The sequence below is a fragment of the Oncorhynchus kisutch genome, linkage group LG17, assembly GCF_002021735.2.
Source record: "Oncorhynchus kisutch isolate 150728-3 linkage group LG17, Okis_V2, whole genome shotgun sequence".
Classification (NCBI taxonomy): domain Eukaryota; kingdom Metazoa; phylum Chordata; class Actinopteri; order Salmoniformes; family Salmonidae; genus Oncorhynchus; species Oncorhynchus kisutch.
In genome coordinates, this window is record NC_034190.2 from 13,505,893 (window position 1) to 13,640,835 (window position 134,943).

At 43.1% G+C, this 134,943-nt stretch overlaps 4 protein-coding genes across 6 annotated transcripts in view; all 4 read right to left on the reverse strand.

Annotated features, from left to right (window-relative positions):
• gabbr2 (gamma-aminobutyric acid (GABA) B receptor, 2) overlaps positions 1–4,121 on the reverse strand; it is a 409,428-nt gene extending 405,307 nt beyond the window's left edge. The window contains exon 1 of the mRNA XM_031795138.1: positions 2,966–4,121. Within this exon, the coding sequence (XP_031650998.1) occupies positions 2,966–3,277 (312 nt within the window). The 5' untranslated portion in view covers positions 3,278–4,121. The remainder of the gene's footprint in view (positions 1–2,965) is intronic.
• A 45,404-nt stretch (positions 4,122–49,525) lies between these two features.
• Positions 49,526–55,695, reverse strand: spata46 (spermatogenesis associated 46). 2 transcript variants are annotated; one of them, XM_031793679.1, is made up of 2 exons: positions 54,959–55,695; positions 49,526–50,457 (listed from the first exon to the last, which is right to left on the reverse strand). In XM_031793679.1, exon 2 carries the CDS (start codon positions 50,450–50,452, stop codon positions 49,757–49,759), a length of 696 nt encoding a protein of 231 aa, XP_031649539.1. In that variant the 5' UTR covers positions 50,453–50,457; positions 54,959–55,695; the 3' UTR covers positions 49,526–49,756. The 2 variants fall into 2 exon arrangements, with proteins under 2 accessions (XP_031649539.1, XP_031649540.1); XM_031793680.1 differs by lacking the exon at positions 49,526–50,457 and adding an exon at positions 53,274–54,078.
• A 6,823-nt stretch (positions 55,696–62,518) lies between these two features.
• Positions 62,519–81,646, reverse strand: galnt12 (UDP-N-acetyl-alpha-D-galactosamine:polypeptide N-acetylgalactosaminyltransferase 12). Its single transcript, XM_020505012.2, has 10 exons — positions 80,502–81,646; positions 79,714–79,883; positions 78,303–78,492; positions 77,803–77,988; positions 77,074–77,191; positions 76,387–76,563; positions 70,899–71,030; positions 69,700–69,813; positions 67,313–67,471; positions 62,519–64,650 (listed from the first exon to the last, which is right to left on the reverse strand). Exons 1-10 carry the CDS (start codon positions 80,855–80,857, stop codon positions 64,510–64,512), a joined length of 1,743 nt encoding a protein of 580 aa, XP_020360601.1. The 5' UTR covers positions 80,858–81,646; the 3' UTR covers positions 62,519–64,509.
• Positions 81,647–86,076: 4,430 nt separating this feature from the next.
• LOC109907192 (polypeptide N-acetylgalactosaminyltransferase 4-like) lies at positions 86,077–119,572 on the reverse strand. 2 transcript variants are annotated; one of them, XM_020505013.2, is made up of 11 exons: positions 119,202–119,572; positions 109,306–109,765; positions 103,794–103,963; positions 102,399–102,588; positions 101,932–102,117; positions 101,350–101,467; positions 93,186–93,362; positions 90,839–90,970; positions 89,606–89,716; positions 87,309–87,461; positions 86,077–87,100 (listed from the first exon to the last, which is right to left on the reverse strand). In XM_020505013.2, exons 2-11 carry the CDS (start codon positions 109,695–109,697, stop codon positions 86,960–86,962), a joined length of 1,770 nt encoding a protein of 589 aa, XP_020360602.1. In that variant the 5' UTR covers positions 109,698–109,765; positions 119,202–119,572; the 3' UTR covers positions 86,077–86,959. The 2 variants fall into 2 exon arrangements, with proteins under 2 accessions (XP_020360602.1, XP_031650999.1); XM_031795139.1 differs by having other exon boundaries at positions 119,194–119,553.
• Positions 119,573–134,943: the final 15,371 nt, after the last annotated feature.

Below are 134,943 nucleotides of genomic sequence, written 5' to 3' on the forward strand. Positions count from 1 at the left end.
TAGTACATTCTGAATACAAAAACATTACAATTTGAACTCAATGGGCACTTTTGGCCATTAAACTCATCAATCAGCCATCCATTCATTCATTCCCAGAAGTAATATCCAACTGACCGATCAACTGACCTCTTGTTTACAGGTCATATTTCAACCAGGGGAGATATGTCAGTAGTATATTTAATCCTATGGGCAGAGGTGGATCCCAGGACGTGCATACTGTATGCCATTCGTGACCACTCATCACTGTCCTGCTGCTGTCAGACAGATTATACTGTTGTTTGAACATGTTTCACAGCGGCACGGAAACACCTGTGCCTTTATGCATTTGAAAAAGCAGTGTGCTTCATAGGGAACAGGGTGTAATTCGGGAGTCAGCACGCAACCTATTTTTAGTGTTCTGTGACAGCCTTCCTCCACACGTCAACCTGACTATAGCGTTTATCACCGACATGGGTCTTATAAGTCAGTAAATAAATAGTACAGTGAATAGCTACATGCTGGCAGCTGTAGAATACAGACTGACAAATCAGTTAAAAACAGGAAATGAGGTTTCTTGAACACTTAAATTAACTCCTGGGTCATTTAAACTGCATCATTCATAACGGAATCAGTCACATCGATCGTTTTGCAAACGTGTTTCCTCAATGAAGATACCTGAGACCATTCACCGCAAACCTCATCAATTAAATCAGCTTGAGTGAGCGCTGCAGTTTTGGACTCTGACTTTCAACCTGCTTCTATGTTGACAAGGTAACGTGATGTTTATATAATATCCTCGATATCACCTCTCTCGCCTCCTCAATCAATCACTGCTATGCCATGCCCATGCACCCAACCTGGTCTCAGAGTATTTTGTATTATTCTGTACGTAAATCCGAGACACTCCATTTAGTATGATATGTTACTTTTCGTATGGTATGTATTAATTTGTGGATGTCCATCGTCTATTTTGTAGATATGTTACAAATTACAATTTGTATGATATTAATTATGTGAGAAATGGTGGTGGAAATCCCATTAAAACAGCTCAATACATTAGAGGTGCTGAAGAGGCTTGTTTTCGGTTGCTTGTACAGTACATTTGTATTTAGAACTTTCTTGGAAGTATATAGTGGCCGTAACGGGAGTAAATGAAGATAGTTGCTCAGCGAAACTCTATATCTGGTGATCAACGAACGTATTTTGACATTAGAATGCTTGCAGAGCTGGTGAATGGGAGTTTGAATAGGAGCTTTTGGGGCGTTAGAGAGGCTCTACTGCACAGATACTTGTTCAGGCTGTTTTGTGATAACCTACCTTGTTCAGTTTATTTCAGATTTAACCATCATCTAAATCAATCTTGACAGGCTTCTGTACACATTGGTGTAAAGTACTTAAGTAAAAATACTACTTAAGTCATATTTGTGGGTATCTGTACTTTACTTTTGACAACTTTTACTTTTACTTCACTACATTCCTAATGAAAATGATGTACTTTTTACACAATACATTTCCCTGACACCCAAAAGTACTCATTACATTTTGAATGCTTAGCAAGACAGGAAAAATGTCTAATTCACTTGATCAAGAGAACATCCCTGGTCATCCCTACTGCCGCTGATCTAGTGGACTCACTTAACTCATGCTTAGTTTGTAAATGAGTGTTGGAGCATGCCCCTGGCTATGCGTACATTTTTTTAAAACAGGAAAATGGTGCAGTCAAGTATCAAAAGTAAGAGTATAAAACATTTCAAATTCTTTATATTAAGCAAACCAAAGTATAATTAAAACCAAATACTTTTACTCAAGTAGAATTTTACTGGGAGACTTTCACTTGAGTCATTTTCTATTAAGGTATCTATATTTTTACTCAAGTATGACAATTGGGTACTTTTTCCACCACTTTTTCCACCACTGCCTGAGCTGACAAGGTAAAAATCTGTCGTTCTGCCCCTGATCAATTAAGGCATCTCCCCGCCCCTCTCTGATTCAGAGGGGTTGGGTTAAATACAGAAGACACATTTCAGTTGAAGGCATTCAGTTGTACAACTGACTAGGTATCCTCCTTTCCCTAATTGTGACAACAATTACATCCTGCATCACTGCTATAATGACTGGTTTCCGCTAGTTATCACAGCCACAAAGTCAAAATTGGCTATAGCCTAATGTAAAAATTAATGAAAACGAAAAATAGCTTTTTAGTCTTATTTTAAGGTTAGGCGTAAGGGTAGCAGTGTGGTTACGTTAGGGTTAATATTAGGGTTAGTTTTAAAATCACATTGGTCTACCGAGTGGCACAGCGGTCTAAGCCACGGCATCTCAGTGCTAGAAGCGTCACTACAGATCCCGGTTCGATTCCAGGTTGTATCACAACCGGCCGTGATTGGGAGTCCTGCATCATCCCGTTCAGGTTTGGCCGGGGTAGACCATCGTTGGAAATAAGAATGTATTCTTAATTGACTTGCCTAGTTAAATAAAGGTTAAATAAAAAAGCTGAGATGATGGAATATTGTTATTTGATCACAACCTACTCCAACCACCGCAAATTAAGCTAAAACGGCCCTTTTGCTCATGAATTGAGGATGACAAAATGTGTCAACATTTAAAGACAACAAAATGTAATGACAACATCCGATAGTGTATGCTCCTGTGTTAATGCAACAGTAACCTAACGTTGCAGGCGAAAAATAATGCAACAGCAGACAATATCCAGGCATTATACAAAAATAAAAACAAGTTGTGGAACAATGCGCAGATGTAGGCCTACCAACCATTTCCAAATGGAAGCGCTGCCTGTGAGCGCTGCCTGCCGGGCAGTGTAGGCTACACCCCCTTTAACACACACACAGAGATAGACACACACACACGCGCGCGGGCGAACAACCAAAGCGATATGAAACGTTTTATCTGCCCCTGAAGCCCAAAGCGAAAGCACATGTAGCCTATGCTACCAAGGACATGGGGCAGAGTGGGTGAATGAGTTTACCTCGGTGTCGTAGATTTTGGTGATGAGTGAAAACTTGTAATTCTGTGACTCTCGTATGTGCTGGATGGCCAGTTGGACAGCGGGCTCGATGCCCTGACTAATGCTGCTCATCAGCGCCGACTCGTTCATCGGCATGAGCACCATGATGGGCAACTTCTCATCATCCCCCGAGAACCAGCTGTTGTCCTGACCGTGCCTCGTATAGTCATTGCAGACCTTGGCTAGCACAGGTTGAAACGCCAAGATGGACAGGAGCAGGCATCCCGACAGAGGCGTCATCTCCCATCCGCAGTGCCTTCGCGACGGGGCCATGCTACTGTGGCGTGCAGGACGACCAAATAAGATCCCACCCAGCTCTCACTGCTCAAGCATTGCAAATTCAGGGGCGTCCGAGCCGAGAGGAGAATATAGTAGCCTATTCAAATGGTCCAAACAGTAAAACAGCAACTGTAGCCTAGGTATTGGGTTCAATAGCAGCGAGCAACCTCGACCCGATTGTAGCCTATCACAGCGAATTTAAAACAGATTTATTCTCGATGACAGGTTTTCTGTAGGATTATTCCAAGGTTCCAGTGTTGGTGTTGCACCATATATGGAAGAAACGGAGACGCGTTCTGTTGCAGGTGTTATTGGCGCTGACGGTTCTCTCCTCCTGGTCTCTCCTCCTGGTCTGCACAAGGTTTCCGCGTTAAAATCTCTCCAACTCAAACACTATCCTCTCAACCTGGTGAAGCAGCGCGAAAATGGCACAAGAACATCACAATTCACAGTCCGTAAGATGCTCAAAAAGCCCAAATAAGACAACTTCAAGATGACAGCGGTCGACCAGAGTCATCCACTCTCGTTGACAGTTGGATACAAATTCACCTCCCGAGTATTTTCACCATCAAGAGACGGCAGAGTAGCCTAATAGAACATCCGTGCCAGCGCACTACAATATATAACCTATTAAGGTCGAAGAGAATAGGGAAATTGTTCTGGAGAGCCTAAATAGAGAATATTCAAAGTAATCTTGATTGCAGCGCGTCCAGAGTGCGCGAGACCAGATAGCGTCGGCGTTCTAACAGCCCGCGCGACTGTCAGTGTGTGTGCTAGCTACAGACGATGCTGCTGCTGCGGCTGCCTTATTGCCTCTGAAAAGGCTTCACTTATTTAGCGCTGTCTGCTGCTACTCAGAGCGCGCACGAGTGGGAGCAGCAAAAGAAAATGCGGAAAAAGGAAGACAGAGAGGGAGAGGGAGGGTGGGGGACTCAGAGGAGGGGTGGATGGATGGAGCAAGCTCTTGTGTAAGCATCAGCCGCCTGACAGGCAAAGTTGATTTAATGGGCTTTCTGTTTAGCAGAGAGACAGGGTTTCAAACATGCAAGAGGGGTTGTCAAGTGTAGCCGGATACAGTACATGACCAAAAGTTTGTGGACACCTGGTCGTTGAACACCATTACGGTAGCATCCACTCTTCTGGGAAAGCTTTCCACTAGATGTTGGAACATTGCTGCAGGGACTTGTATCGGTTCAGCCACAAGCGCATTAGTGAGGTTTGGCACTGATGTTGGGTGATTAGGCCTGGTTCGCAGTCGGCGTTGCAATTCATCCCAAAGGTGTTTAATTAGGTTAAGATCAGGGCGCTGTGCAGGCCAGTCAAGTTCTTCCACACCAATCTCAACAAACTATTTCTGTATGGACCTTGCTTTGTGCACATGGGCATTGTCATGCTGAAACAGGAAAGGGCCTTCCCCAAAGGACAGAATTGTCTAGAATGTCCTTGTGTGCTATATCGTTAATATTTCCCTTCACTGGAACTAAAGGGCCTAGCCCGAACTATGAAAAACAGCCCCAGACCATTATTCCTCCTCCACCAAAACCAAACTTTACAGTTGGCAGTATACATTGGGGCTGGTAGCGTTCTCCTGCCATCATCCAAACCCAGATACGTCCATCGGACTGCCAGATGGTGAAGCATGATTCATCACTCCAGAGAACGCGTTCCCACTGCTCCAGAGTCCAATGGTGGCGAGTTTTACATCACTCCAGCCGATGCTTGGTGTAACCGATGTGAAATGGCTAGCTAGTTAGCGGTGCGCACTAATAGCGTTTCAATTGGTGACGTCACTCGCTCTGAGACCTGAAGTAGTTGTTCCCCTTGCTCTGCAAGAGCCGTGGCTTTTGTGGCGCGATGGGTAATGATGCTTCGTGGGTGTCTGTTGTCGATGTGTGCAGAGAGTCCCTGGTTCGAGCCCAGGTAGGGGCGAGGAGAGGGATGGAAGCTATACTGTTACATTGATGCTGTTGACCCGGATCACTGGTTGCTGCGGAAAAGAAGGAGGTCAAAATGGGGGTGAGTGTAACCGATGTGAAATGGCTAGCTAGTTAGCTGTGGTGCGCGCTAATAGCGTTTCAATCGGTGACGTCACTTGCTCTGAGACCTGAAGTAGTTGTTCCCCTTGCTCTGCAAGGGCCACGGCTTTTGTGAAGCGATGGGTAATGATGCTTTGTGGGTGACTGTTGTTGTTGTGTGCAGAGGGTCCCTGGTTCGAGCCTGGGTCGGGTGAGGGGACGGAATAATATACTGTTACATTGGCATTGGGCATGGTGATCTTAGGCTTGTGTGCGGCTGCTCCCGACGAACAGTTCTTGTTGAAGTTGCTTCCAGAGGCAGTTTGGAACTCGGTAGTGAGTGTTGCAACTGAGGAGACTTTTTTTCGCACTTCAGCACTCAGCGGTCCCATTCTGTGAGCTTGTGTTGCCTACCACTTCGCGGCTAAGCCATTGTTGCTCCTAGACATTTCGACTTGACAATTACTGCACTTACAGTTGACCTGGGCAGCACCAGCAGGGCAGACATTTCACGAACTGACGTGTTGGAAAGGTGGCATCTTATGACGGTGCCACGTTGAAAGTCACTGAGCTCTTCAGTAAGGCCATTCTACTGCCAATGTTTGTCTATGGAGATTTGCATGGCTCGTTGCTCGATTTTATACACCTGTCAGCAACGGGTGTGGCTGAAATAGCTGAATCCACTCATTTGAAGGGGTGTCCACATACTTTTCTGTATATAGTGTATTTTCACAATGGCTCTATGGGCTAGCCTTCATCTTAAAACCACCCTGATCTCATAGAGCAGACACAACATAATAAACATAAATCCAGGTCACTGAAATTAGTATGTTATTTTTAGTATTGTTACATAGGACCAAAGGTAAACTTAAGGCAAAGAAGTAGGGTGGTTGGCCGGGGTGGATGGGTAGGCGAACGTCTAGCAACCCAAAAGTTGCTTGTTCGAATTTCATCACGGACAACTTTAGTATTTTAGCTAATTAGCAACTTTGCAGTTATTTACTACATTGCAACTACTTAGCATGTTAGCTAACCTTAACCCTAACATTTTAACCTAATTCCTAACCCTAACCTTAACCCCTAATACCTAGCCTAGATAACATTAGCCACCTAACCAATGTTAGCCACCTAGCAACATATCATATGTTTTGCAAATTCGTAACATATTGTACAAATTGCAAGTCGTAACTTATCATATAAATTGTAATTGGCAAACATATCATACGAAATAGATGATGGACATCCACAAATGAATACATACCATAGGAAAGGTAACATATCATACGAAATAGATGATGGACATCCACAAATGAATACATACCATAGGAAACGTAGTGTATCGTACTAATTGGAGTGTCCCGGATTTACTTTTACTATGTTACATCTACCCTTTTGTCCAGGTTGCATGCATGTATAACATAGCCTCAGCATCACAGGAGGCTGCTGAGGGGAGGACGGCACATAATAACGGCTGGAACGGAGCAAATGGAATGGCATCAAACACCTGGACACCATGGAAACCATGTGTTTCATGTATTTCATACCATTCCACTCACTCAGCTCCAGACATTACCAAGAGCCCGTCCTCCCAATTAAGGTTCCACCAACCTGTACGTCTGCATGGACTTAAAATAATTTAACATGACTATGGTAGCCTATGGCTAAAATGATTGCTTTACTCTATATTATATAGGCTATATACATTTCAAAATGGTGTATATTGAATATGTTGAATCACAAGCTAAGCAATCAAGGGATTCCTTTACAGAAGCGCAGTCATGCAGTTTTGCAAATTCATAAATTATCTCAAATATGAGAGCAGAAGAGAATATCGAATGCCGCACAAGTGTCAGAGACATAAACCAATGCATGTTATGGACCTCTCAGCAGCAGGCAATGGGGGTATTAAAGCCTTGTTAAATAAACACTGCCACCTAGCCTCTTCAAGGCGATTATTCCCCCATTCCCTCATACAGTATGGGCAGCCTAATTGTGACTTTGGCTTTAGTGGGCACTGCAATAACATGTATGCTCACTGAATTTTAAACACAATACTTCTTGAAGGTACACTCTGACAAAAATTATTTTGTTGTCCCGTTTGAGTCAAGTTTCTAAGGGATGAAGGTGGAGGATGACGCTCTCCACATCCTGTATCACTGCGTTAGACACGGCGCTCTCTGTGGGACAAAATTGAGACACTTTAAGCCAGTGGTTCCCAACCTTTTCTGCTTTCTGTACCACCCACAGAGTTTTGCTCTGCCCAGAGTACCACTGAAGTACCCCCTCATGTGCATTTTACCAGTATGGTCTCATGAGTCTTCTGAAGTACCCCCTGTTTCCTAGTACCCCTGGTTGGGAACCACTGGGTTAAGCGGTTGTGCGCAAAGGGGGATAAATGCCTACTGTACCGTGCCTGTGAAAGCCTTACACATGCAGTCTTTGTTCCCCATTACCTGTATGTCGCCAAGGGCACTCAATCCCTTTCCCAACTCGAAACTACCCACACAAGACTGACTGCATTTCTCCAGCGACATTTGAAGCTGAACAAAACAATAGGCAATTATTTGAAATTGTTTGCTGTAGCCTACACTTCCCCTAAACTGAACATCAAACAGCAATTTGAATCCACCATGCTAGGGGCAACTTCTCTTTCCATGTTTTTTCTCTCATCAATCTACCCACAATACCCCATAATAACAAAGCAATCTACCCACAATACCCCATAATAACAAAGCAATCTACCCACAATACCCCATAATAACAAAGCAATCTACCCACAATACCCCATAATAACAAAGCAATCTACCCACAATACCCCATAATAACAAAGCAATCTACCCACAATACCCCATAATAACAAAGCAATCTACCCACAATACCCCATAATAACAAAGCAATCTACCCACAATACCCCATAATAACAAAGCAATCTACCCACAATACCCCATAATAACAAAGCAATCTACCCACAATACCCCATAATAACAAAGCAATCTACCCACAATACCCCATAATAACAAAGCAATCTACCCACAATACCCCATAATAACAAAGCAATCTACCCACAATACCCCATAATAACAAAGCAATCTACCCACAATACCCCATAATAACAAAGCAATCTACCCACAATACCCCATAATAACAAAGCAATCTACCCACAATACCCCATAATAACAAAGCAATCTACCCACAATACCCCATAATAACAAAGCAATCTACCCACAATACCCCATAATAACAAAGCAATCTACCCACAATACCCCATAATAACAAAGCAATCTACCCACAATACCCCATAATAACAAAGCAATCTACCCACAATACCCCATAATAACAAAGCAATCTACCCACAATACCCCATAATAACAAAGCAATCTACCCACAATACCCCATAATAACAAAGCAATCTACCCACAATACCCCATAATAACAAAGCAATCTACCCACAATACCCCATAATAACAAAGCAATCTACCCACAATACCCCATAATAACAAAGCAATCTACCCACAATACCCCATAATAACAAAGCAATCTACCCACAATACCCCATAATAACAAAGCAATCTACCCACAATACCCCATAATAACAAAGCAATCTACCCACAATACCCCATAATAACAAAGCAATCTACCCACAATACCCCATAATAACAAAGCAATCTACCCACAATACCCCATAATAACAAAGCAATCTACCCACAATACCCCATAATAACAAAGCAAAAATAGTTTTTTTAGATATGTTTGCAAATGTATTACAAATAAAAAACTGAAATATCACATTTAATAAGTATTCAGACCCTTTACTCAGTACTTTGCTGAGGCACCTTTGGCAGCGATTACAGCCTCACGTCTTCTTGGGTATGACACTATAAGCTTGGCACACCTGTATTTGGGGAGTTTGTACCATTCTTCTTTGAGGATCCTCTCAAGCTCTGTCAGGTTGGATGGGGAGCGTCGCTGCACAGGTATTTTCAGGTCTCTCCAGAGATGTTCGATCGGGTTCAAGTACAGGCTTTGGCTGGGCCACTCAAGGACATTCAGAGATTTGTCCCAAAGCCACTCCTGCGTTCTCTTGGCTGTCCTGTGTTGTCTTGGCTGTGTGCTTAGAGTCGTTGTCCTGTTGGAAGGTTAACCTTCGCCCCAGTCTGAGGTCCTGAGCGCTCTGGAGCATGTTTTCATCAAGGATCTCTGTACTTTCATCTTTCCCTCGATCCTGACTAGTCTTCAAGTCCCTGCCACTGAAAAACATCCCTACAGCATGATGCTGCCACCACCATGCTTCACCATAGGGATGGTGCCAGGTTTCCTCCAGACGTGACTCTTGGCATTCAGGCCAAAGAGTTCAATTTTGGTTTCATCAGACCAGAGAATCTTGTTTCTGATGGTCTGAGAGTCCTTTAGGTGCCTTTTGGCATATTCCAAGCAGGCTGTCATGTGCCTTTTACTGAGGAGTCTGTCATGTGCCTTTTACTGAAGAGTGGCTTCCGTCTGGTCACTCTACCATAAAAGGCCTGATTGGTGGAGTGCTGCAGAGATGGTTGTCCTTCTGGAAGATTCTTCCATCTCCACAGAGGAACTTTGGAGCGCTGTCAGAGTGACCATCGGGCTCTTGGTCACCTCCCTTACCAAGGCCCTTCTCCCCCGATTGCTCAGTTTGGCAGGGTGGCCAGCTCTAGGAAGACTCTTGGTGGTTCCAAACTCTTTCCATTTAAGAATGATGGAGGCCACTGTGTTCTTGGGGACCTTCAATGCTGCAGAAATGTTTTGGTACCCTTCCCCAGATCTGTGACTCGACACAATCCTGTCTCAGATCTCTACAGACAATTCCTTCGACCTCATGCCTTGGTTTTTGCTCTGACATGCGCTGTCAACTGTGGGAGCTTATGGAGACAGGTGCGTGGCCTTCCAAATCATGTCCAATCAATTGAATTTACCACAGGTGGACTCCAATGAAGTTGTTGAAATGGAAACAGGATGCGCCTGAGCTCAATTTCAAGTCTCATAGCAAAGGGTCTGAATAGTTATGTAAATAAGGTATTTCAGTTTTGCCTTTTTTATAAAGGTGCAAAAACATTCTAAAACTCTGCTTTCGCTTTGTCATCATGGGGTATTTTGTATAAATTGATGAGGACATTTTTGTATGTATAGCATTCCAAAATGCTATGTGTCCATAGAATTAGTGTTTGTTTTTTATCAGAAAGAATTGTTGATGGGTATCTTCAAGTGTGTGTAAAATATTACTGTTCTCAGATTTTTAATCAATAGATGAGTATGAAAATGTTTTTGTTGTTGTTGCAAAAATGCTATATATCCATCGTATTGCGTAAATTAGACAATGTGGATGCAAGTTTACAGTTTACTATTGAACTAGGTCTTCAATGTATCAGAATTGTGTCAGCCCACTGAACTAAGGCCTATAGGTGTTCATATAGAACTAAATCCTACATTTGTTAATATAGAACTAAATCCTATAGGTGTTAATATAGAAGTAAATCCTATAGATGTTAATATAGAACTATATTCTGTAATGTGATGTTAACTTTCTAAATGAGAGTATGGATTTTCATATCAATATTAACCAGTCAGTGGCCACGCCGACGTGAGCATAGACATTACGCCGGTGTCATGGAACCGCCCTTTTCTACTGAAATGTTTAAAACCACCCATGACTACATTTACATTTCATACCCACGGTAGACCCACGGTAAGCTGGACGTCTCAAATGGTTAAGAAGACTAGAAAACATGTAGCCAAAGCTACATATATGTGAAATGGTTTAAAACTACAAGATTGGAGACCATACAGCTGTAGTTTGACTACATGGCTGGAAATGGTTCAACTCTGAGACTATCGATCACTACAGAATAACAGCAAATCTTAGACGTATAATAATTACTAGTCTGCAGCTAGAAATTACTTAAGTCTAGAACGAGAATACCGACAACCGCCGAAGCGTCTATTCTATGAGAACATATCTGAATGGCACTCTGAAGTATCCATTCTATGAGAACATATCTGAATGGCACTCTGAAGTACCTATTCTATGAGTAAGTATCCATCCTGAACCACCGACAAATACAAAAGACTTTGTGACTTCAATGAAAGTTAACCAGTGACCCCGATGAACCCTGCAGGATGATCAAGTATTCCAACAGAGAAGACAACAACGACATGCGAGCGTAAATATATATACATTGCAATTATTCTCGAATGAGAGGCCGTTCATGTGCAAAAGATTAGCATTTCAATAAATATAATTATAGACTGTGTGTAATGAATCCATTTTGTCTTTCCCGCTCTTTCTCAGTCCCACCCCTTTCCTTTTGTCTACTAAGCTGTCATATCGGCTTAGCCCACTAGGGACTTTTCTATCATTGTTAGTAACCAATATCTACTGTTTGTTTGTTATGTATTTCTGTGATTATTTAGTTAGTTAGTTAGTAAATAAATAATTAAGCCAATTTGTATATTCATTATTCATTATGGAAACTAGGGTTCGTGCAGATAACCAAGAATTTTACAATGTTCAGATGAGAATGATAGAAGGTAAAGAATAATTAATGACTGATGACTGAAATGTAAGAGATCTTTAGATCTCTAAGAGTTCATTCGGAAGACGGAACTCCTTAAATAAACTTCTCCGTGGTGCCCCAGGTTATTAATGAGTTAAATGTTACATGATTTAATTAAATCACGTAATCAATTAAAAGTTAGGTAATCGATTTGATAAAATAGCATGTCATCACATTAAGGATACTAAAGACACGACAGGTGTTAATATGGAAGTAAATCCTATAGGTGTTAATATTGAACAGAGTCCTATAGATGTTAATATAGATCGAAATTAGATTATTCATTATGTATAGTCTGATGAACCCACTCTGGTACACATCATTTTCATGTATCTCAGTTGAAGTCTGTTCACCCACATAACACCACCTTAACCGCCTCTGTGTGAAGTCCTTCATCAAGCTGGATGGACACGTCATCACGCCCTACGTTCCAAATGGCACCCTGTACCCTAAATAGGGCACTACTTCTGACTAGAGGCCAATAAAGAGAATGGGGTGTCATCTTTTGGAACATGAAACATGAAATTGGTAGCTTACGCATAGCCACACCTCTCCGAGGTTAGCATACAACCCAGGTTAGAATACAACCTGTGTGAGGATGCAACCCGGGTGAAGATGCAACCCGGGTGAAGATGCAACCCGGGTGAGGATGCAACCCGGGTGAGGATGCAACCCGTGATTCCTGCAGTTTCTAACTGTTCAGACCAGGTGAAAGCCTCCTACCAATCCTTCTGACCTCTCTCATCACTGGCAGATTTGTATTTTCTCTGTGATATCCTGATAAAGAACTAGGTCAAGATTATTCTAGTGCCATCTGTTTATTCCCCCATAAGACACATCCCTCACTGTTCCAACTTCAGCAGAAAGAGAAAAAGTGAGAGGGAGAAAATCAACGAGGGCAAAATAGTCATTAAAAAATATGTTTGAAAAGAACATAAAATCAGTGTTTCTGTATGGCTGACAGGTACGTTGTCTGAACCCTGTGGCCTACAGTGCCTTTGGAAAGTATTCATACCCCTTGACTTATTCCACATTCTGTTGTATTATTTAAGTAGGTTTTTAGGGTATCTGTACTTTACTATTTATATTTTTGACTACTTTTACTTTTACTTCACTACATTCCTTAAGAAAATATTGGACTTTTACTCCATACATTTTCTTTGACACGCAAAAGTATTAGTTACATTTTGAATGCTTACCAGGACAAGAAAATAGTCAAATTCATGCACTTATCAGTCGAACATCCCTGGTCATCCCTACTGCCTCTGATCTGGTGGACTCACTAAACAGAGAACATCCCTGGTCATCCCTACTGCCTCTGATCTGGTGGACTCACTAAACAGAGAACATCCCTGGTCATCCCTACTGCCTCTGATCTGGTGGATTCACTAAACAGAGAACATCCCTGGTCATCCCTACTGCCTCTGATCTGGTGGACTCACTAAACAGAGAACATCCTTGGTCATCTCTATTGCCTCTGATCTGGTAGACTCACTAAACAGAGAACATCCCTGGTCATCCCTACTGCCTCTGATCTGGTGGACTCACTAAACAGAGAACATCCCTGGTCATCCCTACTGCCTCTGATCTGGTGGATTCACTAAACAGAGAACATCCCTGGTCATCCCTACTGCCTCTGATCTGGTGGACTCACTAAACAGAGAACATCCTTGGTCATCTCTATTGCCTCTGATCTGGTAGACTCACTAAACAGAGAACATCCCTGGTCATCCCTACTGCCTCTGATCTGGTGGACTCACTAAACAGAGAACATCCCTGGTCATCCCTACTGCCTCTGATCTGGTGGATTCACTAAACAGAGAACATCCCTGGTCATCCCTACTGCCTCTGATCTGGTGGACTCACTAAACAGAGAACATCCTTGGTCATCTCTATTGCCTCTGATTTGGTAGACTCACTAAACAGAGAACATCCCTGGTCATCCCTACTGCCTCTGATCTGGTGGACTCACTAAACAGAGAACATCCCTGGTCATCTCTATTGCCTCTGATCTGGTGGACTCACTAAACAGAGAACATCCCTGGTCATCCCTACTGCCTCTGATCTGGTGGACTCACTAAACAGAGAACATCCTTGGTCATCCCTACTGCCTCTGATTTGGTGGACTTACTAAACAGAGAACATCCTTGGTCATCCCTACTGCCTCTGATCTGGTGGACTCACTAAACACAAATGCTTCGTTTGTAAATAATGTCTTAGTGTTGGAGTGTGCCCGTGGTTTCCCATAAATACATTAAAAAACAGGAAAATGATGCCATCTGGTTTGGTTAATAAATAAGGAATTTGAAATGTTTTATACTTTTACTTTTGATGCTTTTTATTTTAATTTGATTTAACCTTTATTTATCATGTATTTTAACTAGGCAAGTCAAGAACATATTCTTATTTACAACGATGGCCTACCAAAAAGCAAAAGGCCTCCTGCAGAGACGGGGGCTGGGATAAATATATATATATATATGTATATAGGACAGAACACAAATCACGACAAGAGAGACAACACAACACTAGATAACACTAGAGAGACCTAAGACAACAACATAGCAATGTTTTGGCACAGACAACAGCACAAAGGGCAAGAAGGTAGAGACAACAATACATCATACAAAGCAGCCACAAATGACAGTACTTGTGTCCATGATTGAGTCTTTGAGACTGAGATAAAACTGTCCAGTTTGAGTGTTTGTTGCAGCTCCTTTGTCGCTAGCTGCAGCGAACTGAAAAGAGGAGCGACCCAGGGATGTGTGTGCTTTGGGAACCTTTAATAGAATGTGACTGGCAGAACGGGTGTTGTATGTGGAGGAGGGAGGCCTAAGAGGGTTTTATAAATAAGCATCAACCCGTAGGTCTTGCGGACAGGTATACAGAGATGACCCGTTTACAGAGGAGTATAGAGTGCAGTGATTTGTCCTATAAGGAGCATTGGTGGCAAATCTGATGGCCGAATGGTAAAGAACATCTAGCCGCTCGAGAGCACCCTTACCTGCCGATCTACGAAGCATGGGTAGGATGGTTATCTGAATCAGGGTTATTTTGGCAGCTGGGGTGAAAGAGGAGCGATTACGATAGAGGAAACCACGTCCAGATGTAACTTTCGCCTGCAGCTTTGACATGTGCTGAGAGAAGGACAGTGTACCGTCTAGCCATATTCCCATGTATCTGTATGAGGTGACTACCTCAAGCTCTAAACCCTCAGAGGTAGTAATCACACCTGTGGGGAGAGGGGCATTCTTCTTACCAAACGACATGACCTTAGTTTGGGAGGTGTTCAGAACAAGGTTAAGGGTAGAGAAAGCTTGTTGGACACTAAGACATATTTGTTGTAGAACATTTAACACAAAATCCTTAAGCATATTTTAAACCAAATACTTTTATACTTTGACTCAAGTAGAATTTTACTGGGTGACTTTTACTATTAGTCCTTTTCTATTAAGGTATCTTTACTTTTACTCAAGTATGATAGTTGGGTACTTTTTCCACCACTGCTGAATTCTAAATGGATAAAAAATAAAAATTCTCTCACCCATCTACACACACAATACCCCATAATGAGTGAAAACACATTTCTAGAAATGTTTACAAAAGTATTGAAAATTAAATACAGAAATATCTAATTTATACTGAACAAAAATATCAATGCAACAATTTTATAAGGAAATCCGTCAATCGGGAAAAAATGTATTTGGCCCTAATCTATGGATTTCACATGACTGGGAATATAGATATGCATCAGTTGTTCACCTTAAAACAAATGGGCCTCACAATGGGCTTCAGGATCTCGTCACGGGATCTCTTTGCATTCAAATTGCCATCGATAAAATAGATTTATGTTCGTGCTCCATAGCTTATGCCTGCCCATACCATAACCCCAACGCCACTATATGGCACTCTGTTCACAATGTTGACATCAGCAAACCGCTCGCACACACAGTGCCATGCATGTGGTCTGCAGTTGTGAATCCGGTTGGATGTACGGCCAAAATCTCTAAAACAACGTTGGAGGCGGCTTATGGTAGAGAAATTAACTTTCTACTCTATAGCAACAGCTCTGGTGGACATTCCTGCTGTCAGCATGCCAATTGCACGCTCCCTCAAAACTTGAGACATCTGTGGCATACTTATTTTCCACCATCATTTGCAAATCAATTCATAAAAAATCCTACAATGTGATTTTCTGGATTTTTCCCCCTCATTTTGTCTGTCATAGTTGAAGTGTACCTATGATGAAAATTACAGTCCTCTCTCATCTTTTTAAGAGGGAGAACTTGCACAATTGGTGGCTGACTAAATACTTTTTTGCCCCACTGTAAATACAGATTTTTTTTTGTCCTAATGTTACTGTCCCTACTTAAATACATGTAATTTTTTTCTTGAAACATTACTGTAGAATTCCATTCATTCCTGTGGAGGACTGCTCCTTTTTATACCAATATTATGGCTGACCGGTGGCTTCAAAGCCTCTCAATGGCCCATACATAGCATCAGCAATCTAGGGTTTATATACCTCATTGGTTCCAATGTTCCAGTCGTCTTATCCATGTCACAAAGCATATATCATGTGATCCTTTATGGCTAAGTTGTTAGAGCACAGCGCTTGTAATGCCAGGTTTGTGGGTTTGATTCCTGCTGGGACCATCCATAGTAAAACCTATGCACGCATGACTGAGTTGCTTTGGATAAAAGTGTCAGCTAAATGGCATATACATGTATATTATAAATGATCATCTATCACGACTTTGAAATTGTATTCCCCCCCCCCCCCCCCTCCCAGTGAAATGTCAAACCAAGCTATTAAACAACCTCTATTCTGCTAATCCGGCCACAACGGCATGGTGCAATATGAAGGGTAAAGCCAGACTATCATTACACATACGTACAGTATGTTGATACCATACTGAAAAGGAAAAGAGCAGTCATGGATGAAATTGAGGTGATTACATTTGATTAACACGTTCAGTGAAGTGAATCAGACTGTGATTGAATTCAACTTGGACCGGTATATGAGCAGCAGTTACAGCCTATCAGTCTCAGAAGATGATACTATTATCCTTATTTTTGGAGATGTATGAATCAAGCTGATTTAGGTTCAGTTTGGCTTTTTATATCACGATGAATAAGATTACATGGACAAGGGGGATCTGATCCTAGATCAGCACTCCTTTGAGGCGCTTGATGCAAGTTCTGAGCAAAGCCGACTCTCTGGGTAAGCATCATTGGCTAAATACAGGTTACAAAATGAGCGTCTCAGAGTAGATTGGATTAAAAGGGTGAATTGGTGCAAGTAAAAACCAAGTGGAGGACACACACACAGCCTGACGTGTTCATGTTCAATATAAATTAATGGGATGGCCTGAGGACATCCCTCATTACTACTTTTGACGATGCACTGTTGGACACACATTGAATTATAAATGCCAGGTGTTCCAAACACTATGAATGAGGCATGATATTTCATATTTCAGACGGGTGTATTTCGTAACAGCCGCCCTACTCTGTCTATTCTTACTAATGTATTTAGAGAATGTTCTGATTACTGGACTGCCTGACAGATCATTAATCATGTTTCCTTTTCATTGGAAGGTATTCTTCAGTATTAAATCACATAATTTCTGACATAAAACCCATAGACAGTACAGCTTTGGCTTAGTTAACAGTAGAGGCCTTGAGAATAATTGAATTGCAGGCCTATATTGGTGAAGTCACCGCGAGATCAAGAGGCAAACAATAAAGAGCATCATATTGTATTCAAGTACACGGTTGTGTTATTACCTAGGTAGGCCTCTTAGTGTTTTACTTGCAGAGCTTTATGGGCTCTATAATACAGAGATGTAGCTAGTTAGGACCCATGTGAGGGATTCAATTACTGTTAGGTGAACTGAAGGAAATGTCTTATTAAGAAATAATAAATGCTATTATACATGGCTCAGTACCTGGGGTACGTAATTAGAAGTAAGAGCCTAACAAGATGTCCTTTAATAGGATGGTTTAAAAAGCTAGATCCTTTTAAACAAGCCCTCTGTACAAGTCTTAATAATTCACCAGAATGGAGAATGAGGCTTGTAAATGATATTAAAGTCCAAACTACTTGTAACGGTGACAGACACACTGTAAATATACTATCAGTATGGCCTGTTTGTGATCACCCGGTCTAAACCTGTTTGTGGTCCAGTGATCTAAACCGGTTTGTGATCCCCCAGTCTAAACCTGTTTGTGGTCCAGTGGTATAAACCTGTTTGTGGTCGCCCTGTCTAAACCTGCTTGCGGTCCCCCTGTCTATACATGTTTGTGGTCCAGTGGTCTAAACCTGTTTGTGGTCCCCCTGTCTATACCTGTTTGTGGTCCAGTGGTCTAAAACTGTTGGTGTTCCCCCTGTCTAAACCTGTTTGTGGTCCCCCTGTCTAAACCTGTCTATGGTCCAGTGGTCTAAACCTGTCTGTGGTCCCCCTATCTAAACCTGTTTGTGGTCCAGTGGTCTAAATCTGTTTGTGGTCCAGTGGTCTAAACCTGTTTGTGGTCCCCTTGTCTAAACCTCTTTGTGGTCCAGCGGTCTAAACCTGTTTGTGGTCCAGTGGTCCAAACCTGTCTGTGGTCCCCCTGTCTAAACCTGTTTGTGGTCCAGTGGTCTAAACCTGTCTGTGGTCCCCCTGTCTATACCTGTTTGTGGTCCAGTGGTCTAAACCTATTTTTGGTCCCCTTGTCTATACCTGGTCCCCCTGTCTAAACCTGTTTGTGGTCCAGTGGACTAAACCTGTTTGTGGTCCCCCTGTCTAAACCTGTTTGTGGTCCAGTGGTCTAAACCTGTCTGTGGTCACCCTGTCTAAACCTGTTTGTGGTCCAGTGGTCTAAACCTGATGTTGGTCCAGTGGTCTTAACCTGTTTGTTGGCCAGCGGTCTAAACCTGTTTGTGGTCCAGTGGTCTACACCTGATTGTGGTCCCCCTGTCTAAACCTGTTTGTGGTCCAGTGGTCTAAACCTGTTTGTGGTCCAGTGGTCTAAACCTGTTTGTGTTCCAGTGGTCTAAACCTGTTTGTGATCCCCTTTCTAAACCTGTTTGTTTTCCAGCGGTATGAACCTGTTTGTGGTCCAGCGGTCTAAACCTGTTTTTGGTCCCCATGTTTATACCTGTTTGTGGTCCAGTGGTCTAAACCTGTTTGTGGTCCCCCTGTCTATACCTTTTTGTGGTCCAGTGATCTAAACATATTTGTGGTCCAGTGGAATAAACCTGTCTGTGGTCCGACGGTCTAAACCTGTTTGTGGTCCCCTGTCTAAACCTGTTTGTGATCCCCCTGTCTATACCTGTTTGTGGTCCAGTGGTCTACACCTGTTTGTGGTCCCCCTGTCTAAACCTGTTTGTGATCCCCTGGTCTAAACCTGTTTGTGGTCCAGTGGTCTAAACCTGCCAGTGGTCCCCCTGTCTATACCTGTTTGTGGTCCAGTGGTCTACACCTGTTTGTGGTCCCCCTGTCTAAACCTGTTTGTGATCCCCTGGTCTAAACCTGTTTGTGGTCCAGTGGTCTAAACCTGCCAGTGGTCCCCCTGTCTATACCTGTTTGCTGTCCAGTGGACTACACCTGTTTGTGGTCCCCCTGTCTAAACCTGTTTTTGCTCCAGTGGTCTTACCCTGTTTGTTGACCCCCTCTCTAAACCTGTTTGTGGTCCCCCTGTCTATGCCTCCTTGTGGTCGAATGTTCCAAACCTGTTTGTGGTCCCCCTGTCTAAACCTGTTTGTGATCCCCTGGTCTAAACCTGTTTGTGGTTCAGTGGTCTAAACCTGCCAGTGGTCCCCCTGTCTATACCTGTTTGCTGTCCAGTGGACTACACCTGTTTGTGGTCCCCCTGTCTAAACCTGTTTTTGCTCCAGTGGTCTTACCCTGTTTGTTGACCCCCTCTCTAAACCTATTTGTGGTCCCCCTGTCTATGCCTCCTTGTGGTCGAGTGTTCCAAACCTGTTTGTGGTCCCCCTGTCTAAACCTGTTTGTGGTCCAGTGGTCTAAACCTGTCTGTGGTCACCCTGTCTAAACCTGTTTGTGGTCCAGTGGTCTAAACCTGTTTGTGGTCAAGCTGTCTAAACCTGTTTGTTGGCCAGCGGTCTAAACCTGTTTGTGGTCCAGTGGTCTACACCTGATTGTGGTCCAGTGGTCTACACCTGATTGTGGTCCAGTGGTCTAAACCTGTTTGTGGTCCAGTGGTCTAAACCTGTTTGTGATCCCCCTTTCTAAACCTGTTTGTTTTCCAGCGGTATGAACCTGTTTGTGGTCCAGCGGTCTAAACCTGTTTTTGGTCCCCATGTTTATACCTGTTTGTGGTCCAGTGGTCTAAACCTGTTTGTGGTCCCCCTGTCTATACCTTTTTGTGGTCCAGTGATCTAAACATGTTTGTGGTCCAGTGGAATAAACCTGTTTGTGGTCCAGCGGTCTAAACCTGTTTGTGGTCCAGTGGTCTAAACCTGTTTGTGGTCCCCCTGTCTAAACCTGTTTGTGGTCCAGTGGTCTATACCTGTTTGTGGTCCAGTGGTCTAAACCTGTTTGTGGTCCAGCGGTATAAACCTGTTTGTGGTCCAGTGGTCTAAACCTGTTTGTGTTCCACTGCCTCGGCATCACATGTACTATGCAGTGCTGTGAACGTGGGTTCTAATCCTCTGTCTTGTTTCCTTCTCACTATCCTGTCCAATAAACATTTACAAACCTGGCGTGGTATGGTTTTAGCCTTTTCCATCGTACTACAACCTGGCGTGGTATGGGTTTAGCCTTTTGCATCGTACTACAACCTGGCGTGGTATGGGTTTAGCCTTTTGCATCTTACTACAACCTGGCATGGTATGGGTTTAGCCTTTTCCATCTTACTACAACCTGGTGTGGTATGGGTTTAGCCTTTTGCATCATACTACAACCTGGCGTGTATGCTTTTTCAAGCAGAAATTTGCTTCCTGCAACACTAACTCAAAAAAGTTCTGGGACACTGTAAAGTCCATGGAGAATAAGAACACCTCCTCCCAGCTGCCCACTGCACTGAAGATAGGAAACACTGTCACCACTGATAAATCCACCATAATTGAGAATTTCAATAAGCATTTTTCTACGGCTGGCCATGCTTTCCACCTGGCTACTCCTACCCCGGACAACAGCACTGCACCCCCAACAGCAACTCGCCCAAGCCTTCCCCATTTCTCCTTCTCCCAAATCCATTCAGCTGATGTTCTGAAAGAGCTGCAAAATCTGGACCCCTACAAATCAGCCGGGCTAGACAATCTGGACCCTTTCTTTCTAAAATTATCTGCCGAAATTGTTGCCACCCCTATTACTAGCCTGTTCAACCTCTCTTTCGTGTCGTCTGAGATTCCCAAAGATTGGAAAGCAGCTGCGGTCATCCCCCTCTTCAAAGGGGGGGACACTCTTGACCCAAACTGCTACAGACCTATATCTATCCTACCGTGCCTTTCTAAGGTCTTCGAAAGCCAAGTCAACAAACAGATTACCGACCATTTCGAATCTCACCATACCTTCTCTGCTATGCAATCTGGTTTCAGAGCTGGTCATGGGTGCACCTCAGCCACGCTCAAGGTCCTAAACGATATCTTAACCGCCATCGATAAGAAACATTACTGTGCAGCCGTATTCATTGATCTGGCCAAGGCTTTCGACTCTGTCAATCACCATATCCTCATCGGCAGACTCGACAGCCTTGGTTTCTCAAATGATTGCCTCGCCTGGTTCACCAACTACTTCTCTGATAGAGTTCAGTGTGTCAAATCGGAGGGTCTGCTGTCCGGACCTCTGGCAGTCTCTATGGGGGTGCCACAGGGTTCAATTCTTGGACCGACTCTCTTCTCTGTATACATCAATGAGGTCGCTCTTGCTGCTGGTGAGTCCCTGATCCACCTCTACGCAGACGACACCATTCTGTATACTTCCGGCCCTTCTCTGGACACTGTGTTAACAACCCTCCAGGCAAGCTTCAATGCCATACAACTCTCCTTCCGTGGCCTCCAATTGCTCTTGAATGCAAGTAAAACTAAATGCATGCTCTTCAACCGATCGCTGCCTGCACCTACCCGCCTGTCCAACATCACTACTCTGGACGGCTCTGACTTAGAATACGTGGACAACTACAAATACTTAGGTGTCTGGTTAGATTGTAAACTCTCCTTCCAGACCCATATCAAACATCTCCAATCCAAAGTTAAATCTAGAATTGGCTTCCTATTTCGCAACAAAGCATCCTTCACTCATGCTGCCAAACATACCCTTGTAAAACTGACCATCCTACCAATCCTCGACTTTGGCGATGTCATTTACAAAATAGCCTCCAATACCCTACTCAACAAATTGGATGCAGTCTATCACAGTGCAATCCGTTTTATCACCAAAGCCCCATATACTACCCACCATTGCGACCTGTACGCTCTCGTTGGCTGGCCCTCGCTTCATACTCGTCGCCAAACCCACTGGCTCCATGTCATCTACAAGACCCTGCTAGGTAAAGTCCCCCCTTATCTCAGCTCGCTGGTCACCATAGCATCTCCCACCTGTAGCACACGCTCCAGCAGGTATATCTCTCTAGTCACCCCCAAAACCAATTATTTCTTTGGCCGCCTCTCCTTCCAGTTCTCTGCTGCCAATGACTGGAACGAACTACAAAAATCTCTGAAACTGGAAACACTTATCTCCCTCACTAGCTTTAAGCACCAACTGTCAGAGCAGCTCACAGATTACTGCACCTGTACATAGCCCACCTATAATTTAGCCCAAACAACTACCTCTTTCCCAACTGTATTTAATTTTAATTTATTTATTTATTTTGCTCCTTTGCACCCCATTATTTTTTTATTTCTACTTTGCACATTCTTCCATTGCAAAACTACCATTCCAGTATTTTACTTGCTATATTGTATTTACTTTGCCATCTTGGCCTTTTTTGCCTTTACCTCCCTTCTCACCTCATTTGCTCACATTGTATATAGACTTGTTTATACTGCATTATTGACTGTATGTTTGTTTTTACTCCATGTGTAACTCTGTGTCGTTTTATCTGTCGAACTGCTTTGCTTTATCTTGGCCAGGTCGCAATTGTAAATGAGAACTTGTTCTCAACTTGCCTACCTGGTTAAATAAAGGTAAAATAAAAAATAAAAAATAAAAATGGGTTTAGCCTTTTCCATATTACTACAGCCCGGCGTAGTATGGGTTTAGCCTTTTCCATCTTATTACAAACCTGGCGTGGTATGGTTTTAGCCTTTTGCATCGTACTACAACCTGGCGTGGTATGAGTTTTGCCTTTTGCATCTTACTACAACCTGGCGTGGTATGGGTTTAGCCTTTTCCATCTTATTACAACCTGGTGTGGTATGGGTTTAGCCTTCTCCATCTTATTACAACCTGGTGTGGTATGGGTTTCCTACCACAACCTGGTGTGGTATGGGTTTAGCCTTTTCCATCTTATTACAACCTGGTGTGATATGGGTTTAGCCTTTCCCATCTTACTACAACCTGGTGTGGTATGGGTTTCCTTCTGCAACCTGGTGTGGTATGGGTTTAGCCTTTTCCATCTTATTACAACCTGGTGTGGTATGGGTTTCCTACCACAACCTGGTGTGGTATGGGTTTAGCCTTTTCCATCTTATTACATCCTGGTGTGGTATGGGTTTAGCCTTTCCATCTTATTACATCCTGGTGTGGTATGGGTTTAGCCTTTTCCATCTTATTACATCCTGGTGTGGTATGGGTTTAGCCTTTTCCATCTTATTACATCCTGGTGTGGTATGGGTTTAGCCTTTTCCATCTTACTACAACCTGGTGTGGTATGGGTTTAGCCTTTTCCATCTTACTACAACCTGGCGTGGTATGGGTTTAGCCCTTTCCATCGTACTACAACCTGGCGTGGTATGGGTTTAGCCTTTTCCATCTTATTACATCCTGGTGTGGTATGGGTTTCCTTCTACAAGCTGGTGTGGTATGGGTTTAGCCTTTTCCATCTTACTACAACCTGGTGTGGTATGGGTTTAGCCTTTTCCATCTTACTACAACCTGGTGTGGCATGGGTTTCCTTCTACAACCCGGCAAGGAGGAGTTTAGCCTTTTCCATCCTACTACAACCCGGCGTGGTATGGGTTTCCTTCTACAACCAGGTGTGGTATGGGTTCCCTTCTACAACCTGGTGTGGTATGGGTTCCCTTCTACAACCCGGCGTAGTTTGGATTTAGCCTTTTCCATCCTTCTACAACCCGGTGTGGTATGGGTTTCCTTCTACAACCCGGCGTGGTATGGGTTTCCTACCCCAACTCGGCGTGGTATGGGTTTAACCTCCAATGGAAATGCTTAGAAAGTAAACATGATCAACGATATTTGATCAAATAAATATATATTGATGTTTATAGATTTTTCCAGCAAGCACCTTGACCATTGTACCCAGTGAGTTACAATAGAGAACTCTGATGCACCCAGTGATTACAATAGAGAACTTTACATGCCCCCAGCGATTTACAATAGAGAACTCTGCATGCCCCAGAGATTTACAATAGAGAACTCTGCATGCCCCAGAGATTTACAATAGAGAACTCTGCATGCCCCCAGCGATTTACAATAGAGAACTCTGAATCCTCCAGTGATTTACAATAGAGAACTCTGCATGCCCCAGAGATTTACAATAGAGAACTCTGCATGCCCCCAGTGATTTACAATAGAGAACTCTGCATGCCCCCAGTGATTTACAATAGAGAACTCTGCATGCCCCCAGTGATTTACAACAGAGAACTCTGCATGCCCCCAGTGATTTACAATAGAGAACTCTGCATGCCCCCAGTGATTTACAATAGAGAACTCTGCATGCCCCCAGTGATTTACAATAGAGAACTCTGCATGCCCCCAGTGATTTACAATAGAGAACTCTACATGCCCCCAGTGATTTACAATAGAGAATTCTACATGCCCCCAGTGATTTACAATAGAGAATTCTACATGTCCCCATGATGTCCACACTGTCAGTGCCGTTGTAGTGGACACAGGTCACTTCAACACCATGGTAGAGGTGAAACTATGCAGATTAAGGATGAGTCCCAAATGGCAACCTATTCTCTGGCCTATTCAATAACTGTGTCCTGGTCAAAGTTAGTTCATTATAAAGGGAATAAACTATCATCAAAAATAGTGCATTTAGGAAACAACCTATAGCGACAGAGGAGAGGAGCTTCATTCATCAGTGGTGTGACCGTACAACTGAGTTATTTCACACATGGCTGAGGCCAACCTGAAACTCCAATAATGGACTGTACATCAAACGGATCTTGATGCTACACTGAAGTAGGCTACTACTGTTTTACCATAGCACACACCATAGAATAATGTCCTCACGAACCAAAGAGGCTCGTCTTCTTCTTGTTCTTGACACACCTATACTCCGGTTACAGTGTAGGAGAGATATCTGAATAATTGATTTTCCAGTCCTGAGAAACCCATGCATACCAAGAAGCTCTATGAGTTATTCCCGTTGTAGTCGCAGCCGTCTGCAGGCGTCGCAGGGAAAATGCAGATTTTATGAGCTCGGGAACATGAAGACACTGTAGATTGCACTCGTATCCTTCCCAAGGCAGGAGTCTGTGTGCTACGTGTCAAACCCCTAGAGATGAGTAATCTCCTTGTCGAAGGGAGTTGGAGACGACATGATTACTGTCAGCGATGGTCTATAGGGATGAAATTCTTGGTAACATAATTATTTTTTATAGCTTTGTAAGAGGAACACGATTAGCAACATTGTATCATCATGTTGTTACCGTCACTGTGGTTTTCAAGATGTACTCGTTTAGGTATCTGCTAGAAGATGACATGGACTGACATAAGTAACGTTTTAAAAAGTGGGTAGGCATATCTTGTCTTTCATGAGAAGGCAATCTGGAATCCAGTGTCTGGTATCAAGATTAAAAAGCCACTTACACAGTTATACCTACTTTGAAATGACACAAACAGGTTATCAAAATATCAATCTAAAAGTCCAAAACGATGTAAGAGTTTTAAAAAACGTTTGTCATATTTGACTCAAAATTTCATGACGTCTACTTGAGTCGGACATTGTAGGCAGAATAAATGGCTGAAAGTCAATGCGTGATTAATTTAATTCGGCAATAAATCTCAGGTGAATCTAATAAATATTGCTATCAGATTGTAAAGGGTATCAGTGTGGGGAATCCCACTATTACACCAGCCTCATTCAAAATAACATGCATTAAGCAGACAATCTGTAAACAGCAGCATGTTTACATAACAGAGTCAAAATGGGCTCTTGATTGACTGAGGTTACTGTTCCCCGTCTTCTTTATCTCTGTCCACAGATTAAAACAAGATTATTCTGGAAATTAGAATATACGGAGATGAAGACGGGGCTGATAATAGGTCACTGCCTTTGAGGATATTTTGGCTGTACTGTTTGTACTGAGCATTGCTAAAGCAAAGCTACATTTTGTGTAATCCCAATTCACATTACGCTGTATCACATATAACCTACAATCTGACATGTCCTCATAGATTAAGGTAGATTGAAAGAGAGCAGCTCTTTGTAATTTAATGATGTACTGACATATTCAAATATTTCTATGAGGTAACGGGGACATTTATGACAGCTGCTGTTCGTCTTTGTGTCTGTGTGTACACGCGTGTGCGCCTGCCTGCCTGGCTGCATGTGCATGCATGTGTGTGCACAGGAAATCATTTTCTCTGGCAGTCATAGCCGATTAAGAGGAGGGAGGTAAACCTGTGAGGTTTGAAGCTGTGGCACCGTCTAAAGGCTGGTGGAGTGATGGGAAGGGGAGGGAGGTGAAACAGTGAGGTTTGAAGCTATGGCACCCTCTAAAGGCTGGTGGAGTGATGGGAAGGGGAGGGAGGTGAAACAGTGAGGTTTGAAGCTATGGCACCCTCTAAAGGCTGCTGGAGTGACAGGAAGACAGGTTGTCAATGTGTCGACTCTGTTTTGGAGGGTGGATGTCAGCTAACCCAGTTCTTAATTAGAGCCTGTAGGTCTGAGAGAGGAGGGGGAGACGGGCAGAGTGGAGCTGTGCTCTCTCACATTAGCCCTGGAAGTATTATTAAAAACTGTCACTCTAATTAGCGGGTATGATCACACACACACACAGAGAGAGAGACGCAGGCACAAGCACAGGCACGCACACACGCACACGGATGGACGGACGGACGGATGGACAGACAGATGTAGACACACACACACACAGACTCTCACACACACAGAGAGAGAGACGCAGGCACAAGCACAGGCACGCACGCACACACACACACACGGATGGACAGACGGACGGATGGACAGACAGATGTAGACACACACACACAGACTATCACACACACAGAGAGAGAAGCAGGCACAGGCACACACACACAATGTTGAGCCTTTTCCATCCTACTACAACCCGGCGTGGTATGGATTCCCTTCTACAACCCGGCGTGGTATGGGTACCACACACACACACGCAGAGAGCCAGAGAGAGAGAAACAAGCGATTACCATCAGTTTTGACTTCAGTTATTTCCCTAGCTCGATCTGTCATTGAAATCAGGTCAACAGGTTTTTTTTCTCCATTTCAAGCCTCTAGGGTCCCAAAGTATTTTCTGGAATCCAGTCGTTTCTGCTTCATGCAGTGCCTTCGGAAATTATTCAGTCCCCTTGACTTTTTCCACATTTTGTTACGTTACAGCCTTACTCTAAAATGGATTACATTTGTTTTTTTCTTCATCAATCTACACACATTATCCCATAATGACAAAGCAAAATTTGTTGGAAAATTAAAAAAACTACAAAATCACATTTACATAAGTATTCAGACCCTTCACTCAGTACAATGTTGAAGCACCTTTGACAGCAATTAAAGCCTTGAGTCTTCTTGGGTATGACTCTGCAAGCTTGGCACACCTGTATTTGGGGAGTTGCTCCCATTCCTTTCTGCAGATCCTCTCAAGTTCTGTCAGGTTGGAAGGGGAGCAATGTTGCACAGCTATTGTCAGGTCTCTCCAGAGATGTTCGATCGGGTTTATGTCCGGGCTCTGGCTGGGCCACTCAAGGACATCCAGAGAGACTTGTCCCAAGCCACTCCTTGTCTTGGCTGTGTGCTTAGGGTCATTGTCCTGTTGGAAGGTGAACCTTGGCCCCAGTCTGAGGTCCTGAGCAATCCGGAGAAGGTTTTCATCAAGGATCTCTCAGTACTTTGCTCCATTCATTTTTGGCCCGATCCTGACTAGTCTCTAAGTCCCTGCCGCTGAAAAACATCCCCACAGCATGGTGCTGCCACCACCATGCTTCACCGTAAGGATGGTGCCAGGTTTCCTCCAAATGTGACGCTGGCATTCAGGCCAAAGAGTTCATTCTTGGTTTCATCAGACCAGAGAATCTTGTTTCTCATGGTCTGAGAGTCCTTTAGGTGCCTTTTAGCAAACTCCAAGTGGGCTGTCATGTGAGTTTTTCTTTGAGGAGTGGCATCTGCATGGCCACTCTACCATAAAGGCCTGATTCGTGGAGTGCTGCAGAGATGGGAGAACCATCTCCACAGAGGAACTCTGGAGCTCTGTCAGAGTGACCATCGGTTTCTTGGTCACCTCCCTGACCAAGGCCCTTCTCCCCCAATTGCTCAATTTGGCAGGGTGGCCAGCTCTAGGAAGAGTCTACCCTTCCTCAGATCTGTGCATCGACACAATCCTGTCTCGGAGCTCTACAGACAATTCCTTCGACCTCATTTCTTGGTTTTTGCTCCGACACGTACTGTCAACTGTGGGACCTTATATAGACAGGCGTGTGCCTTTCCAAATCATGTCAAACCAATTGAATTTACCATAGGTGGACTCCAATCAAGTTGTAGAGACATCTCAAAGATGATCAATGGAAACAGCTCAATTTCGAGTCTCATAGCAAAGAGTCTGAATACTTATGCAAATAAGGTATTTTGTTCATTGTATTTTATTATTATTGCAAAAATCATGTTTTCACTTTGTCATAATGGGGTATTCTGTGTAGATTGCGGGTGAAAAAAAAAGTATGTATTCCATTTTAGAATAAGGTTGTACCGTAACAAAATGTGTAAAAAGTCAAGAGGTCTGAGTACTTTCCGAAGGCACTGTATATAACACTGACAAAACACATTGTAGAACATCTGGAATCCAGTCATTTCTGCTTCCACAACCATATATAAACACTGACAAAACACATTACAGAACATCTGGAATCGAGTCGTTTCTGCTTCCACAACTATATATAACACTGACAAAACATCACCAGATGACCTTAAACAAAACAACAGCAGATTAACATTAACAGAATGTGTGTCTGAAAAGCTATAAGAAGTTTGTTGATGGATATTTGTATTTAAGTTATCATTTCAGTTTTACTTGGTGTTATCACTGTTACACACAATACTTCTGATAGCTTAACACCGCTAGAGTGTGTCCCAAATGGCACCCTATACACTAGTTTTGACTAGAACCCCTTTGGCCCTGGTCAAAAGCAGTGCACTAAATAGGGAATAGGGTTCCATTTGGGATGAAAAACAGTACTATCAACAATTGTGTTCAATGTGCTGGAGACTGCTGTGACCCATCAAAATGTTCTAGTTACAGCACTACACATCTCTATGCCTGTAGCTGTTTGGCTGATAAACTGTGTTCATTAGAGTATGATGCTTAAGGGCTTGCTGGCCCAGATACAGTACTCCCAGAATAGATAGATGATCAACGTCTCCTCCATTCTTGTGACTGCTGTCCTCAAAACATCTACAGATGACATCACAAGTCACCAAGGGGTCACCTGGACCACCAGGTGCATACAGGGATTAGCTCCTGCAATGAAAGAACATATATCTCAGTTTTGGAAAGATTTGGTGACACTACATATTTTTTGTTGTATCATCCAAAGTTGTGTACAATGCATTTCCATGTTAGTTTGGAACTCTGGATATTAAATAAACTTATGAGATACAAAATCAGTAATGATCTGCCGTGATGATATGTCCAGCCAGGTCACCTGTGATACAAGTCAGTATTGGACGTCCATCCCTGTCTGAGAACGTCAGGAGATGACATGGAAACCGGACACTAGGGGCAAAAGTGAGCGTGCTTTGCCAAGGTGTTGTGGATGGGGATGGTGGATGTGCGTAAGCCTATCCCAAACCTTAACCCAAACTTAAAAGTGTGGAGTTAATGCCTAAACATATCCTTAAACACAACAACAACAACACATTACTTTTGCAACAACCACAAAATGTGAAGTTTGAGAAACATGGATGAACTAACATGGATGTCTAATTCTGACGTGAGACTGTGAGAGCTGGTTAAATATGTCACACACCCACAGCCAGGCTGTTGTATTTCTGTCACTACATGGCATCTCCTAGGGTGTGTCCCAAGTGGTACCCTGTTGACAATAGTGCACTATCCCTGAACTGGTCGAAAGTAGTGCACTATATAGGAAATAGGGTGTCATTTCAAACGCAGCCCTGGTAAACACCATGCAGTCACTCCTCAGGATACTCTTACTGCCGTGGTTAACATGGCATGGCAAAAATAATCTTCCAGTCTCACACTCCTTCTAGTGTTAGACGTAGCTGGACCATCTAAATCAACCCACCACCGCTAATCAAGTCTGCAATGATTGCACATTCACGGATACACACACAAGCGAACATACACACACACACACACGCACTAGACACATTCTATCTGAATCTCTTAATTTCCCTCCTCTCTTTCTTTTCAAGCAAATAACATTCAACAGCATAGTTCACATGCAATCTGAGTAAAATATTCCTACCAGCCCATGTCCTTCCTAACATGACCAGAGGAAGCAGCAGTAAAATATTCCTACCAGCCCATGTCCTTCCTAACATGACCAGAGGAAGCAGCAGTAAAATATTCCTACCAGCCCATGTCCTTCCTAACATGACCAGAGGAAGCAGCAGTAAAATATTCCTACCAGCCCATGTCCTTCCTAACATGACCAGAGGAAGCAGCAGCACTCCACAGTACCTTCCTCCATGTAGAAACCCTCAGCTCCATTACAACACCCAATCAGTCTCTGTCTATCTCTCAAATGACACCCTATTCCCTACATAGTGCCCTACATTGACCAGTAGTGCATTATATAGGGAATAGGATGCCATTTGGGACATACCCCTGTGTCTCCACTAATGAGAACCAACCATCCATCCAGTCAGACAGCCAGCCAGTCAGATAGCCAGCTAGTCAGCCAGTCAGCCAGCCAGCCAGTCAGTCAGCTATCCAGACAGCTAGCTAGACAGCCAGTCAGCCATCTATCCATCCAGTCAGTCAGCCAAGGAGGGGGAGGCCCAGCCTGTCCGGCCCACGTGCCTGACTGATCTCCACTCTCCAAGGAGGACCAGCGCTACAGGACTCCGGCCAGCACCATTAATTATGGAGGGAACCCAGAACACCCGAATTAATAAGAGTTTGCTCCTGAAAGGTTAAGAGCCAGTCAATGATTTATACATGTATGTACGGGGTGAGACACACACAGAGAGAGAGAGAGAGAGAGAGAGAGAGAGAGAGAGAGAGAGAGAGAGAGAGAGAGAGAGAAACATAGAGAGAGAGAGAAACAGAGAGAGAGAGAAACAGAGAGAGAGAAACAGAGAGAGAGAAAGACAGAGTGAAAAATAGAGAGATGGGAAGAGAAAAAGTGAGAGATAGACAGATAACGAGGGAGAGAGAGAGACAGATAAAGAGGGAGAGAGAGAGAAAGAGATAGAGATATGGGAAGAGAGAGAGAGACAGATGGAGAGAGAGAGCGAGACAGAGTGAAAAATAGAGAGAGAAGAAAGAAATAGAGAGACAACTGGAGAGCGAGAGAGAGAATGAAAAATAGAGAGATGGGAAGAGAAAGAGAGAGAGAGACAGATGGAGAGAAAGAGAGCGAGTCAGAGAGCGAGAGATAGACTGTAGGGCTGCCGGTAGCACATTATGAACTCTCTTTTCTCCTCTGATTAGACTTATGGTGAATTGAGATGTTCTCTTCCACTCAAGGCGTTCAACCACACTCATAACTGATGGGATCGTTTGGGAGCGCTGTCGGCCAGGAGGCCTAACCCCAACCGACCTCAGTTCATCTTTCAATCACCCACGTGGGCATATGTTCCTAAAAACCAATGAGAAGATGGCATGTAGGTATATGCTTCTAAAAACCAATGAGGAGATGGGAGAGGTGGGACTTGCAGCGCGTTCTGCGTCACAAATACAATCACCTTCTATTTTAATGCCTGGCAACGCAGATGCTCTTTGACACGCGCAGGCACTGATTGAATAACATGTATGTGTACATTTATTTTTGCAACACACACGTGACCAGTGTTGTCAGCATGTAAGAGTTTCTTATAGAACAAAAGGCAGGCAAAAGGTAGGTCAAGACAGGCAAAGAGTCAAAATCCAAATCAGAGCCAGGCAGGTTTTATTTGTATTTATTTATTTATTTTCACCTTTATTTAACCAGGTAGGCTAGTTGAGAACACCTTTATTTAACCAGGTAGGCTAGTTGAGAACACCTTTATTTAACCAGGTAGGCTAGTTGAGAACACCTTTATTTAACCCGGTAGGCTAGTTGAGAACATCTTTATTTAACCAGGTAGGCTAGTTGAGAACACCTTTATTTAACCAGGTAGGCTAGTTGAGAACACCTTTATTTAACCAGGTAGGCTAGTTGAGAACACATTTATTTAACCATGTAGGCTAGTTGAGAACACCTTTATTTAACCAGGTAGGCTAGTTGAGAACACCTTTATTTAACCAGGTAGGCTAGTTGAGAACACCTTTATTTAACCAGGTAGGCTAGTTGAGAACACCTTTATTTAACCAGGTAGGCTAGTTGAGAACACCTTTATTTAACCAGGTAGGCTAGTTGAGAACACATTTATTTAACCAGGTAGGCTAGTTGAGAACACCTTTATTTAACCAGGTAGGCTAGTTGAGAACACCTTTATTTAACCAGGTAGGCTAGTTGAGAACACCTTTATTTAACCAGGTAGGCTAGTTGAGAACACCTTTATTTAACCCGGTAGGCTAGTTGAGAACATCTTTATTTAACCAGGTAGGCTAGTTGAGAACACCTTTATTTAACCAGGTAGGCTAGTTGAGAACACCTTTATTTAACCAGGTAGGCTAGTTGAGAACACATTTATTTAACCATGTAGGCTAGTTGAGAACACCTTTATTTAACCAGGTAGGCTAGTTGAGAACACCTTTATTTAACCAGGTAGGCTAGTTGAGAACACCTTTATTTAACCAGGTAGGCTAGTTGAGAACACCTTTATTTAACCAGGTAGGCTAGTTGAGAACACATTTATTTAACCATGTAGGCTAGTTGAGAACACCTTTATTTAACCAGGTAGGCTAGTTGAGAACACCTTTATTTAACCAGGTAGGCTAGTTGAGAACACCTTTATTTAACCAGGTAGGCTAGTTGAGAACACATTTATTTAACCAGGTAGGCTAGTTGAGAACACCTTTATTTAACCAGGTAGGCCAGTTGAGAACACCTTTATTTAACCAGGTAGGCTAGTTGAGAACACCTTTATTTAACCAGGTAGGCCAGTTGAGAACACCTTTATTTAACCAGGTAGGCTAGTTGAGAACACCTTTATTTAACCAGGTAGGCTAGTTGAGAACACCTTTATTTAACCAGGTAGGCTAGTTGAGAACACCTTTATTTAACCAGGTAGGCTAGTTGAGAACACCTTTATTTAACCAGGTAGGCTAGTTGAGAACACCTTTATTTAACCAGGTAGGCTAGTTGAGAACACATTTATTTAACCAGGTAGGCTAGTTGAGAACACCTTTATTTAACCAGGTAGGCTAGTTGAGAACACCTTTATTTAACCAGGTAGGCTAGTTGAGAACACCTTTATTTAACCAGGTAGGCTAGTTGAGAACACCTTTATTTAACCAGGTAGGCTAGTTGAGAACACCTTTATTTAACCAGGTAGGCTAGTTGAGAACACATTTATTTAACCAGGTAGGCTAGTTGAGAACACCTTTATTTAACCAGGTAGGCTAGTTGAGAACACATTTATTTAACCAGGTAGGCTAGTTGAGAACACCTTTATTTAACCAGGTAGGCTAGTTGAGAACACCTTTATTTAACCAGGTAGGCTAGTTGAGAACACATTTATTTAACCAGGTAGGCTAGTTGAGAACACATTTATTTAACCAGGTAGGCTAGTTGAGAACACATTTATTTAACCAGGTAGGCTAGTTGAGAACACCTTTATTTAACCAGGTAGGCTAGTTGAGAACACCTTTATTTAACCAGGTAGGCTAGTTGAGAACACCTTTATTTAACCAGGTAGGCTAGTTGAGAACACCTTTATTTAACCAGGTAGGCTAGTTGAGAACACCTTTATTTAACCAGGTAGGCTAGTTGAGAACACCTTTATTTAACCAGGTAGGCTAGTTGAGAACACCTTTATTTAACCAGGTAGGCCAGTTGAGAACACCTTTATTTAACCATGTAGGCTAGTTGAGAACACCTTTATTTAACCAGGTAGGCTAGTTGAGAACACCTTTATTTAACCAGGTAGGCTAGTTGAGAACACCTTTATTTAACCAGGTAGGCTAGTTGAGAACACCTTTATTTAACCAGGTAGGCTAGTTGAGAACACATTTATTTAACCAGGTAGGCTAGTTGAGAACACCTTTATTTAACCAGGTAGGCTAGTTGAGAACACCTTTATTTAACCAGGTAGGCTAGTTGAGAACACCTTTATTTAACCAGGTAGGCTAGTTGAGAACACCTTTATTTAACCAGGTAGGCTAGTTGAGAACACATTTATTTAACCAGGTAGGCTAGTTGAGAACACCTTTATTTAACCAGGTAGGCTAGTTGAGAACACATTTATTTAACCAGGTAGGCTAGTTGAGAACACCTTTATTTAACCAGGTAGGCTAGTTGAGAACACCTTTATTTAACCAGGTAGGCTAGTTGAGAACACATTTATTTAACCAGGTAGGCTAGTTGAGAACACATTTATTTAACCAGGTAGGCTAGTTGAGAACACATTTATTTAACCAGGTAGGCTAGTTGAGAACACCTTTATTTAACCAGGTAGGCTAGTTGAGAACACCTTTATTTAACCAGGTAGGCTAGTTGAGAACACCTTTATTTAACCAGGTAGGCTAGTTGAGAACACCTTTATTTAACCCGGTAGGCTAGTTGAGAACACCTTTATTTAACCAGGTAGGCTAGTTGAGAATAAGTTCTCATTTGCAACTGTGACCTGGCCAAGAAAAAGCATAGCAATTTGACACATACAACAACACAGAGTTACACATGGAATAAACAAAACATACAGTCAATAATACGGTAGAAACAAGAAAACAAAAAGTCTATATACAGTGAGTGCAAATGAGGTAAGATCAGGGAGTTAAGGCAATAAATAGGCCCTGGTGGCGAAGTAATTACAACATAGAAATTAAACACTGGAATGATGAGGATGAGGTAGATAGATGGGATGTTAACAGATGGGCTACGTACAGGTGCAGTGATCTGTGAGCTGCTCTGACAGCTGGTGCTTAAAGCTAGTGAGGGAGATATGAGTCTCCAGCTTCAGAGATTTTTGCAGTTCTTTCCGGTCATTGGCCTCAGAGAACTGGAAGGAAAGACGACCAAAGGAGGAATTGGCTTTGGGGGTGACCAGTGAGATATACCTGCTGGAGCGCGTGCTATGGGTGGGTGCTGCTATGGTGACCAGTGAGCTGAGATAAGGCGGGGCTTTACCTAGCAGAGACTTGTAGATAACCTGTGACCAGTGGGTTTGGCGACGAGTATGAAGCGAGGGCCAACCAACGAGAGCATACCGGTCGCAGTGGTGGAAAGTGTATGGGGCTTTGGTGACAAAACGGATGGCACTGTGATAGACTGCATCCAATTTGTTGAGTAGAGTGTTGGAGGCTATTTTATAGATGACATCACCAAAGTCGAGGATCGGTAGGATGGTCAGTTTTACGAGGGTATGTTTGGCAGGTGTGGACAGTGATCGATTGAATAGCATGCATTTAGTTTTACTTGCATTTAAGAGCAGTTGGAGGCCATGGAAGGAGAGTTGTACGGCATTGAAGCTCGTCTGGAGGTTAGTTAGCACAGTGTCCAAAGAGGGGCCAGAAGTATACAGAATTGTGTCGTCTGCGTAGAGGTGGATCAGAGAATCACCAGCAGCAAGAGCGACATCATTGACGTATACAGTGAAGAGAGTCGGCCCGAGAATTGAAACTTGTGGCAATTTGGCACAATGAACTCTATCAGAGAAGTAGTTGGTAAACCAGGCGTGGCAATCATTTGAGAAACCAATGAAGATGGCTGCACAGTAATGTCTCTTATCGATGGCGGTTATGATATTGTTTAGGACCTTGAGCGTGGCTGAGGTGCACCCATGACCAGCTCTGAAACCAGATTGCATAGTGGAGAAGGTACGGTGGGATTCGAAATGGTCGGTAGTCTGTTTGTTAACTTGGCTTTCGAGGACCTTAGAATGACAGGGTAGGATAGATATAGGTCTCTTGCAGTTTGGGTATAGGGTGTCACCCCCTTTGAAGAGGGGGATGACCGCGGCAGATTTCCCATCTTTGGGAATCTCAGACGATACGAAAGAGAGGTTGAACAGGCTAGTAATAGGGGTTGCAACAATTTTGGTAGATCATTTTAGAAAGAGAGGGTCCAGATTGACTAGCCTGGCTGATTTCTAGGGCTCCAGATTTTGCAGCTCTTTCAGAACCTCAGCTATCTGGATTTGGGTGGAGGAGAAATGGTGGGGGCTTGGGCGGGTTGCTGTGGAGGGTGCCGGTCAGTTGACCGGGGTAGGGGAAGCCAAGTGGAAAGCATGGCCAGCCGTAAAGAAATGCTTATTGAAATTCTCAATTATAGTGGATTTATCGGTGGTGACAGTGTTTCCTAGCCTCAGAGCAGTGGGCAGCTGGGAGGAGGTGCTCTTATTCTCCATGGACTTTAGTGTCCCAGAACGTTTTTGAGTTTGTACTACAGGATGCACATTTCTGTCTGGAAAAGCTTGCCTCAACTTTCCTAACTGCCTGTGTATATTTTTCCTAACTTCCCTGTAAAGTTGCATATCACAGGGGCTATTCGATGCTAATGAAGAACGCCACAGGATGGTTTTGTGCTGGTCAAGGGTAGACAGGTCTGGAGTCAACCAAGGGCTATATCTGTTCCTGGTTCTAATTTTTTTTTGAATGGAGCATGCTTATTTAAGATGGTGAGGAAGGCACTTTTAAAGAATAACCAGGCATCCTCTACTGACGGGATGAGGTCCATATCATTCCAGGATGCCCCAGCCAGGTCAATTAGAAAGACCTGCTCGCAGAAGAGATTTAGGGAGCGTTTGACAGGGAAGAGGGGTGGTCGTTTGGTCGCAGACCCATTATGGATGCAGGCAATGAGGCAGTGATCGCTGAGGTCTTGATTGAAAACAGCAGAGGTGTATTTGGAGGGCAAGTTAGTTAGGATGATAATTTTATGAGGGTGCCCAGTTTAGGTCACCTGGTAGCACGAGCTCAGAAGATAGATGGGGGGCAATCAATTCACATATGGTGTCGAGGGCACAGCTGGGGGCAGAGGGTGGTCTATAGCAAGCGGCAACGGTGAGAGACTTGTTTCTGGAAAGGTGAATTTTAAGAAGTAGAAGCTCGAATTGTTTGGGTACAGACCTGGATAGTAAGACAGAACTCTGCAGGCTATCTTTGCAGTAGATTGCAACACTGTCCCCTTTGGCAGTTCTATCTTGGGGGAAAATGTTATAGTTAGGGATGGAGATTTCAGGGTTTTTGATGGTTTTCCTAAGCCAGGATTCAGACACAGCTAAGACATCCGGGTTGGCAGATTGTGCTGAAGCATTGAGTAAAACAAACTTAGGAAGTAGGCTTCTAATGTTAACATACATGAAACCAAGGCTTTTACAGTTACAGAAGTCAACAAATGAGAGCACCTGCAAAGTGGAGCTAGGCACTGCAGGACCTGGATTAACTTCTACATCACCAGAGGAACAGAGGAGAAGTTGGATACGGGTACAGCTAAAGGCTATACGAACTCGCCATCTAGCACGTTCGGAACACAGAGTAAAAGGAGCAGGTTTCTGGGCACGATAGTATAGATTCAAGGCATAGTGTACAGACAAAGGTAAGGTAGGATGTGAGTACATTGGAGGTAAACCTAGGCATTGAGTAATGATGAGAGAGATATAGTCTTTAGAGACATTTAAACCAGGTAATGTCATCGCATATGTAGGAGGTGGAACAACATGGTTGGTTATGGCATATTGAGCAGGGCTAGAGGCTCGACAGTGAAATAAGACAGTAGTCACTAACCAGGACAGTAATGGACGAGGCATATTGATATTAGAGAGAGGCATGCGTAGCCAAGTGATCATAGGGGTCCAGTAAGTGGTTGGGCTGGCTGGGGACATGGCGATTCAGACAGGTACAGGACGGCAGACAAAAGGTAGGTCAAGACAGGGAAAGAATCCTAATCTAAATCAGAGTCAGGCAGGTACAGGACGACAGGCAGGATCAGGGTCAGGACAGGCAGAAAGGTCAGAACTGGTAAGACTAGGAAACTTGCAACAGGACAAACTTGCAACTGACAAACAGAAAACACAGGTATAAATGCACAAAGGATAATGAGGGGAGGGGGGAGACACCTGGTGGGGGGGTGGAGACAAGCACAAAGACAGGTTAAACAGATCTTGGTGTGACAAAAACCAAGCCACACTAGGATGCTCATATGCAGGTTACTGTATATACCTTGGTACGTTAATATGCAGGTTACTGTATATATACTGGGACGTTAATATGCAGGTTACTGTATATATACTGGGACGTTAATATGCAGGTTACTGTATATACACGGGAATGTTAATATGCAGCCTACTGTATATACACTGGGATGTTAATATGCAGGTTACTGTATATATACTGGGAGGTTAATATGCAGGTTACTGTATATATACTGGGACGTTAATATGCAGGTTACTGTATATATACTGGGACGTTAATATGCAGGTTACTGTATATACACGGGAATGTTAATATGCAGCCTACTGTATATACACTGGGATGTTAATATGCAGGTTACTGTATATATACTGGGACGTTAATATGCAGGTTACTGTATATATACTGGGAGGTTAATATGCAGGTTACTGTATATATACTGGGACGTTAATATGCAGGTTACTGTATATATACTGGGACGTTAATATGCAGGTTACTGTATATACTGGGACGTTAATATGCAGGTTACTGTATATATACTGGGACGTTAATATGCAGGTTACTGTATATATACTGGGACGTTAATATGCAGGTTACTGTATATATACTGGGACGTTAATATGCAGGTTACTGTATATACACGGGAATGTTAATATGCAGCCTACTGTATATACACTGGGATGTTAATATGCAGGTTACTGTATATATACTGGGAGGTTAATATGCAGGTTACTGTATATATACTGGGACGTTAATATGCAGGTTACTGTATATATACTGGGACGTTAATATGCAGGTTACTGTATATACACAGGAATGTTAATATGCAGGTTACTGTATATATACTGGGACGTTAATATGCAGGTTACTGTATATATACTGGGAGGTTAATATGCAGGTTACTGTATATATACTGGGACGTTAATATGCAGGTTACTGTATATATACTGGGACGTTAATATGCAGGCTACTGTATATATACTGGGACGTTAATATGCAGGTTACTGTATATGCACTGGGATGTTAATATGCAGGTTACTGTATATGCACTGGGATGTTAATATGCAGGTTACTGTATATACACTATATACACTGGGACGTTAATATGCAGGTTACTGGATCGGTTATCCTACCGATCCTTGACTTTGGCAATGTCATTTACAAAATAACCTCCAACACTCTACTCAGCAAATTGGATGCAGTCTGTCACAGTGCCTTCCGTTGTGTCACCAAAGCCCCATATACTACCCACCACTGCGACCTGTATGCTCTCGTTGGCTGGTCCTCGCTACATATTTGTCGCCAGACCCACTGGCTCCAGGTCATCTATAAGTCTCTGCAGGTTACTGTATATATACTGGAATGTTAATATGCAGGTTACTGCAGCCTATATTAACATCCTTATCTAGCATATACTTTGTCATTATGTTATTATTCCATGATGTAATATATTAATAATACAAAAGAAGACATACTGCTGCCACCTGACACATACGATACACACTAACACCCTCAGTTATGCACTCTGACAAAGACCCCCCTGATATGCACGTTGACGTGGGGGTCATGTGACCAGAATCTAGGATGACTCTATCATGTACCATTAACAAGAACACTGTTTCTGCTCACAGGCTACAGCCCAGCGCATGACAACGGTAGAAAAACAAGTCACAGTACATTTCCTTTTTTAAGTAGACTGAACAAGGTGCTGTGAAAAAACTCTCGTTCAGAATCGGGAAAAGAACACCCAACAAATGTTTTTGGAGGCAAATAGATGAACAAATGAAAGTCGTGAAAGATGATTGAGAAAATCAGTTGTTCATTCATATTTGATGGACCGGCTTAATGTGATTTACCCAACAAACATAAAAAAACAACCTACGGGGAGATGAGGAGAGAAATTATGAGGTGTGTGGATGGAAGTACCTGCAATATGCTGCTGATATCAGCTCTAACACAGTGGCCAATGATGTGGCTTCAGAATACTGCACTGTAACACCAATTCAAGCCTGTCTCGTTTCTTACGTAGAGCCAATGATGATAATCTACTGTACAGAGAAACACAGTCACGCACTCATTTGCACACATATGCATACAAGCACATACACACAGAGAGAGCACACACACACTACTAAGGGGTATACTACAAAGGAAGCTAGGGTTTTCTAAAGCTAACCAGTTTCAGTTAGCTTCACAGCCCAACTCAGGCTTCATCTATACTACGGCGGTGGATATTGCTCGTCCGGTTGCCGCTAACTCTAGCAAGCTTGTAACCCCGTCTGCATGTCGCAAGTGGCTAGCCGAATGCCGAACTCTTCATTGAGGTAACGCTGAAACATCAATCCATGGGCGAATCAGAACTCTTCATTGAGACAACGCTGAAACATCAATCCATGGGCGAGTAGAACCCTTCGTTGAGACACTGCTGAAACATCAATCCACGTGAGAGTAGAACCCTTCGTTGAGACACTGCTGAAACATCAATCCATGTGAGAGTCAGTGCCACATTTTCATTGGAGCCGAAAACAAAATGAAAAGTTGTCTTGCAAAGTTAGTTAGTCTTTAGTTTATTACTCATCGTTAATCCTGTCTTTGGTGTGCTTATCAATGCATAAGCACCTTTTCCCCCACTCCTATCACTAAAATAATTGGATTAAGCCACACAAGTGTTACTGTGCGTGAAGTTTGAAAAGTGTTCTCTCATTACTAAATGTGTAATGTGATAGGTATTTTAACATTTAAAATAAAAAATAAAAAATGTATTGTCTTGTTCAAATTAAGTGGATGTTAACGCAATCTTTGCGAGAGGGAGAGAATCTGATATCATTGGTCCTCAACTCGCAGCTCAGACATTTAATTCAGCATAAATAGTTAGTCCTGACTAGTTCTGAAGGATTTGTTGCCATAAAAAATTACCTGGTTAAAAGGTGAGACACTTTTGTGGATCAGGTTATCCTGAGTTGAACTCAGTTGACCTAAGTTACCTCGGTAACTCCTCAAACCTGGTGCTCCCCAGTGTATTTGTGTGTCATCCCATCAGGTCATTAACGGGCCCGAGCCACGCATCAGGTGAACTGGTGCATCAATAAAGCTCACACTCTCTCTCTTCATTAGAGGCCTCCCGGCTAGGCAACCTGTCACTCCGCTGCCCTGTCTCTGGCTCAGACCACAACACCACCCAGGAAACTCAAGGGGTGTGGAGCTCTCTCTCAAGTTAGAAGGGTGACATTATTGCCTATTTAATCTCAGAGCCTATACCAAGGCAGGATAGGAGGGTGACATCATTGCCTATTTAATCTCAGAGCCTATACCAAGGCAGGATAGGAGCTTGACATCATAGCCTATTTAATCTCAGAGCCTATGCCAAGGCAGGATAGGAGCATGACATCACTGCCTATTTAATCTCAGAGCCTATACCAAGGCAGGATAGGAGCATGACATCACTGCCTATTTAATCTCAGAGACTATGCCATACAAACCTAACAATCTATTGATAAACTAAATATTTTACAACAATTTGTCTTTTGCATGTCGTGGCCTAATAATGCCAAAAGTTCAAAATTACACAACTAGTAAAGGGCGTTTTGTCACCATAAAATGTGAATGGAGGCATTTTCCAGTCTGGGGGTGTTAATGCTTATTCATGCGCACAGAGAGAGAGATAAGCTTTTTAGAAGCATATACCTACATGCCATCTTCTCATTGGTTTTTAGGAACATATACCCACGTGGGTGATTGAAAGATGAACTGAGGTCGGTTGGGGTTAGGCCTCCTGGCCGACAGCGCTCCCAAACGATCCCATCAGTTATGAGTGTGGTTGAACGCCTTGAGTGGAAGAGAACATCTCAATTCACCATAAGTCTAATCAGAGGAGAAAAGAGAGTTCATAATGTGCTACCGGCAGCCTCACAGTCTATCTCTCGCTCTCTGACTCGCTCTCTCTCTCTCTCCATCTGTCTCTCTCTCTTTCTCTTCCCATCTCTCTATTTTTCATTCTCTCTCTCACTCTCCAGTTGTCTCTCTATTTCTTTCTTCTCTCTATTTTTCACTCTCTGTCTCGCTCTCTCTCTCCATCTGTCTCTCTCTCTCTTCCCATATCTCTATCTCTTTCTCTCTCTCTCCCTCTTTATCTGTCTCTCTCTCTCCCTCGTTATCTGTCTCTCTCTCACTTTTTCTCTTCCCACCCCTCTCTCTCTCTCCCTCGTTATCTCTCTCTCTCACTTTTTCTCTTCCCACCCCTCTCTCTCTCTCTCTCCATCTCTCTCACTTTTTCTCTTCCCATCTCTCTCTCTCCATCTCTCTCACTTTTTCTCTTCCCATCTCTCTATTTTTCTCTCTCTCTCTCTATTTTTCTCTCTCTCTCTCTCTCTCTCTCTGGGAAGAAGAAACGAGGAGAGAAATAGAGGAAAAGCAGGAAGACTCATTCCACAATGTTGGTAAAAGAGACGTAAATGTGATGCTACCGAAAACAACATATTATATCACATCTGTCTGGTGGTGGAGAATTAGATATTTCAGGCGAATAAGATTCAGCTTTTGTAATGCAATCCATTAAAGATGTTGATTCAGACGTGGGGGTTAGGGACGCAGGGAACGGTGCACCAATCACAGACTGTGTTCATTAATAATGTTCTGCCTTTGAAATAGTTTAGGGTCCAGGTCCTGGATACCATGATGGCCGTGCACTTCAGGCTGATGACTTAAACTACTGAGCAGGCTGAATGAAGGGACATTTTACCTGCACCATTTCCATAGCAATACCTACTGAGTGCTTAGAGCACTTTGAACTTTCATTAGACATGGCATTACGTGATGTGTTTTGCATTGTGCGTTAGGGTTGGGAGTATTTTCAGAAGACAGTGTAATACAGTATAAGGAATAAATCTCTACGTGAAGACTTTGGACATTTCATTGTTATCCTCTAATTTGGTGCCAAATTCAGATTCCAAATGTTTGCAATTGTTTGTTCATGTTTGCAAGAGTTTTGAAGTACATTCCTACTGCTAGACATAATTTCATGTTAATTGATGAAATACCTGTTTGGACTTTTAACCTGTTTAGGTTGCTAATTTTGAGTTGAGCATTTTGTGAGAAATTATTTACACTCAAAGTTATAGGTGCTCTGCCTAGTTTATAGGCGTGCTGCCAAGTTTAAAGGTGCTCTGCCTAGTTTATAGGTGCTTTGCCTAGTTTAAAGGTGCTCTGCCCGAGCCACGTTTATAGGTGCTTTGCCTAGTTTATAGGTGCTCGGCCTAGTTTAAAGTTGCTCTGCACCAGTAAATAAATACCACCTTCTGCAGCAGTAAATAAATACCATCTTCTGCACCAGTAAATAAATACCACCTTCTTTTACCCCTTTTCTCCCCAATTGATGTAGATATAGTCTTGTCCCATTGCTGCAACTCCCCTACGGACTCGGGAGAGGCAAAGATCAAGAGCCATGTGTCCTCCGAACCCGCCAAGCTGCACTGCTTCTTGACACACTGGTCGCTTAACCAGGAAGACAGCCACACCAATATGTCAGAGGAAACATCGTCCAGCTGGCAACAAGAGTCAGCTTGCAGGCGCCCAGCCCGCCACAAGGAGTCACTAGAGCATGATGGGACAAGGACATCCTGGCTGTCCAAACCCTCCTCTAACCCGGACGATGCTGGGCCATTTGTGCACCGCCTCATGGGTTTCCTGGTCACAGCCAGCTGTGACACAGACTGGGATCGAACCCGGGTCTGTAGTGACGCCTCAAGCACGCGACGCAGTGCCTTAGACCACTGTGCCACTTGGGACGCCTAAATACAACATTCTACACCAGTAAATAAATACCACTACTGCACCAGTAAATAAATACCACTACTGCACCAGTAAATAAATACCACTACTGCACCAGTAAATAAATACCACTACTGCACCAGTAAATAAATACCACTACTGCACCAGTAAATAAATACCACTACTGCACCATTCTGTCTGACTCCTGATGCTTCGCACCCCTGACAAAATGTCTAGGGTTTTACAATCTGTTACATGCAAAGTGTAAAAACAAATCTCCAGCGACATTGTTTAGAAAACTATGGAGGAGAAAAGACAAGCACTTAACGTAATTGTGTTACATTCTAACCAAATAATGACTTTGATTTGCTACCCCACAGCTGCACAGAGAGTGAACAGCTGATCTTTTATAGTGAAGTAGGCCTATGTATCAAGATTAAAGTTTATTGTCAGGGAATAGGCCTACGTATCAAGATTAAAGTTTATTGTCAGGGAAGTAGGCCTATGTATCAAGATTAAAGTTTATTGTCAGTGAAGTAGGCCTATGTATCAAGATTAAAGTCTATTGTCAGTGAAGTAGGCCTATGTATCAAGATTAAAGTTTATTGTCAGGGAAGTAGGCCTATGTATCAAGATTAAAGTTTATTGTCAGGGAAGTAGGCCTACATATCAAGATTAAAGTTTATTGTCAGGGAAGTAGGCCTACGTATCAAGATTAAAGTTTATTGTCAGGGAAGTAGGCCTACGTATCAAGATTAAAGTTTATTGTCAGGGAAGTCGGCCTATGTATCAAGATTAAAGTTTATTGTCAGGGAAGTAGGCCTACGTATCAAGATTAAAGTTTATTGTCAGGGAAGTAGGCCTACGTATCAAGATTAAAGTTTATTGTCAGGGAAGTAGGCCTACGTATCAAGATTAAAGTTTATTGTCAGGGAAGTAGGCCTACGTATCAAGATTAAAGTTTATTGTCAGGGAAGTAGGCCTACGTATCAAGATTAAAGTTTATTGTCAGGGAAGTAGGCCTATGTATCAAGATTAAAGTTTATTGTCAGGGAAGTAGGCCTACGTATCAAGATTAAAGTTTATTGTCAGGGAAGTAGGCCTACGTATCAAGATTAAAGTTTATTGTCAGGGAAGTAGGCCTACGTATCAAGATTAAAGTTTATTGTCAGGGAAGTAGGCCTACGTATCAAGATTAAAGTTTATTGTCAGGGAAGTAGGCCTATGTATCAAGATTAAAGTTTATTGTCAGGGAAGTAGGCCTATGTATCAAGATTAAAGTTTATTGTCAGGGAAGTAGGCCTATGTATCAAGATTAAAGTTTATTGTCAGGGAAGTAGGCCTATGTATCAAGATTAAAGTTTATTGTCAGGGAAGTAGGCCTATGTATCAAGATTAAAGTTTATTGTCAGGGAAGTAGGCCTATGTATCAAGATTAAAGTCTATTTGCAGGGAAGTAGGCCTACGTATCAAGATTAAAGTTTATTGTCAGGGAAGTAGGCCTATGTATCAAGATTAAAGTTTATTGTCAGGGAAGTAAGGCCTACGTATCAAGATTAAAGTTTATTGTCAGGGAAGTAGGCCTATGTATCAAGATTAAAGTTTATTGTCAGGGAAGTAGGCCTATGTATCAAGATTAAAGTTTATTGTCAGGGAAGTAGGCCTATGTATCAAGATTAAAGTTTATTGTCAGGGAAGTAGGCCTATGTATCAAGATTAAAGTCTATTGTCAGTGAAATAGGCCTATGTATCAAGATTAAAGTTTATTGTCAGGGAAGTAGGCCTATGTATCAAGATTAAAGTCTATTGTCAGGGAAGTAGGCCTATGTATCAAGATTAAAGTCTATTGTCAGTGAAATAGGCCTATGTATCAAGATTAAAGTTTATTGTCAGGGAAGTAGGCCTATGTATCAAGATTAAAGTCTATTGTCAGGGAAGTAGGCCTATGTATCAAGATTAAAGTCTATTGTCAGGGAAGTAGGCCTAAACTCATGAGAAATAGAATTGCAACTACTGTAAGTATTGTAATTCTTTTTTTTTGAGCAGCCTGCCCTACAATGTTTTATAATTGGGGCAGTTTCTCATATCTAGGTTCTGGGAGAAGTTGATATAAAACATTGTTGAATTCAAATATTCTGCTGACATGTCCACTACGATTTGCCATTGTTATCTCTTTCAGGAAACTGACAGTCATTTGCCATTGTTATCTCTTTTAGGAAACTGACAGTTTTCCATTGTTATCTCTTTCAGGAAACTGACAGCCATTTGCCATTGTTATCTCTTTCAGGAAACCGACAGTCATTTGCCATTGTTATCTCTTTCAGGAAACTGACAGTCATTTGCCATTATTATCTCTTTCAGGAAACTGACACTCATTTGCCATTGTTATCTCTTTCAGGAAACTGACAGTAATTTTCCATTGTTATCTCTTTCAGGAAACTGACACTCATTTGCCATTGTTATCTCTTTCAGGAAACTGACAGTAATTTTCCATTGTTATCTCTTTCAGGAAACTGACAGTCATTTTCCAGATACAGAGTAGAATACTGCTAAAGATTAGAACATTGTGCCAACATAGTAAATAGACCAGTGGTGTATGTAAAATATTTGACAGTATGGGTAGGCCACAGTATTGCTGTGCGATAGGAGCGTGACATCATTGCCTATTTAATCTCAGAGCCTATACCAAGGCAGGATAAGAGCGTGACATCATTGCCTATTTAAACTCAGAGCCTATACCAAGGCAGGATAAGAGTGTGACATCATTGCCTATTTAATCTCAGAGCCTATACCAAGGCAGGATAAGAGCGTGACATCATTGCCTATTTAAACTCAGAGCCTATACCAAGGCAGGATAAGAGCGTGACATCATTGCCTATTTAATCTCAGAGCCTATACCAAGGCAGGATAAGAGCGTGACATCACTGCCTATTTAATCTCAGAGCCTATACCAAGGCAGGATAAGAGTGTGACATCACTGCCTATTTAAGTCTCAGAGCCTATACCAAGGCAGGATAAGAGCGTGACATCACTGCCTATTTAATCTCAGAGCCTATACCAAGGCAGGATAAGAGCGTGACATCATTGTCTATTTAATCTCAGAGCCTATACCAAGGCAGGATAGGAGCGTGACATCATTATCTATTTAAACTCAGAGCCTATACCAAGGCAGGATAGGAACGTGACATCATTGCCTATTTAATCTCAGAGCCTTTACCAAGGCAGGATAGTAGTGTGACATCATATCCTATTTAATCTCAGAGCCTATACCAAGGCAAGTTAGTAGTGTGACATCATATCCTATTTAATCTCAGAGCCTATACCAAGGCAAGTTAGGAGGGTGACATTATTGCCTATTTAATCTCAGAGCCTATACCAAGGCAGGATAGGAGGGTGACATCATTGCCTATTTAATCTCAGAGCCTATACCAAGGCAGGATAGGAGCGTGACATCATTATCTATTTAAACTCAGAGCCTATACCAAGGCAGGATAGGAACGTGACATCATTGCCTATTTAATCTCAGAGCCTATACCAAGGCAGGATAGTAGTGTGACATCATATCCTATTTAATCTCAGAGCCTATACCAAGGCAAGTTAGGAGGGTGACATCATTGCCTATTTAATCTCAGAGCCTATACCAAGGCAGGATAGGAGCGTGACATCTTAGCCTTTTTAATCTCAGAGTCTATACCAAGGCAGGATAGGAGCGTGACATCACTGCCTATTTAATCTCAGAGTCTATGCCATACAAACCTAACAATCTATTGATAAACTAAATATTTTACAACAATTTGTCTTTTGCATGTCGTGGCCTAATAATGCCAAAAGTTCAAAATTACACAACTAGTAAAGGGCGTTTTGTCACCATAAAAGGTGAATGGAGGCATTTTCCAGTCTGGGGGTGTTAATGCTTATTCATGCGCACAGTTTTACGACCAGTCTGGTTTGTAATGGGAAACATGGGTATGTATGATGTGAGGCAAGCTTATAAATCTCAACAGTTTTGTAAGTGCAAAGACTTTTCAGAAATGGCGCAAGCAGAAATGTTTTGTATAATGTACTGTAAATGAGGCCCCTGGTTCATACCAGCAATACTGGCCCAGTGGGGATCCCTCCTTAGGAATTAGCACTTCTTTATATCTGACCGTTTGTGTGAGCTTCCTGCCTCCCTCTTGTCCCCCTCAACTGAGAATGTTCCGGCGTCCCCCAGCGATGAACTCTATCAATCACCCCACTTGGAAAAGTTTACTTAGCTTTGGCTACTGGCTAGGCACCGGTACTCCCTACCCACGCCATGCTCATCAACACTCCCCACCTACTTTCTATTTCTCTTTGGCTCTTGCTCTCTCTCTCTCTGGTAGTCAGACAGGGACCTCAGCTGTAATCTGGAACCACTGTGCTTTTAAAACCCCACTGGATGTGTGTCTCTGTGGTGCCACATGGTCCATTTCACAAGATGTTGTGAGAATACACTGCAGGCTCAGAGCAACAGATTTTTCTAAGTGACTAGAGGGTATTGTGTGTAATGTACCCATGAAATATGATAGCAACATTGCCTTTCAACACCCAGTAAAAGGAAAAATATTCTAAAGTTGCCACCATCAACAACGTAATGACCGTAAAGCACATTGCTTAAAACAAACAATTGTTTGTCATTTTATAAACCAACCATTAAACTGATAATTTTGCCAATGATGAATTATGCATGAAACATCTTCCTACAGCTGGATAGACCTACAGCTCATATCTGAGGAAAATGAAAGTTGTGCTCTCTTAAAAGAACATTAGCTGAAGCTCCACTCCTGACATGTCTGGCCTTGAGCTTCGTTAATTCCACAACTCCTTATCCTCTCTGCCTCTGCTACACTACATAAGATAAATATGATAGAATAATTAATTACACAGCAAGCAAAGTATTTTCTAAAATCCTAAAGCCTGATACGTATAAATGTTTCTCACACTTTCAATTGAGCAGAAGGAGAAACAGATGAGAAAGAAACTAAGTAGTGGCCAGGGGCTGGTATCAGGAGGATGCATGGTCACAGTGTGAGACCGGTTGAAGAAAATAAAGACCTGCACAAGTGAACCCTGGTCAGCAGTGATGGTATTTTAATTCACACGTGTGTGAACACAGACAGCAACTTATCTGCCTGTGAATAACACAAACCAGTCCCACCATCCCAGAGCAAATCCTCTAAGGACAGCAATGACACCTTTACACTGAGAAATGTAATGCCAATAGTTTTTAATTCAATGCCAATAGTCTTTAATTCAGTGCCAATAGTCTTTCTCATTCAGTGAAACTGTTGAATCAAAAAGAGGGATGTTTTTATGCTCTCTCTGGTGACTGGGTGACATCAGGGAAGGGGTAACATTCAATCTCATTCAGCCACTTGTGAACGGCTGTGTTCCTTCTTATGGTCTCCACCGACTCCAGAGTCAACCTGTGGCTGGGTGCCCCCTGGTCCTTCCTTCCTGCAGCTCCAGGAGGATCTCCCTGCTTCAGCCCTGTCTGCCCTCCACTCCTACCCCCTCTAGCAAGGCCCAGCACTGCCCCGCACGTTGGTGGCCTCAGCTGCTTCTCAGCGACACTACTTGTTTGGACCCTCTCGTGGAGCTTCTTGGTTTCGTTCCTGTTGCAGATCTCCCTCAGCTTCCTGTAGAAGACGCGGCAGCTGAAGCCCTCCATCCAGCTGAGGCCGATGTGGTTCTGCAGCACGGCCAGGCTGGGATAGAGCAACAGGCACCCAGCACACCGGTACTGGAGCTCCCCCTCTACCTGCTCCATGGCAGAGGCTCTGCGCAGGAAGTTAAAGTCCAGGTGGCGGGGCTCGTATCTGGGCTCCACCGACTTGGACCGCTCCTTGGCTGAAGGCTGAGGTGGATGTGGTGGATATCCATGTCCGTAAGGGCCGGGTGGGGTGTGCTTCAGGGGGGTGCAGGGAGGGTGAGTGGGGATGGACTGCGTCTGTCGTACGTGTGGCTCTGCTGTCCTCAAAACCGTGAGGGAGGGTGGCCATCTCATTGAGGCTGGGAGAGAGAACAATAAATGAGGGGAACGTACATATGAAGAACCCTGATCTATGAAGAAATGTCTAGGTGAACACACATCAATGCTCCTGACTGACCTTTACACTTTTCAGATTTCTATTCAGTATAGCATTTGAGAGGTAGACTAAACTGAAGAAAGCAGCCAATTGAGAACATCTACCATTATGAAGGAACTGGAGAACATTAGCATTATGAAGGAACTGGAGAACATCTAGTATTACAAAGGAACTAGAGAACATCTAGCATTACAAAGGAACTGGAGAACATCTAGCATTACGAAGGAACTGGAGAACATCTAGCATTACGAAGGAACTGGAGAACATCTAGCATTACGAAGGAACTGGAGAACATCTAGCATTACGAAGGAACTGGAGAACATCTAGCATTACGAAGGAACTGGAGAACATCTAGCATTACGAAGGAACTGGAGAACATCTAGCATTACGAAGGAACTGGAGAACATCTAGCATTACAAAGGAACTGGAGAACATCTAGCATTACGAAGGAACTGGAGAACATCTAGCATTACAAAGGAACTGGAGAACATCTAGCATTAAGAAGGAACTGGAGAACATCTAGCATTAAGAAGGAACTGGAGAACATCTAGCATTAAGAAGGAACTGGAGAACATCTAGCATTAAGAAGGAACTGGAGAACATCTAGCATTAAGAAGGAACTGGAGAACATCTAGCATTAAGAAGGAACTGGAGAACATCTAGCATTAAGAAGGAACTGGAGAACATCTAGCATTAAGAAGGAACTGGAGAACATCTAGCATTACAAAGGAACTGGAGAACATCTAGCATTACAAAGGAACTGGAGAACATCTAGCATTAAGAAGGAACTGGAGAACATCTAGCATTAAGAAGGAACTGGAGAACATCTAGCATTAAGAAGGAACTGGAGAACATCTAGCATTAAGAAGGAACTGGAGAACATCTAGCATTAAGAAGGAACTGGAGAACATCTAGCATTAAGAAGGAACTGGAGAACATCTAGCATTACAAAGGAACTGGAGAACATCTAGCATTACAAAGGAACCGGAGAACATCTAGCATTAAGAAGGAACTGGAGAACATCTAGCATTACAAAGGAACTGGAGAACATCTAGCATTACGAAGGAACTGGAGAACATCTAGCATTACGAAGGAACTGGAGAACATCTAGCATTACGAAGGAACTGGAGAACATCTAGCATTACGAAGGAACTGGAGAACATCTAGCATTACGAAGGAACTGGAGAACATCTAGCATTACGAAGGAACTGGAGAACATCTAGCATTAAGAAGGAACTGGAGAACATCTAGCATTAAGAAGGAACTGGAGAACATCTAGCATTAAGAAGGAACTGGAGAACATCTAGCATTAAGAAGGAACTGGAGAACATCTAGCATTAAGAAGGAACTGGAGAACATCTAGCATTAAGAAGGAACTGGAGAACATCTAGCATTAAGAAGGAACTGGAGAACATCTAGCATTACAAAGGAACTGGAGAACATCTAGCATTACAAAGGAACTGGAGAACATCTAGCATTAAGAAGGAACTGGAGAACATCTAGCATTACAAAGGAACTGGAGAACATCTAGCATTAAGAAGGAACTGGAGAACATCTAGCATTACAAAGGAACTGGAGAACATCTAGCATTACGAAGGAACTGGAGAACATCTAGCATTACGAAGGAACTGGAGAACATCTAGCATTAAGAAGGAACTGGAAAAGTGCTCTAACCTCGCTAGAAGAAAACTACAGAAGAGTTTTGTCCATTTTGGTGTGTCGGGGGAGGCTGCAAAATTCACAAACTAGAGCATGTTTTTCCTTAAAACATCATTTCACATTGAATGTTTACCATGGATTACTGGACTTATTTATATACATTTTCTGTTTTATATTCTTGTCTTGCATGCTCACATTTCTCAGAGGTGTGAATTCAATCCTAAGGCACTGCATGTAATGTTAATGGAGTAATCACATTTGAGTGTCTCCCTATTTTTAGCCAAAACATTTGAATAAATGTAAATCTCCTACACAGGCTTGTCATTATGTGTCATCTGCATTAGCTCTGCCATGTCCATTGACTTTGGGGTGAAAAGAGCCATAGACTCCAGGGTTTGTTGAACAAGTGTGATATGTTCTGATGGTTCTCCTCTCTCAATCACAATGGAGATGCTTCTCAGATTAAATACCAGTGGATGATGGCATAAACTACAAGCAGTGCTTTCTACATGGAAGATATGAATGCTAGGAGACTTGAACCTTTGTGAACGCAATCCTATTTTCATCTCTAAATGACAAGAGTTTTCACAGTATTATATTAAAAAGGTCCAATGCAAGTCGTATAATTTCTGGGTAACAATTAAGTCCTGTGGTTGTTTTACATTAAAATGCTTTTTTTTTTTTAAATAAACAAAAAAAGCTTTAGCAAAAGGGCAACTTCTTAAGCAAGAATTTTGCTAGGATTGTCTGGGAGTGGTCTGAGTGGGCATGGGGGAAAACTGAAAATTTGATTTTAATGGTAGAGAGGTTATGAATTGTCTGTCTTATTGATCTACTAACTAATTGATTTTCAGGCAGTCATTTCAAACAGCTCTTACACTAAAAGGGCATTATCATAATTTTCACAATTTCACAGTATTATTCCAACTTCAGTGTGGCAATATACGTATATAAAACACAGGAAAATCAAATTTGACTGCACTGGGCCTTTAAGATAATTTCAGATATCCTAAACTCTGAGTAAAACACATTCAAAAGGGAAGTAAGAACTTATATTATGTTGATGTATTCATTCATTTATTTAACACACTTAGTTTCAAACACCTAGACAACACAGCAACAATAATACAGTACACACATTCTCCATCAACTCATTAAAAACTGCCTCAGTGAAGCAATGATGTCACTTCTGTCTTCTGCAGCCACTTGTGGATCATGTCTGCCTTCTTGTCCCTTGTCCCAGGACCTTTCCTCCCGTCAACATCAGTCGGATGGTGGGTCAGGGCCAGCGAGGCCGACCCGAGGCGAATGATGGAGGAGCTAGAGTGCTTTGGGTCGATATCCAGGGCCTGGGCATCCTTGCTCTGGCAACTCATGACCATGGGGCTGCGGTCCTGCATGCTCTTCAGCTTCCTGTAGAACACCCTGCAGCTGAAGCCCTCGCTCCAGCCCTGGTCGATGTGACCCAGCAGGGTCCCCAGGTGGTCGTAGTACCTCAGGCAGCCTGAGCACTTGTACTTACTCTCCCCGCAGACTAATTCTGCAGCCGTGACCTTGTGGATAAAGAGAGGATCCACCTCGCCACACAGTGACCTCTGGGAGTCAGAGCAGTGGTGGTAGTACATGGTCTGCGGCGGCTGGGGGTGAGGGTGAGGGTTGGTGCCTGTCAAACTGTTGGACCCTGCCAGGGTTTGAGTGTCCAGGTTGAGGGAGTAGCTGTGGACAATGGTGTCTTGGTGGAGGTGTTGGTCAGAGGGCCTACTGGCGAGGTGCTGGTTGCTGCCCAGGTTGGTGGTGCCGAGCCTAGAGAGGAGGTCTGAGAGACTGGGGTTGAGTCTGGAGGGAGTTGTCTCTATGGCCTTTGACTGCACCTGACTCTCACAACCTGTATAGACAGCAGGCAGTTTACAATTCCAAAGCTTCATTAGTGGTCTAAAATTGAATCAATGAAAGAAAAATCTAGTCTGCATTGCCTCTTAAAGTCAGTCGAAATGGGAACAGTTGGAGTGTTTTCAGAAATAGAAGTGAGTGGAAGAAAGTCACTCATTTCTCCCACAGCTAGAGGTGGAAATGGGTTTGACGCATTACAGTTCTCTAAAGGTCATGACCTTCATCAAGCAGCAACATCCAAATGGAAAAATCCATTGAGTCTATCTGTACTTTTACCAAGAGTGATCACCAGATTCCCCTTCAGAAATGTCCATGTCATTGTCATCTCGCCCTGATAAACACTTTTATATGTCGACATCACATTATTACATGACTAGTGTCATAAGGGCAGCAATCTGAAACCATTGAAGAGTAACATACCAGATGATTCCTCTACAATATTTTTATTTTTGTTCTTAGTCCTCCTCAGAGTGTCCACACTCATGACCTTCAGTGCATCCTGCCTACACTTTTTCAACAGCTACTTTGAGTAGATAACTGTTCATTAATAAATTATATGAAAAGTGCTATAGAAATTGAATACATTTTTATAACACTTGAGCAATCGTGCAACATCAAAGGCCAGAACAGTGATGTCACAAAGGGAACTCAATCTGAACATTTCACTGTGATTAACATGTTCTAACATTAGCTAAAATGAGAATAATATTGAGTGCTATATTGTTGCTTAACAAGAGATGATTTTATCAGAAGTATCAGAACAAGCATTCCTTTTCCAGATAAATGTTTATAATGTCCATTCCTCTAGCATAACAATTTGCTAAAATATGTAGGCTACATATTTTGTGGATAACAGTGCCAGCATAATCATTTACCTCTCTCTGCAGTCCTAGTGTTATCAGGAAGATCATCTGTGGTATCATTCTTTGGCGAGCCAAGCTTCCTACAGTGGCCCTTCGTGTGATACCTGGATATATCCAACTCTAGTCAGACAGAGAAGGATGTAAAGACATATTACTGAAACACACAGTGGCCACAATAAAAAGCAAAAAAATATCATTTGAAGTGTAACACATTTAAATAAGCAAGGCTACATCAGAACAGAGAAGAAAATAATAATAAATGTTTTATTGAGAGATGCGAGAGTATTGCTGCAATTGAGAGCATGGTTCATGTGTATTCAGTACCAAATAAATGACAAGCCAACATGAGCTCAGATTGTTCACTGTACAAATAAATGTTCAACTATCAGATTGATTACTTAGCTGTAAATGTACCTTCAATCTTCTTCACAACAAAGTCCATTGAATTTCCCCCGTCTACAGTTCTGTTATGAGCTCTTGAAGTACTAAAATGTTGCATGCTTCAAATACTTTGTTTCCTTGTTCCCCGGGAAACCAGAATTCTATGAGATCAGAGGGTTCCATTCAGAGAAGAGATGCAAATTATCTAAAAATGTCAGTCGGCTCAAGCATTTGTCCTATGAATGCACTTATGTACGTGATCATCTTTGAACAATCAAGTATGTGTTCACTTTCTTAGTTCCAAATACAGGTGTTAATTAGATCTAAGTCAACCGGGGGCCTAGTGGTTAGAGCGTTGGACTAGTAACCGAAAGGTTGCAAGTTCATATCCCCGAGTTGACAAGGTACAAATCTGTCGTTCTGCCCCTGAACCCCCAATTTGTTCTTAACTGACTTGCCTAGTTAAATAAAGGTTAAAAAATAAAAACACTTTTCCTTTACATTCACCAAAACATAATCTAAACAAGATTAGGAGCTTCAAAGCTCCTGAGCATCACCTCAGCAGGCCTTACATAATCAATGCATCGTCTGGCAAGCCTCCTAAAATTAAGGTGTTTCACCTAATGCATTCAGCTATAGCAGCCGCTCACTGTGCCACTGGGGTCAATGTGTATTGGGGTTTATGTAAACCACTGACTTGCACTGAGATGAGAAATAGACTCTGTGTAGGCGATGTCACACACTCAAGCATCCTATGCTTTCTCCCTCCCCTGACAACTAAAGAGCCTTAGCTTCTCAAAGGAGCTGTACTGTAGGAAGTGTGATGTACAAGACCAATAGACATATGGCATGGCATGTGGGTTACTGTGGAAGGCTTGAATAAATATAAATAAATATAACAAATATAAATACAACAATTTCAAAGATTTTACTGAGTTACAGTTCATATAAGGAAAACAGTAAATTGAAATACTATGCATTTAAAAATAAAAAAATTAATCTAACTCGGCAAGTCAGTTAAGAAAAATTCTTATTTGCAATGAAGGCCTACACAGGCCAAACCCGGCCAATTGTGTACCGCCCTATGGGAGTCCCAATCACGGCCTGTCGTGATAGCCTGGATTCGAACCAGGGTGTCTGTAATGACACCTCTAGCACTGAGATGCAGTGCCTTAGACCGCTGCACCACTCGGGAGCTCTAGTCACATGACTGGAAATACAGATATGCATCGGTTGGTCAGATACTTACAACAAAAAAGGTTTGGATCATAAAACCAGTCAGTATCTGAAGTGACCCCCATTTTCCTCAAGCAGCGCGACACATCTCCTTTGCATACAGTTGATAACGCCCCATTTGCCTCAAGCAGCGCGACACATCTCCTTTGCATACAGTTGATAACGCCCCATTTGCCTCAAGCAGCGCGACATCTCCTTTGCATACAGTTGATAACGCCCCATTTGCCTCAAGCAGCGCGACACATCTCCTTTGCATACAGTTGATAACGCTGTTGATTGTGGTCTAATGAAATGTTGTCCCACTCCTCTTCAATGGCTGTACAAAGTTGCTCGATATTGTTGGGAACTGTCGTACACGTCGATCCAGAGCATCCCAAACGTGCTCAATGGGTGACACATCTGGTTAGTATGCAGACCATAGAAGAACTGGGACATTTTCTGCTTCCAGGAATTGTGAACAGTTCCTTGCGACATGGGACAGTGTATTATCATGCTGAAACATGAGGTGATGGGGGCAGATGAATGGCACGACAACGGGCAACAGGATATCGTCACGGTATCTCTGTGCATTCAAATTGCCATCGATAAAATGCAATTGTGTTCGTTGGTCGTAGCTTATGCCTGCTCATACCACAACCCCACCTCCACCATGGGGCACTCTGTTCACAACACTGACATCAGCAAACAGCGCACTCACACAACGCCATACTACTCGCCATCTTCCCGGTACAGTTGAAACCGGGATTCATCCGTGAAGAGCACACTTCTCCAGTGTACCAGTGGCCATTGAAGGTGATCATTACCCCACTGAAGTCAGTTACGACACCGAACACCAGTCAGGTCAAGACTCTGGTGAGGATGACGAACATGCAGATGAGTTTCCCCAAGACGTTTTCTGACAGTTTGTGCAGAGATTCTTCATTTGTGCAAACCCACAGTTTCATCAGCTGTCCAGGTGGCTGGTCTCAGAAAATCCCGCAGGTGAAGAAGCCGGATGTGGAGGTCCTGGGCTGGCATGGTTAGCACTTGTGAGACTGGTTGGACGTACTGTCAACCATGGTAGGGAAATTAACATTCTCTGGCAACAACTCTGGTGGACATTTCTGCTGTCAGCATGCCAATTGCACGCTTCCTCAAAACTTGAGACATCTGTGACATTGTGTTGTGTGACAAAACTGCACATTTGGGAGTGGCCTTTTATTGTCCCCAGCACAAGGTGCACCTGTGTAATTGTCATGCTGTTTAATCAGCTTCTTGATATGCCACACCTGTCAGGTGGATTAATTATCTTGACACAAGAGAAATGCTCACTAAAAGGGATGTAAACAAATGTGTGCACAACATTTGAGAGGAACAAGCTTTTTGTGCATATGGAACATTTCTGGAATTTTTTGTTTCAGCTCATGAAACACAGAACCAACACTACATGCATTTATATTTTGGTTCATAATATGTACATCACTATTATACATAAAGATACATTTCTTTTCAGAAGGTTATTAAGGTCTTTCCGTGTTAACAACTTATTCATGATATTTCTGGGAACGCTGAATTTTATCATTACATATTCCATACACTGTTCAAAGGCAAAAATATACATCATGGCAATATATAAACTATACAAGGAGTGAATAGTACTCAGTGCTGATCTTGAGCTAATGCAGATTGATGTCTCGGCAGCATTAGTGCCTGTCAGAATGAGAGGTTCCAGCTAGTTCTTCTGAGAGCGTGTCATTCTGTGAGAGAGCCAGCAGACTGAAATGTTCCAAAATAGATATATCTGCTCTACAGATATACTCCATGATTGAAAGAAAATCACATATTTGTTAAATGTTGGTTTATGAGGTTACAATTTTCAACACAAAGGATCATTTTAGCCTTCCTGAACTGGCCCCAGCTAGTTCCCTTCAGTGTTTCTGTGAGGAGAGAGACAGCGAACACAGCTCTAACTACCAAGGTTCTAATTCCCTTCCTTTCCTCTCACTGCGCCAGAGAGCCAGCCTAGGCAGACGACACCACACAAAGGAGGCCCACGCAAGCACCCTATGAAATATCAAACAGTGGAGCTTCATGAATGAGTAATTGAGGAAAACGGCAGGGCATAGCTGAGGCACAGGGGGAAGAGGGGACTTGGCATGAGCTCGACATTTCCCCATCTCACACAGCAGCTGGTGTTAAAAACCAATCAGATATGGTTTGAACAGAACTCTCTCTCCCTACACAAAGAGGATAATGGGAATGGATCCACCAGCAGCAGTCTATATTATTATGACTGGGATGCATGAGTCATATATGGAAAAGGGAACAAACTATTAGAATTGTAATGATATGAGTAGTTACTAAAAATACAGTGCTCAAAAATACCTGCCTATGAGTCAGGCCACAGCAGAGTACATACATAGGCATCTGAAATGTACATAAATAAAATGTCTACTGTGCTGTAATGGGATGAAAGAGAAAGATTGTGAATTCAGGTATTTGATGTACAGCACAAGTCAAAGGTTTGGACACACCTTCTCAATCAAGGGTTCTTTACTTGTACTATTTTCTACATTGCAGAATAATAGTGAAGACATCAAAACTATGAAATAACGCATATGGAATCATGTAGTAACTAAAAAATCTCATCTTAAACAAATCAAAATATATTTATTTGAGATTCTTCAAAAGTAGCCACCCTTTGCCTACTTCGCTCAACAAGCTTCAAGTGGAAAGCTTTTCCAAAAGTTGTGAAGAAGTTCCCACATATGCTGAGCACTTGTTGGCTGCTTTTCCTTCACTCTGCGGTCCAACTCATCCCAAACCATCTCAATTGGGTTGAGGTCAGATGATTATGGAGGCCAGGTCATCTGATGCAGCACTCCATCACTCTCCTTCTTGGTCAAATAGCCCTTACACCGCCTGGAGGTGTGTTGAGTCATTGTCCTGTTGAAAAAAAAATGATTGTCCCACTAAGTGCAAACCGGATGGGATATCGCTGTAGAATTCTGTGGTAGCCATGCTGGTTAAGTGTGCCTTGAATTCTAAATAAAATCAGACAGTGTCACCAGCAAAGAACCCCCACACCATCACACCTCCTCCTCCATGATTCACGATGGGAACCACACATGCAGAGATCATCCGTTCACCTACTCTCTCGTCTCACAAAGACATGGGCGTTGGAAGCAAAAATCTCAAATGTGGACTCCTCAGACCAAAGGAGAGATTTGGTCTAATGTCCATTGCTCGTGTTTCTTATTTTCATATTTTGATTTGTTTAACACTTTTTTGGTTACTACATGATTACATTTTTGTTATGTCATAGTTTTGATGTCTTCTCTATCACTCTGTCCCTCTCTCACCTGCACCTCTCTGCTTTCGCTGCCTCCAGCTCTGCTTTGGGGCAGCGATATTCCCCTGGCTGTGCCCAGGGTCCTTCGCCGTCCAGAATCTCCTCCCAAGTCCACGAGTCCTGCGTTCTTTGCCGCTGCCGCCCGTTACCACGCTGTTTGGTCCATTGTTGGTGGGTTATTCTGTCACGATCGTCGTAAAGAGGAGACCAAAGCGCAGCATGACTAGAATACATTCTTCTTTTAATGAATGAAGAACACGAAGAACACTTAAACAAAAACAAAACGAACGTGACGCTATGACAACGAGTGCAGACACAGGCAACTACACAGACAATAACCCACGAAATACCGAAAGAAGATGTCTGCCTAAATATGTTTCCCAATCAGAGAAAACGATAAACAGCTGCCTCTAATTGAGAACCAAACTAGGCAACCATAGACATACATAAACACCTAGATGGTAAACAACACCATAAACCTATAAAACCCCTAGACACAGTACAAAAACACATACATCACCCATGTCACACCCTGACCTAACCAAAATATATAAAGAAAACAAAGAATACTCAGGTCAGGGCGTGACAATACATACATAGATAGATACATACCAACCAAGAATACAATACTTAAAAGTTGTACTTTGTATTATTATTCAGAAATGAAACATTACACATAAAATACTTTTCCCAGAATGGTACTAGAAAAATGGTACGTTAATATGATTACAAACTCAGTTTCATCCAATCTATTCCATTTTATGGACAGTTCCTAAAAATATCTTGAATTAATAACTTTTTATTTTTTGATTATGGTAAAAGGCCACTTGGAATGAACAGCATTAAAATAAAATCCAGTTGGATCCAGCATATTGATTTGAAAAAGAAGTTCTCAACATAGAGAACAGGGTGCCATGTGGGAGGCATCCAGGGTACTGTGTCCCAAACAGACAGAACGCCTGGGCAGCTAGCAGAACATCACATGTTGTACGGTGATAGAGGAGCACGGCGACATAACCTGCCAGAAAGATATTAAGCAAACCAGGTGAATGGTCACTTATCAATTCTGCTGCTGTCATATACAGTGGGGCAAAAAAGTATTTAGTCAGCCACCAATTGTGCAAGTTCTCCCACTTAAAAAGATGAGAGGCCTGTAATTTATCATCATAGGTACACTTCAACTATGACAACTTCTCATTTTGTCCGTCATAGTTGAAGTGTACCTACCTGAAAATTACAGGCCTCTCATCTTTTTAAGTGGGAGAACTTGCACAATTGGTGGCTGACTAAATACTTTTTTGCCCCACTGTACCATGTCAAATAACATACAATAAAACGTTTTACAATGTAGGGACATGCCTGGAATACCAGATGCCTAAGCAAACCGTAAATAACGCTACTATAACTCAGAAACAACAATCTCATATTTATTCAACTCCCTGGCGCAAAAATATGTCTGCATCCCAAATGGTACTCTATATAGTGCACTACTTTGGACCCTGTTCAAAATCAATAGGTTTACATATTGTGATTCACCGAGTCTTGTTTAAAGAACTTTTTTCAATGTACTTAGAAAACATGTTATGTTTTGTGGCCATGGATATGAAAAGGTATAAATCAAATATCATATCCCCATTTCAATTGAAGTGATGTAGAGATCCTCAGTCCTCAAGCACGTAAACTCCTGTGTGTGTGTCCAACGTCCCGTCCCCCTAAACGCAACAGCCATACCACTAGGCTAAGCGAACAAGGATCAATGCAGCACTCCATTCACCCACAATCTCCTTGCATAAGATATCAATCTTAAAGTACACTTAAGCTAGATCTCAAATGGCACCTAGCAGCCATACTCAACTGGTGGTTCCAGATCTGGACCCAGAACGGGGTCAATACGGACCGCAGGTCCTGACTAGATCCGGACCCAGAACGGGGTCAATACGGACCGCAGGTCCTGACTAGATCCGGACCCAGAACGGGGTCAATACGGACCGCAGGTCCTGACTAGATCCGGACCCAGAACGGGGTCAATACGGACCGCAGATCCGGACCCAGAACGGGGTCAATACGGACCGCAGGTCCTGACTAGATCCGGACCCAGAACGGGGTCAATACGGACCGCAGGTCCTGACTAGATCCGGACCCAGAACGGGGTCAATACGGACCGCAGGTCCTGACTAGATCCGGACCCAGAACGGGGTCAATACGGACCACAGGTCCTGACTAGATCCGGACCCAGAACGGGGTCAATACAGATCGCAGGTCCTGACTAAATAAATAGCATTTATTTTGGGGGAAATTAAACTTACTACTGTTGAGAGTTCTAATAGTAGAATGCACAAGGTAACATCTTGACATTTGGTTGTGTATCGACAGTTTTCCTTCCTCCACTAACAGACCTTAGAGAGCTATTTATAACCTGTCCGAAAAAATGTCCAGTTAATTACCACAAGCGCATGTCAACTAGATAGGAAAGTTAACCAGCTACCTACATCCTGTAGTGATCATGGCCAGATTACATGCCCAGGGGCCACCATCCCAAGGGAACCCCTACTGATTTTGTTGAGCCACTTAGGTATCATATGAACACACATAAGACATGTAAAAATGTGTAGAATTGCAGGAACTTAGTTTAAAAAACAGCAACTTTATTTTTTATATCGGTCAAAAAGAGGGGTGTAAACAGTTTGAACAGCTCGGAGGTCACAACATTGGCGATTGTTACTACGACAAATTACAATTTCCATCCGGACCATTGCCACAGAGGAAATGTATGTGACCGGACCTTCTCAAATAGTAGTCGAGTACCACTGCACTATAGTATGTAGGGATAAGGTAGGTATCATTTGAGATTTGTCCTTAATCTCTTTTAACAAAAATGTGGATTTGTTTTATAATTGCGTATCTTTCCATATCTCTTTTTGCATCAGGTAAGGCACTTCTGGGTGAAATGGCCCAAATGATGGCCTTAAGTGACGTTTATTGTCAACAATTGTTTTCTCCATTTTGTTGTTGCAGTTGCAATACATAAAGTCAAGTGGCTCATTTAAATTAGTGCTGAATTAACAAATCCACGCTGACATCAACGATGATCAATAAGTAAGTAAATAAACATTTGAGTAAATATATCATTTAAAATAAACAAGAATTGTAATATAATTAACACACAGAATATAGCTACGTTAAGTCTTCGTAGCTTCACTCTATTAGGAAAATAGCAATCTCACTAGGAGTCAATTGCATTGACAAGATGTATGTTAGACCAAAAAACACTGAAAAACCACAAGTATTCCTTCTTTCAGAAATGTTTAAATTGCTTACCGTGAGTTATCCAAATTCATAATTGTGATTCATGAACACAACTAAAGACCGGAGTGGAATTTCTCCTACTAGCAGTAATTGTCTTGTCTTAAGCCTATGAGCGGAGCAAATAGAAAATTAAAAAGCCCCTCCACGATTCTGTCATCGCAAATTGTTGTGTGCAATCAAAAATTTCACCACATATTTTGAGAGGGCTTGCAAACCAATAACCACACTAATTGCTGCCTAAAAAAAGTCACATCATTGCAATATTACCGCATAAAACAGATCCATCACGGCATTACAAAAAGAGGGCGCGCAAATGAACCAATCACAGCATAATATGGTTCAATCAAGCTACACCGCAACAAATGTTTCCCTCGTCAGCGCACTTTCGCGACAACTTGAACAAAATTGTTGCATACTGCCATGCACGATTTTTTGGTCGGCAAATATCACCAAAAAAATAACAACATCCTGGAGGGACTGGTTGAAGTAGTACGCACGTATTTAAAATAAAAAATACATGTAGAAAACAAAATACTTGCTCCAAAAATACCTGAACAATTAACCACTCACATCACTGAGCTGATAACATGCTGGATGGAGTGAAAAAGATCAGCACACAAGATGGAAGCTTTGGCTCCATCTAGAGGTTGAGTCTGAGATTTCCAGCTATAATGTAATGCGCAGGTACATAAGTCTGTCATGATCACGGCAATGCCAAAAACATTCACTACCAGCTGCTAAGTGCTCATGTGTTCCAGAGAAAGAGAGAGGTAAGAACAAAAGTGAGAATAAAAAGTAGGAGTGGCTTTCAGTCAGATGAACAGACAGGTCATTAAATCCCACACATAAAAATGTGTTAAATATCTGTCCATTCCAACATCCTTCGTCTCCCAGGTTTTCACAACAAATATCGACAAAAAAAGATTTGAGAAGTAGATTTGATATTAACTCGTACAACGTGTGCGAAAACGTCAACGTTGTCCAGCAAGCACACGGTTGTGCATAGATACAGGATGTGAGAACAGTTCGCCTGACCAGGGTCATATTCATTAGAGCACAACATTTAAAAACAGTGTGCAACAGAAAACAAATGATGCCTATTGGACTACTTCAGATAGAACCTCCCCGTTTTGGACCATTTTCTTCTGTTTTCTATCTTGTGAATACGACCCAGGTCATCTCCACGGCATAAGGACGCTGGACCTGAGTATTGGTCTTTGGGGCCCTCCAGCTGTCACCCTCTATCCCAGGGTTAAGAGTTTGGTTGACCCTCTACCCCAGGGATAGGGATTTCGGCTGGCCCACTCCACTACGCCCCCCTCTCCTCAAAAAACCACTTCTGGTTGGCGTGGTCTGAGCAAGGCCGCAGGGCGGGGGCAGGGGTGCCGTTGTCAGTCTTGTCCACGGCCTGGACACACTTCTGCGTCATCACATGGAAGAAGGTGTCGTCCTAGTAGAAAGGAGTTATTAAAAACATGTTACCTTTATTTAAAACAGGTTACTGAAATATAATCTATTTTACAAGCCAGGCCAAATGGACCACTAGTATAGAGTAGAGAAGCACTGTCCTTAAGGCCTATTAACTAATGCTGGTCCCTATTAACTAATGCTGGGCTTAATCCTTCCCTTTAACTAACTCATATCTACCTAAACAACCAAGTCTGTGGACTCACTAGCCAATAAATAAAAAAAATATGATTTTAACAGCAGTAGGACTAGCTACAACCCTGGAGAAGTTGTGAACCACTGGTGTGTAGACTACATCCAGGAACAAGAGACGACATACAGGCATTAGAGGGGAGCAGTGCAGTGTGAAAAGAGTCAGAAACTGTTTGGAAACCAGGGGAGCAACTTTGATTTCAGAAGTGGGAGGGACATTTTTTAAATCCGATAAACACTCCAAACAGCCTACCCGACCGCTCAGAGGCGTCAGCATGGTCCTAAAGCACACCGTTGCCTTGTTTTATATCACATTCCAATGATAAAACTGGGGAGGACAAAAATGCAAATGTGGGGGGACTTTCACCCATCCCCAGTGAATGTTGCGCCCCTGCTGGAAACACTGAACACATACCTGTACTAAACTACCACAACAAGCATGGACTGTGCACCTAGTCAATAGGCTACCTCAATGCTTTATGATCCATTGTGGACAAAACGCCATAAAAGCACCTATCACCTGAGATACATCAAGCCATCCAGAAGACATTATTTGATCATGTGACCCCTCCTCCAGAGAGAGACTAGGACTATTAACATCTACTATAGTGATACTGGGATGAGTCTGTATCTGAGGGGAGTTGGAGTCTGTCGAGACTAAGGACTCGAGAAAGAGAAAGAAAGAGCGAGAGTGCTGACAGAGGTACTGCTGAAAGAGTGTGAGAATGGGAGCTGAGAGAGTATGAAAATGGGAGAGCTGAGAGAGAGAGAGAGATAGATAAAGCCATCACGTACAGAGAGATTAACCTTGAGGAGAGTCCCCAAAGCAAGCTGGTCATAGGGCTCTGTTCACAAACAACCCCAAGACTGTTTGTGTTTGGAATGTTTACTGTTCATTTTTGATTGTTTTTCAGTTTTGTTTATTATCTATTTCACTTGCTTTGGCAATGTTAACATATGTTTCACATGCCAATAAAGCCCTTTGAATTGAAGTGATTTGATAGAGCGAGGTAGCACTGAGTGAGAGAAAGAGATGAGAGCTGAGAGCTGAGAGGGCTTAATGTCAGTATTTGTCAAAGCTTCCCTTTGAACATGCTCAATGCATTGTGGCCGTTCCAACAAGAAACTCAACAGAACAGAGAACACAAGAGTGCTTAGTGACAACAAACATTTAGCTACACCCGTACTGTACTCTACTGTATATACTGCCTTCAGAACCACTTGATTTTCCCCACATTTTGTTGTGTTACAAAGTGGGATAAAAACGGAATGTGTTGTCAATTTTCGTCAACGATCTACTCAAAATACTCTTTTGGTTACTGGCCAAACGCTCTAACCACTAGGCTACCTACCACCCCTGAAGTCAGATCACCATTGGGCTCATAATGAAATCCCTGAGAAGTTTCCTTCCTCTTCAGCAACTGAGTTAGGAAGGACGCCTGTATCTCTGTAGTGACTGGGTATATTGATACACCATCCAAAGTGTAATTAATAACTGCACCATGCTCAAAGGAGCACTTAAGTGTGTTTTTTTTTTTACCCATCTACCAATAGTTGCCCTTCTTTGCGAACCATTGGAAAACCCTTCCTTGCCTTTGTGGCTGAATCTGTGCTTCAAATTCACACATTCACTGAGTGACCTTACAGATAATTGTATGTGTGGGGTACAGAGATGGGGTACTCATTTAAAAATCATGTTAAACAAAGTTATTGCACACAGAGCTAGTCCATGCAACGTAAGTACATTTTTACTCCTGAACTTAATGTATGCCTGCCATAACAAAACTGGTTGAATACTTGCACTCAAGACATTTCAGCTTTTCATTTTTAATTCATTTCTAAACATATAATTCCACTTTGACATTGTGATATTTTGTGTACATTAGGGACACACAAAAAAAATCTACATTTAATCCATTTTAAATTCAGGCTATTACACAACAAAATGTGGAAAAAGTACAGGGGTGTGAATACTTTCTGAAGGCGCTGTATGTCCATGTGTTCATCTGGGTTTTCTACTCCCCTCTCCACCTTCTTCAGAGGAGGCTGGTGGACAGGGATCTAAGGGGGCGGGGTCTTTCTAATGGTTGAATGGAACGGTATCAAAACGTATGATATCCATGTGTTTGATACACGGCAGGTAGCCTAGTTTTGGGCCAGTAACCGAAAGGTTGCTAGTTCGAATCCTCGAGCTGACAGGGTAAAAATCTGTCGTTCTGCCCCTGAACAAGGCAGTTAACCCACTGATCCCTGGTAACCCGTCATTGTAAATAAGAATTTGTTCTTAACTGACTTGCCTAGTTAAATAAAGGTTCAATACATTTAAAAAACATTTATTCCATTATAAAATTCCTGTCCACCTATATCTCTGCCAACCATCCACCACTGACCCTTTCCTCTGCTCCCTGTTTGCTGCCATGACGTGGGATGAACACAGTCCCCAACCAGCTCACCTCTCTGAGGACAAACTTCTGGTCCTGTGGGACAGGTTGCCGGGGTTTCCTGCACAGGTGCACAGTCAGGTAGTTGGAGACGGCGTCCCCCACAGCACACCCTGCTGGCTCCCTGGTGTTATAGCGGATCTCCCTACTCTCATTGGAGTACTCAAAGAACTGCAACAGGAGAGACGAAGAGTGTGTGCGTGGTTCGTGGAGTTTTTGTTGTGTTCCATACAGCTAACCTCACACACAATGGTACCCGTTTTCTTCACTATCATTTTGGTCCAAATACACATAAATCATTTTGTACTTGTCAATGTGGATTATAATATGAAGCCCTGAGTAAAATACCATTTCCATTACCACATGCCGTCTGCCAGGCCCAGTTAAACATCAAATGACCATTATATTCAAGTTTCGCCTCTCCCATTTACTCATTGGTTTACACGAGCATACTAACCCACGTGGGTGATTAAAAGATGAAGGAGGAGAGATTAAATCAAAGAAAACTAACTAGGTTTCTCCTTTATCTGTGGACTAATGGTCAGAATAGAGAACACCCGACTTTGTATGAATCAAGGTTCAATTCTACAAAGATCCACCAAAAGAAGAAGGTAAAATAATCTAAAGTCTTCCTTCCTTGACAAATTAGCTAGCAACAGCAAGCTAGCTAAAGGTCTATGAATGTGTTTCAACCTGTCTCCAAACTAATATAGTTGGTTAGGCATTTTAATCTGCGTGTTATGAACACGTCTGCTGGGTATAGACAGAATCAGCATGCAGATGCAGGGCCGGTTTGGTCAAGGTGTTAGGCTATTAGCCATGAAAGCACTGTTTAACCATGACAGCTGAGGTGTAATTTGTTCTTAACGGACTTGCCTAGTTTTAAAAAACGTTCAATGAAAAAAAAAAAAAAGCTAAACAAAAATCTAAGCTAACAACACTAGACAACAGTCACTGCAGTCCTGAAAACAATATAGGCTATAGCACCCCGGTGTCTGAACCACTACTAAATGAAGGACACGGAGAGTAAAGATGGAGCCATTAGCTACCTGGTTTTAAATGAAGGACACGGAGAGTAAAGATGGAGCTATAGCTACCTGGTTTTAAATGAAGGACACGGAGAGTAAAGATGGAGCTATAGCTACCTGGTTTTAAATGAAGGACACGGAGAGTAAAGATGGAGCTATAGCTACCTGGTTTTAAATGAAGGACACGGAGAGTAAAGATGGAGCTATAGCTACCTGGTTTTAAATGAAGGACACGGAGAGTAAAGATGGAGCTATAGCTACCTGGTTTTAAATGAAGGACACGGAGAGTAAAGATGGAGCCATTAGCTACCTGGTTTTAAATGAAGGACACGGAGAGTAAAGATGGAGCTATAGCTACCTGGTTTTAAATGAAGGACACGGAGAGTAAAGATGGAGCTATAGCTACCTGGTTTTAAATGAAGGACACGGAGAGTAAAGATGGAGCTATAGCTACCTGGTTTTAAATGAAGGACACGGAGAGTAAAGATGGAGCTATAGCTACCTGGTTTTAAATGAAGTACACGGAGAGTAAAGATGGAGCCATTAGCTACCTGGTTTTAAATGAAGGACACGGAGAGTAAAGATGGAGCTATAGCTACCTGGTTTTAAATGAAGGACACGGAGAGTAAAGATGGAGCTATAGCTACCTGGTTTTAAATGAAGGACACGGAGAGTAAAGATGGAGCTATAGCTACCTGGTTTTAAATGAAGGACACGGAGAGTAAAGATGGAGCTATAGCTACCTGGTTTTAAATGAAGGACACGGAGAGTAAAGATGGAGCTATAGCTACCTGGTTTTAAATGAAGGACACGGAGAGTAAAGATGGAGCCATTAGCTACCTGGTTTTAAATGAAGGACACGGAGAGTAAAGATGGAGCTATAGCTACCTGGTTTTAAATGAAGGACACGGAGTAAAGATGGAGCTATAGCTACCTGGTTTTAAATGAAGGACACGGAGAGTAAAGATGGAGCCATTAGCTACCTGGTTTTAAAGGAAGGACACGGAGAGTAAAGATGGAGCCATTAGCTACCTGGTTTTAAAGGAAGGACACGGAGAGTAAAGATGGAGCCATTAGCTACCTGGTTTTAAATGAAGGACACGGAGAGTAAAGATGGAGCTATAGCTACCTGGTTTTAAATGAAGGACACGGAGAGTAAAGATGGAGCCATTAGCTACCTGGTTTTAAATGAAGGACACGGAGAGTAAAGATGGAGCTATAGCTACCTGGTTTTAAATGAAGGACACGGAGAGTAAAGATGGAGCCATAGCTACCTGGTTTTAAATGAAGGACATGGAGAGTAAAGATGGAGCCATTAGCTACCTGGTTTTAAATGAAGGACACGGAGAGTAAAGATGGAGTCATAGCTACCTGGTTTTGTCCCATGCCATGACAGGGGTAGAGGATGATCCGGTGGCCCACCAGGTTATGGTCATCAGGAGGGTTGTAGTCAAAGCAGTAGCTGGACATGCCTCTGTTCTTCAGCTAAAGGGAAACAACATGCAGATGCTGCTGTTAAAGTACAGCTATGAGTGTGGGGAGTCAAGGGAAAGTTCAGTCAAGTTGTCTATGATAGTGCACTCAAGTGGGTTCTCTCTTTAATAAACACAGATTCATTAATGTGGTACATTTACTTAAGTAAAAATACTTTAAAGTAATACCTATGTCAGGTTTAATGGTATCTGTACTTTACTATTTATATTTTTGCCAACTTTTACTTCACTACATTCCTAAAGAAAGTAATGTACTTTTTACTCCATACATTTTTCCTGACACCCAAAAGTACTTGTTACATTTTGACAGGAAAATGGTTCAATTCACACACTTATCAAGAGAACATCCCTGGTCATCTACTGCCTCTGATCTGGAGGACTCACTAAACAGAGAACATCCCTGGTCATCCCTACTGCCTCTGATCTGGAGGACTCACTAAACAGAGAACATCCCTGGTCATCCCTACTGCCTCTGATCTGGAGGACTCACTAAACAGAGAACATCCCTGGTCATCCCTACTGCCTCTGATCTGGTGGACTCACTAAACAGAGAACATCCCTGGTCATCCCTACTGCCTCTGATCTGGAGGACTCACTAAACAGAGAACATCCCTGGTCATCCCTACCGTCTCTGATCTGGTGGACTCACTAAACAGAGAACATCCCTGGTCATCCCTACTGCCTCTGATCTGGTGGACTCACTAACACAAACGCTTAGTTTGTAAGTTGTCTGAGTGTTGGAGTGTGCCCCTGGCTATCCGTTAACAAAAAAACTAAATAGCATAGGGATGTCTGGTTTGCTTAATATAAGGAAGTTAAAATGATTTATACTTTTACTTTTGAAACTTAATAATTAAGTTTATTTTAGCAATTCCATTTACTTTTGATACTTAAGTATATTTAAAACCAAATACCTTTAGACAAGTAGTATTTTACTGGGTGACTTTCACTTGAGTTACATTGTGTAAATGTGAGGTCGGCTGGGTTGAAAACAACAACACATGTTTCTTATTGGACAGGCTCAGGTAGTTTCAGTCCATTTCCTTCGGTTTGGTGCCTAACTAATACTCTCCTCACCATTCCAAACATCCCAGGGCTGTCCTCAGGGACGTGGATATCAGGATAGATGTTCTCCAGGTACCACTTGAAGTCCTTACATCCCAGCTGGGTCCTGAGCCTCCTCCTGTCTGTCACGTCCCCAAAGGCTTCCTAACAACAACAAAACAAGAGACTTTAAAATTATATAATTAGATTTATTTTGAGGCCATGCAGTCATGAGCTCAGAAGTAAATGTTCAACTGACATCCTGTCTGTTTGAGTCTCTGGGTATTATTCTGTGAACTGACAAACATCACCATCTATGGTTTTTCAAAAAAGTTCCCATAAACACACAAATCACAAAACCACCACATACACTGACACTCAAAAACAGACTTTTGCATCACATTCCTCTTTTGTTGTACATAATCAACTCAAACGTAAACACTCCTCCCACACACACGCACAAACACTTCCCACTGGCAGACCACCACTGCATCCTGGTCACTGTTAGCACAAATACACTCCAAGCCACAGCCTAGGGTTGCAAAATTCCCAAGGTTTTTCAGAAATCAAATTTGATTTGTCAAATACTTCATAAACAACAGGTGTAGAGTAACAGTGAAAAGCTTACAAGCCCTTCCCAACAATGCAAAGAAAAATAAAATAGAGAAATAATAGAAAAGTCAAACAAGTCAGAACAAATAAACTGAGTAACGATAACATGGCTATATACACAAGGTACCAGTACTGAGTCGATATATGTACAGTTGAAGTCGGAAGTTTACATACACTTAGGTTGGAGTCATTAAAACTCGTTATTCAACCACTCCACACATTTCTTGTTAACAAACTATAGCTTTGGAAAGTTGGTTAGGACATCTACTTTATACGTGCTATATTGAACAGAACCTGACAGACCACTCAGCATGGAAGAAGGCACTGCTCCAAAACCACCATAAAAAAGCCAGACTATGGTTTGTAACTGCACATGGGGACAAAGATCATGCTTTTTTGGAGAAATGTCCTCTGGTCTGATGAAACAAAAATAGAACCGTTTGGCCATAATGACCATCGTTATGTTTGGAGGAAAAGGGGGAGGCTTGCAAGCCAAAGAACACCACAATTATGTGGATATATTGAAGCAACATCTCAAGACATAAGTCAGGAAGTTAAACGCTTGGTCACAAATGGGCCTTCCAAATGGACAATGACCCCAAGCATGCTTCCAAAGTTGTGGCAAAATGGCTTAAGGACAATAAAGTCAAGATATTGGAGTGGCCATCACAAAGCCCTGACCTCAATCCCATCGAAAATTTGTGGGCAGAACTGAAAAAGCGTGTGTGAGCAAGGAGGCCTTACAAACCTGACTCAGTTACACCAGCTCTGTCAGGGGGAATGGGCCAAAATTCACCCAACTTATTGTGGGAAACTTGTGGAGGCTACCCAAAACATTTGACCCAAGTTAAACAATTTAAAGGGAATGCTACCAAATACTAATTGAGTATATGTAAACTTCTGACCCACTGGGAATGTGATGAAAGAAACAAAAGCTGAAGTAAAATCATTCTGACATTTCACATTCTTAAAATAGAGTGGTGATCCTAACTGACCTAAGACAGGGAATTATTACTAGGATTAAATGTCAGGAATTGTGAAAAACTGAGTTTAAATGTATTCGGCTAAGATGTATGCAAACTTCCGACTTCAACTGTACTAATAACTAGGAATAAAGTGACATAATAAACAGTAGCAGCACCGTTTGCAAGGAGTCCAAAAAGTTAGTGCAAAAAGGGGCAATATAGATAGTCTGGGTAGCTATTTGATTAGCTAACTAATTTAACAGTCTTATGGCTCGGGGGTAGAAGTTGTTCAGGGTCTTGTTGGTTCTAGACTTGGTGCATCGGTACCACTTGCTGTGCGATAGCAGAGAGAACAGTGTACGACTTGGGTGGCTGGAAGATTTGACATTTTTTAGGGCCTACCTGCCTGGTATAGAGGATACATGGAGCTCGGCAGAGAGCTCTGCTCCAGTGATGTACTGGGCCGTAAGGTCGGATGCCAAGCAGTTGCCATATCAAGTGGTGATGCAGCAAGTCAAAAAATGCTCTCAATGGTGCAGCTGTAGAACGTTTTGAGGATATGAGGCACATGCCAAATCTTTTCAGCCTCCAGAGGGGGAAGAGGCATTGTTGTGTCCTCTTCATGACTGTTGGTGTGTTTGGACCATAATAGATCTTTAGTGATGTGGACATTGAGGAACTTGAAGCCTTCGACCCGCCCCACTAAAAATACAGCTGAAAACTCTCTTGGAAAACATGATGGCTTATCCTGAGGTATTCTAACTCAGGCAGGCAGAACCTGGAAACTCCCTGAAGAATAGAGAGGGGCAGAAGCAGGAAACTCCCTGAAGAATAGAGAGGGGCAGAAGCAAGAAACTCCCTGAAGAATAGAGAGGGGCAGAACCTGGAAACTCCCTGAAGAATAGAGAGGGGCAGAAGCAAGAAACTCCCTGAAGAATAGAGAGGGGCAGAAGCAAGAAACTCCCTGAAGAATAGAGAGGGGCAGAAGCAAGAAACTCCCTGAAGAATAGAGAGGGGCAGAAGCAAGAAACTCCCTGAAGAATAGAGAGGGGCAGAAGCAAGAAACTCCCTGAAGAATAGAGAGGGGCAGAAGCAAGAAACTCCCTGAAGAATAGAGAGGGGCAGAAGCAAGAAACTCCCTGAAGAATAGAGAGGGGCAGAAGCAAGAAACTCCCTGAAGAATAGAGAGGGGCAGAAGCAAGAAACTCCCTGAAGAATAGAGAGGGGCAGAAGCAAGAAACTCCCTGAAGAATAGAGAGGGGCAGAAGCAAGAAACTCCCTGAAGAATAGAGAGGGGCAGAAGCAAGAAACTCCCTGAAGAATAGAGAGGGGCAGAAGCAAGAAACTCCCTGAAGAATAGAGAGGGGCAGAAGCAAGAAACTCCCTGAAGAATAGAGAGGGGCAGAAGCAAGAAACTCCCTGAAGAATAGAGAGGGGCAGAAGCAAGACACTCCCTGAAGAATAGAGAGGGGCAGAAGCAAGACACTCCCTGAAGAATAGAGAGGGGCAGAAGCAAGACACTCCCTGAAGAATAGAGAGGGGCAGAAGCAAGAAACTCCCTGAAGAATAGAGAGGGGCAGAAGCAAGAAACTCCCTGAAGAATAGAGAGGGGCAGAAGCAAGAAACTCCCTGAAGAATAGAGAGGGGCAGAAGCAAGAAACTCCCTGAAGAATAGAGAGGGGCAGAAGCAGGAAACTCCCTGAAGAATAGAGAGGGGCAGAAGCAGGAAACTCCCTGAAGAATAGAGAGGGGCAGAAGCAGGAAACTCCCTGAATAATAGAGAGGGGCAGAAGCAGTAAACTCCCTGAATAATAGAGAGGGGCAGAAGCAGTAAACTCCCTGAAGAATAGAGAGGGGCAGAAGCAGTAAACTCCCTGAAGAATAGAGAGGGGCAGAAGCAGTAAACTCCCTGAAGAATAGAGAGGGGCAGAAGCAGTAAACTCCCTGAAGAATAGAGAGGGGCAGAAGCAGTAAACTCCCTGAAGAATAGAGAGGGGCAGAAGCAGTAAACTCCCTGAAGAATAGAGAGGGGCAGAAGCAGGAAACTCCCTGAAGAATAGAGAGGGGAAGAAGCAAGAAACTCCCTGAAGAATAGAGAGGGGAAGAAGCAGTAAACTCCCTGAAGAATAGAGAGGGGAAGAAGCAAGAAACTCCCTGAAGAATAGAGAGGGGAAGAAGCAGTAAACTCCCTGAAGAATAGAGAGGGGAAGAAGCAAGAAACTCCCTGAAGAATAGAGAGGGGCAGAAGCAAGAAACTCCCTGAAGAATAGAGAGGGGCAGAAGCAGTAAACTCCCTGAAGAATAGAGAGGGGCAGAAGCAGTAAACTCCCTGAAGAATAGAGATCAGGAGGGGAAGAAGCAGGAAATGTGGAATCCTTCGACCAGCACGTCTGGAAAACCTGGACATTTTGGGGTAACCCAATTAGCATTACAATATCAGCAATTCTTTATTTCTGTGTGGTGGTTTACTGTGTTTCTGAAACTCTGAATTCCTACTGGTCCAGAGGGATTGTTAGGTGTTAGTTATGGTCCACAGAGGAGTGTTGGAGACAGGAACATCTGTTTGGAGACAACCCCCTGTTAGAGGAAGGTGAGCAACGCCACAGGATGAAAGATGGGAGCGGCATGCCTGAACATCTCTAATTGATTGCCCATCAATTTATTTAGACCCCAGAGAAAGATAATCAGACAATCAGGGGAGACAGGAGGGTGGGGGCAGTAAGGGCCAGTAGGGGGCAGTCTTACAGAAATGATTAGGCTTACAAAAACTTTCCTAACCATCCCAGGTTTTCCAGACATCCCGAGTTAGAAGATTCCTGGAATCAGGAAGGAATTAGCAGGAAATCTGGAAACGCTACAACCGGGATTTCTAGAAAACCTGGGGAAAGTTACTGGAATTTTGCAACCCTTACTGTTAGAAAGTAGTAAAATGCAGGTTTCAACTGATGTGAATTAAAAGTTGAACAGGAAACAAGCCCCTGAGGAACATTAGTCCAACCATTAGAAAACATCCCATTGCTTGACAGGAGCTTTATCAACTTGAATCACTGGATTCTTGAGAGCGATTGTATCTCAGTGTTCTACTGAAAAGGTCAGACTGACATATTCCCCTTCACCTGAATGCCAGGCAGAGAGCTCACAGCTCTAAATTGAATATATCCTGAGAGGTTTGGAAACGGAAGAGAAAGACAAAGAGATTTCTGGTTTCTGACCCAACTGAGACGGGGGGGGGGGGCGAGAGAATTGTCTAACTATTCCATTGGTTCCATTGCGCCAGGCAAGCTAAATCAAGCCCAGTTTAAGTATTTGAAATAATTTCAACTAGTATTTGAACCCAGGCCTGCTAGCAGCCTAGCACCTGGGTTGGCACAGAATGGAGCATCTCTGACTAACTGAAGGGTAGGTGGGTGATGCCCACAGTTGCTACGTGGAGCTGTGCCTCTCGATGGTAATCTCACAACGGACGGAGTGTCACCTTGTGTGTCTCGTCCTCATGCATCCCAAGTGTCACTCAATCAGGGGAGCATTTACAGAGCAGGGGGCGGGGAGAAGTGTGTGTGTGTGTGTGTGTGTGTGTGTGTATGTGTGTGTCAGAGGTTAAAAAATATATATAATAGGAAGGGCTTTTCCCTTCTTTCAGTGTAAGATGGCTGCTCTTAACCAACTTAACCATAGAGGTATGATCCACAAGTGTTAATGGAAGTTGTGCTCTTCCAAGGCATGCTTTTATGTGAATTTGATCACTGCTTTGAAAAGCTGTGCATGCAGACATATTAACACCTACACTACTGGTCCTGACCCATAATCCCAGCACCATACACTACTGGTCCTGACCCACAATCCCAGCACCATACACTACTGGTCCTGACCCACAATCACAGCACCATGCACTTTCAAACTCTGCAGCCACACATTTTGCTAGTCCCTGTTCAGGGCTGGCCTACCAGGCGAGCGTGGGGGTTACGGTGGTAGTACAACTCCTTGTACTCGTCCATCCAGACCTCGGCAGCACGCACACTGTTGGCCAGGGCCTTGCTCCGCGAATAGGGGGCCTTCTTGGGGAAGACGTGGCCCACGTGGGAGCAGGGGTGGATCTCCAGGCTGCCACCGCACTGCCAGATCTAAATAACAACAGCAACACGAGGACATGATTAGCTACACACCATGATTCAATCAGGCAGCACAATGGACAGCTTTGTGTGTCTTTCTAAAAGGGAAGGAAGTTCTGTTGTTGTATGGCGGTTTGGTTCTTTTCCACGGGAAGTAACTGAAGGAAAACATGACCTCTGTGCTGGTTTAAATTCTTCAAACGTTGCAACTTTATTGACTGCGGAACCTTAATTGACAGAGGTAACTTTTGGTTCAAAGTTCTTTAATGTAATTTTGATTAGGGAACAGAAAGGCCATTTTTGTTTATCCAAAATTGCATAGTGGTGACCTAGTTAAATAATGAAAGTGTAAAGATTGCAGCCTTGTGTGAATCCCCACATATTTCACAACAGTATGGTGACCATCGGTTACTGGATTCCAGTGGGTTTTTAATGTCAGGAAAAAGGCATGGATTAACTGCACAGAGTACAGCAAGCCCAAACGTATCGCTCTCGCTCGTTCTCTCCCTCACCCACACTCACCCTGAATGAGAACTCTAGGTTCTCTCCTCCCCACACCTCCATGCCTGTGTCATACGTGCCCAGGTAATGGAAATAGTTCTTACTGACAGCAAACAGCCCTCCAGCCATAGTAGGAGACCTGAGACCAAAACACACACAGCTTACAGAACAGATCTTCAGAACTTGTTCCATTATTATGATCAATTATATAGCCTATGGTATAACAATTGTTGATCTCTACATAATATGCATATCAAATTGTTAAATGTATATCTTGATAGTTAACTGAGGATTAGACTATTTTCCTTTCCGATACACAGAAGTTGTTACGGTACCACAGACCTGATGTAATCAATGGCAGAGCGCCTGTTTCTAATGTAGGGTACCACAGACCTGATGTCATCAATGGCAGAGCGCCTGTTTCTAATGTAGGGTACCACAGACCTGATGTCATCAATGGCAGAGCGCCTGTTTCTAATGTAGGGTACCACAGACCTGATGTAATCAATGGCAGAGCGCCTGTTTCTAATGTAGGGTACCACAGACCTGATGTCATCAATGGCAGAGCGCCTGTTTCTAATGTAGGGTACCACAGACCTGATGTAATCAATGGCAGAGCGCCTGTTTCTAATGTAGGGTACCACAGGCCTGATGTCTTCAATGGCAGAGTGCCTGTTTCTAATGTAGGGTACCACAGACCTGATGTAATCAATGGCAGAGCACCTGTTTCTAATGTATGGTACCACAGACCTGATGACATCAATGGCAGAGCGCCTGCGTTTCTGCTCATACTCTGGCACCGAGTGCCAGGTGAAGACCAACCGCCAATCAAACCCTCCGATCTGGGGTTCCCCGGGGTTGCCTAGATACTGGAAGGTGTTCCAGTCGATGACATCAATGACGGGACACACCACAGCGGACGGCTCCTCCTTTATCCTGGGGCAGAGGAGAAGAGAGCAGAAGCAAGCATGGGGCAGGGGGTTGCAGTATAACAGGGTGACGACAGAGAGAAAGGCCTCACCTGGTACCATATGGAACAGGCCTTTGGAGGCTTGGGATTAGTGTGAAACGGGGTGGGTATAAGGAAAATAATTCACATAGCTACACATATCCAAATCTAGCCAGCAGCATGATACATTCAACCGCAAAGTAGAAGGAATGGAGAGAGGCACTACTGTAGATGTGGAAACTAAGGTCCCACGACTAGACTGAAGAACAGTCCTGACCTGGCCCACTACGGGGTTTCTCACCTGTTGAGCAGGGGCTCCAGCCAGCCCTTGTGACATTCACAGTGGCAGTCGAGAAAGGTCAGCACATCGCCCGTGGCGATGGAGGCCCCCAAGAGCCTGGCCCGCACCAGGCCCTCCCTCTTCCTGGCCCGGATCAGATGTACCTTCTTCAAGTTGGAGATGTAGTTTTCTAAGGGCTCCTTCAAATGAGCTGACAGGGAACCAAAAGGGCTGTTCACGTATCATGACAAGGGTGTACATTTCCTCAACTGGGATGTGTGTAACATGCAGGTACAGTATGTGTAATGTTACAACAGGGTGGTGCTGCTAACAGATGTGCCTGCGCTTTGTGGTTTAATTGATAATGACAAGCAAGTAAGAAAGGCTTTTCTTCACGATGTTTTCTTCCAAACGTACTGATTTAGCACCACCTAGTGGCGATGGAAGGAACAACTCAATGTCAAATGGGGAAGTGATGCCCTTTGAGGTTCAGTAAATATTGGTGCCCTTTAAATCCTTAAGAGAAAACGCACACAAAATTATAATAATTGTGAACCAACACTGGTACTTGACTCTTTTTCCCCTTACTACCTCTAACTTTGCTGATAGATACTTTGAGGAAAAATGTACTTACTATGACTGATGTGTGGTTGTCCCACCTAGCTATCTTAATACGAATGTAAGTCACTCTGGATAAGAGCATCTGCTAAATGCCTAAAATGTAAACTACTTGTCAGAAATCTGATTAAATATTCAGAGTGACTCCCGTGGCCAATACTACGTCATGTGCTGAAAGTGACAAACTGTGTCCTATGAGTCAGGCTGCATGATAACCAACTGGTATTCAAATGTACTTAAAGTTCACTTAAAAACATTCATTTGAGTATTTTGTTCATTAGTCCGTTGTTAACACAATCCCCCTAAAATTGTGCATGTCAGCAGTCAAGTCTTCAAGGTAGAACACTTTCAGTACAGAGCAGAAACTTTGATGATGATGAGTTCGCATTATATCCCTTGAACCTTAACACATTGAATGTCATATTCACCAGATATTGGCTCACAATGGCTTTGGCAGACATAGTGATGTCACTATAGCCAAGCAGGTCTGTAAATCTGGGCCCATACAAACAGGGTCTCGGGGTAAGAGTTTAGCCTTTTAGATCACAATTAATAGAAATTGCATTGACAGGAGGCACCTGGTCCTAGATCAGCACATACAGGCAAAGGGTGGATACTTTGAAGAATCGCAAATATAAATATTTTGATTTGTTTAACTCTTTTTTTGGTTACTACATGATTCCATGTGTTACTTCATAGTTTTGATGTCTTCACTATTATTATACAATGTAGAAAATAGTAAAAATAAAGAAAAACCCTTCAATGAGTAGGTGTGTCCAAACTTTTGACTGGTACTGTATATACATGATTGTACCTCTGTCACTATAGTCGTCTACCAGCACCACCTCTCGTAGCAGTCTGTCAGGTGAGGTCTCCAGGACACTATGGACAGTGCGTAGCAGCGTGGACCAGGCCTCGTTGTAGAAGGCGATCACCACAGACGTGGATGGCAATGACCTATAGTCATACTTCTGGTCCTTACAACTGGAGAAGTAAAGAGAAAGAGTTCACTTGTATTAGATCTGTAGCAAGCCTGACCCCAGACATCCCCTTTCCATCATGCTTCTCATTGTTTACGCACTGTCATTGGCATGACAAGGAGTGTAATTATACCACAAACAGATCTGTCACCCCGGCTAATAGACCTGGGCCAGTATTCAAAAGGTTTCTAAGAGTAGGAGTGCTGATCTGATCTAGGAAGAAAGAAAATCTGTTTGTTTTTGGTCAATGTTGTTGGTTACCCTGGTGCTTGGATGTCTGACTGAGATGCAGGACTTTATTCATTCTTTGCACATGGCTTAACAGGCACCGAGTCATTTAATACCTCATTCCTGGCCCTTTAGTAAACTCAAAATAAACAGTTTAACGAGCTTTGTCAGTGATCTGACTTTATCCAACCTTGCAAAATCAAGCATTGCCTTGCCTGTCATTTAGGCATTTAGAAATATTCAACGAGGTTTTCCACAATGGGTTGATGGCGAGGGGCTAACCTACTTCATATTCAGTCAGTCATATTTTAGAAAAGCTCTATAAAATACTCTTATCACAAGGAAATGTTGGGAAAATATCATAAACACCACACTGAAACTCACGCCAACTTACAGAGGATTCCATCGTTCGGGTAGACTGCGGTGTAGAGATACCAGATCACTCACATAGGTATTAATCTGGTGTTTATTTATACTTTCATCTTCTTTCCTCTTCTCCTCTCCAACGAGGTTCAATTTGACAGCTCTGCCCATTTCTCCCAAGGCATTTAAATCCAACTGCGGTTTGTCATAAACAGGCTTTTTAAGCATTTCATTTGCAATATCTTGCTCAGTGGGAACCTCTCTTCGATTTGTTCCAGCTATGTCACCGGGATTATTATGCCTGTTTAAAATAAAATATCCCACTATAGACGCCCCAAAAAGGCAAACTATCAACTTCCACCGATTCCTTCTCCGGGAAAGTGCCATCGTGTCTCCCTTCCTCCTTCACGAGATACGTTCATACCCCGTGGGCTACAACAGCATCATGGTGCATTACCAAACCAGATCCACCAAATTCACCATGAACTGGCTTCTGATAATAACTTTGCGCAATGTAAAAGTTCCCCTATTTTTGCTTGAATCAACTTTTTATTTCAAAATGTTTAACAGGGTTGACCAAATTTAACTAGCCAAGTCAAATGTTAACGGTCTTTTTCTGTCATCCAGCGATTGGCTTCCTTGGTCGAAGTTTATTGAAATAGTACTTCTCCATAAACGTGATGTTAAAAATGTCTTTACCCGATTAGAGTAGCTATCTTGATGGATTATCAATAACACCCAGATAAAAAAAATAAAAAATCAAGGTCAAATTAAAGTGTCCAGGGCTTCATTCTGTCCCAGTAGCACTAAATCCTAATCCATGTTCGGCACCCTACTTATCTTCGCGCCACGGACACAATGTAGCCTACATGAACTATGTCACATTGTAGCTCTTTACCTGCAACCTACTCACACACTTCAACGGTTTCCGTTAGCGAGCCGCACAAAATCATACACGTCGATACATTTAAGAAGTTTATCAGAAGTTTATCAGTCACTAATCTTTCTCCAGTGTCACGAGTTGTTGTACCAACAAACGACGCTGTGCAAACAATGTCTTCTGCGTTCCAGGAAACTGAAACGAAAAAAAATGAGTTACTGTTTAACAATGTTACAGCTGCTTCGTTTCGATGTCCTATTCATAATTATGCAAATGCATGAAGCATTAAATTGACTGCTTCCGGGTTGGCAACAAGTAGTAAAAAAAAAAAGTACATTATCACGTGACTGTAGTTTACTGTAGTTTTCATGCACTGATATTCCGTGTTCTTGTATGAACAGAGCTTGTGTTATTAAATATATGATTTGACATTTAACATTTACGGGTGCTACAAAATCATCTTCATTGTGGACAAATATTCTTACATTATTTCTCTTAGCACTGTTAAATGTCACTTAGCCCTATATATATTTTAAATCATCTAGTTTGAAGCAAACATCTTGAAGCAAATTAAAATGATCAATAATTGAGGTAACTGTTCAGAGTGAGGTGGTAATTTGTGTGCCATACTGTTTGATTGAATAATCTTATTGTCAAAACAACAAAGATAAAAGGTACCATGGTACACTGACCTGTCTGTCTTACTATTTCTGGAGGAAAACATATATTAGCCTGGATGAGGAAGTTCTCATAAAAAATAAACAGTTACCACTCATTTTGTAGACCAACAGGTAAATGTATTATCTTAACCTATTAAACATAAAACAATATGTAAAAGAGAGATACTTTAAATGCTAATTCAATGGTCCATACACTCTCCTCAGACAGTAGTGCATGTAGTGGCATTAGTGTCAAGAAGCCAACTAATATAGTACTATATCAACCTCCAGTTAATTGGCTTCATTTCCACTGTGGTTATGACGCAATATCTCAAGGTGCTGTCCAGAGTAATGCACATGCATGCACAGCATTTACATCATGCACATGCATGCACAGCATTTACATCATTTCTGGCCAGCAAAATCTATTTAAGCTTTACACTTCACTGAGCCTGAAGATTATTCTACCATTTCCCACAAAGCCATGGAGTAATTTGTTTGGATAAGTAGTAAACACCGGAGGCTCTGGTCATGTAATGTCCTACAGAATGTTGGACATCCTGATTGTTTTATTGCTCATGGTAAGGTTTAAAAAGCAGTTAGGGGGGGGTACTAAGTTAACATATGGAATTGTTTTAAGATGGTCATACCATGGATCATTTCTCTATTTGATTTAGTATTTTAGGACCCCTTTAGGTATTAAAAAAATGACATATACTTTTTTGTTGTTCAAATATTGAATTTGGTCTTCACTACTATAGAAACTAATTGAATAACACATTCATAAATGGAAAAAAAAAAGACTGTTCAAATATTCATCATGAGGAATAAGGTTTTGAAGTGTCTGTCCTATATCTAGGAGATAAGAAAGCTCAGAAAATATATATTTTTGGAATTTAAACCCTTATTTTTGTTGGCACAAAACGGCCTCCATGCTTCCATTCGTTTGTATGGGTTACCTTGAGAGGCGTCCCATGACACTGGTAGGGGTTAGAGCAAAATAGAGAACACCATCGTGTTCGTAAGATTCTCCCCTTTCCATAGTGGTCATAATAACCAAACCGCTCGGACGCTACAGACGTTTTCGTGAAGGGACAGATTTTCGGGATGTCTGGTGGTCTGACAAACACAGATGTAGCTATGCCACCTTTCACCGCTGATGCGGAAGGCCGACATATGGCGGATTGAGACACAGTCTATGCAAAACAACCACATCTCTAGTTTAAACTGACAGATTTTGATGGGGATTAGGTTACTTAGATTATAATAGACTCTTAAAGATTAAAAGGGCACCAATATTTACTGAACCTCAAAGGGCATCACTTCCCCATTTGACATTGAGTGGTTCCTTACATCGCCACTAGATGGTGCTAAATCAGTACATTTGGAAGAAAACATCGTGAAGAAAAGCCTTTCTTACTTGCTTGTCAAAGTTCACTGGAGTCTTGTGTCAGTACTAAGAGAAATAAAACCAACTCTTCTGGATTCTTGTTTTAATGGTCATTGTTCATTGAGTTAAAAGGCATTGATCTAGCAATCCTCCAAAACTCTCGGGAGCTCTGTTGGGCTCTGGGTTAGGGGAGGGTCTGGCCGCGGTAGGCCACCACTGTAAATAACTATTTGTTCTTAATTAACTGGCACGCCTAGTTAAATAAAGGTTCAATTTAAAAAATGTAAACACCAATTTTATTTTGACCCTTTTATTCTTCACTTGTACAAATAATAATCCCCACCACCTCTTGTGCTTATTAAATCAGTTCAGTAGTTTAAATACACCACATGCCATTCAGGTCCCTTTATACCAAGAAATATCATATTAAGCTGGAGTCATTTTGAATGATCAAACAATCATTACAAATATTTGATATGAAGGAAAAAAAATGCCCTTAGTGCAAAGGACCACAAAAAGACAATTAGGAAGAACAGTCTGCGGCGGTACAACTGATTTCAATAATAAGCACTTCAATAGCAACAAACACGGAATCATTGTTATTAAGGCCATAATGTGGTTCTCCAATCCCAATCAAGGGAACCAGATATTATAGGAAAGGTTCAGGTTAGGAGAGAGTGTAAGAGCAGAGTACGGGTGTTGATGTAAGTCTGTCAAAGACAAAGGAATCTGTTGTGTGGCAGGTTTAAGACAATCAAGCCCTTGAGAGATCAACAATTGATGCACGATACAGTATAAATGCTACAAGTAAGCAATGCTGTGACATGCTTGTGTTAGTTGCAACACGGAGGCCTTGGAAGAGAGCAGACAACATTGCTGTAGACCAAGACTCATATGAGAATATTGCCACTATGAAAGTCAAATGAACATCTTTATAATTGTATGTTAGGCACATTGGATTTGTATTTTTTATAGATTAAAATGTGTAAAAGAATTCTGCCCAAAAAATGTAACTGTGCCTCAACTTTTGGAGGCAACATCGTAGAACCAGTAAATCAGCCTGTTATTGAATCCACAGCACAGTGAAGATTTCCAGACAACAATGTCAGACATCCCACCACCCTCAGGCAATCGAAAATTGCACTTAGCACAAGCTTACAGCGAGGGAAAAAAATATTTGATCCCCTGCTGATTTTGTACATTTGCCCACTGACAAAGAAATGATCAGTCTATAATTTTAATGGTAGGTTTATTTGAACAGTGAGAGACAGAATAACAACAACAAAAAATCCAGAAAAACACATGTCAAAATTGTTATAAATTGATTTGCATTTTAATGAGGGAAATAAGTATTTGACCCCTCTGCAAAACATGACTTAGTACTTGGTGGCAAAACCCTTGTTGGCAATCACAGAGGTCAGATGTTTCTTGTAGTTGGCCACCAGGTTTGCACACATCTCAGGAGCGATTTTGTCCCACTCCTCTTTGCAGATCTTCTCCAAGTCATTAAGGTTTCGAGGCTGACGTTTGGCAACTCGAACCTTCAGCTCCATCCACAGATTTTCTATGGGATTAAGGTCTAGAGACTGGCTAGGCCACTCCAGGACCTTAATGTGCTTCTTCTTGATCCACTCCTTTGTTGCCCTGGCCGTGTGTTTTGGGTCATTGTCATGCTGGAATACCCATCCACCACTAATTTCAATGCCCTGGCTGAGGGAAGGAGGTTCTCACCCAAGAGTTGACGGTACATGGCCCCGTCAATCGTCCCTTTGATGCAGTGAAGTTGTCCTGTCCCATTAGCAGAAAAACACCCACAAAGCATAATGTTTCCACCTCCATGTTTGACGGTGGGGATGGTGTTCTTGGGGTCATAGGCAGCATTCCTCCTCCTCCAAACACAGCGAGTTGAGTTGATGCCAAAGAGCTCCATTTTGGTCTCATTTGACCACAACACTTTCACCCAGTTGTCCTCTGAATCATTCAGATGTTCATTGGCAAACTTCAGACGGGCATGTATATGTGCTTTCTTGAGCAGGGGGACCTCACGGGTGCTGCAGGATTTCAGTCCTTCACGGCGTAGTGTGTTACCAATAGTTTTCTTGGTGACTATGATCCCAGCTGCCTTGAGATCATTGACAAGATCCTCCCGTGTAGTTCTGGGCTGATTCCTCACCGTTCTCATGATCATTGCAACCCCACGAGGTGAGATCTTGCATGGAGCTCCAGGCCGAGGCAGATAGACAGTTCTTTTGTGTTTCTTCCATTTGTGAATAATCGCACCAACTGTTGTCACCTTGTCACCAAGCTGCTTGGCGATGGTCTTGTAGCCCATTCCAGCCTTGTGTAGGTCTACAATCTTGTCCCTGACATCCTTGGAGAGCTCTTTGGTCTTGGCCATGGTGGAGAGTTTGGAATCTGATTGATTGATTGCTTCTGTGGACAGGTGTCTTTTATACAGGTAACAAACTGAGATTAGGAGCACTCCCTTTAATCTCAGCTCGTTACCTGTATAAAAGACACCTGGGAGCCAGAAATCTTTCTGATTGAGAAGGGGTCAAATACTTATTTCCCTCATTAAAATGCATATCAATTTATAACATTTTTGACATGCGTTTTTCTGGATTTTGTTGTTGTTATTCTGTCTCTCACTGTTCAAATAAACCTACCATTAAAATTATAGACTGATCATTTCTTTGTCAGTGGGCAAACGTACAAAATCAGCAGGGGATCAAATACTTTTTTCCCTCACTGTAAGTGTTTCAAGTCTTGTTCGAATTAGCCCAATTTCAACCTACTTTGAACAGTCTCCAAACAGAGAGACAGACACTGGTGAGTAGAACACATACAGTATCCTAGCATGACAGGGTCCTCTTAACTCCATTTCACATAAACAACCAGATGGGGCTTGTATAGTTAAGTCTCATATGATACAAAGCTTTGGGACTTATTCAGCTATCTCAAAGGGTTATCTTTGAATTACAAACCCCCAGATTAACCACACATAGAAAAGAGTAATCATTTAGACCTCTAAATTAATCGTTTTAATGTACTCAACTTTTTGATCTTATTTTAAGGACAACACAATTCAGTTATTTGTTGTGGTCTACATGTAAAAAAAAAAACACAAATATTCTATAAAATCATTCTGTAGCGCAACAGTACTTGGTTGGAATCTATGCCGATCCCACTGAATTAAAAAACAAAACTCCCATGATGCCTGCCATCGATCCTCTTTGAAACCAGTCTTTTAGATCTGACACCACTAGACAATCCTGGAATGTTCCTTCAAGCTTTCTTATTGTTTTTAATCTCCCATAGTGACAGGAAGGGAAGATCTACAAAACTAGGGAATTCTGACAGGCATAAATACGGACACCTCTGGGGTGGACCCCACTTGGTTCGCAAAGGCACTTTAAATGAGGAAGTCTTCCCACAGGGAACAAGTAGGTAGTTTGCTGAGAGGCTTGCTGGGTCCCCTCTTTAAAAATCCTGCCTCTCAATCGTCCACCGTGGAACTGTAATTGCACTTAGGTCAAAGGTCAATTAGGGTTAGGGTGAAGCTAGTTCCCCCCGTTCTCAAACTTCCAGCGCTGGTGCTTGTCCCCGGGGGTGCACGTCCTCATCTGGACGTCCGCTCGCCCCTCGGCTGTCCGGCAGGAGGTGACACACATGTCTGAGTGAGGGTGGTATATGGTCCCGTCCTGTGGTCACACAGAGACAGGTAAGACTACAGCTATGTTGAATACAGTCTGTTTCTGACTGACAAGACAACTTGTCGTGTGTTTACCAATTCAATCAGCCCAGTAGTGCATACTCTGAACATCTGTAGTGTTTTTCTGTGAGTAAGTATGTGTGTAAGAGCATTTCTCTGCTTACATGTGTGTTTTTTCTTGCGTCTGCATCACTCACCTCTCTGAACTCCCAGATGATGGTGGGGGGTGTAGGGGTTCTGTCGTGGGGGCAGTGTTTCATCCCAATGTAAGTCTGTCCCTCTGGTACCTCGGCACACAGCTCCGTCACAGAGTTATAGCGGATCTCCTTATGAGTCGTGTACTCAAAGTACTAGGGGAAAGAGAGATGCATGGTTAAACTCTGCTGATCTGAATTATAGTAACCACCGTACCCGGGGAATGGATGTTTACTCTCGGTGCTTCTGCTTATCAAATCAGCAGCTCCAAACATTAGCATTCAACAGTTAAGAGATTTCACCAAAAGAATCGCTTACTTTTAAGAGAGAAATGGTTGGATCTAGGTCTAAAGTAATGTCTGTTGAGCAAGCAGGGGGGAGAGAAAGAGAGAGGCGCGCGCCACTCTCTCTTTCTTTCTCCCCTCCACGACTCTCTCTCTTCACCCCCGAGTCTCTCTCCCCCCACGCCTCTCTCTTCACCCCCGAGTCTCTCGCTCTCGCTCTCTCCCCCCACACCTCTCTCTTCACCCCGAGTCTCTCTGTGTGTATGTGTCCCCCCCCCCCCCCCCCCCCCCGAGTGCCTCTCCCTCTTGTCGCGTGCACAAGCTTCTCTCCCTGCGCCTCTCCCTCCCTCCCGCCTCTCTCTCTCCCTCCTGCACCTCTCTCCCTCCCCTCGCACCTCTCTCCCTCCCCTCGCACCTCTCCCTCCCCTCGCACCTCTCTCTCCCTTGCTCGCCTCTCCCTCCCCCCGCGTGCCTCTCTCCCTCTTGTCGCGCGCACAATCTTCTCTCCCTGCACCTCTACCCCCCCCCGCGCACCTCTCTCCATCCCGCCTGCGTGCCTCTCCCTCCCACCTCTCTCCCTCCCCCTCTCACCTCTCTCCCTCCCCCCTCTCACCTCTCCCTCCCCCCGCACCTCTCTCCCTTGCGCGCCTCTCCCTCCCCCCGCGCCTCTCTCCCCCCCCGCGCCTCTCTCCCCCAAGCGCCTTTCTCTCTCTCCCCACCACGCCTCTCTCTTCCCCCCGAGCCCTTCTCTCCCTCCCTCGCTCCCCGCGTGCCTCTCTCTACCTCTCCCTCCCCCCCTCCCTTCCGCACCTCACCCTGCGTGCCTCTCCCCCCGCGCACCTTTCTCCCTCCCTGCCCCCCATGCCCCTCTCCCTGCGCCACTACCTCACTCCCCCTCCCCCCGCGCGCCTCTCTTTCCCCCCTCCTTCCCCCGCCTCTTTCCCTCTCCCTCCCTCTCCCTCCCTCCCCGCACCTCTTTCTCCCTCCCTCTCTACCTTCCACTTCCTCCCCCCGCGCACCTCTCTCTACCTCCCTCTCCCCTGCGCACCTCTCCCCCTCCCCCCACGCGCCTTTCTCCCCCCAGCACCTCTCTCCCTCCACCACTTTCCCTGCACGCCTCTCTCCCTCCCCCTGCGAGCCTCTCTCTACCTCCCTTTCCCTCTCCCTCTCTGCACACCTCTCCCTCTCTGCACACCTCTCCCTCTGCACACCTCCCCCTCTCTGCACACCTCCCCCTCTCTGCACACCTCTCCCTCTCTGCACACCTCTCCCTCTCTGCACACCTCTCCCTCTCTGCACACCTCTCCCTCTCTGCACACCTCTCCCTCTCTGCACACCTCTCCCTCTCTGCACACCTCTCCCTCTCTGCACACCTCTCCCTCTCTGCACACCTCTCCCTCTCTGCACACCTCTCCCTCTCTGCACACCTCTCCCTCTCTCTCTGCTCGCACCCCCCCTCATGTATCTTTTAAATGGAACTAGGAGTGAACTCTCTAAAGAGAAGGTAGAGGTTTCCGTTTCAGTGCAGGCTGTGGAAACATTGATTTTCAGTCACACACATGGTGCTTTTAGTAGCGTTGGACACCTGATGCGATGCATCAATGAGTAATCAGAGATGGAGATATAGCCGGTGGAGATAGACATGCAGGCAGAGGCCTCCACTACTCCCTGTTGTCTGACTGGACATCACATATACATCCATACAGTCAGCAAGTATCTGTAAACTAACTAGAAACATAGCTATAAAATGTATAAAACAATATGTTTTATGTAGATTTAGGCCTAAAATATGCTTTAGGATACTTTGTCTAGAAATACTAAGCCAAAGTTGTAGATGTCTCAGCATCTCACTTGACACTAAATTCTAGATAGCTGAGATGAGGTGGATGGTCACCGGATATGGGTGACATTCAGAGTAACCACTCCGTCCGTCCATCAGGGAGACGGACGTGGGATCAGGGGGGTTGAGAGAGTGAGAGAAAATAAACTGACAAGACATGACATTTTTAAATCACCTGGTTGCCGCCCTGCCCATGGCAACCGAAGAGGGAGATGTGCGCCCCCGTGGGACTGTGTTCCGGAGCGTTGTAGTCCAGGCACTCTGAATGGATCCCAGAGCTACGCACCTGTGATGAGAATGATCCGGATTAGCATCATGAGACCTGCCATCACTGCAAAGAGGGTCAGATTAAAGGAGACAAAACATTGTGATTCTGCCTCTGCATTGCTGGATCTTTGGCAGTTTGGTCTGGGTTTCTATATAGTACATAGAGACAACTGCTGATGTAAAGAAGTCTTCATTCACTGAGACTGACACACATGCACACCCCTTTTCTTAATTGTCTCAAGGCCTAAAAATCCTTTAACCAGTCTCCTCCCCTTCATCTACACTGAAGAAAAGGGGATTTAAGGGGAAGAGACAGGTTAAGATTTTTAAGCCTTGTGCCAATTGAGACATGGATTATGTGTGCCATTCAGAGGGTGAATGGGCAAGACAAAACATTTAAGTGCCTTTGAACGGGGTATGGTAGTAGGTAGCAGGCACACTGGTTTGTGTCAAGAACTGCAATGCTGCTGTTTTTTTTACACTCAACAGTTTCCAGTGTGTATCAAGAATGGTCCCACCACCCAAACGACTTCCAGCCAACTGGACACAACTGCAGGAAGTGTTTGAGTCAACATGGGCCAGCGTCCCTGTGGAACGCTTTCGACACCTTGTCGAGTCCATGCCCCAACGAATTGAGTCTGTTCTGAGGGCAAGAAATTTTTTACATACGGAAGAACTAAAAGTATGCAGGCAATATGGCAGAGGAAAATGGGTAGGAGATGCTAGTCTATTTGAATGATATTACCATACTCATGTAACGGATAGGAAACGGCTAGCTTAGTTAGCGGTGGTGCGCGCTAAATAGCGTTTCAATCGGTGACGTCACTTGCTCTGAGACCTTGAATTAGTAGTTCCCCTTGCTCTGCAAGGCTTTTGTGGAGCGATGGGTAACGATGCTTCGTGGGTGACTGTTGTTGATGTGTGCAGAGGGTCCCTGGTTCACGCCCGGGTATGGGTGAGGGGACGGTCTAAAGTTATACTGTTACACTCATTTCACATCTACATGGAGGCCAACGAGGTAGGACATAGGAGTTCATTTTGGCTTCGACTTATTACGGAACGATGTTTTATGTTGTTTACATTTTTTGGAGTGCTTTAGATATCGAATCGTATTGATTGATTGATAGAGAGAGAGACTCACCGCCCCATGCCAGCCCTCCCGGTCCTCTGGTACATGCAGGTCAGGGTAGATGTTCTTCAGGTACCAGTCAAAGCTGTTACACTTCAGTCTCTCTCTGAGGACAACCCTCTCTGAGATGTCCCCATATGTCTCCTGTGGAAAAATAACACTTCAGTCTCTCTCTGAGGACAACCCTCTCTGAGATGTCCCCATATGTCTCCTGTGGAAAAATAACACTTCATCTAACACATTTATTTGAGATGGGATGGATACACTTAAAAACATTGACACATTGAGTAAACAACATAACACTTTAGCTTGCAACAATTTCCAGAATTTCACAAATTAGGCCCACACACACAACTCTAGAAGACACACCAGAATAATAACTGGGGCAGCAGGTAGCCTAGCGGTTTAGAGCGTTGGGCTAGTAACCAAAGATGAAAAATGAAAACAACCGTTTCTTACTGAATAAAATTCAGGTAGGTTTTTTGTTTTCCATTTCATCCCATTAGCTTCTGCTTGGTTCCTTGTGAAAACACACCTGGTTTGTTTATACAAAAAAAAGACCCCCAAAAAAGGACTAGTGGTTGTCACTAGTCTGGCACCCAGTCTCCAGCTACCTTTGGTTGGGTCATTTATTGTTTGATCAAAGATGCCTGGCATTAATAATGTAATTTATGAGGTGAAACCAAGATGAACATGAGACTTTGATATCAGGCAACACAAAGAAAGCTGAGAGGGACACACACAACCTCATCAACCACTGCTGACACCTAGACAGGTGAAGAACATCCCCATCCAAGTTACTCCATTACGATACAATATTAATCCCGTCTAGGGTGTTCCATCCTTGGTAGAACTATGTACTTTGACTGTGGATGATACGGTAGGGTTCTCCAACTGGATTCCTGAGGGACAAATTTGGTCATAAAAGACTAAAAACACCAGGAAATCAGCACCAAGTGATTTATATTACGAAATCTGTTCCCGAATATTCCCACACAGAGATACACATGATCGTACATAAATACAAGAAATGTTTGACTAAAACAATCATTTTAAACCTCTGTTTGGGCTTCTTGCGGTCAATTTTCCGGCTACAAATCTTTTATTTTGTATTATGTTCCAGCCCCCGACCTCTCAAGAAAACCCATCCGGTGGCGGAATCTAGTTGATGATCCCTGATACAGTATAAAGACATTGATTCTTGAAGAACAGATCTTAAAAATGCCTCGTGAGCTTAGTTCAACTGTCAAACCCCATCAGAACCCAAAATATCAGCTGGTTTTACTCCCATGTTTGTTAACAAAGTCAATGTAAACAAACACTGTATAGCTTCAAAACATGGTTAAAACTATAAAATGTTGATATCATGGACGGTCAGTCCAAAGCTCTTTCTAAGAATGTAAGAGTGGTTATAGTTCTCAAGCCCCATCCCTCAGCGGTTTACCAAAACAAATGTCAGAGTGCATGATTAGGGTTTTTTTAATCTCCAGATTGGTCCTAACTAAAGCATGAGCTACTTCTTATCACCTGTTGACATTACAATAAGTGACCTTATGACATTACAATAAGTGACCTTATGACATTACAATAAGTGACCTTATGACATTACAATAAGTGACCTTATGACATTACAATAAGTGACCTTATGACATTACAATAAGTGACCTTATGACATTACAATAAGTGACCTTATGACATTACAATAAGTGACCTTATGACATTACAATAAGTGACCTTATGACATTACAATAAGTGACCTTATGACATTACAATAAGTGACCTTATGACATTACAATAAGTGACCTTATGACATTACAATAAGTGACCTTATGACATTACAATAAGTGACCTTATGACATTACAATAAGTGACCTTATGACATTACAATAAGTGACTTTATCACATTACAATAAGTGACCTTATGACATTACAATAAGTGACCTTATTATTGGTATTTCTACAGCCTGATCGATCTACAATCACTGCATCCTCCACTACTAAGAGAAAGGAGGATACCTAGTCAGTTGTACAACTGAATACGTCTTTCGCATTTAACCCAACCCCTCAGAGGTGTGGGGGGCTGCCTTAAATCGCCATTCACATCTTCGGCGCCCAGGGAACAGTGGGTTAACTCACTTGCCCAGGTGCAGAACAACATATTTTCACCTTGTTGATTCGATCCAGCAATCTTTCGTTTCCTGGCCCAACGCTCTAACCACTAGCTACCTCATAATGGTGTAACTTTGTTGTAGCCCTGACAACTCACTGAAAACACTGTACCTCACGTTGATCATATGACAATGGGGAGCGAGATAAAATAAGCTAACATTTTACTGTAAAGTGTACTACAGTACTCTACCTTTCTGGCAGGGGGGTTTCTGTTGTAGAAGTGCTGTTTGTAGGTGTCCATCCACACCTCGGCAGCACGGACCGTGTTCTGGAGGAACTTGGGCCTGGCGTAGGGAGCTTTCTTTGGGAAGACGTGGCCCACATGGGAGCAGGGGTGGATCTCCAAAGAACCTCCACACTGCCACACCTGGGGAACAGGAAGAAATATAGCCCATTTGACATTTTTTGCATCTTATGATATTTCTGGCAAAAATCCGGACAAGAGATATATGACTCAAACCTTCCCAGAAATCCCAAATGTAAGATTTGTGGAGAGGTTCCTATTGCTCCTATTTTCTTCATATGTATATATACAGTGCCTTCGGAAAGTATTCAGACCCCTTGACTTTCCCCCCACATTTTGTTACATTACAGCCTTATTCTAAAATGGAATAAATAAAACCATTTCCTCATCAATCTACACACAACACCCAATAACGACAAATCAAAAACAAGTTTGCAGAAATGTTTGCAACTTTAATAAAAATAGTATCACATTTACAGACCCTTTACTCAGTACTTTGTTGAAGCACCTTTGGCAGCGATTACAGCCTCAATTCTTCTTGGGTATGACACTATAATTTTGCCACATATTTTTGTGGAGTTTCTCCCATTCTTATCTACAGATCCTCTCAAGCTCTGTCAGGTTGGATGGGGAGCGTTGCTGCACAGCTATTTTCAGCTCTCATCAGAGATGTTTGAGGAGGTCCGGGCTCTGGCTGGGCCACTAAATCCACTCCTGCGTTGTCTTGGCTGTGTGCTTAGGGTCATTGTCCTGTTGGAAGGTGAACCTTAGCCCCAGTCTGAGGTCCTGAGCACTCTGGAGAAGGTTTTCATCAAGGATCTCTCTGTACTTTGCTCTGTTCATATTTGCCTCAAACCTTACTAGTCTCCCAGTCCCTGCTGCTGAAAAACATCCCCACAGCATGATGCTGCCTCCACCATGCTTCACTGTAGGGATGGTGCCAGGTTTCCTCTAGACGTGACGCTTGGCATTCAGGCCAAAGAGTTCAGTCTTGGTTCCATCAGACCAGGGAATCTTGTTTCTCATGGTCTGAGAGTCTTCAGGTGCCTTTTGGCAAACTCCAAGCGGGCTGTCATGTGCCTTTTACTGAGGAGTGGCTTCTGTCTGGCCACTCTACCATAAAGGCCTGATTTGTGGAGTGCTGCAGAGATGGTTGTCCTTCTGGAAGATTCTCCTTTCTCCAAAGAGGAACTCTAGAGCTCTGTCAGAGTGACCATCATGTTCTTGGTTACTTTCCTGAGCAAGGCCTTTCTCCCCCTGAGCAAGGCCTTTCTCCCCCTGAGCAAGGCCTTTCTCCCCCTGAGCAAGGCCTTTCTCCCCCTGAGCAAGGCCTTTCTCCCCCTGAGCAAGGCCTTTCTCCCCCTGACCAAGGCCTTTCTCCCCCTGACCAAGGCCTTTCTCCCCCTGACCAAGGCCTTTCTCCCCCTGACCAAGGCCTTTCTCCCCCTGACCAAGGCCTTTCTCCCCCTGAGCAAGGCCTTTCTCCCCCTGACCAAGGCCTTTCTCCCCCTGACCAAGGCCTTTCTCCTCCTGACCAAGGCCTTTCTCCCCCTGACCAAGGCCTTTCTCCCCCTGACCAAGGCCTTTCTTCCCCTGACCAAGGCCTTTCTCCCCCTGACCAAGGCCTTTCTCCCCCTGACCAAGGCCTTTCTCCCCCTGACCAAGGCCTTTCTCCCCCTGACCAAGGCCTTTCTCCCCCTGACCAAGGCCTTTCTCCCCCTGACCAAGGCCTTTCTCCCCCTGACCAAGGCCTTTCTCCCCCTGAGCAAGGCCTTTCTCCTCCTGACCAAGGCCTTTCTCCTCCTGACCAAGGCCTTTCTCCCCCTGACCAAGGCCTTTCTCCCCCTGACCAAGGCCTTTCTCCCCCTGACCAAGGCCTTGCTCTCATAGCAAAGGGGCTGAATATTTCTGTTTTTAATACATTTGCAAAAAAAAAGAAAGGAAAAACCTGCTTTCGCTTTGTCATTATTGGGTATTGTGTGTAGATTGCAGAGGCTGTAATTATTTATTTAATCCATTTTAAAATAAGGCTAACGTAACAACATTTGGAAAAAGTCAAGGGGTCTGACTACTTTCCGAAGGAAGGCAGGCGCACACACACACACACAAATATATTTTAGATTTGAGATTCTTAAAAGTAGCCATCCTTTGCCTTGATGACAGCTTTGCACACTCTTGGCATTCTCTCAACCAGCTTCATGAGGTAGTCACCTGGAATGCATTTCAATTAACATGTGGGCCTTGTTAAAAGAGAAGTTGTGGAATTTCTTTCCTTCTTAATGCGTTTGAGCCAGTCAGTTGTTTAGTGACAAGGTAGAGGTGGTATACAGAAGATCGACCAAGTCCATATTATGGCAAGAACAGCTCAAATAAGCAAACAGTTCATCATTATATTAAGAGATGAAGATCAATCAATCTGGAACATTTCAAGAACTTTGAAAGTTGCTTAAAAGTGCAGTCGCAAAAACCATCAAGCACTATGATGAAACTGGCCCTCATGAGGATCACCACAGGAAAGGAAGACCCAGAGTTACCTCTGCTGCAGAGGATAAGTTTATTAGAGTTACCAGTAGGGTTGCACATTTAGGGTATATTCAGGTGGAAACTGTCTGTGGGAATTAATGGGAATATATGGGCATTAACGGAAATATATGCAAATTTAATATTAATACCATTTAAATGTAGATGTTTTTTGCATTGGATATTGAGACAGAAAAACATTTTACCTTATCATGGTTAGACATAATTACAAATGATAATATTTACAATAGAAATTTTAAAAATCAATTTAGTTATGAATTCAACTTTAATTAAAGTTCACATGGGATGATTTCAGTGAACAAAACAGAATATTGAATGATCCTCAATGATCTCCCAAAAGTGCTTTCAACATACATCTGTATAATGATAGTCTACAATCTAAAGCTTTGGTTGTTTTCCTCTCAGGCTTCCATGTCTTCTCCCTGGACTGCCTCAATGTCCACCTCTTGAACATCAGACTCTGAGGCCTCATCTTCACTGTCACTTTCCAGCCTTGTTGAGGATGGCTCGTTGTCAGGCTCAAAAAGGCGGCTGATGTTGGTGGGATTTGGAGGATGATGGAGGCAACAGGGGAAAGAGCCTCAGATCCACAAAGTCCCTTCCACCAGGTGGCTGAGGAGATCTGTTGGCACGACTGCCATATTGCATCTCCATCCCAAAGCCCTTGCTTGGAAGTGTACTTCGCCAGACTGCCAACAACCTTGCCCTCATCCAGGCCAAGGTGGCGAGACACAGTAGTGATGACAGCATAGGCCTTGTTGATCTCTGCACCAGACAGGATGCTCTTGCCAGCATACTTGGGGTCCAACATGTACGCTGCAGCGTGTATGGACTTCAGGTAGAAGTCTTCACGCTTTATGATGCATTTCAGAACTACAGTTTGCTCTGCTTGGAGCAACAGTGAAGTGGGCAGGGCAGTACGGATTTCTTCTCTTACATCTGCAGTCTGAACATCAGACAGAATGACATTGTCTACCTCAATCTGTGCAATGGCTATTGCTATAGGTTTCAGGAGTTTCAGGCTGCTTACCACTCTCTCCCAAAATACATAATCCAGGATGATCCTCTTGATGAGGCTGTCCATATCGGCAGACTGTGATATGGCCATTTCTTGGAGACTCCTTCCGCTCCAGGAGACTATCAAACATGATGACAACACAATCCCAACAGGTGTTGCTGGGCAGCTTCAATGTGGTGCTCTTATTCTTCTCACTTTGCTTGAAGAGGTAGATTGTCGCTATAACTTGATGACCCTTCACATACCGAACAATTTCTTTGGCTCTCTTGTAGAGTGTATCCATTGTTTTCAGTGCCATGATGTCCTTGAGGAGCAGATTCAATGCATGAGCAGCACAGCCAATGGGTGTGATGTGAGGGTAGGACTCCTCCACTTTAGACCAAGCAGCCTTCATGTTCGCAGCATTGTCTGTCACCAATGTAAATACCTTCTGTGGTCCAAGGTCATTGATGACTGCCTTCAGCTCATCTGCAATGTAGAGACCGGTGTGTCTGTTGCTCCTTGTGTCTGTGCTCTTGTAGAATACTGGTTGAGGGGTGGAGATGATGTAGTCAATTATTCCTTGCCCACAAACATTTGATCACCCATCAGAGATGATTGAAATACAGTCTGCTTTCTCTTTGATTTGCTTGACCTTCACTTGAACTCTGTTGAACTCTCTATGAGTAGATAAAGCATGTCTGGTTGGAGGGGTGTATGCTGGGTGAAGAATATTCAGAAATCTCTTCCAAAACACATTGCCTGTGAGCATCAGAGGTGAACCAGGTGCATACACAGCTCGAACAAGACATTCATCAGCATTTCTCTGACTACGTTCCTCCATCGAGTCTAAAAAAAAACTTTGATTCCAGGAGGACCATGAGCTGTTGCTATCAATAAGGGGTCTGATTCCAGGAGGACCATGAGCTGTTGCTATCAATAAGGTGTCTGATTCCAGGAGGACCATGAGCTGTTGCTATCAATAAGGGGTCTGATTCCAGGAGGACCATGAGCTGTTGCTATCAATAAGGTGTCTGATTCCAGGAGGACCATGAGCTGTTGCTATCGATAAGGTGTCTGAATCCAGGAGGACCGTGGGCTGTTGCTATCGATAAGGTGTCTGATTCCAGGAGGACCATGAGCTGTTGCTATCAGTAAGGTACCTGATTCATCATTTTCACCTCGAATTGAAGTAGAGGGACTTTTGTCAGAGGTTACTTGTTGTGAGCACTGAGGGAACTTCATGCACTTGGTCAGATGATTCTGCATTTTTGTTGCATTCTTCACATATGATTTGGCACAGTATTTGCAAATGTTTCCTGCAAAGATTAGATATTTTTTTGTAAAAAACAAACAAATACAATTCCCTGTACAGATAAATAGTTAAGCAGTTAGATTAAACAACTCCTTTGTACAATATTTTTTTTTTAAATGAAACATGTATGGACACAGGTGAATTAACCCTCAGTTACCAGGCTCAAGCAAGCTAAACCCCACATGGTACCGTAGCAAAAACTAACTAGCAGAAATTGTTAACAAGTTAGAAATGATTTAAAACACACTTTGCTCTAGGCTACTATTAACAAAAACTCCTGTATGTCATAAAATATATTCACCCCACCCAGTATTGTAATCAAAAACCTACCAGAAAGCTTGTAGTCCTTGGCTCAGACAGTGTAGTAGTGTGGCATCTCATTAGTGTGCAAGATCTTGATAATCAGCTGTGCATGTGATGGAACAATACACTGTGCATGCAGAGGATTGCAATTCCATTGAATTGGGGATAACTACAATATGCCACAAGACCTAGAATAGCCTTATGTGTATCCCACAAAAAAGGTTCACTGTTATAAGCTAACTTTTTTGATGAATTTAAGCTAAATTCCCAGGCTTAACTTCCATGGAAAATTTTGGGAAAAATTCCAGCAATTTACCCGGAAAGTTTTCGACCTATTGCAATCCTAGTTACCAGCCTCAAAAATATCAGCCACATCTCAACATCAACTGTTCACAGGAAACTGTGTGAATCAGGCCTTTATGGTCGAATTGCTGCAATGAAACCACTACTAAAGGACTCTTCTCCGCATGTGTGGTTCCCACCATGAAGCATGGAGGAGGAGGTGTGTTGGTGCTTTGCTGGTGACACTGTCTGATTCATTTAGAATTTAAGACACACTCAACCAGCATGGCTACCACATCTGGTTTGCGCTTAGTGGGACAATCATTTGTTTTTCAACAGGACAATGACCCAACACACCTCCAGGCTGTGTAAGGGCTATTTGACCAAGAAAGATAGTGATGGAGTGCTGCATCAGATGACCTGGCCCCCACAATCACCCGACCTCAACCCAATTGTGATGGTTTGGGATGAGTTGGACTGCAGAGTGAAGGAAAAGCAGGCAACAAGTGCTCAGCATATGAGGGAAGTCCTTCAATACTTTTTTAAAATTTAAAATTTATTTTTTACCTTTATTTAACCAGGCAAGTCCGTTAAGAACAAATTCTTATTTTCAATGACGGCCTAGGAACAGTGGGTTAACTGCCTGTTCAGGGGCAGAACGACAGATTTGTACCTTGTCAGCTCGGGGATTTGAACTTGCAACCTTTCAGTTACTAGTCCAACACTCTAACCACTAGGCTACCCTGCCGCCCACTTTTGGAAAAGCATTCCAGGTGAAGCTGGTTGAGAGAATGCCAAGCGTGTGCAAAGCTGTCATCAAGGCAAAGGGTGGTCACTTTGAAGAATCTTAAATATATATATAATATATATATTGTATATAGTTATACTATTTTGATATGATTCACTGCACTGTTGGATAGAGCTTGCAAATTAAGCATTTCACTGTACTTTGCATGTGACAAACAAAATTCCATGACAGTTAAATATCGCAATATTATTTTTTGACAATATTACAATCGATACTTTGACTGCAAGTATCGACTTGCAAAAAAGGTAGCGATAGCTAGCTGCACATGTTCCATAATTCAGGTATTTTTTTTATCCTGTAACTATTTACAAAAAACAAAATTAAATAGTGAGCCAACATGTTTTCAGAACTTTTATTCCAAGACTGATCAAAACGTATTTTTTCATGCTCTCTCCTATCTCTCTGCAGCAGACATACAGTGAGCAATATACTTGGAACATCAAATGACAACAAAAATCACAGTATAGAATTGTAATACATATTGCATCGGTCCCAGGTGATTCCCAGCCCTTCTTCCTAATAATTAAACTAGTGCCTAAATGTTCTCCAGACTATGAAATAGGATCCAAACTAGGATGTAAGTGGTGTGATAATGCAGGCAGAAACCAAGATGGACGTTGTCTATGAATAATCAACACTGCCGCTCTTCTTCTCCCGCGGCTACTATGCAAATGACAAGAGAATCATGAAAACCAGTTTGTTGGGGGATCTTTTTCCCATTTTAATACATTTCCTGCAGGACATTTTATTTATGGTATCAATTTGCATCTTATAATTGCTTGTTTTCCACTACAGCCAATAAAACAGCTTTGGAGAGCGACAGGGTGCTACCTCACTATTCGCTAATTACCTTTAGCGACTTCCTTGAGTTACGCCTCAATTACACAACACATTCTCTCATTGTAATGGATACTTAGCTAGAACCCTATTCATTCTCATCAAAACATTTCATTCTGTGCCATATCTACTCCTTTGTGTTCCCAAAACACAGTTGTAAACCAATTCAGAAGTCATTATTTATGGATGGAGAGTCCCAGAGAGAGGCATTTTATTTCCACATACATAAAACATCATATAGGGTGATACCCCATCCGTCTTTAGTTTTTCACACACACACACACACACACTTGGATCAAAAGCAGGAAATCTGTGCCAGTAATGATTGACGTGAACAACTGAAAGGGACACCAACAACAAGGTAGCCTTCATTATCTAAATGGGGATGCAGTGTCCAACACCATCCAGCCATCACTCACCTTCAGCAGATCAGACACTGTGAGACATCACTTCGCCATCAGGGCCTGCTGACAACTAGGTGACGTCCCAAATGGCCCCCTGTTCCCTATGTAGTGCACTACTTATGACCAGGTGCTGGTCAAAAACAGTGCACTACATAGGGAAACGGTTACCATTTGGGACACAGACAGACTCTTCTAGGCGACACTGATGAATCAAGCTCATTAACTGGATTTGAACTGGGGAGTCTGCCTATATCCATTTTCTTCCAATTAAACTTATTATTGAAACATTTTTGAATGGAACATATACTTTGTAAACCTTTTTGGGACCATGGATCATGGACATTTTTAAAACAATTTTGGGGCAAAGATCAGAATAAAAGTGTGTGTCCTTTCTGCATTAGATTAGTCTCTTTTTTACCAAGTACCTGAGAAATAGCTTAATTGTGCCAACTGCAAATGCTACTGGCACTGAGATGTTGATGCCATATTGAAAGAGCGGTTGCTTCCCAATTGGCATCATATTCCCTATTTCCTTAGGGCCCATAGGAGTCTGGTCCAGAGTAGTGCACTTTAAAGGGAATAGGTGCCATTTGGGACATAGTCAATGAGTATTTAGTACTCACCCTGAAGGACAGTTCCAGGTTCTCTCCTCCCCACACCTCCATGCCCATGTCATATGTGCCCAGGTACTCAAAGTAGGCCTTGCTCACAGCAAACAGCCCACCGGCCATGGTAGGAGACCTGAGAGAGAGAAAGCATAGTGGAACATGGAGGTCAGTACAGTGTGCAGTTTAACAGTCAGAGGCCATATTAGAAGACTTTTAAATCAAATCTATTTCTCCCTTTCCTGAGGTAATCACTTATTTGTATGTGATTAGACCAAACTTAAGTGATTAGACATTCTTCAAGGAATGAAGGAGATAAGGTGAGATGCATTTCAAAACATTTTAAACTAGGTCAAAAGGCACCCTATTACTTATCTATAGAGCAATACTTTTACCAGGGCCAGAGGGCTCCCAGAGGGCTCCCAGAAGGCTCCCGGAGGGCTCCCAGAAGGCTCCTGGAGGGCTCCCAGAAGGCTCCTGGAGGGCTCCCAGAAGGCTCCTGGAGGGCTCCCGTCAAAAGCAGTGCACCAAAGGGGTGCCGTTTGAGATGGGCCCAGAAATCCCATATGGACAGAAACTGATGACCATAGAATTACTGACCTGATGGGTTCGGTGCGGGATTTGCGTTTCTTGCGGTCAACCTCAGGGAGGGAGTGCCACTGGAAAGTCAGCCTCCAGTCAAAGCCTCCGATCATGGGCTCATCTGTCTGCATGTAGAACTCAAACGAGTTCCAGTCGATGGTGTCGATCACCGGACACACGATGGTGCTCTCATTCTCTCCAATCCTGGAGGGAGGATGAGATACACAGTATGGTGTAAGAAAGGACACTCACTGAATGTCCCTGGAAGGTTTTCATGAGACATTCCCTCATTTACATGTGATGAAATTCACGTGCCACTATACTTAACCAGGAATGCCAATAGGCCAACCAACACTAATCTGTTTTTATTGCCTCCAGAATGTCTTGTTGCTATGCAACCCTAATGACCAGTCCCATCCCATTAATTGAGTATTGAATCTGTAATTGTAATCAAATTGTCAATATGCTGGCTAAGTGAAACACACCTCTCCAAGAGCGGCTCGATCCAGCCGGGGACACACTCGCAGTGACAGTCCAGGAAGGTCAATACGTCCCCCGTGGCGTAGGTGGCGCCGATGAGCCTCGCCCTGACCAACCCCTCCCTCTTGTTGGTGCGGATGAGGCGGACACGCTCCCAGTTACTGATGTACTGCTCCAGCTGAGACTGCAGATAGACTGGGTTTCACACAGAGAGATGGTCAAGGCTTCACACACACACACACACACACACACCTCCTAAAAACTCAATTGATAGTTTGGGAAGGGCATAGATCCTTACTTCGCAGCTGTGTTCAAAAAGTTTATTCACAGTGTGCACAGGATACAACCGGTGTAAATCAGTACAGTGAAATTCTTACCTTGAGAGCTCTTTCCCAACAGTACAGTGATAATAATGTAGACAATAATAGAAGATAGAACAACGAATAAACAGATCTTATCTTTGCACATTGACAGACCAACAGGCGAAGCTAAATTATTATTCAACTGCAATGAAAATGACAGTCCCAGTCTCCCCGAAGGGGAAGACACCGTCAGTAGTGTTGATGACAGTGCTTTCCTCTCTCCTTATCACCAGTCTCTTGTATATTACAGTTGTGGATGAGAATTATGTGGTCTCAGAGGGCGGGGGAGAGTCAATTGTAATATGTGGTCATTTGATACTCAGAGAGAGCAGCTATCATGTCTGAGCATAGAAACGAATGAATAGAACAGACTTCCCCCATTCAGGTCAATGATGCAATAATGGGTGGACTGGTGGCAATTTTGAATCATTTGGCTCAATCTATTTCTGTGCGTGTCTGAGACAGGTCTCTTATGTATGCGTCAGTGAATAGGCTATTATATAATTAGTTTTTCCTGACCAGCGCCACACATAAACACTAGAAACTCCACTTGTACTGACACTCAGCAGTGACTGTGTTGTCTCCAAGGAAGAATATGTCCTTTCTCTCTCACAGAACTCTCTGGCTCATCTCATCTCATGTCAGATATGTACAGATAAGCCCCATTCTTCGGCCTACAGCGTTACTGTTCTAAGTAAGGATCCTGTTCTGTATTACCGTCAACTTTGGGGAGAAACTCAATGCCTGACAAATAATAACTAGGTATTCTAAGGTATCTTTTAACCTTTAACCTTTTATTTTACTCTCTAACTTGTGTTTTCTTGGCATAAAGGATAGTTTTTAACCAGATGTTCACAAATTAAAATATGTTCTATGATTCCCCCACCCCCCCCCCCAAAAAAGACAACGACAAAGCACGAACTGACGCAAACCCCATAATGTTTGTAGAGGTGCTGACTAGGCTAACAGAACAGTAAACGGTGTAAAAATGACAATTAACGATCCCCAAAAAAAGACAACAAAAAAGCTCGGTCAAACCTCGGTCACTAAAGTCGTCTATGAGAATGATCTCCTTCAGGAGGACAGCAGGAGTGCTCTCCAGAACACTGTGGATAGTCCTGAGCAGGGTGGACCAGGCCTCGTTGTAGAACGCTATGATCACTGACGTGGTCGGCAGATGGCGGTAGTCAAACTTCTTAGCTCTGCATCTGTACTCAAATGAAAGAGAGAGATGTTGTTTATTAGGATTGCTTTCAGCCTATCAAAGGCTAATCATTTTTAAGTCCCTAAATAAATGTAAAGATTAAGGGATAGGTAACAATTGAAACAAAAAAGAAAAACATAAAATAACCCCTCCTATAGATGGATATTATTCTTTTGTGAAAAAAACTTCAGATAAAAAAATAAGAATAATTATAGATATACACTACTGTTCAAAAGTTGAGTCACTTAGAAATGTCCTTGTTTTTTTAAGAAAAGCAAATTGTGTCCATTAAAATGTCAAATTCATCAGAAATACAGTGTAGACATTGTTAATGTTGTAAATGACTATTGTAGCTGGAACTGGCAGATTTTTTATGGAATATCTACATAGGTGTACAGAGGCCCATTATCAGCAACCATCACTCCTGTGTTCCAATGGCATGTCGTGTTAGATAATCCAAGTTAATATTTTTAAAAGGCTAATTGATCATTAGAAAACCCTTTTGCAATTATGTTAATGTAACCGATGTGAAATGGCTAGCTAGTTTGCGGGGTGCGCGCTAATAGCGTTTCAATCGGTGACGTCACTCGCTCTGAGACCTTGAAGTAGTTGTTCCCCTTGCTCTGCAAGGGCCACGGCTTTTGTGGAGCGATGGGTAACGATGCTTCAACTGTTGTTGATGTGTGCAGAGGGTCCCTGGTTCGAGCCCAGGCGAGGAGAGGGGCAGAAGCTATACTGTTACATTAGCACAGCTGAAAACTGTTGTCCTGATTAAAGAAGCAATAAAACTGGCCTTCTTTAGACTAGTTGAGTATCTGGAGCATCAGCATTTGTGAGTTCGATTACAGGCTCAAAATGGCCAGAAACAAATAACTTTCTTCTGAAATTCATCAGTCTATTCTTGTTCTGAGAAAGGAAGGCTATTCCTTGAGAGAAATTGCCAAGAAACTGAAGATCTCGTACAACGCTGGGTACTACTCCCTTCACAGAACAGCACAAACTGTCTCCAACTAGAATAGAAAATGTGGGAGGCCCCGATGCACAACTGAACAAGAGGATAAGTACTTTAAAGTGTCTAGTTTGAGAAACAGACTCCTCACAAGTCCTCAACTGGCAGTTTCATGAAACAGTACCCACAAAACACCAGTCTCAAAGTCAACAGTCGAGAAGCGACTCCAGGATGCTTGCTTTCTGGGCAGAGTTTTTCTATCCAGTGTCTGTGTTCTTTTTCCCATCTTAATCTTTTCTTTTTGCTGGCCAGTCTGAGATATGGCTTATTCTTTGCAACTCTGCCAAGAAGGCTACCATCCCGGAGTCACCTCTTCACTGTTGACGTTGAGACATTTGTTTTGCGGGTACAATTTAATGAAGCTCCCAGTGGGTCAGGAATTTACATACCAAACACTAATTGAGAGTGTAGCATTCAAATGTTTCAGGTAGCCTTCCACAAGCTTCCACAATAATTTGGGTGAATTTTGTCCCATTCCTCCTGACAGAGCTGGTGTAACGGAGTCAGGTTTGTAGGCCTCCTTGCTCGCATACGCCTTTTCAGTTCTGCCCACAAATTTTCTATGGGATTGAGGTCCGGGCTTTGTGATGGCCACTCCAATACTTTGACTTTGTTGTCCTTAAGCCATTTTGCCACAACTTTGGAAGCATGCTTGGGGTTATTGTCCATTTGGAAGACCCATTAGCGACCAAGCTTTAACTTGGTACAAAAGTATCTGATGTTTTGAGATGTTGCTTCAATATATCTACATAATTTTCCTCCCTCATGATGCCATCCATTTTGTGAAGTGCACCAGTCCCTCCTGTAGCAAAGCACTCCCACAACATGATGCTGCCACCCCCGAGCTTCACGTTTGGGATGGTGTTCTTTGGCTTGCAAGCCTCCCCCTTTTTCCTCCAAACAAAACGATGGTCAATATGGCCAAACAGTTCCATTTTTGTTTCATCAGACCAGAGGACATTTCTCCAAAAAGTACAATCTTTGTCCCCATGTGCAGATGTAAACCGTAGTGTGGCTTTTTATGGCGGTTTTGGAGCAGTGGCTTCTTCCTTGCTGAACGGCCTTTCAGGTTCTGTCGATATAGGACTCGTTTTACTGTGGATATAGATACTTTTGTACCCGTTTTATCCAGCATCTTCACAAGGTCCTTTGCTGTTGTTTTGGGATTGATTTGCACTTTTCGCACCTAAGTACGTTCATCTCTAGGAGACAGAACGCATCTCCTTCCTGAGTGGTATGACGGCTGCGTGGTCCCATGGGGTTTATCCTTGTGTACGATTGTTTGTTCAGATGAACGTGGTACCTTCATGCGTTTGGAAATTGCTCCCAAGGATGAACCAGACTTGGAGTTCTACAAAAAAAATTCTGAGGTCTTGTCTGATTTCTTTTGATTTTCCCATGATGTCAAGCAAAGAGGCAGTGTGTTTGAAGGTAGGCCTTGAAATAAATCCACAGGTACACCTCCAATTGACTCAAATTATGTAAATTAGCCTATCAGAAGCTTCTAAAGCCATGACATCATTTTATGGAATTTTCCAAGCTGTTTAAAGGCACAGTCAACTTAGTGTATGTAAACCTCTGACCCACTGGAATTGTGATACAGTGAATTACAAGTGAAATAATCTGTCTGTAAACAGTTGGTTAATGGAAAAATTACTTGTGTCATGCACAAAGTAGATGTCCTAACCAACTTGCCAAAACTATAGGTTGTTAACAAGAAATTTGTGGAGTGGTTGAAAAATGAGTTTTAATGACTCCAACCTAAGTGTATGTAAACTTCCGACTTCAACCTTACCTACATACACAAGTATTATACATAATGATTGAAGCTGACTGCAAGACAGACCACACAATCAGTCACTTTATATGGAGCAGTGAACATGTGACAGTTTGCTAGAGAGTTGCTTTGTTCAGTGCAGGAGAGGAGCATTTGGTCTCATTCCTGTGGGGAGTTGTGGAAACGACAAGAAACAGAAATATGAGGGGAAAGAAATCACACCGACGTCCCACATGCCTGAGCAGTTCTCATGGAGAGACCAGAGGACAACAAATGGAGAAAAAGGAGTGATGAGAAGGGGAGATAGAGAGAACAGCGAGAGAGGAGAGAGAGAAAGAAAGAGAGAGAAAGAAAGAGCGAGAGAAAGAGAACAGCGAGAAAGAGTTAGAGCGAGAGAGAGAAAGAGAACAGCGAGAAAGAGTTAGAGCGAGAGAGAAAGGGGACAAGGAAAATGAGAGAGGCAGGGAGGTAAAGAAATAGAGAAACAGAACTCAGGTTTCTGCACCAAAGGGGAAGTTAGAGAAAGAATGGCATTTGAGAGCTTCAGTCAGGGACGGAGGCTACCCCTCTTCAGTCAGGGACGGAGGCTACCCCTCGTCAGTCAGGGACGGAGGCTACCCCTCTTCAGTCAGGGACGGAGGCTACCCCTCTTCAGTCAGGGACGGAGGCTACCCCTCTTCAGTCAGGGACGGAGGCTACCCCTCTTCAGTCAGGGACGGAGGCTACCCCTCTTCAGTCAGGGACGGAGGCTACCCCTCTTCAGTCAGGGACGGAGGCTACCCCTCTTCAGTCAGGGACGGAGGCTACCCCTCTTCAGTCAGGGACGGAGGCTACCCCTCTTCAGTCAGGGACGGAGGCTACCCCTCTTCAGTCAGGGACGGAGGCTACCCCTCTTCAGTCAGGGACGGAGGCTACCCCTCTTCAGTCAGGGACGGAGGCTACCCCTCTTCAGTCAGGGACGGAGGCTACCCCTCTTCAGTCAGGGACGGAGGCTACCCCTCTTCAGTCAGGGACGGAGGCTACCCCTCTTCAGTCAGGGACGGAGGCTACCCCTCTTCAGTCAGGGACGGAGGCTACCCCTCTTCAGTCAGGGACGGAGGCTACCCCTCTTCAGTCAGGGACGGAGGCTACCCCTCTTCAGTCAGGGACGGAGGCTACCCCTCTTCAGTCAGGGACGGAGGCTACTCCTCTTCAGTCAGGGACGGAGGCTACCCCTCTTCAGTCAGGGACGGAGGCTACCCCTCTTCAGTCAGGGACGGAGGCTACTCTGTAAACAACTGGAGAGACAGCTCATGTGCCTTTAAAAAAAAAAAGTATCCTGGCCTCACTGTTTATTGGAAGCTGACCATGAGCCTCGACAGATTCAGTGTTTATTGGAAGTCATTGAAACTCAAGCAGAACAGCGTCTTATGGAAAACAGATGAAAAGTAACAAAAACACAAGCTTGAATTCAACCACAGCAATAATGGTGTGTGTGTGTAGTAGCTTGATTATAGACAAGTAGTAACCCGTTTTGTTGCCGATCTTTATGCACGCAACAGTATGCGTCACAATATAGGTAACAACACAGTAGTAGGTAACAAATCTGCTACATTCCAAGCAATTTACGTGCCTAACAAGATTTAAGTCTCCTGTTATGTGATTGGCCCGATCTCAACTTACACTGTGTGTTACTAATTTACCTCATGCTTGCCTTTTGTATTTGAAGTCAGAATTTAGCTTTAAACTTTCATTTGAGCATTCAGGGACCCTTTATTTTTTGGGCACGAATTTCTCACGACCCTACAAATCTAATGACACAACCTTAAAATCAGTACATTTAGATTTTTACATCAACAAATAACCTTAAAATCATAACATCAATCTCTTATCAAAATGAAAAGAAACCAACATTTACTCAATAAAATGTTATTTTTCAAATTATTTTGCTCACAAATTTTTGTATATTATAGTGTACTCTTAATTATTTGTTCCTAAAAACAAACATGATTTTATGTGAGGGGTAATAATATAAGACATTATCACACAGGTGTTGGGCTGCCAGCATCACTTCTGCAGTGAACAACTGGGAAGATGAAACACAGATGGAGACATTTTATTGAGCCAATCAAAGTTCAGTCCTCTAGTGCAATGAGTACCGTACCTTTTAAACTGAGTAAGGCCAGTTAGGGAAGTTGCTCATTCATCCCTTACAGCTGTAGAGAAAATATCACTGTCTTACATGACACCAGAACAGCCAAGTCTAGTTCAGCTTCATAACACAGATTTAAGTATCCATGTACGTCTCTGCAATCAGACTCACTGGACCTGTACAATAAGAGGTGGTTACTGGTCTAAACTACTGGTCCAGATGGATTGAAATGCCAGGGGGGTGGGTCTCAATCCCAATAGCATACTCCTCACAACCCCTCTCCTTGCCTCTTTCTCAAAACCCATTGGAGGACAAGGTCAGAGGGGAGGGACCTCTCAATTTTGAGAAGAAGACGAGGAGAGAAGATGCGACGAGAACGCAATTGAGATGTTCCCACTGTGTGAAGATGAAGATAATTTGCCTACTCACTCCTTCATCCTGTTGTCCTGGATGTGTCGGTGCAGAGAGATCTTATCGCTGACAAAGATATTAATAGCGTATCTCTCCACGCTGTCCTCCTCTTGCTTCTTCTCCTCCGGGCTGAGGTTCAGCCTGGTGGCCTTGCCCCATTCCCCGGGAGCGTTGGCATCCGCCGGCGCTTTCACGTACACAGGCCTGGCCAGCTGCTCGCTCCCCTGTTCCTCCACAGGGGCCAAGTGCCTAACCAGCAGGCTGCGGCCCCCTCCGTCCTCCCCTCCATCGTTCCCTGTGGAGGAGAAGGAGGCGGAACGGACCAGGAGCAGGTAGCCCAGCCACAGCACCCACAGCAGGAAGAAGGACTTAGCTAGGAGGCCCAGTTTCCGGGAGCAACGCACCCTCATCGCCCCCGGCAACCACTAGAGTGGAATCTCACCAGCTGCCACTTAAAAAGTCCCCAGGCCACACAGCTCTGTGGAAAACACAAACACACAACAGGGAGGGCTGAGAAAAGGTTTAGGTCCAGTTTGAAGTTTGGCCTATGATAAAAGTAGTAAGACACCTTGAGCTGAGTTACTCCATGACAGACTTGATAAGACTTGAACCATTGCAGTGAGCAGATAGAGCTATACCACCTATAATCTGTGGAAAAGGAATTCCCAGGTAAACGAAAGTGAGAGCAGCCACAGATAGATTTTTGATTGACTATCTGGTTTATTACATGTTGCAACAGGGAGACAACAACAGCACAGAAGCTGAGAAAATGTCTAACTGGCCTCTTGGAAACAGGCACTTTATATCCTAATACAAGCACCAAATGTTCTCTAAACACCAGCCGAGATGCTTGTAGAAAGTCCAAACAAAATACTGTGACTTTGTCAGCCGCTACAGAATCACAGTGGTCATAGAACGTCATCAATACAACAGTGAATAATCAGTGTCCTCAGTCCTTGTATCTCCAGTCTGGAGTCAATCACTATCAATAGAAATGAGAAAAATCCATAACAAGTCTCGTGACCTTCAATTTGAACCTTGAGAGTCGCAAACCTCTCTTTTAAAAAGCATGTGAAAAAGGTAATTCAAATAACCAAATTCAACCTAGCTCATTTCCGATTTATACGAAATTGTTTGACTACAGAGGTAGCAAAACTGTACTTCAAATCTATGATACTCCCCCACTTAACATACTGCTTGACTAGTTGGGCCCAAGCTTGCTGTACAACATTAAAACCTATTCAGTCTGTCTACAAACAGGCTCTCAAAGTGCTTGATAGGAAGCCCAATAGCCATCATCATTGTCACATCCTTAGAAAGCATGAGCTCTTGAGTTGGGAAAATCTTGTGCAATACACCGACGCATGTCTTGTATTCAAGATCCTCAATGGCCTGGCTCCCCCTCCACTCAATATTTTTGTTAAACAGAAAACCCAGACATATGGCAGCAGATCCACAAGGTCTGCCATGAGAGGTGACTGTATAGTTCCCCTAAGGAAAAGCACCTTTAGTAAATCTGCATTCTCTGTGAGAGCTTCCCATGTCTGGAATACACTGCCATCAGACACACATAACTGCACCACATATCACACTTTCACAAAATGCTTGAAGACATGGCTAAAGGTCAATCAGATTTGTGAACATGGTCCCTAGCTGTGTGTTGCCACTCTCCATGTTGTCTGTTGTCTGTAGCTTGTGAGGTGTGGAAACTCTTTGTTGCTTTTATGAATTTTGTCTTGCTGCTTTTTGTTTTATGCTGCTCTGTCTGTATGCTACATCTTGCTTGTCCTATGTTGCTCTGTCTGTATGCTATGTCTTGCTTGTTCTATGTTGCTATTGTCTATATTGTAATTGTTTTTAATAACCTGCCCAGGGACTGCGGTTGAAAATTAGCCGGTTGGCTAAAACCGGCACTTTTACTGAAATGTTGATTAATGTGCACTGTCCCTGTAAAAATAAAAATAAACTCAAACTCAACTCAAATAGAACACTGGAAACGATGTGTTACAAAAACTCTAAATATGCTAAACTTAGTGTTGATCAGGCTAAATTCAATATTAAAACGTTGCCATATTAAATATTTCCATTACAACGGTTGAATAGTAGTGTTCATAACAAGTTTCATATTGACAGATTAAAATTCTCCCTCAAGAGCGTTCCACGTGACAGGGAGATTTAATTAAGCACAAAACACTTAAAGGCTAAATTAAATAAGATTCTATGCTAATTTCATTCCAGTCAGTGACAGCGCTAATATTCGACTGAGACGTCTGTTTGCGGCTAAATGAGAAAACACTGCTAATGATGTCGTTCAAATTGACTAAACTGATGACAATCATCATCATCCAAGATCAATAATGACAAACTCAGGGCTGGGCTAGATGTGAGCTGAAATTAAATACAAATAGCAAAGATAGATCACTGTACGCTGATATAATAGTTGAACTCATTATTATAATTTTTGTTGTTGTTGTTGTTCTTTTTACCACTTTTGTGATATTCAAATTGGTAGTTCCAGTCTTGTCCCATCGCTGCAACTCCCGTACAGACTCAGGAGAGGCGAAGGTCAAGAGACATGCGTCCTCGAAACACGACCCGCCAAGCTGCACTGCTTCTTGACACACTGCTCGCTTAACCCGGAAGCCAGCCGCACCAATGTGTCGGAGGAAACACTGTACACCTGGCAACCGTGTCAGAGTGCATGAGCCTGGCCCGCCACAGGAGTCACTAGAGCGTGATGGGACAAGAACAATCCGGCTGCCCAAACCCGGATGACGCTGGGCCAATGGTGCGCCGCCTCATGGGTCTCTCGGTCGTGGCACAGCACGGTATCGAACACGGATCTGTAGTGATGCCGCTATCACTGCAAAGCAGTGCCTTAGACCACTGCGCCACACGGGAGGCCCCAGAGATACTCGAACTTAATCAAATCCAACATTTTATACAGGAGGCATTGCACATGGCACACTCTAGAAAGTTATATTCAGAACCTAACGGGTCATTCTTCTGTCCCCAAGGGAAAACCATTGAATTACTATTTTCACAGAAGGTTCTATATGGAATCTAAAAAGGGTTCTAACATAGAACCTAAAATGGTTCTTCAAATAATTATCCCATAGGGACAGCCGGAGAAACCTTTCAGAGCCAGGCTTACACAGGCTTAGAGACAGACTTCTTCTGGTGTTAACACACAGGCTTAGAGACAGACTTCTTCTGGTGTTAACACACAGGCTTAGAGACAGACTTCTTCTGGTGTTAACACACAGGCTTAGAGACAGACTTCTGGTGTTAACACACAGGCTTAGAGACAGACTTCTGGTGTTAACACACAGGCTTAGAGACAGACTTCTTCTGGTGTTAACACACAGGCTTAGAAGACAGACTTCTTCTGGTGTTAACACACAGGCTTAGAGACAGACAGCTCAGCTCAGAAGACAGGCTTAGAGACAGACTTCTCCTGGTTTTAACACACAGGCATAGAGACAGACTTCTGGTGTTAACACACAGGCTTAGAGACAGACAGCTCAGCTCAGAAGACAGGCAGACCAGAGGCAAATCAAAGAGGGCAGACACTGCTAAACCCGTCTCCATCATCACTGCTGACATTGAGTGTAATCGCAGCATTAATAATTCAGCAGGGAGCGATACGCACTACAACAGTGACTGACAGACTGAGGCTTCAGAATGTAACTTTGATCCACTCGGTCTTTCCACTCCGAAGATTCACCCGATGAGGTGTTCTGTCCACACACACACACTCCAGCTTCCTACTGTACCATTGACATTTTTCCATAATCCAGACTACACTGCTTTACTGCTATAATATCAATTTAACTCTAGAATAAAAAAGAATCAATGATCATGACAGGGACACTGAGGGTGTCAGCGAGGATGTCACCCTATATAGATTGATATATACACAACGCACCATAAAACTGTCAGATTCAGGTCTGAGGAGACTCTAAGAATGGTGTGTGCTGCAGCATTGTTGAGTCACTAAGCATGGGTCTCCATTTCAGTCCTTCAAGATGTTAGCAGGGCATGCCTCTTTCACACTCAACGCTCTGGTCACTGGCCAAGGGACTCCGAGGCCTGGGGTTACAAAATGGAGAACGCCACTAAACAAAACCTCCTTTATATTAGACGTCCATCACATCTTCCTCCCACTAAATCGGATAGCCCTTGGTGGGGTTGGGTAGGGAGGGATTTGCACCAGCAGAGTCTGACAGAAGGCTTAGGGAGAATTTCTGCCTCTTTGAGGCAAGACTGTGTGAGCTCTGCAGAATCCAAAACAAGTAGACCTAAGCCACCAGCTACAGGGGGCTTTGGATCTATGGCTGGCTACACTGCCCCATTGCTACTCTATCACTAATCTAGATGCCACCTGATCTAGCATCTTCTGTCAGAGGAGGTTTTCAAGGGAGTCTGGAAAGAAGTGTTTAATCTTAAAGGTCTGACTGACGACAGAGCAGATGACTGCTTTACTGTTGTTACAGTAGGCTAGAGAGACTAGAGAGTTTAGCTGTACGGTAGGCTAGAGAGACTAGAGAGACTAGCTGTACGGTAGGCTAGAGAGACTAGAGAGACTAGCTGTACGGTAGGCTAGAGAGACTAGAGAGACTAGCTGTACGGTAGGTTAGAGAGACTAGCTGTACGGTAGACTAGAGAGACTAGCTGTACAGTAGGCTAGAGAGACTAGCTGTACAGTAGGCTAGAGAGACTAGCTGTACAGTAGGCTAGAGAGACTAGCTGTACAGTAGACTAGAGAGACTAGCTGTACAGTAGACTAGAGAGACTAGCTGTACAGTAGACTAGAGAGACTAGCTGTACAGTAGACTAGAGAGACTAGCTGTACAGTAGACTAGAGAGACTAGCTGTACAGTAGGCTAGAGAAACTAGCTGTACAGTAGGCTAGAGAGACTAGCTATACAGTAGACTAGAGAGACTAGCTGTACAGTAGACTAGAGAGACAGTAGGTACAGTAGGCTGGAGAGACTAGAGACTAGCTGTACAGTAGACTAGAGACTAGCTGTACAGTAGGCTAGAGAGACAGTAGGTACAGTAGGCTAGAGAGACTAGAGAGTTTAGCTGTACAGTAGGCTAGAGAGACTAGCTGTATGGTAGGCTACAGAGACTAGAGACTAGATGTAGAGTAGGCTAGAGACAGTAGGTACAGTAGGCTAGAGAGACTAGAGACTAGCTTTACAGTAGACTAGAGAGACTAGAGACTAGCTGTACAGTAGGCTAGAGAGACTAGCTGTAAAGTAGGATAGAGAGACAGTAGGTACAGTAGGCTAGAGAGACTAGAGAGTTTAGCTGTAGCCATCTGAAGGATTTACATCCAGCCATGGTCCTATGTCACTTTGTGTGCTGGAATAGAGAGAATTTACATATGGGCCGAACACTGCACCTTGGCGTCAATGACCTGTAATAGTAACTGCACTATATTGCACTATGTAGGCTACACCTCTGCAGAACACTGGATGTGGACTGCAGGCCTGTACACAGTGCTGTCAAAATCTATTTGCCCCCTTCCTAATTTAGCATATTTTTTATACTGAATGTTAAATAAACATCTTCAACCAAAACCTAATATATGACTTATTTCATTTGTTTCATAAACAATGTTATGCAACACCCAATGCCCCTGTGTGAAAAAGTCATTGCCACCACCTTTAGCTGCAATGACTCCAACCACACGCTTCCTGTAGTTGTTGGTCAGTCTCTCACTGTGGAGGACTTTCAGCCCACCCTTCCGTGCAGAACTGCTTTCACTCAGCGACATTTGTGGGCGTTCAAGCATGAACAGCTTGTTTAAAGTCCTTCTATTAAGGCACGTTGTCCAGGTCCTGAGGCAGCAAAGCGTCTCCAAACCATCACACTACCACCACCATGCATTCCACAGTAAGAACCTTATACCAACGGTGATGCATGGCGGTGGTAGTGTGATGGTTTAGGGACAAAATTTCTCCACAGCAATGTGAGAGACTGATCAACAACTACAGGAAGTGTTTGGTTTGAGTCATTGCAGCTAAAAGGGGCACAACCAGTTATTGAGGGTAACGGGGCAAATACTTATTCACACAGGGAAATTGGGTGTTGCATAACTTTGTATATTAAATAAATATATATGTTTTTGTTATTTGTAAACTCAGGTTCCCTTTATCTAATATTGGGTTTTGGTTGAAGATCTGATAACATTCAGTATCAAAAATATGCAAAAGTAGAGAATATCAGAAAGGGGCAAGTACTTTTTCACAGCCCTGTGTACATGTCACGGCAGGATCCCTCTCGCCGTGTACATGTCACGGCAGGATCCCTCTCGCCGTGTACATGTCACGGCAGGATCCCTCTCGCCGTGTACATGTCACGGCAGTATCCCTCTCGCCGTGTACATGTCACGGCAGTATCCCTCTCGCCGTGTACATGTCACGGCAGTATCCCTCTCGCCGTGTACATGTCACGGCAGTATCCCTCTCGCCGTGTACATGTCACGGCAGTATCCCTCTCGCCGTGTACATGTCACGGCAGTATCCCTCTCGCCGTGTACATGTCACGGCAGTATCCCTCTCGCCGTGTACATGTCACGGCAGGATCCCTCTCGCCGTGTACATGTCACGGCAGGATCCCTCTCGCCGTGTACATGTCACGGCAGGATCCCTCTCGCCGTGTACATGTCACGGCAGGATCCCTCTCACTGTATACTGTTGTCACCCTTTCACTTTTCTTAAATAAATCCTTATTTCTTCCAAAATAACTTGAAACAAGGGGCCTCCCGGGTGGCGCAGTGGTTAAGAGACTCTGGGTTCTCGCCCAGGCTCTGTCGTAACCGGCCGTGACCGGGAGGTCTGTGAGGCGACGCACAATTGGCCTAGCGTCGTCCGGGTTAGGGAGGGTTTGGCCGGTAGGGAAATCTTTGTCTCATGGCGCACCAGCGACTACTGTGGCGGGCCGGGCGCAGTGTGCACCTGGCAACCTTGGTTAGCGCAGTGTTTCCTCCGACACATTGGTACGGCTGGCTTCCGGGTTGGATGGCGCTCTGTTAAGAAGCAGTGCGGCTTGGTTGGGTTGTGTATCGGAGGACGCATGACTTTCAATCTTCGTCTCTCCCGAGCCCGTACGGGAGTTGTAGCAATAAGACAAGATAGTAGCTACTAAACATTTGGATACCACGAAATTGGGGAGAAAAAGGGGTAAAAATTCAACAAAAAAATTCAAATAAAATAACTTGAAACTGAAAAACTACTTTTGTCTCCACACCTTAAGATAACTGCAGACAACTGCTTATTGTAGCCATCAATGAGCTTGCTGCAACTTTCTACTGGCAAATAAATGCTTCAGAGTTCAAGTAACAGACACATCAACTGTTCAGAGGAGACTGCGTGAATCAGGCCTTCATAGTCGAATTTCTAAAAAGAAACCACTACTAAAGGACACCAATAAGAAGAAGAGACTTGCTTGGGCCAGGAAACACGAGCAATGGGCATTAGACCGGTGGAAATCTGATGAGTTGGACCGCAGAGTGAAGGAAAAGCAGCCAACAAGTGCTCAGCATATGTGGGAACTCCTTTAAGACTGTTGGAAAAGCATTCCTCACGAAGCTGGTTGAGAGAATGCCAATGGTGTGCAAAGCTGTCATCAAGGCAAAGAGTTTTACTTTGAAGAATCTCAAATATACAATATATTTGGATCTATTTCACACTTTTTTGGTGTGTTATTACACACTTTCCATGTGTCATTTCATCGTGTTGATGTCTTCACTATTATTCTACAATGTAGAAAATAGTAAAATAAAGAAATCATTGAATGAGTAAGTGTGTCCAAACTTGACTGGTACTGTATTACTGTATGCTTGTATGTATGTATGTATTTCTGGTGAGACAAGCTTTTAAAATGGATAGTCGTTGGCTAAATGACTGGAAGTCTATGGGAACAGCCAGCACGTCATTGCCCTAACACTAGTAGCAATGCTCTCTCCCCTACTTACCCTTGCCACCACCGCTGAAAACAATCCTAGGGGAAACACATTGTCACTGGAATGTATTTGGCAGGCATTCTAAAAGTAGTTACGTTAGTATGGACATGGGAGCGTTGCCAATGTCTTCCTCTGCAACCGAAGAGGAAGAAAAACACCCGACACTGACAAAGAGCTACAGTCAATCAACAACAGTCATATTAAAGTACAAACGCAGAACGGGGCTGCTGCTTTCACTGTGACATCCATCTCAGAGACCAGTCAAACACGTTGCACTGACAACACTCACTGTAACTCGGAAAATGTGTGCGAGTACATTTTATCAGTGTTGCTGAATGGTACACCGCAGATGAACAGCGGGCCAACATGAAATATGAGGGACAATATGTGAGCGTTTACTCGCGGTTAAACATTCAGCACTGAAAAACCTCAAAATATGTGCTAGTACATTCAGTATTCAACTATGATGTCATCTGTCTCACTGAATAGTGTAGTTTGGAGTTTCTCTAGCAGATGCTGATCTTGGGTCAGTTTTGCATTTCCATCACTAATGGTCAAGGTTGGAAATGGGGATGCTGACCCTTGATCTGTACCTACGGGAAATTTCCCCTGGCATTTCACTGAACGGTACACCAGAGTGGAACAGCTGGCCAGCTCGAACTACAAGAGCCAACAGGCCTATACTCCCTGTAAACATTTGGCACAGAAAAAGCTCTCTCGACGACAATAACAACTCTACAGTGATTACACTGAGAGTAAACACTGTAGTAAGTCCAACCGGCCGACCATATGAACTGGATCAGGAGGTTGATAAATAAAGTTAGGCTATAACATGTCTTCCACATACCTCCGTTACACTGACGAAAGTAGTCTAAAGCCTACAGTGAAAGCTTGTCGTTCAGCTTTACTTTCTCTTTAAATGGACTTGATGCATCTTGTCTGATGTTAGCCCAAACTGTCAAATGAAAATAGCCGATGTCTCCTTGTATGTTAACAGATTCCGTTTCAAAGACTTTGGGGAAAAGCTTGGCAAAGTGCTTGTTTTCCCTGATGTTTAGGTTGTGGTGTGGATGCAGCGGAGGGAGCAGAAGTGGGCGTGTCAGTAGATGGCTAAAGGTCCAGCTACATTTCTACATCTTCAGCATAAGGCCTACATTTTGTTCCAACAGAGTGCAAATAAATCATATCTAGTTCATGAAACTTGACAGGTTTTAATTAAAGACAATACAGAAACATGTATCACTGTAATGCAAATATGCTGAGAATGGTGAAACTGCAGCATCTAGAGATCACCTTCAGTTTAAAGAAGATGAGGCTTACTGTGATAGTGAGCTAGAGTAACTCAACTTGGGACTGCGAAGGGTTTAAAAGCATTGCACCTTTAGAATGAACATAACACCATGTTAAATCAGGGAATATAAACTCTAGCTAAAAACCAATGCATGTAGTTGTTGTTGTTACCAACTGTTTGTTCCAAAATAACAGTAGTATAAAAGTTATTTGCATGGACTGACATGGGTTAGCTATTTTTAAGTTCGCCTAACTCAGCTGTCAAGACAGACAACTAAATTAGCTGGTTATTAAATCTCAGATATTGAGTCTTTTTGTTTAGATTACCAACTAGTTAGCTAGCTAGCTAGCTAAGGTTAGCTTGTTACTGACTGGGAGCTGGATGACCATAGTTCGAAACGTTCAGGAACAAGACATTTACATCCAACGTAAATTTACTAAACACCCAACTAGCCACGTTTGGCAAGAACACGAAGTTCCTGTAGCAAAAGACCAAGCAATCCTAGCTAGCTACTGTAGCTAGCTAACCTACTTGATAGTTAGCTAACTCTAGCCCAGGGCGACCAGAGCTCATCTATGTATTCGTTTGCTAATCAGATTACACCTGATTAGCCACGTGTACAAATGAACTTCATTCTTACTTTATTACCTAGTCCACTACATTCCGTGTTCTTGGAAGCTGCTCGGCGTTTTGTCTCCGACTCAACCTCTGGCTTGCATCTGTCTAGCTCGATCTGAGACTGCAGCTTTCAACACAACCACATCCTCTTCACGTTGATGATGGTCTGCCGCGCTGGCTAGCTCGGGCTGTCACTTTTCCGTTCCGGAATTTATCTTGCCAGCTCTTGTTTTCACTCGATTTCAAATGAATTCTTGAAGCTGTGTAATAAATGAGACTACATGTATGCGCACTTGTGCTGGAAATATTTCGGACCTTAAAACCCCTTGTTATTCACGAAATTCAGATGTGCTGACTGAGCAAGTGTACCTTGTTGATCACTCACTAGGAAGTTTGCAAATGTGGCGATTTGATCTGAATAAACCACGTGACCAAAGCATTGTGGAAAAATAATATTAAAGACAGCGCAGAATTGTATACAATGTTCCAAAATGAACAAGGATTTTTCACTTGTAATACTTTTTCCAATATCAAAAATAATAACAAAGTAATGCATCTTATATTTTCTATGTGCGTGTGCTTGCAAGCGTGCATGTGTGTGTGTGTGTGTGTGTGTGTTTGACCTTACGTGACACTTTACCCGTTAATCCCTACCTCTTCAACCTCTATTAGATATTTTCCATCCATGGATGAGGTGTGGTTTGCAGGTTAGATAGCATGCATTGTTCAATGACATTTTCATGAGTCCCAGTCTAAACTCTTAATGTGTCTTTGTCTGGGCTTATGTTTGAAAATATATTATATTATAAACAAAAGGTCCATATATGCAGAAATGTCAAAGAAAGTGGAAAACCCCCATACATTTGATTGGGAATGGAGGAGTTAACTGCATCGAACCTTTGGACCATAACTGTTTGGCTTTGAGTTTATAACTAACTGTTGGTCAACAACCCCACCGGGTTTGTTGCCGAGGGCAGCCTAGGTGTGGCGGATATAACTGGACTTCAACCCCACCGGGTTTGTTGCTGAGGGCAGCCCAGGTGTGGCGGATATAACTGGATTTCAACCCCACCTGGTTTGTTGCTGAGGGCAGCCCAGGTGTGGCGGATATAACTGGACTTCAACCCCACCTGGTTTGTTGCTGAGGGCAGCCCAGGTGTGGCGGATATAACTGGACTTCAACCCCACCTGGTTTGTTGCCGAGGGCAGCCCAGGTGTGGCGGATATCAACAGTAAACTATAGAACACTGTGTGTATACAGACTCCATAGGCATTGCAATGCTAATAACAAAGGTATGGCACAAGAACAAGTGGAAAACTGTTTACATTTTTACTGATTTATTTTATGCAGAGCTCTCAGTCAGTTTAAGTTTATTTGTCAAATAAATACATTGGAAATCTGACTCACAGTAAAAGAAGAGGAATTATAATATGAATTTGACTTGAGAACATTTGTGACCACATCCCAGTTCACATCTATAGCTATTGAGGAAGAGCGAAAAACTGAAATCACTGAAATCACTGAAATCCTAAACACTGAAAATATGGAAGGAAGTACATTCCAATAGATAGAATTCATGATATGTCAGCCGGCTATTAGCAAAGGGTTTTGTGTGAAACATTTAAGTGCCGTCTCAGTTCACAGTGTCAAGAGAATGTTTCTTATGTTGGATCAATACCAACACATGGTTTATGGTTTCATAAGTTAAAACAGGTTTTAGGTTCCAATCTGAAATGACAGGCTGTGGAATAAGTTATGGGCTAAAGTTATTAGTTCAGTGCAGGGACTAGCACTGATAAAATAAGAAATGTGATACTGGAATTTTGCAATTATGTGACGCAAATTCTGAAGATATTCAATGAAGCCAGTTATGATTTTTGTAAATAACTCCCAAGTTAAATAAATCACAAAACAGAGAATCGTGTGTCACAGTGTAATAACATAATTATAATTCCAATAATAGATAACAGGTGTGGACCATACTCTCCCTATTTGAAACAAATGACAGCTACATATTGCCAAAGAAAATTATTAATTAACTGTTTAACATCTGGGCCTGTCTGCATATGCTATGCACAGTTGCACACAATTCTCCCTTCCCTCTCAGCATATTTGACTTTATAGGGATTGGTTTGTTGTCTTTTCCTCTAGGGATCCTGTTCATACCGGACCAGTCCCGGATGGTATAGCAGTGTGCCAGGCTGCCAACCAACATGACACCTGTGGCTATTGGTAGCCTGCCAGGGAACTTTTATTTCTTCTCCCTTCTCTTTTTTCCTTCACTCTTTCTACCCTACCCTCTCTTTCTCCTTCTCTTTTTCCTTCACTCTTTCTCTTTCTACCCTACCCTCTCTTTCTCCTTCTCTTTTTCCTTCACTCTTTCTCTTTCTACCCTACCCTCTCTTTCTCCTTCTCTTTTTCCTTCACTCTTTCTCTTTCTACCCTACCCTCTCTTTCTCCTTCTCTTTTCACTCTTTCTCTTTCTACCCTACCCTCTCTTTCTCCTTCTCTTTTTCCTTCACTCTTTCTCTTTCTACCCTACCCTCTCTTTCTCTTTCTCCTTCTCTTTTTCCTTCACTCTTTCTCTTTCTACCCTACCCTCTCTTTCTCCTTCTCTTTTTCCTTCACTCTTTCTCTTTCTACCCTACGCTCTCTTTCTCCTTCTCTTTTTCCTTCACTCTTTCTCTTTCTACCCTACCCTCTCTTTCTCCTTCTCTTTTTCCTTCACTCTTTCTCTTTCTACCCTACCCTCTCTTTCTCCTTCTCTTTTTCCCATTGAAAACAATTGACACTTCTTTCTCTCCCAGGAACACCCAGACGGAACTAGAGGGGTTCCGTTTCCCTGATAGGATCTGAAATCTCAAGCTACTGAATTGAAAGGGATTATTGTACAGTCTTATGTTTCAACCATACCTGAATTCAAATACTTAATTAGTTTAATTGAATTGTACAAGGTTGCTTATCCATGTCTTCCTAAATAAATACAAATGTTCATTCAATTCATTGATTAGAATGAAACATTCTTTAAAAAAATGTAATACGATGTGTTGACTACTATGGTATCAGTGTGAGATCCATGACAGGACAGTGGTAGGCCTACATACAAAGACCAACCATTTGTGCTCATTCCATGAAGGACCGTGATGAAGGACAAATAAAGTTGATTCAGATCCTAATCTGTAAATAATATATTCCAGCAATAAATGCATACAATAAACAGGCCAGAAGGGCTTTTTTCTGGTTGGCCTGATTAAGCCTATTAGCTTACAGTACACTGTCATTTTATTGTAATCTGGAGGGTCGTTTCAGGTCAAACACAGTTCAAAATCAATCAACACATCTCTCATCTTGGGACCTTCAAATGGATTTTCAAGTACTCAATATGAAACGCTCTATATTAGACCAGTCATTATTTACTGCTTGGTGGTAAATCATTTAGCAAAGTGTACAATGCCATCTAGTGGCTATCTTATAATGTACATTATATTACACTTTCTCTGGTGTGACAATTGTCAGATCTGGGAGTTCAAGTCACAAAGTAGAAGACTCATCTGAGATTTTTATCCACCCAGAGTGTACTTCCTTCTTTTCACTCTTACACCACCTTCATGCACCTCAGCAGACGTGCCGTAGATTCCACAGCTTTACCAGGACATCTCAAATCCCATTCATTAGCATGTGAACCCCTTCTATCTGCAATGTATATGTCTCAGTGTTGGCTGGTGGGCCGGAGACATAGGAGGATGGGCTCGTTGTAATGGCTGGAATGCATGGAACCGTATTGAACACATCATTTCCAGTGTTTGAAGTGTTTGATACCTTTCCATTAATTCTATGCCAGCTATTACCATAAGCCATTCCTCCGATATCTCTGCCCACCATCCACCACCGGTATGTAGAGCATTGTTCAAGGATATGCCATTTATGTAAAAGAGAGAGAACTGAATTGGCAGAAAACTGAAAGTAAAGCCCAAAACCATGGAGTGTCACTGTTGCATTTCAACAACATCAAGGGCTGCAGGTAGCCTAGCAGTTAGAGCATTGGGCCAGTGTCCGAAAGGTCACTGGTTACATTACCCAAGCTGACAAGGTTACCTTTGAAGATCTTCCTCTGTTTGCAATCCCAAGGGTCCCAGCTATAACATGAATGGTCGTTTTGTTCGATAAAATCCTTCTTTATATCCCAAAAAGTTTGTTTAGTTGGCACCATTGATTTCAGTAATCCACTCGTTCAACATGCAGACAAAGGAGTCCAAAAAGCTACCGGTAAACTTCATCCAAACAAGTCAAAGGACATTTCTATCTAATCCTCAGGTAGTCTAAAATGTAAATAAACTATAATATTTCACACGGAAAGTACTATGTTCAATAGGAAAGGAAAATTCGTAAGTGCGTCCCGAAAGATTGATTTGGTTCAGGTGCTCTCCGAACAAAAACTCAAAATAATTCTTAGTTTTTCAAAAAAGAAGCCTGAAACCTTGAATAAAGACTGTTGACATCTAGTGGAAGCCATAGGAATTGCAAGTTGGGTGACGGACATATATATAAGCAATAGGTTTTGATAATAAGAGCCTGGGAGCTGAAAAAAATAATAATTCTGGTCTGATTTTCTTCGGATCTTCGCCTGCCATATCAATTCTGTTATAGTCTCAGACATTATTTTAACAGTTTTTGAAACCCCATAGTGTTTTCCATCCAATAATACCAATTACATGCATATCCTGGCTTCTGGGCCTGAGTAACAGGCAGTTTACTTTGGGCACGTCAGTCAGGCAGAAATTCAGGAAACTGCCCCCTAGCCCTAAAGAACTTGTCCCAGTTGGTGTTTTTAAATCACTGATGAAGGATTTTGAGGCTGATTCCCTGACCTGTCGATGTTTTTAATTAGCTGTTTTATGATTTTGTTATACTCTTATGAATTCTATGGTTTTTACTAGATTACTTGTAGTTTTTCATGTTGTCTGTCTGTGTTTGTGTAATGACTTGGTGCTGCCTATCTTGGCCAGGACGCTCTTGAAAAATATATTTAAAAAATATATTTCAAATCTCAAAGAGCCTGGTTAAATAAAGGTTAAATAAAAATGTTAAAATAAAATAAATGTGATATAGCGAAGCAGTGAGCTGGCTGCGAAATTACACAGGTACTTTCCCGAAACGGACGACACAAACAACTGGATTCGTTATCCCTTTCATTCCCTGCCTCCAGTCCACTTACCGATATCTGAACTAGAGAGCCTCATCAAAATTGCAACAAGCGGTTCTGTGAACGGCCCTCACTAGCATGAAAACTAAATACAGGCACAGACTGTGTGTGGGAAAGGATTTATGACTGATACTCTCTCCATTACAACACAACATTGCAGAGTTATGGGCATCTTTTCCAGCACACCCTTCTCATCAACTTGTGGTGAGTTATTCAAAAAATGTTGATGAACAAATGAGGTTAGCTAAATAAAGCTAAACAAATTATTGATGATTATTATATTATTATTTGTGCCCTGGTCCTATGAGAGCTCTTTGTCACTTCCCACGAGCTGGGTTGTGACAAAAACTCACACTCATTCTTATGTTTAATAGTGTGTGTGTGGCAGGCTTACAATGATGGCAAAAAACATCATTTGAGAGTGGTGCTACAGGAGGTACGCAGCTGGAGGTTGAATGTTTGAAGGGGTATGGGACTATAAAAAGTTTGAGAATCGCTGCTCTAAGTGATACTGTGTGAGAGAGAATGGCTTCATCCTAAATAGCCCACTCAGCACCCTTTCTGCTCGACTCTATTTCATTCCAGCCACAGGGCCCACTGGGAGCCTCTGTAAAACAAGCCTCCTCCATGACACACACACACGCCACTCCATGTCCTTATACAGTACCACGCACACATACTCTCCAAAATCTCCCTCCCTTCTGCTGCATCAAACTCCCCAAGGCTCTCCTCCTGTTGTCCCGGCAACACATCGGTCTGTGAGAGGCAACAGTGTGGGAGCTGTTTGTGTCGCTCACGAGACAAAAAGGGGGTAGGAGGAGAGAGGAAGGTGTGAAGCTTGTTGTGGGTACGCTGCTAAAGCAGATTGTGCCTCTTAGAAAGTTCTAAGCAAGAATCCAATGGAAAAAAGGTAGGCAGGCTTACTTCTTTAGAGGTGGGATCTGGTAGGATCTATGCAGATATGTGAGAGCTAGTTGTATTGCTGCACACAACTGGCTCTTTCTCATTTGAATTTGACAGATTCTGCTGGCAGCCTTGAGAGCTCTTGAAGTGGTATTTGTTTGACTATTTCTGGATCTTAGACCTGAAAGAACTGGCACACATAAGGTAAAGAGGCATTAGTGCATTTTGGTTAAACTACACTCCTATCATATCACAGTGAGGTCTCATCACAAAGGATAACCAATTGGGAATTGCACAGATGCTGCAGATAAAAATGTTTCATTTATTGTCCATCAGTAAGACACGGCTTGAAAAATAATTACATAATGATGGTACTGTAGGCCTACACGTGTTTGGTCATCCTTCAAAATGATTCTGAATACAAATTGAGATATATAGAGAACTGTTATTCTGTTTGCTTGTTGTAGATCTGTACGCATGAAGGCGTTGGTGAGGCAGTAGGATAGGCTTATTCACTAACTGTATTTATGGAATGCAGTTTCTCTTTTACAGCTACAGCTCCTGTAGAAACAGAAACGCTTCTGAGGGAATTATGGAGGTTGGAAGGATCAAGCCAATCAGATATAACTCACACGCAATTCGTGCAAATATGTACAAAAAGTATCACATTGGTGGCAGCGTTGGGATAACATCCAGCTCACGTCTAGTTACGTGATTTAGTGGTGGGAAGCAGTCTGTTTTTCAACATTGTGTTGGGTGTAATTACATGGAGATATCTAGTGAACAATGGATACGCAACACTGGGCATGATGGATAGAAATAGTCACTACAGGTGTGATCAAGCCTTACATCCAAGTTGCCTGAAGCTGAATGGAAACTGCTATGCCTGACCAGTTATTCAGAAGACAATCCTCTGTCTAATTTACATAAGCTATCTTATCAGTGTGTACCCAAAACAAACATTCTACACATTTACAAACAACCTGTTTAAAGTGTTATTACAACCATGGTGTTCTGTTGTTACTGAAGCTTATACATCTAATGATCTGACAATGATCCACATCACATGGATAGACACATAATGTGTGTTGTGCAGCAAAACACAACTATCCTTTTTCTTTAGGATGCAAACCAGTCATACGAATCACTGTTGATCCATCCTGTTCTGATCTAATGAGATGGAGGGAGGATTTTCTACGGCCTAGAATCAAGGCCTTTCTTTTTCTGATCTAATGACATGGAGGGAGGATTTTCTACGGCCTAGAATCAAGGCCTTTCCTGTTTTGATCTCATTTGTATTTTTTTTCACCTTTATTTAACCAGGTAGGCAAGTTGAGAACAAGTTCTCATTTACAATTGCGACCTGGCCAAGATAAAGCAAAGCAGTTCGACACATACAACAACACAGTTACACATGGAGTAAAACAAACATACAGTCAATAATACAGTAGAAACAAGTCTATATACGATGTGAGCAAATGAGGTGAGATAAGGGAGGTAAAGGCAAAAAAAAAGGCCATGGTGGCAAAGTAAATCGGAGAGTCGGCAGGGTAGCCTAGTGGTTAGAGCGTTGGACTAGGAACCGGAAGGTTGCAAGTTCAAATCCCCGAGCTGACAAGGTACAAATCTGTCGTTCTGCCCCTGAACAGGCATTTAACCCACTGTTCCTAGGCTGTCATTGAAAATAAGAATTTGTTCTTAACTGACTTGCCTAGTTAAATAAATAAAAAAAATACAATATAGCAAGTAAAATACTGGAATGGTAGATTTGCAGTGGAAGAATGTGCAAAGTAAAAATAATGGGGTGCAAAGAGAAAAATTAATTAAATACAGTAGGGAAAGAGGTAGTTGTTTGGGCTAAATTATAGATGGGCTATGTACAGGTGCAGTAATCTGTGAGCTGCTCTGACAGCTGGTGCTTAAAGCTAGTGAGATCTCATCTCATCTCATCATCTAATGAGATGGAGGGAGGATTTTCTACGGCCTAGAATCTAGGCCTTTCCCAGTCATGAAGGACGAAGCTCTTGGTTCTCATTGGCAAAGACTGAACTCAAGTTAGGTTTTATATGTCAGACTCTCCTATACCATTTTGCCCAACATGTTATACCCCAGAGGTTGTAAACAAACCCTTCTTTAAGGTGATAGAACTTGTATTGTTATTACAGGGCTTCAGACTGAACATTTCTCACTGGAAATTGCTGCTGACATTGAACATAGCTTAGGGTTGGGGTATTTTATTCATGTCAGACTCTCCTATGCCACCATTCCTAACATCTTATAGGTTGTAAATAAATCATTTGTGTGTGTGTGTGTGAGTGGTGGTGGTGGTTCGGGGGGGGGGGGGTCTTCTTGCCCCTGACTGCATGAATTTTAAGCTGATATAACTTGTATTATTATTATAGGGCTGTGAAACCCATAGCCAAATGGCTTCAGACTGAGCATTTCTCACCAGTTATTTACAGAGAGCAATTTCCATTACTCCAGGTACTGTAGCTTTATTTACAGAGAGCAATTTCCATTACTCCAGGTACTGTAGCTTTATTTACAGTAGTGTGTTGATTAATTATTGCTTTCTTCAGTGTGGAAATACAGAATGTGTAAAAAAAAGTCTAATTATACCAAATGCTAAATCAAGCAGAGGTGTACAACCATTTGAATCATTACTGAAACTTGCAAACTACAAACATTTCAACAGTTAAAGATAATGAATACATACCATCACTCATTCATATATCTTTATGTACATATTCTTTATCCCCTTAGACGTGTGTCTATAAGGTAGTAGTTTTGGAATTGTTAGCTAGATTACTTGTTGGTTATTACTGCATTGTCGGGACTAGAAGCACAAGCATTTCGCTACACTCGCACTAACATCTGCTAACCATGTGTATGTGACAAATAAAATTTGATTTGATTTGTATACGTGTGTCCTTGGTGTACCATTGCCCTGTCGATTGTTACAATGTCCGTTGGTGAGTGTGAGTACCTGTATAAGGGCACAAGGCGAGTCCCAGATGCAGACAAGGGAGGCAGATGGTTTGAGTCTTTGATATTTATTAATCAATCAAAAGCAGTAGGCAAGAGAATGGTCGTGGACAGGCAAAAGGTCAAAACCAGTTCAGAGTCCAGGAGGTACAGAGTGGCAGACAGGCTTAAGGTCAGGGCAGGCAGAATGGTCAGGCAGGTGGGTACAGAGTCCAGAAAACAGGCAAGGGTCAACACCGAGAGGACTAGCAAAAGAGAATAGAAAAGGCAGGCGCACAGGAAAAACAAGCTGGTTGACTTGAAACATACAAGACGAACTGGCACAGACACACAAAAAACACAGGTTTAAATACCCAGGGGATAATGGGGAAGAGGGGTGACACCTGGAGGGGGTGGAGACAAGCACAAGGACAGGTGAAACAGATCAGGGTGTGACAAACTGTGCTGTGTGTTTTGGGCTTTGTGCCCTTGTGGATTTCACAGATGATTATGGGTCTCATCCCGTGTGTTTATCATTGTGCGCGTGTGTTATTTATTCAAGGGACTCCTCACTCTTTTGTTTGGGTGTTTTGTTACACGTTGGTTTGGTCCTCGTCCCGTGCATTTACACGGTACGCCGTAATTTGGGGTATGATTTTTTAAAACTATTACACATTCCTGCGCCTGTCTTTCCAATCATGTATGCCAACGTGACAGTTGGCTATAACATGAGTACAAACAAAGTGAGTGTGTGTATATGTGTGTAAGTGTTTGTGTGCGTGTGTGTTATGGTGTGTATTCTAATTTCCCATCAAATACCTTCATCGATACCACAAAAAAATGCATTATGAAAGAAATTGTGTAATGTACACGAAAAAGTGGATTTATGTATTAAATGCATTTTGAAGAAATTGAAGAACATTCTATCTGAAATATAAACATATAGTACTAGACTAGAGGAATATTCTATCTGAAATATAAACGTATATTACTAGAATAGAGGAACATTCTATCTGAAATCAAGTGCCGTTTCTCTCTCTCTCATCCTCGCCCACCGGGGAGCACACCGGGGAGCACAGTCAAAAAGCCAGCTGGATGAGTCATGGCCTGAAGCCCATGTGCTCTGATCTCTGACCTTGTGGAGCCGGAGCCTCCTGGCTCCTTCTGTTTGCACCTGATAACACTGAATTGTTGCTACTGCTACCCTCCCTCGTCGCATTTCTCAAAACGCGGGGACAATGAGATAGTTCAGAGAAATCGCTCACTGAAGTGCTTTCATAGTCGCTGGCCTCCTAAATAGCTCTACATCCTCGGCCCACTGGCAAATAACTGTGTTCACTGTGATTTTCACTCCCTCGACCAGGCAACTGATCTGTCTTCCAGTGCATGACTGAAACCCAGAACACTGAAACGGCTCAACCCATTGCAAATGAGAATTTTACAGTATCTCTAAATCTCTCCAGTTTTTCTTACTATTTCCCCCTCATTTGTGAGGCAGGCTGTGCCAGCATTTGGGTATAGTTGGAAGATGACGATCCAAATCCCTACTGCTGAATATATTATGAGACTCTCATTTGGTTCCTGACAGATGGACATGTGGCTTCATTGAAGAAAGCATGCAACACCAAACTGCCACATTGGACAATGTGTCAAATGAATATCTTATCTTCTCTCAACATTCCCTCTCCTTGACGAGAAAAACAACCCATTCATTTCACATTCACTGATCTATTAATGTGACACCATTCTACTGTATCTTCCATCTCACTGTAGAAGAAGCATTACAGAAAATATCCTACATTACCCCGGGCATTTGGCAGCATTAGTATTTCAGCATCTTCTTCTCTCAGCACTGTCAGTCGACATGTCAGTGTTGCCTGCGTCCAAAACGGGACCCTATCTGCAATATAGTGTACTACTTATGACCACAGGGCTCTGGTCAAACGTAGTGCACTATGTAAGGAATAGGGTGCCTTTTGGGATGCAGACGAATATGGATAAACCATGCTAGTGACAGTGGGGTCAGGGGCCCGATCTGGCCCCGCAGTCTGAATGTGAAAACCTGTCACTGTCAACAGTAAAGTCTGCAGTGTAGCAGTTGCAACCGTCACAAAGGGTCACCTTGTGTCTTAGCGACTTGCCCCCATAACTCAGCACTCAGCTCAACTCCCCCGGTGGAGGGAGGCTGAGGGGCCACTATCATCCCCTACCATACTCTCTCTCCCCTTGTCCGATCCACCAGAAAAATGGCGATGATTGGAAGTGAAACCTTGTATGAGAGCATGAGGGACCACAGTATCTGCTGGGAGATGAGTAAGGACATTTATTTGGATTTTAGTGGTAGTGGTTTTCCTCTCTGTTAAGAGATGCTGACAGTTGTTCAAACATGATATTAAAAAGATAAGTTCCTACGCACATACATTTTGTTTGTGCAATATCAAATGTACCCCCCAAAATACCAAAACAGATTTGCTCTTTGCCCTATTGAGAATACATTTTATACATTTTTCAAAGCATTTTGCATTATCTTTAATGATGTAAAATAGAATTTAGGTCTATCTTAAATATATATCACTGAACCTCACAATGGCAGGAGGTTTCATTCAAATCTTGGAGCATAATTTCCACAAACTGTAGACACCAGCTTCATGGAGCATAGCATATGTAGATGTTTACATTATCAAAGTCACATTCCCCGACTCCACGAAGACGGACTGCTTCCAGGGCCATCTGAGAAACATCTGTATGTCCTTGTTTTCAGACATGGCTGAGCGGTATCACAGGATCTCTGAGACACCAGGTGTGGATCCCATCAACACCAGGGGTGGGTCCCAAATGCCACAATATTTTCTAAATAGTACATCATTTTCTATATAGTGCATTATTTTCTATATAGTGCTGTCACGCCCTGACCGTAGAGAGCCTTTTAATGTCTCTATTTGGTTTGGTCAGGGTGTGATTTGGGGTGGGCATTCTGTGTTTAGTTTTCTATGATTTGGTGTTTCTATGTTTTGGCCGGGTATGGTTCTCAATCAGGGACAGCTGTCTATCGTTGTCTCTGATTGGGAACCATACTTAGGTAGCCCTTTTTCCCTCCTTTCTTTGTGGGAGGTTGACTTTGTTTAGGGCACATAGCCTTTGAGCGTCATGGTTTGTTTTTGTAGTGTTTATTGTTTTGTTCGGCATCATTTTGATTAATAAACTAAAATGTACGTAAACCACGCTGCATCTTGGTCCTCTCCTTTCAACAGCCGTGACAAGTGCATTATTTTCTATATAGTGCAAGTAGTACACTATATAGGGAATAGGGTGCCATTTGGGACGTACTCTTGGAGTCCTTCTTCAAGGACAGTCACATCCTAGCAGGTCCCTCATACCTTTTATTCAATACCTTTTCACTTAATATTTGTAGGCATTTTTCCCCCTTTCTGAATAATCTGTCCAACCCACACGGTTGGTCTGAAACCCTGTGACAAGTCACAGCTGTCGCTGAAGCGCATGCCGGCTTGGGCTCCATTTTAATGAATCATCTCTGTCTCCTCTCTCTCATCTCTCTTAGAGTTTCTCATAAAGAGCCATTGTTCCTCTCCGGAGAGAGCTTCCCTCCCTCCCTCCCTCCTCTCTCTCTCCCTACCTTCCCTCCCTCCCTCCCTCCTCTCTCTCTCTCTCTCTCTCTCTCCCTACCTTCCCTCCTTCCCTCCCTCCTCTCTCTCTCTCTCTCCCTACCTTCCCTCCCTCCCTCCTCTCTCTCTCCCTACCTTCCCTCCCTCCCTCCTCTCTCTCTCTCTCCCTACCTTCCCTCCCTCCCTCCTCTCTCTCTCTCCCTACCTTCCCTCCCTCCCTCCTCTCTCTCTCCCTACCTTCCCTCCCTCCCTCCTCTCTCTCTCCCTACCTTCCCTTCTTCCCTCCTCTCTCTCTCTCCCTACCTTCCCTCCCTCCCTCCTCTCTCTCTCCCTACCTTCCCACCCTCCCTCCTCTCTCTCTCCCTACCTTCCCACCCTCCCTCCTCTCTCTCTCCCTACCTTCCCTCCCTCCTCTCTCTCTCCCTACCTTCCCTCCCTCCCTCCCTCCTCTCTCTCTCTCCCTACCTTCCCTCCCTCCTATCTCTCTCCTGACCTTGTGTGTGTAAATTAATACAAAGTGCGCTGCAGACGGGTGGATTGATTATAACCCAACTAGTAATTAAGCTTCAAACAGATTGGTATCTCTATTAAATCTGAATTTGGCATGTTTGAGTGTAATTCTATGAGACTGGGTGTTTGTAGAGTAAAACTAATAATATGATAGGTAGCTAATGGAACTGCTTGGCAATGTTTCATCTGGGAAACTATTGTCTGGCCAATCTAGGAACATTCTGTCTTGAGCTGAGAAAAATATATACCCTGGCTAATGAATTTTATCCAACATTACCATTTTGTCTGAGGCATTTAATGGGACAATGTGCAGTTCAAGAATCAATGGGTATATATCATCCATTTAAATGTCCAAAAAGTGACCTACCAATCGCAGATTGCCCCAAATAAAAAACCTGAAATGAACACGGATATGAATGGCTTTATGTAGTGCAGCTCACTCCAATATGTAAGTGCGCATTGCAGATGGAGGCAAGTGTACTCTTAAACACCTAAACATGCAGCACAGACAGCACTGTCTGTCAGAAGATGAGCAATCTGACAGATCTGTCTTAGCAGCTATCCTTGATTACTTTTCTTAAAGTGGAACTGCCCAAGGTTATTCAAGTCTATTTGCTACAATGTACACATTGGCAAGGGGAAATAACTGAAATGACCTCAATAAATCATAGCATAGATTCACATGGGGTTGGTGAATGGGACAATTTTTTATTCATTCTCAAAACCTAGTGGGGGGGGGCAGATACCAGTGAGCATAGGTACCTTGGGATGCAATCACAACCTCTTTCTTCCAGACAAGAATGAGTATTTGTATGAACACGCAGCCCTATGAATACTGAATGCTTTGAAGGAACTCATAGTGTTTCTGAAAGGTCATCATAGTCTTCTAGCATCACTGGCGTTGAGAAAAGACATGGCTGCCAGAGTCCAGTAGGTAATAGTCCCGGGTTGTAACAATGCAGCTGTGGAGGGAGGCACCGCTACTATCTTGCCCACCTCAGGAGTCGCAAGAGTGCGATGGGACAAGGACAGCCCGGCCGGCCAAACCCTCCCCTAACCCGGACGACACTGGGCCAATTGTGCGCCCCTTCATGGGTCTCCCGGTCGCTGCCGGCTGCGACACAGCCTCGGATCAAACCTGGGTCTGTAGTGACGGCTCAGGAGATTAGACCGCTGCATCACTCAGGAGGCCCACAGTGCACTACATTTAACCAGGACCCATAGGGATCTGGTCAAAAGTAGTGCACTATATAGGGAATAGGGTTGTCATTTGGGATGCAACAGCATTGTTGGCCAATATCATTTTGCTGCTTTCACTACACAGCCTCTTTATAACCCCTGCTTTGACACAACACAATTTAAGGGCCTAGATTGATGACCTACTCCCTGGATGTACATTCAAATCAGGTGACACCCCTGTCAGAAAATGACTTAGTTTAGAGTATGTTCCTTTCTCCCCCGCTGTGCCGTGAAGAGGTTGTGAAGAGGGTGTGGAGTGGACAAATATTTACACCTAGCAGCAGGTGACCCCTCTCCTCTCTCTCTCCTCACCCCTGTTTGCTGGGAGAAAAGGCAATCTCCTGCCTCTTCATCTGTGACCTTGGGAGATATAAAGGGTCATTAATACCAGCCCAGACAGCCAGGCAGCTCGTGCCTCTAGTGCCTTGCCTCCTCGCCATGCCACACCTCACCCCAGAGGCGCATCATTGTCGACCTTGTCTAGCCTAATTCTATTACCTCACAATCGTGTTTGCCTTATTGCTGGCAGAAAGTGAGAGAGAAGCGCTGATTCTGCAAGTGCCCCCCAACTCATTAAGTGCCCCCCAACTCATTAAGTGCCCCCCAACTCATTAAGTGTCCCCCAACTCATTAAGTGTCCCCCAACTCATTAAGTGCCCCCCAACTCATTAAGAGTCCCCCAACTCATTACTGCTCCAATTGAAACAGCTCCCTCACAAAAAAAAACATCAAAAGGGCTTTTACTTTAAATGTCAATGCCTCATATTATTCAGCATCTTGGCTATCATTTTCACATCATTTTCACATGGCTAATCTAAAACCTTCTGCTGTTTAACATACAAAACAAGAGAAAGGACCCTGGTGGTGATTGTTGACAGCGTGGAGAAGAGTGGAGAAAGAACCGGAGGAGTCCATGGCAGACTGGATACGGTGTCTCTTTGGTGTCTGTTCTGGTGTCTCTTTACGGTGTTACGCGGTGCGACTGTTCCACTGGCTGCAACACAAGACACGAGCAGGAAGGACAAGTAGCTCCCATGTCCTGTGTTGCAGCCCCTGGCCCAGCCACAGGTCACCTTCAGCCTCCAGATACACCCCTTCAACAGCTGCTGCTGCACTGGAGAGAGAGGATAGAGAGAGAGAACAACAGAGGGAGTGAGAGAGGAGATAAAGAGAGAGAACAACGGAGGGAGTGAGAGAGAGGATAGAGAGAGAGAACAACAGAGGGAGTGAGAGAGGAGATAAAGAGAGAGAACAACGGAGGGAGTGAGAGAGAGGATAGAGAGAGAGAACAACAGAGGGAGTGAGAGAGAGGATAAAGAGAGAGAACAA

Bases quoted from the DNA above. Each gene is read 5' to 3' on its own strand.
- galnt12 (XM_020505012.2), bottom strand. From the start codon at position 80,857: ATGGCACTTTCCCGGAGAAGGAATCGGTGGAAGTTGATAGTTTGCCTT. The intron at 77,192-77,802 runs GTCTGTGGTACC...TTTTGGTCTCAG, and splicing joins TCTGCCATTGATGTCATCAG to GTCTCCTACTATGGCTGGAG. The intron at 64,651-67,312 runs GTGAGCTGGTTG...CCTTTCTACTAG, and splicing joins AGAAGTTTGTCCTCAGAGAG to GACGACACCTTCTTCCATGT.
- LOC109907192 (XM_020505013.2), bottom strand. From the start codon at position 109,697: ATGAGGGTGCGTTGCTCCCGGAAACTGGGCCTCCTAGCTAAGTCCTTC. The intron at 102,118-102,398 runs GTGTGTTTCACT...TCCTCCCTCCAG, and splicing joins ATCGAGCCGCTCTTGGAGAG to GATTGGAGAGAATGAGAGCA. The intron at 101,468-101,931 runs GTCAGTAATTCT...TCTCTCTCTCAG, and splicing joins TCCCGCACCGAACCCATCAG to GTCTCCTACCATGGCCGGTG.
- spata46 (XM_031793679.1), bottom strand. From the start codon at position 50,452: ATGAGATGGCCACCCTCCCTCACGGTTTTGAGGACAGCAGAGCCACAC.